The sequence below is a fragment of the Bos indicus genome, chromosome 23 (genome assembly GCF_029378745.1).
Source record: "Bos indicus isolate NIAB-ARS_2022 breed Sahiwal x Tharparkar chromosome 23, NIAB-ARS_B.indTharparkar_mat_pri_1.0, whole genome shotgun sequence".
In the NCBI taxonomy this organism is placed as follows: Eukaryota; Metazoa; Chordata; class Mammalia; order Artiodactyla; family Bovidae; genus Bos; species Bos indicus.
The window spans coordinates 26,355,974-26,492,424 of NC_091782.1; the positions used below are offsets into that span (position 1 = coordinate 26,355,974).

Genomic DNA, 136,451 nt, shown 5'->3' on the forward strand with positions numbered 1-136,451 from the left:
AGCCCATGAAAGTGTCAGCTCTCCCTTGAGCCCACTGCTCTAACAGCATCTCCCACTCTAATAAACTCTATTCTCCCGTCATTCTGCCTCATGTCTTGAAATTCTTTTCCAACCCATGCACAGGCAACACAACTCACATTCTCTGTCCCTCAGATGTCATCCCACCCGCTTCTCCCCAAGGCAGACACAGGGCTGGCAACTCACTTGGGGGGAACCTGAGGGTTTGGGGAAAGTCAGCAACCTCATACCATAGGCAGGTGTCCAGGAGGAGATCTGCCTGGATCTGTCTCTTGGGCATGTGGCCTGAGTATATCTGCTTTCTGGACATGTCCACCCGCCTGTCCTTCCAGTAACTCAGACCCTGACCAAAGCCCAAGCAGAAATCGGGTTCCAGATCTGAGACTGATGCTGTTGATCCACACTGTTGCCCAGGCTGGAAGCTTCCTGTCTTCCTTGACCCAGCTTCCTCTCTCCAGATCTCCCCATTTCCCCCTCACTCTCACCAGTCCCTCTCTTCTCTCGGCACCACCCTGTTTCCATGCAGGCTGTTATCATCTCTTGCACAATTTCCACAGCATCCTGTAATGTGTTACCCAACCTGGATTTGGGTCTGCTTGCCCTGCGCACAATAAAACCAACTCTAGGCTGTGGTTGTTTTTCTTGTTGTTTAGTTACAAAGTTGTGTCTGACTCTTTTGTGACCCCACGGACTGTAGCCTGCCAGGCTCCTCTGTCCATGGGATTCTCCAGGCAAGAATACTGGAGTGGGTTGCCATTTCCGTCTCCAGGGGATCTTCCCAACCCAGGGATTGAACCCACTTCTCCTGCATTGCCAGGAGGATTCTTTAACACTGAGCCATCTGTGAAGTGTAGTCATTTTCTTTGTTTGTTTATTTGTTTTGTTTTGGGTTTGTTGTTGTTGTTGTTAACAAAGAGCTTTATTTTCATGTTCTGGTTTCTTCATGTCCTAGGTTCTGCTAACAACCTTGATTCTTGCACTGTTGAGCATGTCAACAGCCAAAGATACATCACTTTGAGGAGGAAACAAGCAGGAAGGTGGCCAGCTCCCTGTCCCCCCACCTTCTCCTGGTATCTCCATCCCACAGGAAGGGTCCAGGTAGGAAGTTGAATCTGAGCACTACTCTCCTGTTACGCCGTTCTCATCCTTGGATCCATCTTGGGGAACCAAGAAGGAGGATTCCTTTTTCCTGGTTCTCTAATGGAGACTCAACACCAGCTGATGTTTCAAAATCAAAACCAAACCAAACACCTGAAAAGCAAGGCTGAACGTAACTGTCTTCTGTCAGGTCCCATTTTCATTGCCTCATTGTCGTTCTGAGAGGTTTATCCTTAACTGCCATCATGGTCTGTCTCATTTTCACACTGGTGAATTTATGTAGGAAAAATTAACCAAAACTAGAAAATAACACGTTTGAACACTGTGGAAATTGCCTGAGACTGAACTCTGGGGGCCTGGGGGTGCAGCAAGGAGGTGGTCGGTGGAGCCAGAAAATATAGTGTTTATTGCAGATGCCAAGTAAGGAGAAAAGGCAGCTCCTGCTCAAAAACCCTAACACCCTGAGGTCTTTCAGTTCAGTTCAGTTCAGTCGCTCAGTTGTTTCCGACTCTTTGTGACCCCATGAACCACAGCACGCCAGGCCTCCCTGTCCATCACCAACTGCTGGAGTTTACCCAAATTCAGGTCTTTCAGGGGAGTGTTATTAAAGGCAATAGTAGGGATATGGGTAACAGGGTGTCTTATCAACTCTCATTCCTCTGTACTGATTGGTGGTGAGATAACAGGGTGATATTTCAGGAGTCAATATCATCAACCAACTGATACCAACTGGTCTGATGGGCTTGTGGTCAGCAGTTGCTTTCTGGTGGGAATCAGGTTTCTATAAAAACAATTCAAGAATGTGCATATCATATTTTGTTATCTGTGTCCTTCTGGGTGGAACTAGAGGTTCTGTGACTCTGCTCTATTGCTGATCTACTGTTTCAATTTATCACCAGTTCTCCTGGCCCAACTACAGCTCTTCGTTGCTGCACATTCACATCCTTTTCAGAGATCAATCCTTGAGGCTGACTTTCTGAGAACTTGGAGGCAGCCTAAGGGACTAAAGCAAAGTCTTTTACTGCAAGGAGTTGGAGTGACAGGGGATGAAGTGGGATCATATACCTGAGAGGGTCCCAAAGGGTCCTGCTTGGCTTCATATACTGTCTAGGCTTGTGTCCTGTGGTCCTTCATTCTACCCTCCTTGCAGCAGCCAAGGGGATATCTCTAAGAAGCAGATTGAATCCTATCAGTTTCTGGCTTAAAACCCTTCCCTGAGCCTCTTCTGGCTGCTGAGATGTCTATGACCAGCCTGGAGGCCCAGTTGGAGGGAGCATGTGAGCAGGCCCAAACCTGTTCTGCAGCCTGAGGGGCAGGGACACAGCCCATTGATTGCCTGAGCTGCTGCATCTTGGGGCACACCCCAGGACCTGGGGCAAGGACAGGCTGGGGGCTGGCCTGGAGATGCCCTGTGACATCCTGTGCTTTCCTCTTGGGCTCTGTATGTGCCTGGGCTATGCCCGGGGCTCACAAACAAAGTTGTTTAGCAGCAGTTGGGGAACAAAAGGGTGATGGGTAAAGATCAGACTCTCACACAGAGTTTAGAAAGCCCCTCCCCAGAGCCTCCCACTGTTGCCCAGCCTCGTTTCAGCCACTCTTCTGCCCTCACCCCTACACTCTCACCTTAATACTTTTCTCCTGCTCTCTTTGCTCTCCTGCCCTTGCATGGGCTCTTGGTTCTTAGAAGTCTCTCTATATCTGCCTTCCTTCTGCCTCCTTTTTCCTGGCTACCCTCCTCCTCACTTCTGAGGCCTGCTAAAGTGTCACTGCCTGCTGGAAGCTTTCTCTGACACAGTCACACAGACCGGGGCTGGGTAAGCGCTTGACTTCTGGTCATGGTGGTGGTTTATAGGCCCAGCCTTTGGAGACAGACTGCCCGGGTAAACTCACGGTGGCACTTGATGCTATGTGGCTTGGGGTAAATTACCTTCTCTTTCTATAATTCAGTTTTCCCATCTGTTAAATGGGAATGCAAGACCTAAGTGTGTTGTGAGAATGATGTGCAAAATGCTTAGCTCAGAGCAGTAAAAAAGCATGATATGTATGTCTTAATCATTACCTTTCTGCTCCTATCACACTGCTTCCTAAATGCCAAAACCTTAACCCCATTAGATTATAGGAGGGGTGTGAGGATATCTAAAAGCATATACATGTTGTTGATTAACAACGGTTATCTTTGGGTTGTGAAATCAGGATGTGTATGTGACCACATTATGTCGCTTTTTCAAAAGTGTTATGCATTGAGCCTATACTGTGTTTGACATTTAGAAAAAGGTGATAAAATATTTTAGGTAGGCAATTATTAAAAAGAATCAAAATACTCAATTATTTCTACACTATGGTTGCAAATACACGTACAGAAGCAAAGACACGAAGGAGCAGAACAAGAAAACTAATGTGTATTGGGGTGCAGATTGTGAGTAAATTAATTTTCTTTTAGAATGTCCTGGAATTTTAGCATACTATCATTTCTTTATAAATTAATTAAAATCAGGAGAACAGACATGAAGCAAAAGGGAACTTTCTCTACAAACAGAAAAGAAGGGAGAGACACGTCAAGTGAAAAAATTGCACGACGTGAGAGCTGTTGAGTTAAGTTTTATCTGGGGCAAAATGAAAACCAGAGTCCAGGAGACAGTCTATCAGAGATCTCTGACAAACTGCTCTGAAGAGGTAAGGGGGGAGGTCAGTATGTATGTCATTTTAGTGAGGAGAGCAAGGAGAGGCGGCCCCTTCAGCTAAATGTCCAATGGCTGCCTAATCCCACCAAGCAATTTACCAGCCCCGCCCTCTAACATGCCCCCTACCCCACAGTACTCCAAAATAGTCAAGGGGCCAGAAAAATCCCCCGCCAGCCAACAGGCAGAAATTTCCCTACTCCTGTACATGCACACACCTCACATTATCATGTAATAAAGTAACCTTTGGTGGCCATGGGACTCATTAACTGCTCATAGATATTCCATGAACACATACATCTAATTATAACAGACTGAATTATGGGCAGGACATGCACAGTAGAGCACCTTGTTTTACAACCTGCAACTATCAATGAAGACTGTCAGTCAATGACCCCCTGGATTATGCAAATGACCTTGCCTTAAAAACTCTGTACCTAAGCCCTCCAGGACCATCGTCTCTCTTGGTGTGGCCCACTTTTCTCTTGAGGTGTTCTCTCTGTTCTTTCTTTCAGTATTGTCAGTAAACTTTCTTGCAGTAGGTAAGACCTTAGATTCTTCTTCTTTGCATCCTTACCAAGAACTGAGGCCCAAGGGAGGAGTCGTCCTCAAACTCTCCTCCGTTAACAGAAGCAGCACTCACTGTACCTGGGCGCAGATCTGCACAGTCCAGCATCGCCCTGTGTCGTGGAGCCTCGCACAGCTTTTCAGGACAGCACACCATATACTGAGTGCATTAGTGCTGGGCAGAACGCATATTAGCACGGGCCCCATTCCCACCCAATCCTGGGTGCAGGCTTTAGCTTGGCTTTGCATTGCTTTGTATTAGCTTAGCATGTCCTTGTAGCTCACCAGTTATGGTAACTGTACATGAAGAAGTGTGGGGCTTTGAGTTCTAGGCAAAAAATTATCTCAATCACTAAGGAAACTTGGAAAGTGGCTTACCATCTCTGAACCTAATCCTTCATCAGTAAGATTACTGCGAGGCTTCAAAAGATAATATGTGTAAAATGCTTGGCATATAATTACTCAAAATTGCCCATCATCATCATCGCATGTCTGCATTTTGTGTGGATAGAGGGGAGCTATATGTACAAGTAGCACCTTAATGGCAAAAGTTTCCGCCTCCAGGGCTCAAGCGGTAGTGCTGGAGAGAGGGTGATGGGGTGGGGGTGTTTGAAACGCTGGGAGAGACTTTCCAGGTGAATTTCACAAAAAGAGGGGCAGAGCCAAGGCAAAGACAAGGCTATCAGAAATGCAATCGAAGGCAAGTCCACCCTTGGGGCATTCCTCCGAGCAGTGCTCCTCCACCTGTGGTTGTGAAAGAATTCCCCAAGGACTATAAAAGCACAGATTGTTGGGCCTCCTTGAGCAGAGGTTCTTTTTCAGCTGACTCAGGTATGGGGAGCCAAGAATGTGTATTTCTGTCCAGTCACTGGAGAAGGAAAGCTGTGGCATTCCCAGGAGGGGGACTTCTCCCCCTTAGAGACACGGATCAAGACAAAGCGAACAGTCGGCTGGCTTCTGCCCAGTATGTAAAGAGCAACCAGTTTTTTCGTTTTACAACAAGGGTTAGAAATTCCAAATTCATTTCAATAAAGTAGTCTAGAAAGAACGTCTATTTCAATATCTCTCCCTTCTGCTACACGGCTCTACTGTGGAAATAAACAATTTGAATCTCTCCAGTCATCAAATTGGTGTCTCTGTTAAAGCCAGACGCCAATGCTGTTAGGTTGAGAAGAACCACACCAGATTTGGACCCCTGGCAGGACACCCCTCCCTCCTTGGGACAAAGTGCTTGGAACTATGCAGAGGACAAAAGAGGTCACAGAGGATAAAAGAGGCCTACAAGCGTAAATGGAACAAGCTGACCCAGAGTGGAATACAAACCTGTAGGTCAAGATGTCTGTGTTGAGAAATTGGGCAAGCTGGAAAACAAAAACCAAGGTCAAAATCTTGACTGAGGAAAAGCAAGTAGATTTGATATTTTAATCCAAGCTCTTCTTTCTTATTGTCTTGAAAAATTGTTTCCTTAATTGGAACCCAGACCCCTAAGCTGCATCTGCAACACTAAGGGCAGGGACTGGCCTTGCTACTGATTTGACTTTATAAAATCAAATTAAACTGCAGAAGCGACACACTTCATAAAACTGGTATTCTTTACCTTTTTGATTATTCAGATATTACTAAATATATATACAACTTGTATAATATATCTAGTAAAAATAAAGATTAAATATATATATATACATCAATTTGGGAAAAAATACTGCAGAAAAGTTCAATTTCCTCTCACCAAGTTGCCCATCTGAAGAGAATGGGCCTTCTTACCTTTGCTGACCTCCAGTGGTACCAGCGATCGTGGTTAAAAAGAACAGAAAAAGCAGGTGGAAATAGAAGAGGGAAAAAAGGACATGCTTCTTGTGGAATGTGTGGATTGCCCCAAATATGTGTTAGTTAGAAATGCAGTTTAGGCCACTGACACGAAAACTTATTGATTGGTGGTAGTTAAATATGATTTCTTCTTAAACAAAACGCTGCCATAGTTGAAAAATTACAACTATGTCCTTAACATTTTACCTGGGAAGCAACTTGAATAAAGAATCTCAACCTAAAAAAAAAAAAAAAAAAAAAAACCAGAAGAAGAATCTCAACCTAAATTTGCAACTTAGGAACTGCCTAAATCAGAACCGAAGGCAGACCAGTAGCAGATGCTACGTGGAGGCGGCGTTGGTTTGTATCGTAAGTGCTGTTCACATCCTGTTTTGGAGTTGAAACTGGAGAAGGGTATGGACCCAAGGACAACAGTTATCAAAAGAAACCAAGGCTGCCAGGGAGATGGGGCGGTGGAGGCATTCTGTTCCACGCACTATCTCCATGGCATTGAGAGGACCAAGGCCCTCATTCTACAGCCAAGGAGATAGAGACTCAGGAAGATAAAATGTGCTTGTCATCCAGCTGGCAGAGCCAGATCCCTGGTCTTTCTGATGCTGAAGTCTGTGCTAGAGTTTCCACGTGCCTCTCACCCTCACGGAAGAAAGGAAGCAGACCATGAACTGGGGTTTGAAACTTGTACCAAGGCCACCACCACTGGGAACAAGAGAGGGTCTCAGACACAAAACAGGCAGAGACAGAGTGGGGAGGTGGACAGGGCAGCCTGGGACTTCGACTCCTGAGTAGATACGACACAGGACACGGGCAACATTTGGGACCTACTTGTGCCTAAAAAACTATTCATTGCTAATCTGAAATGCAAATTAAACTGGCCATTTTGGATTTTTATTGGCTAAATCTGCAACCCTATTCCTGAGTATCTTTTGTGTCTGGTTAGTTTGACTCAGAGGCAGTCTTGAAATTGTCCTCAATAAGCAAATGTTTATATGTGTGATACATGTTTATATGGCTCCTATATGGTATAGACAGCAGATAGGGGGTGAAAGGAGATAAAACATTCTCAAACCTGCTGAGGGTCACATTCTATGACCCATTCTTGGGGAGCCAAGAGTGTGTTTGTTTGCAAAGATGAGTAAGAATACAAGGCCGTGTCTAAAATGTCAGTGGGCACATAGATATGTGGGATCTTGTTAAGACGCAGGTTAAATTCAGCAGGTCTGGGGCTGGGCTTAAGACTTTACATTTCAGCTCCCAGGAGCTGCCCACGCTGCTGGCCCAGGGCTGCACTTCAGTGATATGCGTGAACCATGTGGGTAGTTCAGAGCACTCTGCAGATGGAGTCATTCATACTGCGATGAGCAGGAGGCAGTGGGGGCCCATGGCTGAAGTCTCAAGAATCGGTGCTTCAGACCCATCTGCTGTGTTCTGCCACAATTACAGTCAGGCTGTTGGTCTCAATCATTCACTTTTGGCAATAGACACACACAGCACCATTCGGCCAGGATTGTTGAACCAGGGATGTGCTCTCTTTTCTGTCAGCGATTTCTGCGGTGGTCAAATTGAGCACTTGTGGCCTAGTGGGGCAGAACATTTATGTTCCCACAGATACCTGTGTTAAAAGATGCAGAGAACTCATTTCATGTTTCTGCCTCTAAAGTAAAGGGACCCCTTTCCCACAATCCCACTTTCCAATGCTTAATTCTTTTTGAGTTACAGGGAGCAGGACTGAACTGTGGGGCCGACCCTCCTGCAGGAGGTCCGGGAGGTCATTTGGGAGCAGAGAGGCTTCCCTGCCCAGGACCAGCCATGAGGCTGCTGTGGATAATGAGTCTCTGTTGTTTTTGCCCTCACACCTCATATTTGGCCAACTTGGAGGCAAATGTCATCTTCAGTTCTCCACCCCTTCCAGGTTTGGAAGGAGAGAAAAACTGAAATTTATGAAGGGTCACTAGCCTGAATTCACCATTGCATTCACACACTTGTCCAATTTTTAATTTTTGTTAAATTTATTTCATTTGTATGAATAAGCATCTGTTTTTAGAGTTTATAGACAAACCAGACGCTGCAAGGGTATCTTCTTACTTTTCTTAATGTGGATGCCCTGATTAAACAGAAGATGATTTTGGAAACTGTTCAGATAATCTTTCATGTGAAAAAGGCTTTGTAATTCCATTTCCCAGGAGAGACTGGGGCTGGCCCTCCCTTTTGGCAAATATGTCCCTGGAGGTATCATCCGCTTCACTGAACTCCGGCATTCCTTCCAAACCCTGACTCTTCTGTCTGCTTCTTTCACACCTGAGTACCTAAAGCCATTCTCTATGACGCCTTCTGGAAATAATAAATGCAGCTAAATTGTACTTGTAAATTCAACCACAAAGACCTAAAAGGAAAAACAGTCCAATTAAACTAGATTATCAGATTCTTTTGCAATTGTAAAGGGACAACAAAGGCATTTAGACTATTGGGAAAGAGCAGCTACTTCTAGGTGTACATTACAGCTCTGTGAATAGGTGATCCAGCTTGAAGCGGAACTTGGGGGGCATTCTCCACACCCCCATTCACTGGACTGGTTCCTTGTTACTCACAGTCTGATGACAATGCAGGTACTTCCCAATCCTTGCGCCTCCTCTGCTACTGAGATTGACAACAAGCATTCCTGGGCTAGGCAGATCAAGATTGTTTTCAACCTCTTATTTGCTCTATGACTGCAGAAAATTACTTTAACTTCTCTGGGACCTACCTTCTAAGACAGTTGTTAAGAAGTGGAAACTGTCTAGAACAGAGCTAGAAACACAGCAGGCACTCAAAGACACTAGATATTATGATTGTTGTGTCATTGTAAATAGCAGAGGCAATGGAAAGAGAATTCAAGAGAAAACACAAAGTGGGGATAAGTGAGGTAAGCCAATTGCCCCCATATCCTCTGAAAAGGCTACTGTCTCAAGTAAATAGAAATCTAGCCAGAAGCTGACCTCTGTTTACCAGGCAGGAACTGGGGATACCCTAAAGGAGAACAAGCCACATAATCTCCCCCTGAGGACTCCCATAATTGTTATTTTAAGCAGATAAGGAGGGGAGCATTCCCAGAAAAGAGAGCCAAACATGTTCTTCTTGACATAAGAGATGCTATCTTGGGCCGAAACCATTTTGTGGTCCAAGCTTAGCCACAATGATTACCCTTGAACAGGTTTCCATGATTAATAATCTTAGGGGAAGTAAATGCAGAAACAAAGGAACAGCAGACAAGAAACAATAATTCAACGATAAGACATAGTCCCAGTTCCTTCTTAAGGGATAAAATATTATACTTTGATACATTTCTTATAGTTCTGCAAGAACTAAGGCCTCCACCCAGGTGGAATATGGTATAATAACTACCTGCTGAGAGCCCAGACTGGTTGGAACCTAAGAAATGACGATGGTGACTTTTGTGTGTGTGGCTATGCTGCAGGGCATGTGATCTTAGCTCCCCAACCAGGGATTGAACCCATACCCTTTGCCTTGGCAGTGTGGAATCTTAACTATTGGACCCATCTTAACTTAACCCGTCTTAACTAATAACGGTCTTAACTATTCCCAACATCGCGAAGTCCTGATGTTGATATTTTCTGACCCTCATGACTTCTATCAACTAAAGCCTGGTCTCTGGCAACCTCTGCCCAATCCTATGCTGAATGATCTTCTGCTCAAGCCCCTTCATGAACATGTATGCACGCTTAGCTTAAAACATCCATAATACTGCAGTTCAGGGACACACTGCTTTGGGAAAGATCCCTAGTGTTCCAGTGTTCTTCTTACTGGGAGATGGCGCAAGTAATAAATTCTTCTTTCTCCCGGGCTTTCGCTTGATTGTGTCCTTTGGTTTGACACTCACCAAGAAGGAACAACAGATGACCAATCTGTTGTGGTAGTCTGAGCGCAGGTTGGAAAAGAATTTCCAGATGCAGTATTCGAGAAGGGAGTGAGTTTATTGAGAGCAAGAAGCAGAGATAACGAAAGCACTGCAAATGCAGTGGAGACAGGGAAACCTGATGTATGGGTTATGTACATGTGTGGTAAGTCCCTTCAATCATGTCTGAGTCTTTGCAACCCCATGGACTGTAGCCTGCCAGGCTCCTCTGTCCTTAGGATTCTCCAGGCAAGAATACTTCAGTGGGTTGCCATGTCCTCCTCCAGGGGATCTTCCCAACCCAGGGATTACATCTCCTGCATTGGCAGGTGGGTTCTTTACCACTAGTACCACCTGGGAAGCCCATGTTAGTTGCTCATTCATGTCCAACTCTTTGTGACCCCACTAACTGTAGCTTGCCAGGCTCTTCTGTCCATGGAATTTCCTAGGCAAGAATACTGGAGTGGGTAGCCATGCCCTTCTCCAGGGGATCTTCCCCACCCCGGGATCAAATCTGGGTCTCCTTCATTGCAAGCAGATTCTTTACCATCTGAGCCACCAAGGAAGCCCAGGGAAGCTAGAAGGGTGGCGTTAGAAGATTGGTTAGGGTGCTATGGGGTGAATACCAGGGTGGGTATTTTTATCTAATTTGCGGTCAGGAAACCTGCTGGTGATGGTCAGGGAGGATTTTGGCATTGGTTACAATGGGGTTCAGTCAGTTCTGAAGATGACTTTGGTTCTGGGCTCTGCATCTGTGGGCTCTGCATCTTGGTACAAGGCCTTGCACCTATGACCTCAGTATGGGACTCCACAAAATCTGACTCCAGGTGGGCTCTATTCCTTTAGCTCTAACCCTTGTGTTCTATAGCCTGTGCTTAGTCATGCTGATTCTGCACCGTCTATAAAAGAATGTTGCCTGTAACATGAAGTACGCAGGATAGCCCATTCTCAAGGCTCTGACCTTTAAAGTATGATGATTTTCCATTCACAGAGATAAAATTTTATAGAACAGAGAACAACATTTGTCTCCTTGGAGATTTATGGGAACACTGTGACCAGACCTACATAGACAGCTGCAAGAACAAAGGCTTTTACCTCCCTCTTGGGGTCTGGTCAGCACCAAGGAGTTTGTAATCACCAGCCACACTCCCATCCCCCTTTAGTATAAAAGAACCCTGCATTCTAACTCAGATAAGATGGTTCTTTGGGAAAATAGTTCACCATCTTCTGGTCTGCTGGCTTTCCAAATAAAGTCCCTGTTCCTTGCCCCAACACCTCATCTCTCGATTTATTGATCTGTTGTGGGGTGAGCAATAGGAACTTGACACATAACAGTAACACCATGACCACTACTAGGAAAACGAATCAGTCCCCTTTTCCTGCTGCTGAAATTCGGCCTCTGTTCACCAGTGCCAAAAAGAGATGCAGAGTCAGAGTTTTGGGTGAAATAGAAAAGAGTAGCTTTTATTGCTTTGTCAGGCAAAGGGGGCCACAGTTAGCTAACACCCTTAAGACTGTGTGACCCACCTTGGAGGGGGAAGTGAGTTTTATAGTGTTCAAGGATCAGGGAGTAATCAGCTCATGGATAATTCTTGGATTGATTGGCCACAAGGTAAAGTTTCAAGCATCATCAGTTTTCTGATTTCAACCAGTTTTGGGTCTACATTCTTGTGGTCAGCAGTTTTCACCTGGATGGGTCTGCTTCCTGAAAAAACAATTTAGGAACGTGTGTCAGGCCTTTATCTAATCTTTCAGGGAGCTGTGAGTTTGGGGATTCTGCTATGTGGCAGAATGATAGTCCAAATTGTTACCAGTTCCCTAGTCTAATAGCTATTCTTTGTTTCTACCTCTTCCCATTTCCCAATCATTAACTCTTGGCTCAGCATTTTACTTCAAAAGACAAGGACACAGGGGCTTGCCACAGCTTCATTCCCAACCTGGGCCACAGGTCTGGAGGACCTGCTTGTTAGAATTCCCTCACCAGAGGCTGAGCCAAGCAAGGAGGTCCCTGCAGGCCTGGACTCAATGCTATCAGAGACCATGCTGAGGAATGAGATGGGATAATCGCTCCCCAACAGTATCTGGATCTGTTTTACAATGTGTTTGTGCTTGTGTTTTATGTCATCTGTTGTTAACGTTGGAAGAAAAAGTGTCTTGGCCCTGGCAGGAGCAAGCCTGGCTTCTCACCCTCAACCCAGTCCCAGGTCTGGGAATCTTGGTCCTTGGGCTTCTCAGGGCCTGAATTTCCTCACCTGGGCAGATGCAAATGATCATATGTCTCTTGGAAGGTTGCTGAAAGGATAAAATCGTTAATGGATATAGATCTCCTGGAAGACAGCCTGGTCTGCAGAAAATGCCTGGTAGGTGTTCTTTTTTCTCATGACCTTTGTCTGGAGCAATCTCTAACCTCGAGGCAGTATAGTTGGGCCCTGAGGGACCCTTGATCCCTGATACATCTGTACCTATTTCTGATCTTGAAATCCCTTTTTGATCGGATAATGCTTTTACCACAGTTAAATATGAGGCATAAAGGACACACTGCAGAGAGAGGTAACGTAAATCTGAGAACTAATTGTGAAGGGGAAAAGGGCTGTAGTTAGAAAATCCAGGAAGAACAGGATCCTAGCTGGCTTCTTTGACATGGATGGCTGTGTGCACAGGGTCCTGCAACCCAGGGTCTGTGTCAGCTCCATGGGTCCTGAAACACTGCTGCATCCTGTGTCAAGTGCCTCTGGGGGTCACACAGCAGGAGGGAAGTTCACCTTTGTTAAAAACAAACAAGACAGAATTTTCCCTGATAGTCCAGTGGTTAAGACCCCGTGCTCCCAATGAAGGAGGCATGGGTTTGATCCCTGGCTGGGGAAACTAAGATCCCATATGTGGCACTGTGCGGCCAAACACAAATAAATAATAAAAACAACCCCCCTCTCCCAGCCCTGCAAAAGAACAGGAAAGAAAACAAGACAGCTTTGAAAAAGAATGACATTCTGACACATGTTGCAACATGGATGAACTTTGGAAACATTATGCAAAGTGAAAGAGACCCAAAAGGACAAATTATATATGATTCCACCTGTTACTGAACCAAACTTGGATCTGTTGGCTTTTGAGCAGTAAAGCCAATCTACTGACACTGGGTTGTGGGGAAGAAAAGTGCAGTGCTTATTTTAAGGCACCAGAGGAGTCTAGGATAACTCATGCTCCAAAGGCCTGAACTCCCCAATGGGTTTCAAGGAGGCTTTTTAAAAAAAATTTATTTGGCTGTGCTGGGTCTTAGCTGCAGGACACTGCCTCTCAGTGGTTAAGACTCTGCTCCCAATGCAGGGCACCAGTGTTCGATTCCTGGTCAAGGAAGTAGATCCTAAAGTGAGGCATTTTTAAAGGCCAGGTGAGAAAGGAGAGTCCCAAGGTGTGTGATCAACTCGTGTACAATTTTCGGATTGACTAATGGTAAGATATAGGGTTGTGTCACAGAGATTAACATTATCAACCCTCAGCCTCCAGTAAGTCTGAGGATTAAGGGCTCATGGTCATAAGTAGTTAATGTCTTCCATTTGGTGAAGGTTTTAGCATCTGTAAAACAACTCGGGAAAAAATGCATCAGAAACTATTAGTTAGTTACTTCAGATAGGAATTAAGCAGAGAACCTGGGGGAGAGGGTGTCTGTCCAGGGAAGTCCCTACAGGGTCTTGTTCTGTTACACACTCCACGACAACCCACTCCAGTACTCTTGCCTGGAAAATCCCATGGACGGAGGAGCCTGATAGGCTGCGGTCCATGGGGTCGCTGGGGGTCGGACACAACTGAGCAACTTCACTTTCACTTTTCACTTTCATGCATTGGAGAAGGAAATGGCAACCCACTCCAGTGTTCTTGCCTGGAGAATCCCAGGGACGGGGGAGCCTGGTGGGCTGCTGTCTATGGGGTCGCACAGAGTTGGACATGACTGAAGTGACTCAGCAGCAGCAGCAGCAGCAGTGAGGCACCTAGAATAGGAAAACTCATGGAAACAGAAAACATAATAGTGTTTTCTATTAATAATACTATTAATTTCTATTAATAATTAATAATTCTAATAATACCCCAGGGCTGGGGCGGGGGAGCTGGGGAGTTATTAATGGGTGTATAGTTTCAGTTTGGGATGATTAAAATTTTCTGGGAATGGATAATGTGATGGTTCTGATTCTCTGTATGCTGAGGCCCAAACAAATAAATAGGCTTTAACTGCAATAGGGGAGATTCATAGCCACCCAGAGGAGACATTCTCATTTGTCAAAATTCCAGACTCCTGAAACGGGAGAGCGAGGTTGGTACCAGGATCTCCAATCAGCATCCCCTGGGGGAGAGGACAGGGACCCACAAGGCCCTGCCCTCTGTCTCTGGGGACAGGCTGAGTCAATGACCTTCACTTGCGCTTCTCTTTCTGTCCGAAGCTAAGATTCACAGGTGTGGGGGGAGAAGAGGTAGGATCTCGAATGTTTCTCAGGGGGTCGTTGTGATCTCCGAGGCTCACTTGCTTGGGCACCCAGTTACCCTACTAGTTTGCATAGCAGGCGCTGAGCCCAAAGAGAGCCTTGTAGGGAAGGAATTACAACAAAGGCATGAAGTTGCACTTAATGGGATTACCACGCAATGAAAATTGTTCTGACATCAAGGCTGAGCTTTTGTCAGTACCCTTGGGGAACATGCCAGGTTGGGCTCAAGCCTAGGGCTTGTGTTCAAAACCCATGAAGCAAAACAAGGCAAAACCAGCTTGGAGCCAAGGGAACCCAACCACGTGATGCTCTGCTTCTCAAGGCAGGTGCCAGGGCAAGGAGTGAGGACCCAGGAAGTGGTTGTTTTTAAAAACAATCTAATGAGGAAAGGATTTTATCTTTCAGTGTAAAAAACCTTCCAAATAGAATTACTTATCAAGACCGTGCAATGATCATTAAAAGAAACTGGGTCATAGTTTTGAATATTCCCCACATAATTTCTTTTTCTTTTTCCTTAATTTCTATCAGGTCAGACTCTTGGCTTTGGCGGAAGTCAGAGGAAGAAGTCATCGCACACACACAGGGCCAGGCTTCTCCTGAGTACCCATCGTTCCCTCTCTTCTTCACCATCTTTTGGCCATGGCTGCCCAGATCAGGGATGAGAAGAGGGCCATTTGCTAAATGTGATCCCTAGGTTGAGCTTTGACTGACAGGGAGCAGGGTCTCAGGCTCCAGCTTGACTGGGCGGGGGTGCTGACTGGCCTGGATTGTCATAACTGATGAGCAGTCTGTCCTCTGAAAGGGCAGGAGGAAAGGAAGGGACAGGATGTAGCATGGGAATGGTCATGTCCTGTGGTGGTCCTGAGGAAACTGCAAGAAGTCTGATGAGTCATTAAGTCATTTCACAAGTAAGGTCATGTACCGAGGTGTACACGCAGAAACAGATCCAGTGTGTAGCCTGGGCAGACATCCCAGTAGCAGTTGAGGGCTTGTGAAGTTGTCTACCCGAAGTCATTGGCAGGGGCTCTGCTCCAGACCAGAGACTCCCATCCCCACGGAGAAGGCTTGGAACATCACCCTAAATAGCTCTTCATCCCTCCCTCAACAGAGCCCTGGACTGGGGTTGATTTTCAAATTTCACAACTTGGGAACTTAATAATCACCTTTAAAGAAAGTATATCAAGGCTAGGGAAACTTTGGTCAATTTGTGTAATTATTCATCGGTTATGCTTCTGTGTGGCTCAGATGGTAAAAAATCTGCTTGCCAGTGAGGGAGACCCAGGTTCAATCCCTGGATCAGGAAGATCCCCTGGAGAAAGGAATGGCAACCCACTCCAGTATTCTCTGGAGAATCCATGGACAGAGGTGCCTCGTGGACTACATACAGTCCATGGGGTCACAAAGAGTCAGACACAACTGAGTAACTAGTTTAACTAACACTGCATCTAATCTCAGTGTCTCTGTAGTTGGAATTGTTCAACCAAGGAAAAACCTAGCCTCAGGTGTCTCTGTTAAGTAGAATAAGGTTGTCTAATTGTCCACGATTTTTCCATGGCTGTAAAATGTTTTCTGGACCCTCTCTGTCCCCCATGCTTCCTCTTAGGATTAACTAGTGTCAACATCATCTTACTCCTGATTTGTCATTTGCCACTTTTTTCTGTCCCCAATACTCAGAATCATTGTGGGTGTTGGAGAGATCCTGCCCTCTCAAATCACCACTCACTGGCTTCCCTTGTGGTTCAACTTGTAAAGAATCTGCCTGCCATGTGGGAGACCTAAGTTCAATACTTGGGTTGGGAAGATTCCCTGGAGAAGGGAAAGGCTACCCACTCCAGTGTTCTGGCCTGGGGAATTCCATGAGGTCACAAAGAGTCGGACACCACTGAGTGACTTTCACTTCCACTTCCCTTAATGGTCCCGGTGTAGATGCAGAAAGCAAGAACAGTGCCCTCTGTAAGCCTCTGCCTGAAGAATTTTATATCAGGGTGTGTTGACTGTGTTAATCACTCAGTTGTGTCTGACTGAGAAGGCAGATTGTTAACCATCTGAGCCATCAGAGAAGCTCTTGTTTTTTTGTGTTTTTTTTTTTTGTATCAACTTCCTCTTTATTTACTCAGAGTAGTAATTTAATAAAAGTTGTAACCATCATCCACAATTGACAAGCTTAAAAATTTATCACACATCAGAATGGCTTTTTTTTTTTAATTGCATTTACTTGGCATTTGCTGCTGATGGCAATATGGTTTTGTTCTTTTTGGACACGTTACTCCTAGAATCTACACTTGGATTACTTAGAATCTACACTTAGATTGCTCCTAGAATCTACACCATTTGCTTTGCTTCACGACAGGAGCCAGTGCTGCAACTGGTTCATTAGTCTGCCATTGTAAGACTGCTGCCTTTAGAACTGCAAGATGTTCCTGACAACCTCAACATAGTGGCTATCTGGGGGCGGCTTCCTCTGACTCCCAGGCTGCAGGAACTTCTTAATGGTAGGAATGTTGCTGATTCTTGTCTTAAATTCCTGAAATGAGAAATAGTAAAATCAGGCTCTTAAGAGCAGTCACAATTTTTAAGGGAGCCCAAAACTTTGTTACAAGAGGTGGAAAGCTTAGATCCTCAATTGGTGACGCCTAGAATGTTGAATCCAAGTCAATCCCTTGAAACATGTTTGCTGGGTATTCCTGAGAAAGTAATACAACTGCAGGCCTGTTTGGCATAAGTAAAATTTTCTTAGTGAAAAATCATTAACACCATTAGGTAGTGCATATCAATAACTCTAGAAATTCATATTTTTTGAAGTATCAGTTCCTTTCTAAAAATTAATTATACGAGAATAAGTAAGAGTGTGAGATAACTATAAGAATGTTACCACAATGAAAAATTGGAAATAATTTATATTTCTCGGAAAATAAAACTATATATAAATTATGTTATATCCCTAAAAGAAATAGGTCAGTAATTTAAAATGATGTTTTAGATATAAAAGAAAAGAGGAAGATCCCTGTATTGACAGGGATTGAACTGCATTGCATTGTTTAGTTTAAAAAAAAATAGCCCAGGGTAGAACATAATATACACAATTTTCCATTTTGTGTGAGAAAGTGGCAGGAGGGGAGACAAATATATAATTCATATTTCCTTGTATCTGCATAAACACTGGATGGGCACACAGGAGCCAATAAAAGAGATTATAGAGGTGAGAATGTAGGAGGGCAGTGGTGAGAATGAAATTTCATTTTATAAGTTCTGATTTTTCAAAAAGATGTGACTCTACTGCCTAATAAAAGAAAAGAAAATTAGATTGCAGAAGAATATGCATTGACTGTAAATATATTTATGATAAATTAAAAAATGTTACAAGCAGGCCACAGAACAATATTTAGCATGACACCATTTGGGGGGAAAATGTAAAATAAGACGTCAGGAAGTCTAATGCAGAACCATTTGGTTGGTAGGATTATAGGTCTTTTTTTGGGGGGGGAGGTTTATATAAATGCGTATGTACTTTTTTTTTGTTATTAAAAAATGTTGCTCTGGAACTTCCCTGGTGGTCTGGTGGTTAAGACCTTGCACTTGCATTGCAAATGCACAGGTTCGATCCTTGGTCAGGGAACTGAGATCCCACATGTTGTGTGGCAAAGCCAAAAAATAAAAAATGCTATTCTTGAAGTACAAAACCTATGGTCACCTAATAGAGAAAATCTTTGTAAGGAACTGAAACAGAAGCTAGGTAAGGTCTGGCAGTGTCAGGATTCAGAGAGAGGTCTGAGGACTAGCAGTGTGGTAGGAGAGAGGCAGGCACATAGGCACACAGACACACACACACACCCTTGTGTGTGTGTTAGTCGCTCAGTTGTCCTGACTGATCAGAGGCGGTACCCTCTCAGCAGAGGCTCTGAGCAATTGAGGGCCTGCATAGCATCAGGTGTTCAAGCTGGATTTAGAAAAGGCAGAGGAACCAGAGATCAAATTGCCAACATCCATTGGATCATTAAAAAAGCAAGAAAGTTCCAGAAAAACATCTACTTCTGCTTTATTGACTATGACAAAGCCTTTGACTGTGTGGATCACAACTGTGGAAAATTCTTCAAGAGATGGGAATACCAGACCACCTGACCTGCCTCCTGAGAAATCTGTATGCAGGTCAAGAAGAAACTGGACATGGAACAACAGACTGGTTCCAAATCAGGAAAGAAGCACATCAAGACTGTATATTATCACCCTGTTTATTTAACTTATATGCAGAATACATCATGAGAAATGCTGGACTGGATGAAGCACAAGCTAAAATCAAGATTGCTGTGAGAAATATCAGTCACCTGCATATATTCCAGATATGCAGATGACACAATCAAGGAAGAACTAAAAAGCCTCTTGATGAAAGTGAAAGAGAGTGAAAAAGTTGGCTTAAAACTCAACATTCATAAAATGAAGATCATGGCATCTGGTCCCATCACTTCATGTCAAATAGATGGGGAAACAATAGAAACAGTAACAGACATTATTTTGGGGGGCTCCAAAATCACTGCAGATGATGACTGTAGCCATGAAATTAAAAGATGCTTGCTCCTTGGAAGAAAAGTTATGACCAATCTAGACAGCATATTAAAAAGCAGAGACATACTTTGCCAACAAAGGTCCACCTAGTCAAAGCTATGGTTTTTTCAGTGGTCATGTATGGATGTTGAGAGTTGGACTATAAAGAGGCTGAGCGCTAAAGAATTGATGCTTTTGAACTGTGGTGTCAGAGAAGACTCTTGAGAGTCCCTTGGACTGCAAGGAAGAGCCAACCAGTCCATCCTAAAGGAAATCAGTCCTGAATATTCATTGGAAGGACTGATGCTGGAGCTGAAACTCCAATACTTTGGCTACCTGATGTGAAGAACTGACTCATTGGAAAAGGCCCTGATGCTGGGAAAGTTTGAAGGCAGGAGAAGGGGATGACAGAGGATGAGATGGTTGGATGCCATCACCAACTCAATGGACATGAGTTTGAGTAAGCTCTGGGAGTTGGTGATGGACAGGGAAGCCTGGCGTGCTGCAGTCCATGGGGTCGCAAAGAGTCGGACACAACTGAGTGACTGAACTGACTGGACAGATAGCATCAGGGGGAGGAAAAGGGACAAAGTGGTCTGGTAGGAGCTGGAGAGGAAAACAACACAAGCAGACCCATCAGCCAGGAAGAACATTCAAAGCACCACAAAAAACGGAAAGCATTAAATGTTCATGGTAGAAATTAAAATCTTCCTTCTCCCTCCATAAGGTTTTACTTCCTAATCATCCTATTCTGTGAGCAGGAGACAATTACCAAAATGAGTGAAGTAATGATTTTTAAAACAGTCTTTTAACCTTTCTTTTGAGATTGGCCAGGGGGCATATTTTGTTTCAGTCTTTGTGTCTGTTCGTGTTTCCCTGGACTCTGGGTGGATGCTAAAACTCTACCTTTAGCAGAGGGAAATCGGAAAGAACAGAAGCATCAAGTTCTTCCATTGTTAAAATAGCTTCCAGGAGCTGTATGTCTGCCCAGCTAAATTTGTTGCCAACGAGAAAATCCTCTCCGTGGTCTTTCAAAATCTACAGAAAGAAAAATAAAGAATATCAAATAAAACTAAAGACTATTTTGCCTGGCTAAACACTTAACAAAAGCATGGGGTTTTTTGTATAGATCAAATTTACTTAAGAATCTTTTTCTTGATAATCTCCAAGAATGCTTGCAAGGAGAGAATGAAACTAACACCTTTATGTGTGTGTGTTAGTCACTCAAGTCGTGTCTGACTCTTTGGACCCCGTGGACTGTAGCCTACCAGGCTCCTCTGTCCACGGAATTCCGCAGGCAAGAGTACTGGAGTGGGTAGCCATTCCCCTCTCCAGGGAAGCTTTCTGACCCAGGAAGATTGCTGGATCGAACCCACATCTGTGAGAATCACACGGCTGAACGACTAACACCCTTATACATTGTCGTAATCCACACAATCTTCTTGGAAATTTGATAGTGATGATCAAGACAATTTGGGTGGTGAAGTGCTGGAGTGGAACTCCTGTTGTGAGCCTAGAGCTGGCTGTACCCACCAGCATAGAAGACATAAAGGTCATAATTAACTAGAATCTGGCTACTACACCACAGATAAGGTACCAGTGGGATACCAGAAGCTCAAACATGAGCCTTTTCACCATCCAGTGAAAAATGAATATAAAAATTCCTCAGGTGCTGCTTTGAGTAGCAGATGTAAAAAACACAACTTTATTCCATGAATAAGGAACAAAGGTAAATTTGTTGTTACTCAGTCACTCAGTCATGTCCAACTCTTTGTGACCCCATAGACTGCAGCATGCCAGGCTTCCCTGTCCTTCACCACCTCTTGGAGTTTGCTCAAACTCATATCCATTGAATCGATGATGCCATCCAACCATCCCATCCTCTGTCATCCCCTACTCCTCCTGCCCTCAATGTTTCCCAGCATCAGGGTCTTTTCCAATGAGTCTGCTCGTTGCATCAGGTGGCCAAAGTATTGAAGCTTCAGCTTCAGCATCAGTCCTTCACTGACCTTGGTTTATTCCAATTTTGTTTGGTTAGAGGTTCCATAATTTTACGTCATTTATTTGGGAATCCTTATTAAAGTTTTGGTCCAAATGCAGTACAGCACTAACACAGCTTCTGCCTTTTAAGATGTCAGTCTTTACTCTTATCAGCAATAGGGAACGTCACTGTCCCCGATCCCTGCAGCCTGGGAGGTAGACCAGGGGACTTGCTGCGCTGTGTACGCCCCTCCCCCAATTCTCGCCCGCCCCTACCCCCACTGCCGCCTGGGCTCAGGGGCAGGACCCGGGGGGCGGGGACTTGGGAGAGTCACCCTCGTAGATGTCAGCCCTGCCCTGCTCCCCTGGAGGACCTGACTCCCAGCTGTCGCAGACCCTCACGCTGGGTCTCACTGCCTCGGCCAAACTGGATCCCCGCAGCCTACCTTTTCAAAGACGGGGAAGTACCGGGTTTTAGCTTTCTTCACGGCTAAAGCCAGGCTCTCCTCTTTTTCCTCCGGGGGTTTGAACGCAGCCAGCGCCACCATCAGCATGAGATCCAGGGTGCCGTCGGCGTACATGTCGATCCTGACAAAACAGTGGAACTCTCAATCCAAGAGAAACCTTTGTGTGAGGGGTTTCCTGATCCACTACTTTTTTTTGGTGTGACTAGCAAATATGGAAAACTCAGCAGTGGCCACAGGACTGGAAAAGGTCAGTTTTCATTCCAATCCTAAAGAAAGGCAATGCCAAAGAATGCTCAAACTACCGCACAATTACGCTCATCTCACATGCTAGTAAAGTAATACTTAAAATTCTCCAAGCCAGGCTTCAGCAATACGTGAACCGTGAACTTCCAGAAGTTCAAGCTGGTTTTAGAAAAGGCAGAGGAACCAGAGATCAAATTGTCAACATCCGATGGATCATCGAAAAAGCAAGACAGTTCCAGAAAAACATCTATTTTTGCTTAATTGACTATGCCAAAGCCTTTGACTGTGTGGATCACAATAAACTGGAAAATTCTGAAAGAGATGGGCACACCAGACCACTTGACCTGCCTCTTGAGAAACCTGTATGCAGGTCAGGAAACAACAGTTAGAACTGGGCATGGAACAACAGACTGTTTCCAAATAGGAAAAGGAGTACGTCAAGGCTGTATATTGTCATCCTGCTTATTTAACTTATATGCAGAGTACATCATGAGAAACACTGGGCTGGAGGAAGCACAAGCTGGAATCAAGATTGCCAGGAGAAATATCAATAACCTCAGATATGCAGATGACACCACCCTTAGGGCAGAAAGTGAAGAACTAAAGAGCCTGTTGATGAAAGTGAAAGAGGAGAGTGAAAAAGTTGGCTTAAAGCTCAACATTCAGAAAACTAAGATCATGGCATCCGGTCCCATCATTTCATGGCAGATAGATGGGGAAATGGTGCAAACAGTGGCTGACTTTACTTTTCTGGGCTCCAAAATCACTGAAGATGGTGGTTGCAGCCATGAAATTAAAAGACGCTTACTCCTTGCAAGGAAAGTTATGACCAACCTAGACAGCATATTAAAAAGCAGAGACATTACTTTGCCAACAAAGGTCCGTCTAGTCAAGGCTATGGTTTTTCCAGTGGTTATGTATAGATGTGAGAGTTGGACTATAAAGACAGCTGAGTGCCAAAGAATTGATGCTTTTGAACTTTGGTGTTGGAGAAGACTCTTGAGAGTCCCTTGGACTGCAAGGAGATCCAACCAGTCCATCCTAAAGATCAGTCCTGGGTGTTCATTGGAAGGACTGATGTTGAGGCTGAACCTCTAATACTTTGGCCACCTGATGTGAAGACCTGCCTCATTGGAAAAGACCCTGATACTGGGAAAGATTGAGGGCAGGAAGAGAAGGGGACGACAGAGGATGAGATGGTTGGATGGCATCATCAACTCAACGGACATGGGTTTGGGTGGACTCTGGGAGCTGGTGATGGACAGGGAGGCCTGGCATGCTATGGTTCAATGCGGTCGCAAAGAGTCAGACACGACTGAGCAACTGAACTGAACTGAACTGAGATATTGGAACAGATGACTTATTTTTTTTTTAATTATTGAAGTAGAATTGATTTACAGTATTGTGCTAGTTTCAAGTGTACAGAAAAGTGATTCAGTTATAAGTACATAAGATATATTTATTTTTTCCTTATAGGTTATTACAAAATATTGAGTATAATTTGTGATAGGTCCCCTGAACAGGTCCCCGACAACAAATCCAGGAAAATTTTTACTGTTGCAAGTCTTCATTTTAAGTTTACTCATTTCCTGTAAAAGTGCAGTATTCCTGGGAGAAAGAACCCAGCCATGCTCAGCCAGGCCTAGCACAGTGCATAGCACAGACTGGATCCCTGTGGTGTAGAAATGCAAAAAAAAGGCCACAAATCTTCACTCTTCAGTATTTGTGGTAAAGCTTGGCAGCTCTTCCATTAGTAGATGGCGTCTGCTGCTTGGGCTGACCTCATGACTCAATTTGACCACTAGAATGATGTCCCAGTTCTGAGCCCAGAAGCTAACAGCCTGTGTGCTTTCTGAGAACCCTACCTGGCTGCAATCAGAACAAGCTCAGGAAAAGAGGACAAGAGACAGGTGGCCACTTGCTCACCAATTGATGGTCAGCCAGCACCCCAACTAGATTCTCCTTGCTGACTACCAGGTGACCACAGACCTAGGAGTGAGTCCAGCCAAGATACATCAAGCCTGGCCTGAAAATGCTGACACCCAGATGACCCGTTGACTGGTGGCATTGTTTAGTCACTCGGTCGTATCCAACTCTTTTGCGACCCCATTGACTGTAGCCTGCCACACTTCTCTGTCTATGGGATTTCCTAGGCAAGAATTCTGGAGTGCGTTGTCATTTCCTTCTCCAGGGGATCTTCCTGGAGGATCAAGGATCAAGGATCAAGCCCAAGTCTCCTGCATTGCCAAGCAGATTCTTTACTGAGCCACCAAGGCTTCCCCCATAGACCAGTGAGCAATAACAAGTCCTTGCTGACTTAAGTCCCTGGGCTTCAGGGTGACATGTTATACAGCATTATTTGCAGTAATAGGTCATTGATACAATGCTCAATATTTGTTTTCTGAGTCAGTCATTGCCACCATTGTGCAGAGTAGTTTATGAGATCATTTTATGAAAACACACTTTGTTAGGAGTGGGGAGAGAATATGAGAATGTCAAATGCAGACCATTGTGAAGAGTAGAAGGGGCGTCCAGGAGCAGGTGTTCAGAGCATACCCAAGACATACGGGGTAGCACAAGCATCTCCCCTTGTCTCCTCCTCTCCCTCCAGGCTGAAAGGCTGCATCTGATCTGAGTCTCCGTATAGGAAGACAGAGCTTGGAGAAGAACCAAGTATTGGCACGGGCACTCTGGTACCTGACTGTCTCCTTCAGGTCCTTCCCATGCAAGTTGTACTTGGCAGCAAGGTAGCTGAGGATGGCTCTTGTCTGTGTCAGCTCCATTCCATCAATTTCAACCAGAGGCACCTGGCCGAAAAGCAGGCGTCCGTCTGTGGTTTGAGCGAAGAGATTAGGTTAAGAGACTCTCCCTCTATGGTTTTGGTCAGCCTACGGGAGGATCCACTTCTAATTTTGTTGAGTAATTCTTAGTTTTCATCCAAAGGGGTGAGTTTAAGACCCCGGTTGTTGAGGAAATGCCTACCATTTGTTTAATGGAAAATGTGAGATTTGCTTGATAGGTACATGGGTTTTTGCACGTTGGTTAATCATGGTTATTTAAGGCTTTCTACATTTGCTCTGACTGTATTATAGTATCAGTGTTTTTGGTTTTCAAAGTTTCAGGTGTATCAGAATCACCTGGAAGAGGTGGTTGTTAAAAATACTCACCCCACCCTCCAGATACTCTGATTCAGGGATGGAGTCTGAATTCTTTAAAAAGTACAACAGGTATCACTCTAGGTCTGCATGGCAATGGGATGGATGTGACAGCAAGAACCCAGGTCCCAGGCCCATATGTTAGCTTTGGCCCTTCGAGCCCTGTGACTTTAAATAAATGACTTATCTGAGCTCCAGTTTCCTTTTCTCTAAAATAGCTGTAATATCCATCGAGCAGGATTTTGAAAAGATGAAATATCATAACATAAGTATAACACTGAATACTGTCAACAATCAAGGTTCAGTAAAATCAAATTTTTCTTCTTTCTGAGTGAACTGCCTGTATAAATAATTTATTTAAAGATGTACTTTTTCATGGGGTCTTGAAGGAATGAATAGCCTTTAAATTTTCATAAACACCTGTACATTAATGAGAATAAGGAATTTTACCCAGAATAGGAGTCAGATTTCACTAGTGCACTGGCAAAGGCCACAGTTAATCTCCCCAGCTTCCAATAATTGACCTAATGAGACGTGGGAACGTGGTGGCAGAGAGCTAGCACAGGCACCACTGGCAGCTTTCCAGGGAGCCAGTGTCCCTGTCTTTTGGGGGTGATGGAGGACTTTAGACACATCTTTAACTTCTCCGAGCCTGTTTTCTGATCTGTAACAGTATCTGTTCTGCCCATTTTACTGAGTTTCTTTGGGCAAGCTCGTACTTCAGAAATATCAATACTATTTTTAGCGGAGAGACTACTAAACCTCCATTTCCTGAGACAGTTCTACATTTGTCCAAAACTGAATAAACATCTAAAGCTGAGCTCTGTGTTGCTGTTTATGAATGATGCAAACAGCCGTTAGAAATGATCCCTGCTTCTAGGAGCTGATGATCCTCTTCGGAAGAATTGAAGAAAATCTCAGATCAAGAACACAGGAGAGGACCTTTGAGATCATTTAGTTCAGTTTGTTCATATTACGGACAATGCACTGTGGAGGCCAGTGGGGCAAAGTGACTTGCTCGGACCCAGAGAGGACAGCTAAGCCAGCAGAAGGGGGCCTCCTGACTCCCAGTCCAGTGCTCTCTCGGGACTGCTCACAGATGGCAGCAATGCCCAGGAGGCTGTCCTCAACAGCCTCACAGACCCAGCGAGGGATGGAGGGTTCCCTAGGATTTCCTGCATTTCTAGGGAATACTAGGAGTGCCAGGGAAATCCCTGGCATTTCCTGCCAGATTGATCATGGAGGAGTTTATACAACAACATCCATTTATTTATTCAATGCATAGGTATTTAACCACTACTATGTGACTGTCCTTATTTAGAGTAAAATGGGGCAGAAATGAAGAGGAAGAGGGGAAGAGACGCTTCAGAGGGATTCTAGATAATAAAGGTCCTGAATGAAAACTGGGGAAGGGTTAAGCAGGTCTTCCCTCTCCGTGAGATTTCCTGGTACTCTGCAGTCAAGACAAGAAAGATTCTCTTATTGTATGGCAAGAAGACAGGATGAAGAGAAATGAAAGGTCTTGACCAAAGCCATGCAGTTTGTAAATGGCAGGTCTGCTGATGATTCGCTGAAAGTCTTTCTTAAAAAATAATCTGTGGTAATTTCATGACTGCTTATCAGCAACGATAGGGACCCTGGGTTTCCTTAGATAAAAAAAATAACATTATGGCTGTGAGAAGTAGGACTGGAGAAATATCAGTCTTCTCTCTTAGTGGGAGAAAATCGGGGAATTGTAGGGATTAAGAACTTCTGAATGTAATCAAATTTGGATCTTTTCTATAGTTTTGATTCTACAGTTGTGACCTGGTAAAATTATCTCTGTTAATCTGCTAAAACCACTAAGAAAAAGTGAATATGAACCACGAGAACCAGGGAATATTTTAGATCTAATTCACCTGCCCTTTTTTTCCCTCTCCTCTGGCCCACTGGATCATTGTGAAGAATCCTTGAAGCCTTCTCTGGTGGGGTGGGGATTATTGAACCAGTTGGCACTGGATCAACCCAGGCTGTTGCTAAGTTGAGGCCAGAGTCATAACCTACTCGATACCTTTTTATGAGGCTAAGGAGGCAGAGCAGATGACACCTTTAGCTCTACACTGGGGGCAAAGTGAAGAGTTAGTATTAGCAATCATGCTGTTTGCCTTTTCTAATGGTTGTCATTCTAGAGTTCTGTGCTGAAATGAATATTTCTTGGAACATATTTTATTTTTCCCGTAAGATAACATTGAATAAATCTAGGCTCACCCTTCTGCAACTTCTCATATTGTTCTCTTGTTTCAAGAAATTCTTCTTCAAACTAAAAAAAAAAAAAAAAAAAAACAGGATACATTGTTATAAACCTAAGGTGAGAGAAAGAAAAGAAATGCTTATAGTATAAAATTCCCAACATCTTCCAGAATGAAAATATTATAAAAATTAGTTTAAAAAATTAGCACCTGTTCAAGAATTTGTTACTGAGAGGATCTGTCCCTCCTTTAAGTGGATAAGTGTGTTTGCATCTCCTGCATAAACATACATATTCATTTTCAAATAAAAAAATCACCTTGAACCCCCCCCCAAAAAAAGAAAGAAAAGACCACAAAGTTATCAACTATCATGTAGCTGAAAACTCTGACAGACCATGCATGTAAGAGTAGCTTAGGCTAACATGGGACAGGCACCCTTCCTAATTAAAGGTTATCCCCAAGCCCCCATTCATATATTTCCTTGTCCTCATCTTAGCTCTACCTTCTCTCCAAACTCTTGCCCTCTCCTCCAATTGCCCCCTGATTTCTCCTCTTCCCTTTCTTCTCTTTTTTTCTTCTCTCTCTTCTGCATCCTCTTCCCTCCATATCAGGTCAAATTAGGCATTTCTTTTTGCTCACATACTCAGTGAAAGGGACCCAAAGATCATTACTCAAGTGGGAGTATCATCATTTACTGATGGAGTTTCCAGAGCTTTTGTGGGACAGAGTGATTTTTTGTACACCAAACCTTGAAATGGGGCTTAAGATAAGGGGAGTAAATAAAGCAAAATAAAGAAGATCCCAAGTCCATGTTCTAGAGGAGGTGGCATTCAATCAGGGACAAGGGAGTCTATACCTGCATGAAACAGAACAATTCCAAAGCACTTGTAAAAAATCTATGAAAAAGTCAGAGAGAGGGTTAAGAAAAAATACTGAAATTAGGGAAAGATCCCTGTGGGGTAAGCCTTTAGGAGAAGGGTCAAGGGGTGGTGGGCAAGCTGCAGCTGGGCCTGAAGTTCCAGTGGACAGCCATGGGTAGAACAGGACTGAAGTGCTGACCAGAGTTGGAAAGACCCTGGGAAATGAGCTGGTCTCAACTGAGAGAATGATTCAAATGTGAGTCTCTTCTATCTCCTCAATTTGTGATCCACCAAGATTATGGCAGAAAGTGAAGAGGAACTAAAAAGCCTCTTGATGAAAGTGAAAGAGGAGAGTAAAAAAGTTGGCTTAAAGCTCAACATTCAGAAAACTAAGATCATGGCATCTGGTCCCATCACTTCATGGCAAATAGATGGGGAAACAGTGGAAACAGTGACAGACTTTATTTTGGGGGCTCCAAAATCACTGCAGATGGTAATTGCAGCCATGAAGTTAAAAGACACTTACTCCTTGGAAGGAAAGTTATGACCAACCTAGATAGCATATTCAAAAGCAGAGACGTTACTTTGCCAACAAAGGTCCATCTAGTCAAGGCTATGGTTTTTCCAGTGGTCATGTATGGATGTGAGAGTTGGACTGTGAAGAAAGCTGAGTGCTGAAGAATTGATGCTTTTGAACTGTGGTGTTGGAGAAGACTCTTGAGAGTCCCTTGGACTGCAGGGGGATCCAACCAGTCCATTCTAAAGGAGACCAGTCCTTGGTGTTCATGGGAAGGAATGATCCTGAGGCTGAAACTCCAGTACTTTGGCCACCTCATGCAAAGAGTTGACTCATTGGAAAAGACCCTGATGCTGGGAGGGATTGGGGGCAGGAGGAGAAGGGGACGACAGAGGATGAGATGGCTGGATGGCATCACCAACCTGATGGATGTGAGTTTGAGTGAACTCTGGGAGTTGGTGATGGACAGGGAGGCCTGGCATGCTGCGATTCATGGGGTCGCAAAGAGTCGGACATGACTGAGTGACTGAACTGAACTGAAGATCTTTCTAGGCTCAGGAAGCTTCCAGAACACCTCCCTAGGCTTCTCCCTTCCTACCCCTGTTTAAGCAGAGGACTATGAGCCCACCTTCACCTCAAGAAGGCAGTTGGAAAGGGAAAGAGTGGATACAGATTGAAAGGCACCATCCTGACTTTTGAAAGGTGAAGAGGACCACTTCAGTCTCACCCAGATTACCCGCCCCACTTCCATTTCCCAATCGGGAACCCACCTCCACACCAGCTGCAGCCAGCAGCCAGCGGATAGACTCCATCCTGCCTCGGCCATGGAAGTACCAGAGCTTGGGTTTGGCCGCCATGACTGCTGGCTTGGGTTTTCTGAAGGGCAAAATAAGAACATGTGTTTAAAAGAACAAACTAGCACAGACTATATGGTGTATCTCCCCTTAATTCCAAAATTGGTGAAACAAAACTATTATTTAGGGATGCATACATAGGAGGCAAAAGTATGAAGAGAAGCAAGGAAATAATTATGACAGACACAAGATGGTGGTTACCTCTAGTGAGGAGAAATGGGGGCTGATTGGATCGGGGTATGGGGGTTCTGGGATGCTAATAACGTTCTGTTTCTGAAACAGAATTAGTAATTAGCCTTTATAATTAATCTTTAAACTGTATAGAAATACTCTTGCACTTTCCTGTGTGTATGCTCTGTCTCACAATTTAAGAAATAGGAAAAGAACAAACAAACCAGTTAAGCCCCAAACTGCCCTGCATTACATGCTAGCCAGGATCCCACTTTCAGTGGCTGCTTATGCTAACAAAACTCGCAAGGAAGTAAGAAAATCAGAATAACAGTAGTCAGTTTATGATGAGAAACGTAACTGTTAATACCCACAATCATATGCGAACGGAGTCACTTGGGTTCTCAAGTCCTGAGGTTTTTGAAGCCATTTCCCCACAGCCAGCCACTTCTCCTCTGCATTGGATTTACAGTTTAACTCTTGGAGAAGTTTGATTCCTTTCCTGCCGTCTTGCCACTTCCTGGGCACTGGCTATGTTTGGTTGTCAAGATTCATTCCTTTTAAACTGCCTGGTTAGCTCTTGCATGACAATTTCAAGAGCTTCTTGAAAACCCACCACTGTATTGTCCCGGAAGACACAATGATTAAAAAGGTACCACAGTTCTCTGATTAGAGAAACTATGCTTAGGTCCAGCAGCTCACTACTAACAAACCTTGAAACAAATTGTACAATAAACCGAATGTGGAGAAAATATGAGAAGAGGAGACAGTGACTATGTCTTCTTCTTAACCTCTCTCCAACAAGATAACTCCTGAATCCTCTGATCTCCTGGAGCATCCGTTATAGGATGATTAAGGACCAGATAGAAGCAGCCCCTCATACTCTTAGAAATCAAAAGGAAGAAGGTGCAGCCAAATACATACAGTTGGTTCCTGTGCCTGGGACATTCACATCCAGATGGCCAGCTTCCAGGTCCTGATCATGTGTCAGGAGGCAAATGAAACTGGCAACTGACAAATGGGTCCTGGCTCAGAGCACCCCCTCCAGGTCTGCAGGCATTCTGCAGCTTTCAGATAAAAATCAAGCAATACTGGTGAAGTCAAATGCTGGTGTCTCACTTGGGAAGCTCCATCTTCCTCTCTCTTGGGTGCACAGTGCTCCCACATTTGACCCCTCTCTACCTGCCCTGAGAAACAGGGATGAGGATGTAAGTCAAACTGGGGCTGCTCTGAGGTTGCTTCCTGTCATTCTGTCTCCCTGAAATGTTTGGTCCAAATTCTGTTTGAAATAAACCCAATGGGACTCTTTTTATAGTGATTCTATTCTGCTCCCCTAGTTGGCCAAAAGTTACCCTTTGGTTTAGAAACCATGGATCTAAATACAGGCATCTCTGGTAGCTTCCAGAAAGCTGTTTCTGAGCAGTGGGTGCTAAAGTGTAGGCTGAATAGTCTTTCTTCTGTCTGGTTATTCTCTTAGTGAGATGAAAACTCACAGCCCTGGACTGCTCACAGGAGATGGGCACCTCATGTGGCCACTGAGTGTCATGACTTGGAGGCTCCAGATTATGTATTAGTTCTTGTCAAGAGTGAGCTACCAATGATGCCAATGATACAGAACTCTCAGACAAAAGGACTGTAAGCAAAATGCCATTCTAAACGTATTAAGAATGGGACAAGCTTCTTGTTGGCATGGCAGTTGATATTCGAAGGGATGTAGAGATACGTGCTTTCGAGGTGGAATCAGTGAGAAGCTGCAAACATCGGACAAGTGGAGAGCAGTCTGGCGTCAGGAATGGAATGAGGGGAGAGTCACTGAGTGAGAGGGAGGCCTGGGCTCCGTTGAATACAACCTCCTGGATGTGGCTAACAACCCCTTGGGCCCGTCCAAGAGAATGAACAGTGAGAAAGCTTGTGACTCACTGTAGGACTTTGTGAGGCCTTCTGGGAACAGATCCCTTTTCTCCTGTCTTCTGTTGTCACTCCTTTCTGAAGTACCTAGCTAACAGCATCTGATGGACATTCCCGAGTTGTTTTACAGATGCTAAAACCACCACCAAATGGGAGAAACTAATTACTTGATGATCACGAGCACATAGGCCCCAGACCTACCAGAGCCTGAGGACTGATAACGTGATACCAGCCCCCACCCTCACCTGGCCTTTAAAAATGCTTTGCTGAAATCCATCGGAGAGTTTGCGCTTTTTGAGCACTAGCTGTCCTGGACGCCTTGCTTGGTACCCTGCAATAAGTGCTACTCTTTCCGTTACCACAGCCCAGTGTCAGTAGAATGGCTTTATTGAACATAGGCAAGTGGACCCAAGTTTGGATCTGATTCTGTTCAGGTACAGCTTGCTCTGTGTTAGACATGGGGTTGGATGCTCAAACAGAAATGATAAGTGAGTGTGACTACTCCCATCCTTCAAAGGCTGGGGGCTCTGTGCTTTAGAGTCATGAGTCCTCACTATTGTACAACCTTATTCCATCTCTCTAGGCCTCTGTCTCCTAATCCTTAAGATGGGGGTAGTGGTTGTACTCCCTGCCTCAGAGAGTTGTTGTGAAGACCAAGGATTGAAAAAAATTAATAGATAAAATACATACCATCATGTCTCAGCCATATCAACTAGAGTCTTCCATGCTTCTTTAATCAAATTACAGGTAGATATGGTATTTTCTTAGAATTTTTTATGCTAAGATTGGCTTGTTTTACACATGATTTATGTTTGTCACAAACGCAACTGATACTTGTAAAAGAGAGCTAAAACTTTTGGAAATTTGATCAGATATTGCAATAGAAGATATTTAAAATGTAAAAACTGGTGTGGTTTTTGCCTTCATTTGTGGTTATGAGGGTAATTGGAGCACGTGCAGGGTTTGCTGCTGTAAAGAAGTGTATTTGGGAATTTAATGTGACCCTTTGTGTTCACAATTTCCCTCCCCCACCCACTTACCTCGGCCTGACCCACAAACATTCTCAAGATGTGTAGGAAGTTAAAGGATGAATCAACTCCCCTCCCCACCACTACCTCCAAGTCTTCCCTGGTGCCCAAGGGAGCCCCCAAAGCCCAGGGTTACAATGAAGGAGAACTCATTTCAGATAAACAGGACCATAGCCTGCAATCTTACCTTCCAGTCCAAAAGAAAGAAAACTTTTTTTCTAGTTGTTAGTAACCAGCCACCACTTCTTATAAAAATCCCAGCAAGTGTTCATGTGCCCCATTGATGGCTGCCTCTAGCCAACTAGCCGCTCTTCCTCACCTCTCAGCCTGCGCTCCACAACGTTCTGAATTGGGCTCTCAGGTGAATGATGGAGTCTCAACAGGACTCTGGTCCCCACTCAACCCCTCCCAGGAGGAACTGTTCCTTCTAGAATAGCAGAGACAGACAAGGGGCCCAGTACATCTTACAACTCACACCATAGCCCAGGATGAACTGCTCCCCTGGATTCAATACCACAATATATTAAGCTCCTGGTAGGCAGGAGTCGTGACATAGTTCTTCCATCTCCTGCAGAACCAACCCAGCATTATCCTAGACATATGGCAGCTATAACCTCAATGAGCCACATACAAAGACCAGTTTTTTCATTTGTTAAGATTTCTGTGTTTGATCATTCATTCTTTCAACATTAAATGTTTATGGATCTCCTTCTTTGGCTATAGTCCTAGGCTGCACACTCCAGTCATACAAAGATAAATAAGATGTGGTTTCTGCCATTGAAAACCTTGTATCTAGTGATGGAAATATCCAGACCATGAAGAGGTAAGTCAGAATAAGTGTTTACGAAAAGCATAATATAGTATTACAGGGACAGAGCCTTACAGATTAGATATATATAAATATGTTTGGTTCCTTGAGCCCCCACCTCTCCCTACTCCCAAGGCATTATAGATTAATGGCCTAAATCAACTTCTTTAGTCCTTTATCCTTGACCTGTAATGAATTTCAACAAAGATTAATTCCAAACCACAACTTGGTAACACAGAGGCCCAAGTTTATGCTTCAGAAAGTAAACCCCATTCTCATTGTTTAAAAAAAAGAACATTGTCAAAGCTTGAAAGAACAGGTGTGATGGAAATATTCATCCTGCTTGTGGGAAACAAAGAAGCCAAGAACAAAAGAATTCTTTCTGGATTTCATCCCAAATGCAAACAGCTCTGAGAACACAGCTTGCTGGAAGAACAAGAGCCTGAGGAGTCACGCTGAGTATAAATTCACTCGCATCTCTCAAGTCTGCTTTTTGTGTTGACCTTGACCAACAGGTGTGTCCTGAATTAAATACACCTTGTTCCCAAAGTAGACTCCTTGCCTGACTCCTTTTACAAAAATAATTTTATTTATTCATTTATTTTGGCTGTGCTGAGTCTTTGTTGCCATGTGAGCTTTTCTCTAGTTGCAGGGAGTGGGGGCTACTCTAGAGTCGTGGTGTGAAGGCTTCTCATTGTGGTGGCGTCTCTTGTTGAGGAGCACAGACTCTAGGGCACGTGGGCTTCAGCAGTTGCAGCACGTGGGCTCAGTAGTTGTGGCACACGGGCTTAGTTGCTCCGCGGCACGTGGGATCTTCCTGGATCAGGGATCGAACCTATGTCTCCTGCATTGGCAGGCGGATTCTTTACTGCTGAGCCACCAGGGAAGCCCTCCCCACATGACTCTTTTGACAGTGGGAATTGAGACTCATCACTCAGGGGTGTTGAACTTCTCCTGTGTGCGGCTTTACCTGAGGTGAGCAGGATTATGCACATCCCACTTAGAACCCCAGGTGCCCAAGGCAAGGTGGGCAGAAAGCAGCCATGATGGTATGACAGCCTTTGGATATTCGGTGTGGTAATAAGCATGCCCTAAATTTCTTTTTCTTTCTTTTTTTTTTTTTTGTGACCGTAAATTAAGCAATGACTTATGTGATAAAAACCAGAAAGCAAAACCCACAAATTTTTAAAAATTGCACTTACCAGTACTTAAAACTTTGCTTTTCAAAAGGTATTTTTTAACAAAAAGAAAAGGCAAATCAAATATTGGGAGAAATTATTTACAAAGCGTACCTGATTTAAGGAACTCATCCAGAATGTATAAAGAACACTTGTACCTCAATAATAAAAAATAAAAACCAACACTTAAAACCAGTGGACAAAAAAAAAAAAAAAAAAAAAACAACCCAGTGGGCAAAAATTTGAGCAGATAAAACTAAAATTAAAAAAACAATTTTAGAAAATGTGGAAGAACATGTATCTGAGTCGGGCCCTGGATACCAGGAAAAGCAAAGACCTATGTCTAGATTTCAGCTCCTCTTCTCACTTGAGTAAGTTTTTTAAACCTCTCTCAGCTACAGTTTCCTTATAGTCCCTAAATCATTTGGTTAGTGGTAGAAATGTGATGGCAACCCACTCCAGTGTTCTTGCCTGGAGAATCCCAGGGACGGGGGAGCCTGCTGGGCTGCCGTCTATGGGGTCGCACAGAGTCGGACACGACTGACGCGACTTAGCAGCAGCAGCAGAAATGTGAAAGTGTGCAAACTGCTGAACATAGTAAGGACTCAAAAAATGGCACCTGCGGCCCCCCCCCCCCCACACGCATACACACACCTATATCTCCAGATTGTAGCAACAGTCACATGTGAGAAAAAAAAAAAAAATCAATGGAAGTGGAAGGCGTTCTTTAGAAGTGTATTTGTTGTTGTTTTCTGCTTTGTTTCTTTGGCTGTGTGGCATGCGGGATCGTAGTTCCCTGACTAGGGACTGAACCATGCCCCCTGCTGTGGAAGCATAGAGACCTGAACACTGGACCTGCAGCATCAGCTTTGTCAAGGAACTTGTTAGAAATGCAGAATCTCAGTTCCTGGGCTGGATCTACTGAATCAAAGGCTGCATTTTTCACAAGACCCCCCAAGGGATTCATTTGAACGCAGGCAGAGCCCGGAGAAATTGCGGATTTGGTTCCAGACCATGGCAATAAAGTGAATACTGGAATAAAGTGAGTCACGCTTTTTTGGTTTGTTTCCTAGGGCAGCTCCCAGTGCAGGAAGGACCCAAGTGACATTTCCTCTCTGAAAAACTACCACCTCCCCAGTCCTCATTTTCAAGGTAAAGACATTATGATTTCCTTAGGATGTCCCTGAAGCTCAGGGTGCTTTTGCCGACTTGAGTCTGTGGAATTATATCTGGAAGAACTTTTAGACCCCATCTAATGGAGAAGGCAGTGGCACCCCACTCCAGTACTCTTGCCTGGAAAATCCCATGGATGGAGGAGCCTGGTAGGCTGCAGTCCATGGGGTTGCTAAGAGTCAGACACGACTGAGCGACTTCCCTTTCACTTTTCACTTTCATGCATTGGAGAAGGAGATGGCAACCCACTCCAGTGTTCTTGCCTGGAAAATCCCAGGGACGGGGGAGCCTGGTGGGCTGCCTTCTATGGGGACGCACAGAGTCGGACACGACTGAAGCGACTTAGCAGCAGCAGTAGCAGCAGCAGTGCATATAAAAGTTATGCTCGTACTATACTGTATTTTTTAACTGTGCTATATACCATTATGTCTAAAAAAATGTACATAGCTTAATTAGAAAATACTTTATTGCTAAAAAATGCTTGCCATCACCTGAACTTTCAGCAAGTCATAATCTTCTTGCAATAGTAACATCAAAGATCACTTATCATCATAACAAGTTAATAATAATGAAAAAATTTGAAATATCATGATATTTACCAAAATGTGATACAGAGACACAAAGTGAACAAATACTAATTGGAAAAATGATGCTGACAAACTTGCTTGAAGCAGGGTTTCACAAAACTACTATTTGTGAAAAAAAAGTAAAACAAAGAAACAGTGCAATAGCTGCAGAGCACAATAAAACGAGATGTGCCTGTACTAAAATTAAGCTTGAGAAGCCAGATCTAGAGTGAAAGCCCAACTACACTGCACCTGGGACTCAGGGTGTGGCCCCAGGTTCTCCCAGGATTTGCTGCACAGGCACAAAATACAGAATCTGATGTTTAAAAAGCAGGCTGAGCAAATGGTGATGTGCAGGAGGGTGTGGGGCCAGAATAGAGAAAGGGAAGGGGAGAGAGAATCAGGCAGAATTCTATTTCCTATGTTGAATCATTTACACTGACCCCCTTAAAGAGAGGAATTCCTAGGATGCAAGGCCTCCTCCAATCTCCAAAATTAACCAAGTACCAGGTGTGTAGATCCAAGCTCTTGGGCAGATCTGGAAAAACAGATGTCAGTTTCTTCAACTGTAAAATGAGGAGTTGGTTCAGAGTTCAATCATCTTCCTTTTCTCAGCTTTAACAGTCTTTCTGATCTTACTTCTTTTCCCCTATATTCATTCGCCCTTTGCTCCTATCTGCTGAACATACATGTTGGGAAATCAGCCAGTCTTTTGGGGGCGATGGGTGTGAAATTCTGCTGACAATGTTAACAGTTGTTCTGGATAATTTAGGCATATCAATGCACATTTTCTTTGATTTCAGTTTGGCAAAAAGCAGGCTTTTATTGAGTTTTTAAGATAATGAAAGTTTTGAGAGATTAACTAAAGAAGTTGCCAGTTTTAGCAGATGTTTTGGGCCAGAATACAAGAGGCGAATTTTGAATCTATTATCACTAGAAATATCCTTGACATTTATTCTGCTTCTCCAATGGATCAGAACCGTCTACCTTCATGACAAAGCAGAGCAGCGCATGGGCTCTTAGTTTCCCAGCCAGGGATCGAACCTGTGCCCCCTGTACTGGGAGTACAGAGTCTTGAACACTGGACCCCCAGGGAAGTTCCTGGATCTGACACCTTAATTAGTTGGGTTTGACATGCTATCAGAGGGAAAGTCTCCTACATGGAGCCCCCACCCCCACTCCACCCTCACCAAAAGAGCTGCGTTAGTGTTTACATGTAGAGAAGGCAATGGCACCCCACTCCAGTACTCTTGCCTGGAAAATCCCATGGATGGAGGAGCCTGGTAGGCTGCAGTCCATGGGGTCACTAAGAGTTGGACATGACTGAGCGACTTCCCTTTCACTTTTCACTTTCGTGCATTGGAGAAGGAAATGGCAACCCACTCCAGTGTTCTTGCCTGGAGAATCCCAGGGACGGGGGAGCCTGGTGGGCTGCCGTCTATGGGATCTCACAGAGTAGGACACGACTGAAGCGACTTAGCAGCAGCAGCAGCAGCAGCAGCAGTGTTTACATGACATTTTAAAGACACAAATAGCTGAACCCTATTCCTGGGTGAGGTGGGAGTGGGGATTACTTATAGCATGATGAGGGAGGTAATTTTGTTCCAAGTTCACATGCTAAGTAAGCATCTTCTATATTTCAGTTACAGAAATGAAATTTCCTTTGCATTAAAGTCTAACAGATTGATTCATGTTGACTTATCCTCGCAAGGTTAACCAACTTACTTAAATGAAAAATATAGCTGAGGGAGGAGACTTTCATCCCACGCTCCTTGGAGGATAAACAAAGTGAACCACAACACGGCCCACTGCTGTTAAAAACTGGGGCAAATTCTATAAAAATCTGTGTCAGGGTTTGACTTAGAGACTCCTGCTTTCAACTTGGCGCCATCCCCTGAGGAAGCAAGACCCCAGGGGAAGACCCCAGTGTCAGATCATTTGAACTGAATCTTCCACGCATACAAGGGATGCAGGAGATTGAGTTTACCTGTAGGCACCCAGCACAGAGCGGGTGATTTCTGTGTTCTTTCCAGCTGTGTTCAAAACGATGCAATTTGGCCAAGGAGGAAAAAATGTCATGGCTCAAAAATTAACAAACGCTTAAGTTCCACCAAGGGCGTTATGTCCACCAATCAACTGAAATACCACTTGACTCTTACATACTTATTTTTGAAATTACACTTAATATGTAACACAGTTTTGAGGGCATTTGAATGTCTGACATAATGCACATTTCATGCATCGAAATGATAGTCTTCAAAGGCCTTGTTTAGATGTACATATGCTATTTCATTTTCATAGGTGTATCTACTCTGCAGAAAAAAATACCCATTCCTTTTGTTTGATATAAGCAAGTTTAGAAATAGTCATTACTGTAGAGCAGAGACTGGAACAGCATTTTAAATCAACTATACTTCAACAAAAATAAAAGTAAATAATAGTCATTAACCATAAAATCACAAAAATTTCTGACTACAAGTGACAAATTTGGTCACAAAATAAACTATTCAACCAAGCCTAAAAAGAACAGATAAGAACTTCACCACTAACCTTATCTCTTCCTGGATCTCCTCTCTGGGGTGCTTCAGGGGGATTACGTGAGGATTTATACCCCTTTCTTTTCTAATTGAATGCTCTACCCCTTCAAGGGATTGGCCAATGAGCATTCGAGTTTGTACATACCTCTAGGGCTTCACTTTACATCCATTGTTTGGATGTTAGATCAGGTTACTCAAGTAAGTTGAAAGAAAGATTCCACTGGCTCATGCAACAAATATTTACTGAGTACCGCTCTGTGCCTGGTACTGTTTTAGTCCCAGGGTCTACGATGTTACATATGTCAGACTCAATTCCTGCATTGGTGGTACTGCTTACATTCTAGTTGGGGAAAACAGGCTGTATGAATATATAAGCAAATAAGTGCGAGGTGTTCAAAATAATAATGCCAACAATGTATCAGATGATTATAGCTTACGGATAAAAGAAATCTATGACAACAGTGTTATAAGGGGTAGGACGGAGGAATTATAAGCAGTTATAAGGTACCTGAGAAGTCTGTATGCAGATCAAGAAGCAACAGTTAGAAGTGGACATGGAACAACAGACTGGTTCCAAATAGGAAAAGGAGTACGTCAAGGCTGTATATTGTCATCCTGCTTATTTAAACTTATGTGCAGAATACATCATGTGAAATGCCAGGCCGGATGAAGCACAAGCTGGAATCAATACTGCCGGGAGAAATATCAATAACCTCAGATTCACAGATGACACCACCTTTATGGCAGAAAGCGAAGAACTAAAGAGACTCTTGATGAAAGTGAAAGAAGACAGTGAAAAAGTTGGCTTAAAGCTCAACATTCAGAAAACTAAGATCATGGCATCCGGTCCCATCACTTCATGGCAAATAGATGGAGAAACAGTGGAAACAGTGACAGACTTTATTTTTGGGGGCTCCAAAATCACTGCAGATGGTGACTGTAGCCATGAAATTTAAAGACGCTTACTCCTTGGAAGAAAAGTTATGACCAACCTAGACAGCATATTAAAAAGCAGAGACATTACTTTGCCAACAAAGGTCCATCTCGTTAAGGCTATGGTTTTTCCAGTAGTTATGTAAGGATGTGAGAGTTGGACTATAAAGAAAGCTGAGCGCTAAGAATTGATGCTTTTGAAGTGTGGCGTTGGAGAAGACTGTTGAGAGTCCCTTGGACTGCAAGGAGATCCAACCAGTCCATCCTAAAGGAAATCAGTCCTGAATATTCATTGGAAGGATTGATGCTGAAGCTGAAACTCCAATACTTTGGCCACCTGATGCGAAGAACTGACTCATTGGAAAAGACCCTGATGCTAGGAAAGATTGAAGGCTGGAGAAGGGGACGACAGAGGACGAGATGGTTGGATGGCATCACTGATTCGATGGACATGAGTTTGAGTAAGCTTCAGGAGTTGGTGATGGACAGGGAAGCCTGGTGTGCTGCAGTCCATGGGGTCGCAAAGAGTCAGACACAACTGAGCAACTGAACTGAACTGATAAGGTACCTGCATCACCTGTGAAGTGATACAGTGTTGTTGGAAGAGGCCTTAGTGTTGTTGTATATAAATATTACAAACTTCAGAACAACCACTAAAACTAGACAAATACAAACTATAATTGACATGCTAAGAAAGGAGAAAAAATAGAATTATATAACATGCTCAATTAAAACAGGGCAGAAAAAGAGTAGAAGACAAAGCAAAAACAGTGGGGGGTGAAGAACCAAGGCAACAAATAGAGTCACACAAAAAAGAAAAGAGTAGAGATTAATGCAACCACATCAATAATCACTTTAAATGTGAATTGCCGTGGTCTGTGCACAAGTTGGAAAAGAATCTCTAGACACAGATTCTAGAGGCAGAATGAGAGGAGTATACAGTTTATTAAAGCAGGAGATACTGTTAGAACAGCGGGCTGGCTCAAGGAAGAGCTGACTCCTTTCATGGATTAGTAGCCAATTTTTATAGTCTCAAGACAGAAAATTCCTGCTGGAAGGGTAGCATTAGGTGATTAGTTAGGGTGCTATAGGGTGGGTAATTGGGTGAGTATATTTTCCTAATATGGGGTAAGGGAGCTGGCCAGTTTAGATCAGGGAGGCTCATGGCAATGGTTACTGTGGGACTTGGTCAGTTCGGAGATGACCTTGGTGCAGGGCTCCACCTGTGTGGCCTCCATATAAGGCTTTACACCTGTGACCGTGATACAGAGCTCCATATGAATGTTGTAAACATTCATGAGTGGATTTTAAAACAAGACCCTATTTTTGGTTTTCTGTAAGAAACCCACTTTAAAGACACAGATTGATTAAACAGAGAGATTGATGGTGGGTGTCAAGTGCTTTGAAGAAAATAAAATGATGAGAACATGAGAGATGAGATGGATGATGAGAAAGAAACATGGGGTGCGGGGTTGGGCCACCGAGTTCATGATCAGAAGATTCCCTTAGTGGGAACGTTGAAGCTGATGGAACAAGGATCCCGCCACGGAATCTTCTGGGCAGACAATTTGGGTAAAGGAATAAAATGCACATACAACAAAGTGGGAACACCAGCAAGTACGAGAGCCTGGGCTGGTAGCCATTTGCTGCAGAGGCTGGAATTCACCTTCTGCTGTTGCATCCACAGGCCCTTCCATACCCACCCTCCTCAGGGACCCAGGCAGGAGTGTCACGGGTTCCTTTGGGCACCCAGTCTGCCAAAGCCCTCTAAGCAGCTGATATTGGGTCCTGGGCTCATTAGGTGCTGCACCTCCTCCTCTGACAGACACCAGAACCCCACACCGTTCAGCTCCTCCTTTTGTCCCAGAGGACACTGGAGCCCCCACAAGTGCCCCGTTTACCCCCGGGGTGCCCTTTCACCCCATTGGCTCAGCTGCTGTGGGGTGTAGCCCGTGAGCCTCATGGGCCCCCTCTGCCCTGTCTCCCTGCCTCACACGTCTGATTCCTTCCTGAACACAGCATGCTGACATCTTTGAGGACAACCGTCTGCTGCCTGACCTCCTGGCTCTTTTACCAGAGTCTGGCGGCTTGTGAAGATGGGATGGTGGAGGCTGTTGAGACTAAAAGGTCTGGACCCCCCAAAAAGCTTGTGACAAGGCCAGGAAACTGCACTTGTGCAGGATGGGGGAGGGGGAGCTTGTCTCCAACATGGGAAGTGAACTGAATGATTTAAGGTCGTATAACCCTGAGCAGAGCGGTATGGGAACCTGTCTTCACTGGAGGCAGCTTGGCTTTTGTCTTTATTTTCACTAATCCTCCAATTCAGCACAGACCCAACTTCCTCACTGGTTGTCTTCTCCAAGAGCCAGCCTTGAGGGCCCCCTTGTGTCCGAGAGAATTAAAATCCCCAGAGCACTGTTTGCACAATGGCTTCTGATCTGCTCGAATAATATTATCAGGCAATGGCCCTGGGTATTGAAATCCCACCCAGTCATATAACAGCTCCCATTTCCTGCTGTCTTACACAACTCAACGACAGAGATCTTGTTACCAAGTCAGTGTCTGGTCCCATGTGTAAATTAATCTCCGAGTGAGGGTAAAGTGTTTGCCCTCACCGAAGCATTGGAAGGGAGCAATCCAAGACCGTCCTTGCTCTGACACCAACGGCAGGTTCACGGTGGTGGTGGTTTAATTGTTCAGTCGTGTCTGACTCTTGTGACCCCCACGGACTGTAGCCCGCCAGGCTCCTCTGTCCATGGAATTCTCCAGGCAAGAATCCTGGAGTGGGCTGCCATTTCCTACTCCAGGGGATCTTCCTGACCCGGGATCACATCCATGTCTCTTACTTCTCCTGCACTTGCAGGTAGGTTCTGTACCACTAGTGCCACCTGGAAAGCCCTCGGAGTGTCCCCCAAACGGCCTCATGCCCGAACAGTCTGCTGGAAAGACTCACAGAACTCACAGAAAATGGTCATACTCACAGCAACGGTTTACTACGGAGAGGACACAGATGAAAATCTGTCAAGGGAAGAGATGCACAGGACTGAGTCCAGAAGGGTTCCAGGCTCAGAGTGTCCAGATGTCCTCATTCGGCAGAACCGGAAGTCCAGGGTTTTATTGGAGCTCCATCACATGGGCATGACTGACCACCCACGTGGCTGATCTGTCTCCAGCCCCCTCCAGAGTGGGGCTGACACCACATGACCCAGAGCCCCGTCCTCCATTCCATGTTTGCCGTGGCTCAAAGCCTATGCTTGAAATCATATAGCCGTTGTTATCTACCTGGCCCAGGGCCCCTGGCAAACAAAGATACTCCTATCAGGCATGTCTCCGAATAGTAAATGGTAAGAGAGATTCCAAGGCTTAGAGATCAGCTTCCTGAAGCCAAGGCCGACCTGTACGTGGGAAGGTGACTCTTTCTGCATCCCCACCCCCACACCCATTCAGTTTCTTCTTTTTTGTTCCTTTGCTCCCAGGAGGCTGGTGGGAGCATCAGCCTGGACACCAGTGCTCCCCAGGCCTGCCCGGTGATGCACCTGCTGCCAGCCCTTGCTCCTTCAGCAGTTCTAAGTATCTGAGTGATGACTGAGTGTTCAAATTGTAAAAATGTGAAGGCAGAAAACCATCTCCACATGTGTTGGATTTTCCTCTAATAAAACTCCAAGGGGCTTGCATTGATTGTGACAGGCATGAAGGGTCACCTCGGGACTGTTTCTTTACATCTGGGCAGAAATCCCTCTTGCAGTAAGAAATGAGTGTGTTTTCTTTATGAGACGCGGATCAAATACTTGCCTTTCTCCAGTTTTTAAATTCCCAAGTATTAGCTACTCTCGAGTGGCAATTTTTTCTTTTCTAAAATTACTTCTGCTATTGATGCATCTATCTTGCCTACTGCGTGGTGACTTTTTTCTAAAGCAGGGCTCTGTTTTAGGGTTTTGCCTTCTGGCACCCTGCCTGGCACATAATAGGAGCTCAATTAATATTTAAGATGCAAGTCAATACATGTTTAAAACAGTACTAAGTCATACTTTTAGTTCTGAAGTGCAAAAAAAACTAGAAGTCCCTAAATAACCATTTGGGTAATAACAGGATAAAAGTTATATATATTCATATTTTCTTACACTTATGTCAAATATAACTGGAAGGATATACAAAGGATAATGATGTTTACCTGCAGGGAGCAGAACTGAAAAGAACTGGGAGGCAGAGCTGGAAACACTTCCAACAATATAAGTTCATTTATTTTTGGCTGTGCTGGGTCTTTGTTGCTGCGCACGGGATTTCTCTAGGTGCAGCGAGCAGGGGCTACTCTCTGGTTGCAGTGGGTGAGATTCTCACTGAGGTGGCTCCTCTCGTTGTGGAGCATGGGCTCTAGAGCACATAGGCTTCAGTAGTAGTGGTGCGTGGGCTTAGTTGCTCCATGGCATGTGGGATTTTAGGTCCGGGACCAGGGATCAAACCTGTGTCCCCTTCATTGGTAGGCAGACTCTTAACCACTGGGCCACCATGGAAGTTCTTGTATAGCCTTTTGTATATTTTTGATTTTTGAACCATGTGAATGCATTATATATTCCAAATAATTTAACTTAAAAATTCTAGCAGCAGGGCAATGATTTGTAAATCCTTTATTTTAGTGAATATCAAAGGCATTCATCACTACCACGGATCTATTATAGCTCAGAGGAGAGTTACTATCTAGTAAAAACTCCATTGTTATTAGACACTAAAAACAGGAAGAGACTGGAGGGAGTTTAGAATGGGATAAGGAGAGGACAAAAGCTCAGGGGACAGACGATACAAGGTCCTACCCATCCCTGTACCAGGAAATGAACAGACAGAGCAGATCTAACTTAAAGGCTGATCTCTCCAAAAATATTTCAGAAGAGGTCCTGTAACAATCACTCACTGGACCAAAAAAACAGGTCGATGTTTCTCAAAGAGATATTAGGACATGAAAGACCAACTTAGGAACAATATACACAGCACCACGACAGAGCTGGATCACGGCAGCCTGGCTTCAATTAAGACACTACTGTGGACACATCAATCTCTGGGGGCAGTGCTCAGTCACAGCTGTACTGCTGTCCTATGGCATGAAGATGTTGTACACGGTTCTCACGTAGATGTCATCGGGGGGAGGCTTCTTCTTGCTGCCAGGTTCAAGGAATTTCTTAATTGTAGGGATATTACTGATTTTCACTGTGTACTCCTGAAAAGAGAAAACGCAAAAGTTCAAGGCTAAAATTGAACTTGAACTTCAAAGCTGCTCAGTCATGTCCGACTCTTTGCGACCCCATGGACTATACAGTCCATGGCGATCTCCAGGCCGGAATACTGGAGTGGGTAGCTGTTCCCTTCTCCAGGGTATCTTCCCAACCCAGGTATCAAACCCAGGTCTCCTGCACTGTAGGTGGATTCTTTACTGGCTGAGCCATTTTATGAAAATACGGTGCTGCAAAATGGCCCATCAAAGTGTCTGCAATAAATATTTGTTACAGGGATCCAAACAGAGCCATAATCCAACATCTGTTGAGGGGCTGATCTGTTGGTATTATTTACAATCTGCCACAGTGGCTGGGATCTAGACCAGGCTTTATGCAAATCCACACCACGATGTCAACTTTTTTCAGAGACAGCAAAATAAAAAAGATACTTAGAATGGGATTATACTTGCTTAAAGAAAAAAGAAGGACAAAAAATACATGCTGCTGCTGCTAAGTCGCTTCAGTCGTGTCCAACTCTGTGTGACCCCATAGACGGCAGCCCACCAGGCTCCGCCGTCCCTGGGATTCTCCAGGCAAGCACACTGGAGTGGGTTGCCATTTCCTTCTCCAATGCCTGAAAGTGAAAAGTGAAAGTGAAGTCGCTCAGTCGTGTCCAATTCTTCGAGACCCCATGGACTGCAGCCCACCAGGCTCCTCCGTCCATGGGATTTCCCAGGCAAGAGTACTGGAGTGGGGTGCCATTTAAGTACCTCAAATATATTGCTCTAAGAAGAAAGTTTAAATAGAAATACTTTTAAAATTCATCAGACAGTACAAGTTACATTTTAAGGTTCAGCTTCCTTGGACATTTTTACTTCTATTAACAAATGAATTCTCTTTCCAGCTATGTGTGGACGATGGCCAGTTGCATTTTTGTAACGTAGGGTTCAAGACACCAGATATTCATGTAAACTGCAAAGAAGAAAAAGAAATCTGTTTTCATTCATAGAGTCAAATCTTAACAATTTTCAGTAATTGAGAGGAAAAATCCATTTGATCTGGTAAAAATTCTAAATTATATGGGAACTGAACATCCATTGTCTATAATTATTCTAATAAAATCTTTCAAAATAAAGAGGTCATTTACTTAAAAAGCTACCATTTACCAAATGTCTCCTGTGTACAAAGCACAGCCTTAATTAAGCATGTGTACAAACATTATACAGAAGTATTCACACATATGTCACTAATATTAACAAAAACTCTAGTATGGAATTTGTTCCAAGAGTGTAGTCACGCAGCAAAGTCGAGAGACAACTTCTTTCATGTGTAAACAACTGCTCAGCTCTAAGGGCCTGGGAACCAGAAAACCAATTTCAAGTCTGTACTTTCATTTCATTTTAATAACTAGAATCTAGCTTCCCCGATGGCTCAGTGGTAAAGAACCTGCCTGCCAGAAGCAGGTTTGATCCCTGGATCTGGAAGATCCCCTGGAGAAGGAAAGGAAATAGCAACCCACTCCAGGATTCTTGCCTGGGAAATCCCATGGACAGAGGAACCTGGCAGGGTACAATTTATGGGGTCACAAAACAGTTGGACACAACTCAGAGACTGCACAACACCACCACCATAATGAGAACCAAAAATATTACATACACACACACAGAGCCAATCAATCAACAGACATTGAAGGAAGGCCTAAGAGTTGTGGGTCAATCTTCTAAAACATTAGTTTATTTACCTGGAGGTGAGGGAAGGCAGACAGGATATTAGGAATTTTCTCTTCTAGAGCCAAAATGGTCTGGAGTAGAATTATGTCTGCAAGACTCAGCTGATTACCAACAAGAAACCTTTGTCCATGACCCCGTAAAACCTGCAGGGTATAAATGTTTTACATCGGTTACAATGGTAGACATGGAGAAACTAATATAGCTATGGAATCAGTGCAGCATCTAAGAGCTGAAACCATGGCCTTTTTCTTTTATCTTTTTACAAATAACATCAACTAAGAGGAAGTTCCCTAAGAGAGAATGAGCAAAAAAGGTGTAGAAATGACAGCATCCATAGGTCTCTGCTTTATAACAGAATGAGACCCTGAAAAGCAGAAGGAAGTATTAATTCTGGATATAGCATCTGGTGCTTTAAAAGGATACAGCTATTCTGTAAATGCGTCAGCAGAAAAGAATTAGTCCTGATGCATTCAGGAGATGGTGGGAAGGATGTAAGAAGTAAGCCACTGGTCCTGTCCAAGGAGTCTAATCTATTTCCCAGTTCTGTGTTTCTATGACTGTCAGGACTCACAGTCGTAAACTAGACACGACAGTGAAGAAGAAAAAAAAAAAAGCAGGCTTCCTTTAACATCTAAGATCCCCTGGAGAAGGGAATGGCTGCCTACTCTGGTATTCTTGCCTGGAGAATCCCATGGACAGAGGCTACAATCTGTGGAGTTGCAAAGAGTCAGACACGATGGAGCGACTAATATTTTCACTTCACTTTCAAGACCAAGAAAATTAAAAGAATGAGAATTCATCCTGACTCCCATATTGAGGGTTAGGTGCGGAGATTCACAGGAATAGATGGCGATTGGAAAGAAGCAAGGAACAGGGGGAGACCAGGGGAGAGCCCCTTTGCAGATATGTGTATGTGCGTGCATGTGTGTGTGTATGAGAGAGAGAGAGGGACTCTAAGATGATTCCAAATCAAACAGAGTGACTGGAGCCAGACTGGAGAAAGACAGAGTCTGGAATGTAGTCAGAGGCCAGAGTTCCAGTCCTGGCTCCCACCTTAGGCATGTCATGAAGTCTCTCTGTGGTTCTATTTCATTATGTGTAAAAAGAAGGTAACAGGATTGGTGGTCCAGTGGGTAAGAATCTGCCTGTCAATGAAGGGGACACGAGTTTGATCCCTGGTCTGGGAAGTTTCCACGTGCTGCGGAGCAACTAAGCCCTCGTGTCTCAACTACTGAAGCCCACGCACCCTAGAGCTTGGCAACGGGAGAAACCACCATGATGATAAGCCCACGCGCTACACCTAGAGAGTAGCCCTCATTCACCACAACCCGAGAAAGCCGGTGTGCAGCCACAAATACCCAGTGTAGCTATAAATAACTAACTAGATAAGAAAGTAATAACTTTTAGCCCGTATGTTTGGCGGAGTTCTGACGTAGTCTGACTCACAGGGAGACAGAAGCTGGCAGTGACCCTTATCCGAGACACCTGTTCCTCCCTCACCACAGCCCATTTCTGCATCATCCTATTTTACATTCACAAAGTTCCTGCAGGCAAGAGACCATGAAACCAAGGGCAGAAACACTCAGAAAGCACCTCTCTTCCTTCTTATCTACGTCCACGTCAATGGCCAGAGGAAATCTGCCAATTCCCGGCTTTTACTTGCTCTTGTTTTTTAACTGAGGCATTTAAAATAATCCTTCTCCATTGAGGAAAAGAGAGGAGGAGTTGAAGTTCAGTAAAACAGATACCGTAATGAGACAAGAAAGAGAACAAAAGGGAAGAGAAATAAAACAGCCACGGTTCTTCTCTTCATATCCAACTATCAAGTAGGATGGAACGAAAGAAGGAAGGAAGGAGCTGGCTTCTGCTCTCCTGTGTCCTGTACAGGGTGCCACCTGGCAAAGGCATGCAATGACAGTGCATACAGAGGTGAGCCTGTATCTTGGCCAGAGAGCACGGAAGACTCTGGAAGAGTAGGGGAGGCTCCAAGACATGCTGGCTTTGTGCTGACGCAACCGTCAGCTCTTTGGAACCCAGAGGGCTGGTCTTGCAGGGCTCAGCTTTTACTCTGCCTGAGCAGAAGAGGGGTGTTTTGTGGTCTGGTGATGCTGTCTCCACAGGCTTAGCTGCCACCTACCTTTTCGAACACAGGAAAGTATCTAATTATAGCCTTCTGGGCCATATTAGCCACTTCCTTTTGCTGATCGTCTGGTTTGAGGAAAGGATGCATGATAAGCAGTTCCAGAAGATCCAGGGTCCCCTCCACATACATGTCAATCCTTCAAAACACACACACAAAGCATTTTCTCAGTGGCCCCTCATTGGCTCCCACAGCTAAATATCCAGAATGCTTTTCTCTTACAGCTCGGGCTACTTAAATATCAAGAAGCATTCATCTCCACCTGTCCCTTAACAGCAAAGATGCAAAGTCAATTCTAGTTATAAATCAGAAAACTTCTTCAGAGAAACCCATCACAAATCTCGAAGTACCAGAGTCATGGATGTCCTTTCACCCATGCTCAGTATGGGTACAACTTCACATTTGTAAAAATAGTGGGTACCATTTACAGAATACTTGGTGTGTACGAGGAGTGGTGCTAAATACCCTACATCTAATATTTCATTGAATCCTACAGCATTATGAGGAATATACTATTAGAACCCTCATCACACTGGAAACTCATCAGGACACTAGAGCCTAACACTTTGCCCAGGGACATGATCCAGGAGGTACAAAGACCAGGCTCTGAGTTCAAATTATAAGCCAGTGCACAGTATTCTGGGCCTTGAATGTCACAGCAGCTTCTGATTCCCTAATACTCAGTGATAATAGATTTGCAAGAACAGTAAAAAAAAAAATAAAATCAAAACATTTAAGGATGCAGAAACCTCACCACACCCCAGACACAGTCTCTAATACCCAAATTCAATCCTTTCCCCTCATTTTTACTCAGACTCTCTGTACTGACTTTCCAAGTGGTCTTGATGACCTTTCTGGAGGTTTGTTCCTTGTTTGTACTAACAATACAGGACATGCAGTGGACCAGGGGGCTGTGGAGGATGGCTAATGAGCTAAGCATTGCTAGAGGTACAATTGAGAACACCCCGGAGGAGCCACAGTACAGGGTTCTCTCCTTGAGGTCTTTGCCGAAGAGATGGTGCTTGTCTGCGATGTAGTGGAGGATGCTCCGGGTCTGCACCAGCTTCATCCCGTCGATTTCAACCATTGGCACTTGCTGAAACAGCAGGTGGTTACCTGGGAACGGAAGCCCGGAGTTAGACGTGCTCTCTCCCCTTTCCCCCATCCCTCAAAAAATACTCTGCTGAATGGGGCCACAGCCTTAAGAAATAGTGTAAAGCTCCCCCAACTTCATTCAGGGGTGCTGATTTAGCCATAAAACAAGACTTAAAACTAGCATGGACATAAACCTTTCAATTTTCACCCCAGGAAAAACACTTAGTCTCAGTGTAAGGGGTGAGGGGTAACACAGTGAAGACATCTCTTTACAGAGCTGTGCTGGCCAATACAGTAGCCAGTAGTGGCATGCGTATAATTAAGCCTTAATTTAAATTGAACTTTTTATTTTTGTGTGTGTGTGTGTGGCTGAGGCATGCAGCTTGCAGGATCTTAGTTCCCTGATTAGGGATTGAACCTGGGCCCACAAGACTGAAAGCCTAGAATCCTAACCACTAAGCCACCAGGGAACTCTAAATCAATTAAAAATTTTAAAGCTTAATATTTTTTTTGGCTGTGCCTGTGCCATGGGGCATGCAGAATCTTAGCTCCCTGAGTGGAGATTGATTCCAAGCCCCACTGCAGTGGAAGTGCAGAGTCTTAACCACTGAGTCACCAGCAAAGTCCTAAAACTTTTGAAAAATTTAAAAGTCACTTCCTTCGTCCCCATGGACACAAGTGCTCAGGAGTCACGTATGGCTGGTGGCTCCTGCAACGGCCAGTGTAGAACACAACAACCCATCTGTGTAGAATGTCTATGACTGTGTCACTTGGTCAGTCTGATGATGAAGCCCAACGTACAGGCATCCACGCCCACAGCCCACCTACTGCCAAATACGCAGTCACCGGTCAAAAAGTCACTCCTTACTTTCTTCAAGAAGACTGTCTCAAACCCTTTACCTACACCAAACCCCAGGAAGAGTCACAAGCATAGCACACAGCCCAGTCCTGGAGGGCTTGAGGCGGGTTGAGGGCAGATGTATACTCAGCATATGCGCAGTGTCACTCCTGATGGAGACATCACAGCCCTGCAGAGCTGGTCCCTCTCCAGGGATCCCTGAGTTGGGCCTCAGGACCCTGCTGATGGCAAGGAAGGAAGCTGCTTACAGGGGTCTGGGTGTGGAGGGAGGGTGGGACCAGGAGTTAAAGGCAGGCCTTTCACTGCTGTCTCATCCGTTTGGTACTTACTTGAGAAAGCAGCCCAGTGTAAACGGGGACTTTTATCTGCACACTTCAAGCAGATGCTTCAGGTAATATGTAAGAGGTGGAAATTGAGGAGGGAAGGGATGAGGGAGTAGAAGAAAGAGGGGAAAAGGCAGAGGAAGGTCGGGGAGGAGAGAGAGATGGAAAAGGGCTGCTCAGTGGACAGAGGGAAGAACTACTCCCCCTCTGATTGGCTTTTATAGAACTACTGAAAATCAAGTGATTTTCTAGCAATTTCGGCCACTGTTCCCTCTTGCTTATCTGGTTTTAGGATACTGTTCTGGACGTTTAGTGTCAGCTGAATCTTTGTCCTTCCACTTAAATCAGCATTATCGACATTAAAAAATCAGCATTATTGACAGTAATACATTTTTATACTCACCATCCTGCAACTTCTGCAACTGTTCTTTTGTTTCTAAAAATTCTTCGTCAAACTAAATTAAAAAAGACACCCCCCCCAAAAAAGAAGGGAAATGTCATTATGGTTTTAGGACCAAAAATACCAAGTTAAACTGCCCAAAAAACAGACAGAAAGAACATACTCAGTACCCATATCTTGGTTTCTAAATATCCCTGGGCTCCCAGGGGTAAAATTTGATTCTGTTATGTCAAAAAGTGAGGATGTACTCAAAGACAAACAGATATATGTCAAAGCCCTAGCCACGTTTGGGACAATTCAAGTGATATCAGGCATAGATGAGAATCAGATCAGATCAGTCGCTCAGTCGTGTCTGACTCTTTGCGACCCCATGAATCGCAGCACGCCAGGCCTCCCTGTCCATCACCAACTCCCGGAGTTCACTGAGACTCACGTCCATTGAGTCAGTGATGCCATCCAGCCATCTCATTCTCTGTCGTCCCCTTCTCCTCCTGCACTCAGTCCCTCCCAGCATCAGAATCTTTTCCAATGAGTCAACTCTTCACATGAGGTGGCCAAAGTACTGGAGTTTCAGTTTTAGCATCATTCCTTCCAAAGAAATCCCAGGGCTGATCTCCTTCAGAATGGACTGGTTGGATCTCCTTGCAGTCCAAGGATCAACCAAAAAAATCCTTGTGTCCATAAATGATGATTCAAAAAAAAAAAGAAGAAAGAAAGCTCTCTTTTCCAGAATTAGCACTAATTAATGCAGAATTGTTCCTAATTAATGATAAAATTAGAAAACCACCAATTTTCACCCTATAATGTAATAACTGACTCTGATAAGGATCAAGATGCTGAAATCGTTGGGTCATTGGGCATAGAGTATTTACACAAAGCATCATCCCGCAGGTTACTTATTATGACAAAGAAAAAATGTCTCTGCAGATGTGGAAATCCCACCATCCACCTACCCAAGTGGTCAAGCTCAGTTCTCCACTGGGGCCACCTTGAGGCATCCCACGCTCTCTGCTGGGACAGTGAAGATACAGCGACCTGCAGAAACAGCATCCCAACCAGTTTAACCTGGACGGAGCTGTAAGGTGAGACGGGGGCGTATCCAGAATGTGCAACACTCTGCAGTATACAAATGGTCTGCACTCTTTCCAACCTCCAGAACTGTTTTTTTTAAGCTCCTCCAGGATGCGCAGGTTTGGAAGCCAGTTGGGGGGGACAGACTTTCTGCCTTTGCGGCTCCCGCTCTGTGGTCTTCATCACTTGTCTGGCTCCCGTTTTCCTAGACATCCATCTACTTCCCGACTGAAAGCATGAGCCCTGCTCTCAAGGGCAAATCTTTATTTACAAGGGATTCGACTGTAGCTAGGTAAACCTCCTCTGAAAATTCTTTAGGCCATTTGGCCTCCAAGTCACATTACTGACTCTTCATTTCTCTTGGCAGAAATTCATACAAGAGATTCAATTCCTCCATCACACATTCCTTCTCTGTTAAGTGAAGAGTATGAAAGAAAAGAACAAAATGTAGATTCTGCTCTAGATGAAAAGAGACTAGAGACAACCACCAAGTGTCTAAATCTTGATTAGATCTTGGATGAGGGAGTGGTAGTTATAACTACTAAAGAGATACATTTAACAGCTATATAGACATTTGGGGCACAAGAGGCAACTTCTGAATTTGGGTTGTATATAATATGTTGTAAAACTGATGTTATTTTCTTAGTTGTGACAATGATATTACAGTTATGGGGACAATTTTATTTTTTTTAACAGGAAGACACATGCTGATGTCTGCAACTTACTTTCAAATGATTAAGAATAAAAAAAAGCAGAGACAGACGAAGGAAGGAGGCAAACAGCAAAATGTTAGCACCTGGTGAGTTTAGTTGAAAGGTATCCATTTTACTATTACAACTTTTCTGTAAGTTTTAAAGTTTCCAAACTAAAAGTTTGGGAGGAAAAGAAACACTGGAAAGTCCCTTTTCTTGTGACATATACAACATGCTCGAATATACTGATGTCCTTCTCATGCCCACTGAGGCCCCAAGTCTCTGGGTGGTTCCCAGTCGAGCCTGTGCCTTGCGCTGCCCCTCACCCCATGTCATCCCAGGAAGGACAGAGCCGCAGCACAGGCCTGGCCATTCTTTCGTCTACCTCACCTAGTCGACCAGAGGGGCATCAAGATGATGGGGTGAAGGCATGGCTTCTCCTATTCCCAGCCCTCCTGTGTGAGAAGAGGGCCTCGGTGCCCCTAGAGGCACTCCATCTGGCGCCCAGGAAACAGTAGCCTCAGGGTAAGAATGTTCTGGGCGTTTGAATGCTCAGGCGGTCAGCTGTGATGCCGAGGTGTTTCCACTGCACCACTGCTCTCACACTTTAATGAGCCTGATCATGTATAAAGCACATGAGAAAGCGTGTGTATGTGCCAGAACCCAGGCCCATCCCTCAAAGATTCACGTCCAATAGCTGGGAGAGACCAGGAATGTGCATGAAAAAAAAAAAAACCAAGCCTTTCCAAGCAACGTGGATGGACCTAGAGATTAACATACTAAATGCAGTAAGTCAAAGAAAAATATCATCTGACACCATTTATATGTGAAATCTTGAAAAAAAATGCCACAAATGAACCTGTTTATAAAATAGAAACACGTTCAGACACAGTACACAAACTTATGGTTACCAGTGTGGGGAAGAGGGCGCAGGAGGGACACATTAGGGGTTTGGGATTAGCAGATATACAAAATATTAGTAGTATTAGCAGATATACAAAATAGATAAACAACAAGGATCTAATGTATAGTGCAGAGAACTACATTCAGTATCTTGTAATAACCTATATCGGAAAAGAATCTCAAAAATATTTATAACTGAATCACTTTGCTGTACACCTGAAATAGTATAAATCAAATATACTTCAATAAAATTTCTTTTTAATTCCTTCCAAATGCCTCCGATTCTGGTTTTTGACTCCTGGGAACATGTAGCAAAATGCATGCTCTCTCTCACTAGAGAAACTCTCTCATGTCAAACTTTATAATACTATTGGTCTGTAAGAAGAAACTGGCACCGGAACAGGAGGTGAGATGGCGGGAGACGGAGGAAGGTAAAAAGCGCACGAGGCTGAGCGTGGAGGAGCTGGAGACTGTCTGGGGGCTGCCCCGGGGCTGTAAGGACAGACAGTGTGTGGTTTCTGTCCACACAATCAGCGGTCTCTGTTCCCTGACGGGGTGCTGGTCCCCCAGGGGATCCTCTGGAGACGTGCCCCCATCCACATCATGCACTCCCTCCCTCTCCACACACCCTCTTCTTCTGAGCGAACTGCCCAGAAGTCCTGAATGAGGAGTGTGTGGCCTTCAAGTCTTCTCTCTCTCTTTTTTTTTTTTGGTTATTTTTTAATATGTTTATTTATTTTAATTGGAGGCTAATTACTTTACAATATTGTATTGGTTTTGCCATACATCAACATGAATCCGCCATGGGTGTACGCGTGTTCCCCATCCTGAATCCCCCTCCCACCTCCCTCCCCGTACCATCCCTCTGAGTCATCCCAGTGCACCAGCCCCGAGCATCCTGTATCCTGCATCGAACCTGGACTGGCGATTCATTTCACATATGATATTATACATGTTTCAGTGCCATTCTCCCAAATCATCCCACTCTGGCCCTCTCCCAGAGTCCAAAAGACTGTTCTACGCATCTGTGTCTCTTTATGTCTTCTCTTTTACACTGTTCATTCCCCCTCTTCACAAGGAGGATCTGACCGGGTTTGGGGAGTCTTTGGGCAAATGAAGCTCCAAGCAGCCAAGACGCAGCATCCAGGACACAGCAGGGTCTGAGGACTCAAACCAAGTATGAGTTGGAAGATGCTGACTCCTGGAATTAGGCCAGGCTGCCTCCCAGCAGGTGTGAGGCACCTGGTTACTGGGATGTGTGTGCTTTACATGTCAGGCTCTACCTGACACTGTGACCCTGGAAATCACGAACTCACCCAGCTGCTGTAGCCCGGCCCTCCTGACTATTGCAGACCTGACTGAACACAGATGTGGCTGAAAATGTCTTTGGGCACAGACATGGGAGGGATCCCTGAAACCAACTTTGGGGCATTGCTCCTGTAAACCACGTGGTCAGCCCTCATGAGGGAGGCCAGTCTTTCTCCTGGTTAGAGAACCTGGTCAGAGTGGACTTGAGACCCATGCCCCACACTGGGCTAAGTAAGTACCCTACCCTACCTGCCTGCCTGGTCTGGGGGAGGTGGATAATAGGACTCATGCTCCCTTTTGTTTAACTTACTTAGGGTTGGGTTGCTATGAGTGTAACCAAGAATCCTGACCCACAGCTGAGTAGGAAGCACAGAATGAAGCTAGGGAGGAAGGGATTCGGACAAGGGCTTCCAGTATCTACATATACAAGACAGCAACTGCAAGCTCAGAAGCACACAGGGTCAGACAGGTGACATAAACAAGCCAAACAGGCTCAAGTCAAGGGATCAAGAACTGTTGCCCTCTCTTCTCAACACAACTAGAGAAAGTGTTCTGAGATCATAGGGAATGGTGGAGACTACATAAACTAGAAAGGTCCATCTGCAGGGGCTGTCCCTCTTAGAGTCAGCAACGGCTGCCCTATGAAAATGAGGCCCTAGGAGCATCAGATCTTCCAACTTCTCAAGAGAAGTCAGAAATCAGAATCTGTATATAAAAATGGTATCAACTAACAGAAAACTGTAAAATGCTATGTGGTGAGATATAATGACAGGCAAGGAAACCAAAGCCTAACCAAACCAATAAATAAAAAACAAAACCCCAAACCCAACTATGTTCATTTATCACCTTTGGAGTTTGGTAGGGTAATGACTCATTATTCTGAAAATTGATAGAAAGAATCAAGCATTTATTCTGCTTTTCTTAAGTGAACTGTAATGTGCTTTAAGGTAATTAAGAACATAACCAGTGAACAAATACTCTTTATAAGAGAATCACAGTTCAACTTAGGTGAAATAACAGAAATAGAAAAATCACCATTTTGTAACCCCTAACAACGGTGATGATCAAGGCTGCAAAGACGGTGGCTGAAAGGGTAACAGAGGAAAACTTCATACTGTGGGAACAGGCTGATGTCAAGGAAACACAATGATCACACTCAGCAACGCTGAAAACGAGACAGGTTGACGTCACGTGCCCGTGATGTCGCATATGAGAAACATGTTCACACTACCACTTTTGCTGCAGTCTGGCAGGGAAAAAAAAAGAGAAGGAGAAAAAGGAGCCTGGATTTGATCAGACTTCTGGATCCAATTAGTAGTTTACAGGAAACAGACAGAAGAGGGGAACAGGTTAAAATGAGAGTAAATCCATCAAATTCAGAATGAGGGGCATTTGACAAGCAGTTACTTCCACAAGTCGCCCCAGGAACAACCACAGACATGCACCCAAATCGTGACTACTAATATCTGTTTTATGTTTCTATCAAGAAACAGCTCCAAGAACGGAGCAAAAATAAGACCAAAACCACTGTGGGCCAAAGGATATGGGCATGCAGGGGCTTCAAGCCTGAAGTCACTAAAGTAAATAGGAAACAGATCTAAACCTAGAGATTTTATAGTCATCAAGTTCTGGGTGTAATTGGCAAATTGCAGGTTCATGCCTGTTTTCCTCATTATAAATACTTACTGGTGGTAGATCAGAAGCAAATGATTAAGGCTTAAAGTAAAAGAGAATTTCATCAACTACACTCCATTTAGAAAAAGAAAAATTCTTGAGAGGAAGGACTCTTCTGACTCACTGAAGCAGGTCTGTAATATTACCGGGAGAGGACAGAGCTCAACGTTATAAGACAAATCTGTGCAGAAACACCAGTATAGCTAGGGTACCTCGACTCCGGCAGCAGCTAACACCCATCGCACAGATTCCATCCGGCCTCGTCCGTTGGGATAGTGGAGCTTGGGTTTCGTGGCCATCACGGCCTTTCAGGTTTTCTGAAATACAAACGCAGCACTCCTCGCAAAAGAACAGCCTCAATTTCGCGTTCTCAGTCCAGTATTCAGGGGCTAACTGAATATTCAGGGTTTTGACAAACTGGGGGGTTCTGTGGGGGTTGGGGGAGGAGTGATGTTGTGGGTTTCTGTTTTTTGTTTTTAAACTGCGTTTGCCCTCAATCAATAAAAACAGACTACCATTTTAAAACCTTAAAAAACAACCACCACCTTTGCCTTTCAAATAGTTTCATAGCTTTATGATTTATTATTCTGGATCTTGGGAAGCGGGGGGCTATTTCCTGTAAAGACATTTGGGCTAGCAGCACAGGACTTCACAGAATCACCACACCATATACTTTGACCTTGAAAATCTCAGATTTCCCAAATTCGGCCTGTACAGGCCAGACCAAGGACCGCAGAAGAGACGTCCACACCCATGGAACCTCTGCAAAAATTCACTTTCACACTCATCAGATTCGAGCCTCACAGCAACAGAAGAAGGAGGGGTCAATTATTACTATTGTCCGCAAGACGTGCGTCTGCGGGCAGGGCCCGGGGTGGTGGCCCCGGGCCCTGCACACCCCCGTCCCCCCTGGACAGAAGCCCCCAGGCCCTTCTTGAGCCCAGGCCACCGCTCGGCACCCAAGACAGGCTCTCAGCGCTCCGCGCGGCCGCTCAGTCCGCGCTGGGAGACCATCAGAGCTTGCCTTCCACCCAGGGCTCTGGACTGCACAGAACGGGTTAATAAGGATACGCACGCCGACCAAGCAAGACCTCTCACCCCAACCCAGGGGTCCGTGTCTGCCGGGATAGGAACAGGGCCGCGGGAGCGAGACAGGGATAGACAGGATGAATGCGGGGTGATTCCAGGATGAGGAAGGAGCGTGAGAGACTCGGAGCCGCGAGAAACAAGAAGAGGGGGGAAGGGGAGGTGGGAGTGACAAGAGGGAGACAGACCTGGCTCCACTCGGAGTGACCAGAACCGCACAAAGGCGCCCAGCGAGCGGTCTGCAGCCGGGGGACCCGAGGGCGCCGGTGGGCGAGGCTCCAGAATATTTCACCAATAGAGACGGCAATATTTAGCATGCTCCACCCATCTGCAAGGCATGCTGGATGATACGCAAACAACTCCAAATCAAGCCCGTTTTAACAGCAATTTTTGCAATTTGAGGGAATAATTTTTAAGTGTTAGTTAGGTTTGGACCTTAGTTTAAGATATATTTTAGAGATCCGGCATTTAGAAAACAAAGAAAAAGTCGACATATCCTTAAAGACAGAAGTTTCTTGTAGTTTATATACTGCGCGAACTACCACGCTTTTTCGGATGTGAGGGCGATCTGGTTGCGACATCTGTCACCCCATTGATCGCCAGGGTTGATTCGGCTGATCTGGCTGGCTAGGCGGGTGTCCCCTTCCTCCCTCACCGCTCCATGTGCGTCCCTCCCGAAGCTGCGCGCTCGGTCGAAGAGGACGACCATCCCCGCTAGAGGAGGACCGGTCTTCGGTCAAGGGTATACGAGTAGCTGCGCTCCCCTGCTAGAACCTCCAAACAAGCTCTCAAGGTCCATTTGTAGGAGAACGTAGGGTAGTCAAGCTTCCAAGACTCCAGACACATCCAAATGAGGCGCTGCACGTGGCAGTCTGCCTTTCTTTTGACTATTTTACAATTTTTCTATTAATATGTAACATTATTAGAACTTAATTTCACACTTTGTGTGTGTAAAATGTATAATGAATGTTTATACATACTTACATATAATACGGAGAAGGCAATGGCTCCCCACTCCAGTACTCTTGCCTGGAAGACTGCAGTCCATGGGGTCGCACAGAGTCGGACATGACTGAAGCGACTTAGCAGCAGCAGCACATATAATACAATTAATACATAATTGTATATAGTTTATTCTTCATGTATTTTTAATTTATATATATATATGTATTTCCTCTTTCCTCCTTTCTTCCTTGACTCAGTGAATCCTCTTGAGCCTCTCCTTCATTTCCTACACTTTCGACAAAACTGGTTTAATCCACAGCACCTTCTTGGATGGGAGGAAGTGGGGGCCTTGGGGTAGAGGTGTCAGTGGGGCTACAACTATAATCTGGGTGGTAATTAAGCTAGAGCTTTAAAAAATATTTTAAGACTATCAAAATTATTATAGAAAAATTCACACAAATTTTAAGGTTAAAAATGTATGCCTCCAAAAGGCCTATTTCTTGTTTCCTGAGGCAGCCTCTCCTATTTCGCAGACTATAGATGTTGATTATTGTTTTCACCCAGGAGGGGTTCTTGAAATTACCTGGCTTGAGAAGCCTGTGCTGCTGATCAATTACAGCAACTGACAAGATCAGATTTTATTTTCTGTAGATTTCTCTGGCAGAAACAGGGAGAATGAACTGGGACTGTTCAGGGTGGGGAAAGAGAAACCTGGAAATATCCGTGTGTATTATAGTATAGCATCATAAATTAGAAGAAGATAGATAAGAAAAGGTAAGATATTAAGGGGGTGGATGGGAGGAAGAGAAGTCTAAACTGATGTCCTCTCCCTAAGCACACACACACTTTCTTTTCCATCCTCCTTATTTACTTTTCTGAACATTTATTGTCATATAATATACTATATGTTTATTTTGTTATCTATCTGGAATTTTGATAGAATGTAAATTCCAACAGGTTAGGGGGTTTTCATATTTCTTAAAATGTACCTTTGTATACCCTGATCCTAGAATAATGCTTAGGGCAGAGAAGACATTCAGAGAACACTTGTGGAAACAAACAATGAACGATGCTTTGGTTTCTAGCTCCATAGAGATTTGGGGGACATAATGAATGGGTTTGTCTTTTATTCTCACAAGCCACACACTTGTAAATGTCACTAGACAGTTGAAAGGCCAGTGGGAGGTTAGGGTTAGCAGATATAAGCTGTTACATATAGAATGGATAAACAACGAGGTCCTACAGTACAGCACAGAGAACTATATTCAATGTCCTGTGATAAACCGTAAGAATAGTAAATAAGAATTATGTATAACTGAAGCACTTTGCTGTATAGCAGAAATTAACATAATACTATGAATCAACTATACTTCAACTAAAAAAATAAAATTCTATTTTTTTTTTTTTAATTTAAAAAGAGGCCAGTGACAACTCAGAAGAGAGGACTGAGATGGATTAATCTGGCAGTAAAACAAAGTATCCAGAGCAAGTGTTTAAAGTAAGAAGAAAAGCAAACAAGAACAGCTGGGCACCCCTAGAACAGGAAGTCATTTTCAAACAGGAATAATAGTACATATTCAATTTCATCTTTCTAATTCTGACTTAACACAGACATTACTCAGTTTGACATAGGTAGGCAAGCCATATTTTTCAAACCTGCTGGAGGTGGTGATCTTTATCAATTTTTTCCAACTCACCTTTCTGCAAAGATTCACTTTCATTGAACTATACAGGAAGAGCACTATTATCAACTTTGTTGATCAGTTAAATCTCTATATCTATTTGCTTCTTCTAATTGGTTGAACCATATCAAATTGCTGGTATTTTACTATTTTCTTCTTTAAAAAAAAAAAAGGACACTTCTATGTCCAACCTAATAGAAGTTACATCATCCTAGCAATCTTGTTTACCTGAAAGAGAAACTAAGGCAGTGTCATAAGACTCTCATTAAACATGCTTGTGGAGAAATAAAAAAAAATCCTGTTTAATTCTGCCATTCTATGAAAGTACCCTTAGGTCATTCTGCTCCTTGGAAGCCCCTGAAATTATTTTATTCCTGGAGACCCTTGGAGTTGCTCTCAACCTTGGACAGTCTTATTCTCGGTGTCTTTCTACCTACTGGATATATATATTTAAATTCAGAGGCCATGGGAACTTGTCTCAGCCTTTGACCCTTCCCCCCCACCCACTCAGTAGCAGGTAAAATTGCCTTAACAAAAATCAAGAGCTTTAAAAATCAGTTTAAGAGGAGCTTTTCTAAGTAAACATTCCAGAAAGAGAGTCACAATGGTTTAAATTCAGTCCCAGCTGTTCTAACAGCAGGCTTTGATAGCAGGAAGGAAGACTGAGAGCTTGAATCTGTGGGGCATCTGAAGGGCTGAGGGGAGATGGGGGGTCATTAGACGAACGGGGTGATGACACACTCAGGTTGGGGGTGTTCTCGTGGGCTAGGGCACATCTGTGGATTCATGGGGTGATGACACACTCAGGTTGGGGGTGTTCTGATAGGCTAGGGCACATTTATGGATTCACCAATACAAGGTTGATTGGTAAATCATTGTCCCTCAAAATTCTTTCAAGGACTCAAAGAATGTTTGGTAAATGAATTTTCTGTGGAATCCTGTATGGAATTCATGAAGGTATGAGCTTCTTTTGAAGGTTTATACTGTACATGTTTATATTGTACATGTGACTATACTGTGAAAGCTAGAAAAATACAAGGTAGGTATTTGTCATGATGAAATCAGCAACAAGAAATTGTTTTGATGTGCTTTTTGTTTTGTCAAAATATTCCTAGTCACCTAATTTGCTAAAAGCTAAATTTAAATAGTCTCCACATTGCAAAATACCGCTTCCTACTGCTGGTCTAAGTATATGCTATCAATTTCACAGCAGTAAACACTCTAATAGGTGTTAAGAAATTATAAAATATGAAAATTTCAAATTAGGAAATAGTAATGTTATTGTTTGATGGAAGAACATAACAACAAAAACAGAACACTCAAATCAATTTTTCTTAAACTGTAACTTTATTTGGAGCAGAATTTTCCTTAAGTAAAGTTAACATTTTTAAACACCTTAGGACAAACTATTCAAAAAGGAACATTTTATTTCAGAAGGGGCTTGAGTAAATAGTTTTCGGTCCTCCTATCTTCTCATCATTATGAATATTTGCTTTATAATTAAATATATTCTTAGTTGCTCCCTTGTAATCAAATCAGGTGACGAAATTGCTGTCAGTACTGAACTATCCAAGATCAGAAGACTATTCAGGCCATTTTAAATTCACATTAGCAGTGTCTGTAAGAAACTGATAATACAGATTAAGGTGATATTTGCCCCCCCAGTTTGTCTTCTGTTGGTTTCCATGAGAAGGTCCTCACAATAAATTATATAAAATACAGTACTTTGGTTGGAAATTGTAAAAATAATTCTAAAAATTAACCACATATCTTAAACAAGTTGCTACAGTATGCTTTAAATGATAGAAAATAATTAGTACATCAAACATTTTCTTATAAACATATTGCTTTGGATCACACACTGAGCTAAAACATACAGCCTGTATTCTTTTTCTCTCCTAAATGGCACAAAACAATGGCTTGATGCCACTTCGTAAGAAAACATGGTGCCTGTGAACTCCAACAGTACTGGTGATTTGTACTTAAAAACAATTCTGTTTTACATGGCTTGTCTGGAGTCAAGTGTTTAATTTTTTATCATTCCAGAATATGACACAGCATCCGTTTACTAGACGTTTATGGTCCTTGAAGCAAGAGATCTGTAAGAAACTGCTTGAGAAAATCGGTTTTCTTCCTATTTAAATCATATATGAGCTGGCTGAGGGCTTAGTAATTAATGGCAGCTTACTGTGAAATGAACAATCACACGAAGAATAGCTTTTAGGCTCATGCAACTTTCCCTGCAGTTCACACGCATACCCTTTGGCATAACCACTGTCACTGAACCCTTGGGCACTATACCATCTCCTGAAGTCCCCTAAAACTTTATGCCTGACATGAGGTACAGTCGTGGGTAGGTATAGTTAAACTTATCATTCCTCTTGGTGTCTTGTAGATTTTATAATCTTATAGTAACTAAAAATACAAGAAACAGGCAGTATTTTCTTTTTACTTAACAAAGTATTGGTGACTTTTCCCTTTCTACAGTAATCAGCTTGTATGCTCAGTGCATCCTTTACCCATTTCAGGGTGAGAATAAAAGAGAACTTTAGAGGATTTTGCTAGTTCTTTAGAACTGATCTTGTTTTTTTCAGCCTTCTATTTTACTCAATGCAGTGTCAGCTTCTTGACTTTCAAATGAATAAGGGAAATTGTCTGCTGATAAACAAAGGAAAGAGGAAGAGGATGAAAAGACAAATATTTTCTGTATTGAGGCCCTACAAAAGTAATAGAAAAACAATTTTATAATGTATAGTAACCAGGTAAGTAGGTTTTCCAATTAAAATGTAATGACCTTAACATAAGCTAGAGGACCAGGAATATGGCATTCATAATCCATCTGGTTCTCTAGAGGGTATTTACGATTTTAAACCAGCTCTCTAGCAAGGTGGGTAAGCGTTCAGATTAACTTACTTTTTATTCCTAATACAGAAAGGGGAAATAAATATTAACCGCATAGTAAAGGACTCATCTCTGAAAACACATTCTTTGTTGATTGAGATAATGAGAATATAATACAGAAATAAATTCAGCTTCAAGTTGTGCTTACATATACATATTTATTTCCTGAAGCTTTGCTGCCAGTTTGTTAACAGGAAAATATGACCTCTCAAATCCACATCTATCATTTGCTTTTCTCATGCCCCCAGCAATCATGGTGCTTGGTTAAGTACCTTTTTGAGTCAGATTCTCGAAGACACAAATTGCTCCCTGATTTTAGGTGAGGGCCCTTTGGGAACCATGGGCTGCAACATATTATTAATACATCAACACAGAAATGTATCCACTTATTAGGCTGAACCATATCAAAGTACCAATATTCATTTTCACCTATCATTTTAACTTACAAAAATGACAATTTCATTGACTCCACTTGCTATATCCTAGAACCAAACAAAAGTGACTTGAGCCCTGGGAGAAAAGTGAGTCTATACACTCTAGAGATGATGTCGCGTTCACTGGCAGTGACCTTCTTTCTTGTCTTTCAGGTAATTACGAGTGGAGGTGAGTGTGCCTGACAGAGTGGATCAGAGTGGACTTCCTTTTTCTGTCTCCAAACTAGCTTTGTCATTTTCAAAACTGCTGTAAACATTCCTCTCAATGGAACAGCCTCTGCCCAATGGAGTTCTCACTGTTGAAAGAAACTACACAAGGGTTTAGAGTTCTTCAAATGTGGCACGTGACGGACACTTGACATCATGGTAACTGTGGCTTCACAGACCAGTGGGACCTCTGCCATCTATTTTTTTCTTGCTCCCCAAATTGCCCTGATAATCGGACCAGAGGGCAGACAATGACTATTCATCGTCTATCTCTGGCCAGGCCTGGAGGACTGAGCTAAATGCAACATTCTAAGGGTTGTGCTACTTTGAAACTTTGCTTTTGGGTCATGTATCTTGGCAGGGATATAAGTTTAAGTCACTGTGTTAACCTTTATGTGGAGAACCTTTTGGCTTCAAAAGCTTCCCTTTTATGGGTACTTATAGAAAGTGACTTCAAAAATGGAAGAAAATAGAATGTGATGGCATAGCTTGGTTTCAGCTGGATTATCACCAGCCACCAAAAAACGCGTTGTAAACATTTCTAAAAATATTTACTTAGAGTTTTTTCATCTGGGGAGTAAAAAGAAAACAAAGTGAATTATGTAACAGTACTTTCAGAACAGCACAGCGGTATTAAAAAGTCAAACCAATAACACGGTATTGAGAAACGGCAGATGGTCAGTTTTCTAGCGCTGACATCAGTCCAGAAAAGCTTAAAGTACCGAACATGCCACATTTAAAATTTAACCACTTCACAAATATCCACACACATTGAAGAAATAACCCTTTATCGCGTAGCTGTAAATTGCACCCCTGTTGCAATACTGCATCAATATTATTATATTTTTAAAAATCTGTATAAAATATTATCTGGAACCCCAAAGGAAAATCAATTAATCTTTAAAAAGTTCCTTACAAAGTTGACTGTATAAAATGCTAAAACATAATCCATATATACAAAATGCTGCTGTTTAAGAAAATAATGGGACCCAGTTTTAGAATAAAATAACTTTGTACAAAAAAAAAGTACTGCATTCAAATCAATATTAAAAAAAAAAAACTTTAAAAAAGAATATTGAAATGTCTCAGTTCAGAAGAATAACTATAAAGTGTTTGCTTTTCCACCAACCGAAAGTCTCTTGCAGGTGGAATACCAGCTGGCCAAGGGACAGGGTCCTACTGTGCCCTACAAAAGGTTTCGTGACAGTCATCGCCGAGACGCGTACTTAGCGATCCAGTCCGTCCTGCCGTGTACAGGCTGGGCGGCTGGAGGCCGGGGCAGCAACCCAGGAGTGCTTCTAGGCTGGGTGTGGAAAAACGGTCGTCCAGGATGAGGTCTCACAGCCTTCAAGGAAGAATAGCCTGTAGGGAAAGAGAAGGGTGGGTCTGATTGATTTGGGCCCAGACAAAGTACAGCAAAGAGCATCTTGGTGACATAAATATCAGAAAAGCAGAGCTCAAGAGAAGCCACGCCCTTGGAGTTGGCCCTCCCAATTAAGGACACCCTCATCCTGTATCAGGCAGGCCAGAGACACTCGTATCATTCCGGTGTGTGCTCAGTCATGTCCAGCTCTTTGCGGCTCAATGGACGGTAGCTCCCCAGGCTCCTCTGCCCATGGAATTTGTGGTGGTTTAGTCGCTGAGTTGTGTCCAACTCTTGCAAACCCTTGGACTGTAGACCCTCAGGCTCCTCTGCCCATGGAATTTTCCAGGCAAGAATACTGTAAGTGGGTTGCTATTTCCTTGCATCTGCCAGGCCCATTCTGCCTGCAGGCCCACGCACTAAGAGCCCAAAATACAGAGTTTGCTTGTTCATCTCCTGTAGATCTTTACCCAATGGCTCCTCTGCAGTGAGGTCTCCTTCGGCCGCCCTGTGTAAAATGCCCGTCTGTACCCTACACTCCTGCCCCCATGCTTCCTGCTCCCTGCTTTATTTTCCCCTTAGCACTTTGGAACATCTTATTTGGTTTACTTGCTGTCTGTGCAGTACAGGTTCCAGGAGGACAAGGAATTTTGTTGTCTCCTTCATTTGTGGATCCTAGGCCTACCACGTTTGACACAAAGCACTTGTTTAATAAGTATTTTTGAATAAATTCACAAATAATAATAATCCCAAATAGAACTTACCCGGGGAAGGGTCGGGAATAGGTGCCAAGTGGACCCTCTGCAGAGCAGAACTGATTTCTTTTTTCAGAAAGGAAGGGATATAGTTTCCAGCCAGTCCACTAGAACTTGTAGAGCTGGAACCAACTGATTTGCAAAAGAAAAAGCTCATTACTGCAAAGATATGCACAGGACACCGACAAGGGGAAAGGACAGGGGCGCAGGGCAACAGAGAACTGGGTTTTGATTTTCAGGGGGAAAAGCATTAGGAAAGAGGGAATTCGGAGCAGAACATTCCACCACACCACACTGTTAGAAAGACGGGGGGATGGGGGGCGAGGTGTACAGACAGTGTTGAGACTGTAGCCTGCACCCACAAGGAGGCTGGTGGGTTTGTTTGTTAAAAAAAGGAGACATTTAGAATTTTCTTTCTTTTTGTAATAATCAGTTTAACCTGTTCTGGAATTTTCTTTTTTCCACTCAATAATATAGAAGAGTTAGCCTTCCATGTTAGTATGGACGAATTTCAGAGTATGGTTAAACCATAACTCATTTAACCATTCTCTTATTGATCAGCATATAGGTTTCTCTTATTGATTAGCATACAGGTTATGTTAATTGTTTAGCCATCATAAGTAATTCTACACCAGAGATATTCTTGTCCAGAACCAGAAAATCAGTCATTATTAAAATTCACTAAATACATTCACTTTTTATGTCATTTCTGCCTTGAGAGTGTTTTAAGGGCAGGAACTGGGTCCTACTCATCTTAGTGTTCCAGGAGGCCCATGGGAAGCCTTACTCATAGCAAGTAATCAATACCTGCTGTATGGGTGAGTATCTATAATGAGCCTTATTACGAAGGCTCAAAGGTGCATGTGGAATAATGAAGGATGTTATACAAATAACACAGATCCACTAGGAAGTTAGACCCGTTAGGAAGAGCACATGAGAGGAAGAGTTGTTCTGTGTCTTCCCAACACAGAGCATTCTTGGCAACTACTTAAGGCAGAGTGGAAAAAACAGTCTGGAGCTCATGTATCAGGAGCTGTGTTGGTCAGCTGAAGCACCTTTTGCAACTTTGGTGACTAAATAAGAAAAATGGAAAGAGGATCAGAACAAGGAAATCACAGACAGAGAAAAGGTAGAGTCAGTAAACACAAGAGAAAATGCTCAACCCTCATTAGCAATGGGGCATGCGGGTGGAAGCCACAGTAAGATGCCATTGCACACCCTCAGATGAGCACACATCTGCAATCTTGACGGTATCAAGAGGCATCAAGGACACAGCACAACTCCTGCACCCTGCCAGACAGCAGTTGGGCAAAATCTGTGAAGTCAAAGATGAGCACAGCCTTTAACCTAACGTGATCATATCACACGTGCACACCTATAGGGGGCATCAGTATTCACTCCAGCACTCTTTCTAACTGTAAAAATGATCAACAGCCTTCATGTTCAAGAAGAGACCGGATGAATAAATTAAATGCTCTAAGTGTCCATCAACAGATGAATGGATAAAGATATGGTACATATACACCATAGAATATTACTTGGCGTAAAAAAGAACAAAATCTTGCCATTTGTGGCAACATGGATGAACTTGGAGGGCATTATGCTAAGCCAGAGAAAGACAAATACTTTATGATATCACTTACACATGGAGTATAAAAAAATAAAGCAAACTAGTGAATATAACAAAAAAGCAGAATGACAGATATAGAGAACTAATCATTGCCAATGGAGAGAGGAAAGAGGAAAGGGACAAGAGAGTGGCAGGGGATTAAGGAGTATAAATTATTAAGTATAAAATAAGTCACAAGGATATATTGTACATGACAGAAGATATAGGCAATATTTTATAACTATAAAAGGAACATAACCTTTAAAAATTGTGAATCACTATATCACACACCTGTAACTTACATAATATTGATCAGCAACTATACCTGAACTTTAAAAAAAGTTATATTCTAGTATAAATAATAAATGGTATCATATACATATACATTGCATATGTCATTCTACACAAATGTGAAATATATTCTATGTGTGTATAATTGCTGTATATATTATTAATGCATATATGCATTATTAACATGAGTGGAGATCCAGGATTATATGCATATAAATTTTAAAACATGCAAAACCATGCTAGGTATTTCTTGTATTCTAAAAAAAAAAAAGTTGTGGAAATAATAAACACCCAATTTGGACACAGTCGGGGGTGGAGGGGAAGGCCACAAAGGAAGGAAAGGTAATCGTGTGTGTTTGCAGAGTCTGACTTTGTATGCTGGGTGATGAGTACGTGGGTGTGGATATGTTCTTTCTTTCCCTTTCAAACTCCTTAAAATACATGAACACAGAATGGACAAAGGCAGAGAGAAGAGAAGCCCAGGGGTTTACCTGGCATGTGGAAGGAGAAGCCACGCATGGTAGGGGCTGCCTGTGTGGGGTGCATCTGAAATTCATTCATCTATTGAAAAAGCATGGGCAGCGCCTTCCAAACTGTCTACCTTCCAACGATGCCCTGGGCTGAGGCTGAGCCATGAGATGGAAGGGACAAGCCAGAACAAGGCAGACCCTGTGATACCCAGAGGTCGCAGACCACAGAGCAGGGCCTCAGAAACCAGACTCTGTGTGTGCGTTCAAGTAAGTCGCTTCAGTCACCTTTGACTCTTTGTGACCCTATCGACTGTAGCCTGCCAGGCTCCTCTGTCCATGCGGATTCTCCAAGCAAGGATACTGGAGTGGGTTGCCATGCCCTCCTCCAGGGGATCTTCCTGACCCAGGGATCAGACCCAAGTCTCTTATGTCTCCTGCATGGGTAAGTGGGTTCTTTACAACTAGCGCTACCTGGGAAGCCCACCAGACTCTGTAAGACTGTTTTTCCCTCAAGCCAAGGAATTCTGCTGTCCTCCCCTGCTACTCCCAATGGCAGAGCCCGAGGGAGCTGGTCAAGCCCCCAGGGCCTGCTACCATGTGAGAGAAAGGGGCACAGGCCTGGAAAAAAGGTCAGGGTTTCCACACTGAGAGGCCCTCATGGTTCCACAGCTTGTCATCCCCTGTCTCTCTGCACTCACCCAGCCACACCCGGAGAAACTGCTTCTTATCATTTAAGGAGTAAATGTCATTACTCACCTGAAGTTATTTTGCTGATCACTGATACAGTCCCTGAAGATTTTCCAGACAAACCAGAACTGGACCACGGATTAGGTGGAATAAAATCCTTGCCTGGATTCGGGAGTACACCATTTCTTATATTTATTCCTAATAGGGCAAAAATGTTTTTTTCAAATGCAAAATTTATATTCAGTCTTGTACCACATGTCAGAGATGAGATGAATGCAGAGTCTGATTTGTCAAAGACCTCCTATGGTTCAACAATCAAAAACTTGACCGTGATGAGGCCACTGGATAGGTGGCAGAGGAAAGATGCTGTCTCAGGGGTGAGAGGGTTGTCTCACTGGTGGGTGGCCTGACAGAAGTGTCTTCACCATCTACCAACAGATCTGTCCATATCTGATGTCTTGACCTCCTGGTGCCTTCCTGGGCTTCAGTGCCCCTTGGCCTTCCTACTCACCCACCTTTGCAGACCACTGCCTTTCCATCAGCTGCCCAAGTTCTTCTCTGTCCCTCTAGAACCCCATGCCTAGCTCTGCAGCCCTCTGCTCACCTCTTTCTGAATTCTGAGATTCCATCCCCTCACCTCACATGGACCATCATCATAGTGCTGATTCTGATCTCTACCAACAACCGTCACTGACTCCCTCACTTCTCAGGCTGCCTTGATCTCAGCTGCAAGACCAACCACTGCCCCCCTACCCCCGGACCACCCACTTCCCATGGCCATCAGGCATCACAGCCATCTTTCAGAACAGAAAGACTGAATCCATTCTTTATCCTTCTTCTTCCTCTAGAGTCAAGAAGAAATAGGTCTCCCTTCAGGCCAATCTCCTAAGGCCACAGTGCCATCCCTGACGAGGTCTGGCAGTATTTAGGAGGCCTGTTTCCAATCATGGCAGAAGGCAGTAGGGAAGCAGTGAGTCAGCTGGGCCTCCATCCCCTGCCCTGGGACTCCACCCCCTCAACCTGAGCACCACTGCCCCAAACTGGATGACAGTGACAACCTGTGGGTCCCTCGCCCACACAGCACACAGGTGTTGGTAACACCATGTCACTCCTCCAGTTACAACCCTTCAAGAGCTTCCTGTTGCTCATGAAATAAAATCCAAATTTCTTACAAGACCCCAAAGATGCCTCCTATGTCCTAATACATCCTCCACCTCTGACAGTGATCGGGCTACGCGGGCTCTCACAAGCCAAGCCCTTTCCTGCCTCCTGGCCTTTGCACTGGCCGTTCCCTCTGCTGGGCATGCTGTTCTCACATCCCTTTGCACATGGAGCTCCCTCCTAATCTCTGGGGCCCAGCTCCTGCCACCATTACATCACCCTTAACAACCGCTGTCATCATCTGCAACTACTGTGTGCCCACTTATTTAGGGTCTGTCTCCCACCACTAGAAAATATGAGGATGAGGATACTGTCTACAGGTTGCTGGCTAAAGTCACTGCATAGACTGTGACATGAACAGAGACCCTGGAAGATGGGCAACCCAGCGGCCCCAGTTGGCTGTTTTGTCCACCATATTCTCAGCGCCCTGCACAAAACGATGTCAATACAGATTGACCGATGGAATGAATCTGTGAATGAACAGTGGGCTGATGCTATATGCTTAGAATACAGAGAACCTGGAGAGACGCTTGGGCACTCTCCAACTAGAGTGTCTTCACTTAACCCCTGTGGTACATAAAGCCAGATGGGGGGGCTAAGCTCCCTTCTGGCTTCCTGAGAGCATACAGGGCTGGAGAGACCCCCGGTGAGCTGCCTGGCTCTTCCTGGTTCCTCACTCCCTTGGACTGGACCCCATTTCCTCTACCAAATTTCTCATCTTAGGCAAGAAAAGAATGTGAAGCCTGGGACTTCCCTGGCGGGCTAGTGGTTAGGGCTCTGAGTTTCCACTGCAGAGGACACGGATTCCATCCCTGGTCAGGGAACTAAGATCCCGCATGCAGCGAGGTGCAGCCAAAAAGAAAAAGAAAATATAAAGCCTGTGTGTACTAAGTGGCTTCGGTCGTGTCCGTCTCTTTGTGGCCCTATGGACTATAGCCTGCCAGGCCCCTCTGTCTATGAGATCCTCCAGGCCTGAATAGTGAAGCCGGGTTGACTGTGCCCTCCTCCAGGGGATCTTCCCCACTCCAGGGATCGAACCCGCGTCTCTTACATCTCCTGCACTGGCAAGCGGGTTCTTTACTACTAGCAGCACCTGGAAAGCCCAGCAAATATTTCTAAGGTGGTGCCACCACCGTCCAAAACAGAAGCTTTGCAAAACTCGAGATTCCGGGGACACGATTTCTCATCAGGGACCAGAGCACAGGCAGAAAGTGTTATTACCAGGCAGGTACCGAGAGTGCTTCAGATAGTGTTGCTTGGCCGCCGACCGCAGGGTGGGCGTGTCGCGCCGGGGATAGGACGTCTGGGTGGGGGCGCTATTTCCGGTGCCCACGGGCTCCGAGGGCTTCAGGTCCAGAATGCTCTCGAATCTGAACGGGGAAAAGAAGGTTCTGGTCAGCACGAGCTGGCAGCGCATGGGATGTGAAGACAACCTCAGAAACCCAGAGGCAGTCCGTGCGCAGATGGGAGCCCACACTTGCCTGCACAGCGTCTCATCGCTCTGTCTTTTGTTTTTCAGGTCAATCCTGGTGAAGGATGGACTGAAGTCCGAGTCATCCAAGTCAGCCCAGTCATCGGAATCCTTCGTTGACCTGGAAACGAGACCCCATCTTCTCCTACTCTTTGGCTTGATCTCACCATTTTTGTGCTCCAGGCCAGTGAGAATTTTCTGTGTATACAAGGGGGTAGGGGGGTGGGGAGGAGAAGCAATACTTGGCATTAGTGAAGCTCACCCATGAGTCAGCCCCATTCTGAACTTCCTCGGTTGTGTAGACGACGGTCCTGGGGTGTAGTCTTCCCCAATATGCACTGCTTATTGGAAAATGGTGGGAAACGTCTCCAACCTCTCTCACTTATCCTGCACAGGTTACATCAGTTTCTACTCAATAGGGACACTAAGCTGTGTAAGTAAGGCTTTAAAAAAGGACATTTAGGGTACTTCTTGCATACGAGGAAGGTAGCTGGATTCTCATCCAGGGCTCATCTCTGAAAGAGTTAGCATGATTGACACTGTCCTAAATAGAATATAAGAGAATGTAATTAAAGTGCCAATCACCTGCTCTTTTATGAAAAACAATGCAATTAATACCTTATTTGCCTTGTCAGCAGACCTGGATCCTATTTAACTACAGAATTAGCTACAATAGGAAATTTATAAACACACACTGCTGCTTTAGGTGGGTTGGGGTCAAGTGGACAGTCTGGAGACACTACCCCCATAATTCACAGGGAGAGCCAGAACCTGAATTTAGACCTTTAACTACAAAGCCAAGGCTCCTTTCACAATTCCATGATATCAAAAAGGCCAATCTATTATAATTAGACCTTTTATGCTGAAAAGAAAATATTACGCAAGAAGTACGGTCAGGGCCTTCCCTGGTAGCTCAGTGATGAAGAATCCACCTGCCAATGCAGGAGACATGGGTTGGATCTCTGATCTGGGAAGATCCCACACGCCACAGAGCAACTAAGCCGTGCACCACAACTATTGAGCCTGTGCTCTAGAGCCTGGGAGCCGCAACTGCTGAGTCTGTGCACCTAGAAACTGTGCTCTACAGAGAAGCCACTGCAGTGAGAAGCCCAGGCACTGCAACCAGAGAAAAGCCCACACATGCAATGAAGACCCAGTACAGTCAAAATAAATACATAAAATTATTAAAAAAAAAAAAAGAAGAAGAAGAAGTAGGGTCAGCAAAGGAACAGCCAGACAGGGCTCCTGAGTGAACTGTCCTGCTTACTGCCTGAGGATGCTTTGGGTGGAGTGATGGCAAGAGCAAAGGGCTGGGCTTGTCCTCTGGTAGGTGGTCCGTCCTGGGAGCCTCGGCTTTATAGGGGTACATGAGATGCTGAGGGGGCTGGCCGGCTTGATGCTGTCTGGAAGAAATGCGTGTGTGTGGCTTGGCTGGGGGCTGGGCAGGAGGGACCGGCTTTACGTGAGGCGGTGCGGCTGCCTTTTCCAGAACGTCCTTCTGAGATTTTCCTGACTCCTGGAGGCTGTGCGCAGTGCTGCCCAGGGGGTGCCCCACCTGGAAGTAAGGATATCGAAGAGCCTGGAATGACACATGAGGCTGTTTCAGAAGAAGAATCTGGCTGGAAAGGTTGACACCATTCAGGGTCACAGGCTAGGTTTCATATTAACCAGTCTGCTGCAGTAGCTTGCCCAAACCAACTAGAAAACAGCATCCTGAATCTGTCATACCCCTTGGGATTCTCCTTGTCCCAAATAGTGTAAAATGTATGGACTGGTTGCCACACTCAAAATTATTTGGGTAAAGCAGCCAGGTTCACTGCTGTGCCCTTTGCTACTTCTGCCAATATTCTGGCTTTGTAACTTATTTGCTTGGTGTCTTAAATACAGTATTTCACCATTCTAAGTCCATTTCTTCATTCCATAGAAAGAAAACAAATAAGATGGAGAGAGCCAATATAATGATCTAAGAGGACTCTGAAAAATCAAATATAAAATAAGAAGATACAGCAGACAACAAGGGTTTGCTGTGTATCACAGGGAACTATCTCCAGTATCTTATAACAACCTGTCATGGAAAAGAATTGAGAAAAAAATATGCAAAACTATCACTTTGCTGTATACCTGAAATTAACACAATACTGTAAATCAGCTATACTTTAATAAAAATAAAAATAAGCAGGTACATCTGCTTTAACATCAAAAATGCCGAAAGTGTCAAACATACTATAGTTAAACCTTGTCCATCAAGATAATTGTGCTTTCTGCATCACCAAGGAATAAATCATAAAGTGCTGGGGTTTGCAATTCTCTCTGAAATATTCCCTAGTCTTTTTGAGTGGAAGTCACTGAATATAACATAACCTTTCTCAGTGACTGGGACCTAGCCATAAACACCTGTAATGATGATAAGGAAGTGTAGATATAGACACAGATAATGTGGACACTCCCACAGAGGTCCTGGACTCTGACATCTAGCTCAGGAAGTCTTCTCTTTAGTCCCAGGTATTTTTTGCAAGTCTCAACTGAATTCGGGGTATTTTTAGCTTTTCTGATACTATTCCTAAAAAGTAAACATTCTCTCTTGGTTCCTTGTTACTGAACCTTTTTATTTTCATAGCCCCTGTGTATTCTTTAGAAAACTGGGTTCACCAGACAGCGTCCTTCTGTGGCCTGAACACACTTGTGAATTTCATCACCAGAAGTGCATTTCTGAGCACTCTCTAACCTTCTTGAGCCATCTAGAGTCTTGGCTCTTTCTTCTTTGAACCATTGGAAAGCTGCTTTCCCCCCATACCTTAATCCCTTCCAACTGTCAGCTCTCAGCTCTTGGAAATTCTAACATCACATGGGCCCTGTCCTCAAGTGACTCTGTCCGTCACTTCTGCTCAGCCAAGTCGTTGACTCAGATTACAATTGGTCTGCTTTTTCATCCTCTGGGTAATGGATTTATCAGTGAGACAAGCTGAGAAGGGGCCAGGTACAACACAACAAGAGGCTGGCAGGGGGTCCAGGAGTGGTTGAAGTCCACAGCACCACATGCTTCCTTTGGGTGTGCTTTATAATCTAAGTCAAATTGGCCTGAAGGAGGACAGGTTGGAAAAACAGGAGCCAGAAGGCATGTCAGCCACATGGCAGAACTGTTGTTGATGGTACACTGTCTGTACCAGCTACTGGTGGAGTTAATAAGGCAAATCACATTAACTTCCTATTTTTTTTTGCAAATCACTTAAACTTTCTGAGATTTAATTTTCTCGTTTATAGAATGAAACCAGTAACACCTATCTCATGGAGCCTTCATGAGATTAATATCACATAAAAACAAACAAAAGCATCTGCAAACTGTCAAGTGCTATAAAATGCTAATTACAGTTATTTTCCTAGCTCTCTTCCTCTGTCATCTATAAAATGAGTGATATGGATCTTACAAGATATTTTCAAACTACCTTTCAACAACCAGTACTGCCTTATAAACACACTGTTACATATCACCCTAACTCAGAATATATTTGAAAACATTTGCCAAAGACAGGTGGATATATCTGTTTTCATTTCCACATAGTATTGATATATGATGTGAACTGTACAGCAATTTTCAAAGGAACTATGTTGTTTAAACCTTTACTGCTTTAGACATAAAGAGTTTCAAACTATTTTGAATTCTTACACCTTATATAGTTCACGATTAGTGGTATTCAGTACTATTTTTCACCCATATTACCTAATAAAATAGTTCCCATAATCTATATAGGAATCATTCACAATTAGACATGAACTTCATGAGGAATGCATCAGAAGAAAATGGAAGGAAACCTGACTAGCTGTTGGCCGTTTCTTGGGATCCCACTGTAGCATGTCTCTCAGGAGCTGAACTGCTTCGCTGCTGGCATTTGGAATGAGGGTCTTCAAGTTATTGGGCACACACTGGGGCCAGCGGAAGTTCATCGCATTTGACAGTTGGTAGCCTTCAGGCCAGTCAGTCTGAAAGGAAAAGATAGAGAGTGTTCCCCAGCCAACTGCTGAAATAGGACTTTATGTTCCGGCACATGTGCCCATAACAGAAGGGTGACTTGTCATTACCACATCCCTACTCACTATGGTGGACCATCCCAGAGGTAGGTGTAAATTTGTGACCAGGGTTATAAAGGAGCGGAGGAGGGCTAAGGATCACATTACGGGACTTCTGCATGGGTAAGAGTTGTGGCCATGAGAGCACAGAAGGGAGCAGAGAGGCGTGGGGAGAAAAGCAGAAGGAGCCAGGAAGTTTTCCACTGCAGGGTAGGAGGACGGTGTGGAAGACTACCAGGGCGAGGAAGATTCCAGAACGAGCCCGTGCTGCCCAGGGAGGTGGCCGGGACCACGGGAAGCTGCTGCTTTGGCCCACATCATTTACCTTTTTGGGTGTCCCCAGTACTTGGCAGATTTTGAAGATAGTATCGATCTCACTGGCCCCGGGGAAGAGCGGCCGGAGGGTGTACACCTCTGCCATGATGCAGCCCACAGCCCAGATGTCGATGGGCGAGCTGTAGCTGGTGGACCGCAGGAGCACCTCCGGAGCCCGGTACCTGCAGGAAGGAGGAGAAGCTAGTTCCCACCCAATGGCCAGAAGAAAACTAAACACACAATGAGCTCTCTAGGAGAACGTTTGTGTATTTCTGTTTTCTGTCTTGTTCAGGGTGGTGTGTTAATTTGTAAAGCCAACAGCTGTGGCTGCAGCATAAAGCTGGGCTCTTCTGTATCACAGAATTTTCTGTTGAGCATTTCTCAACAGGTCTCTTCTCTACAGCATTTTTGAGAAATACAAATAGTGAGAGAGAGCAGGCAGAGAGCAAGCTAGAGAGAATATAGAGCTCGTCATCTGTAGGCTCTTCTTGGTCATGGCCAACTGCTTAAATCAAATGCTTAGGGTCTGAAAGTTTTAATAATGCCAGTTAGTTGATTTTCCAACAGGCCTTTGGAAAATCTTTTACACAACTCTTTTAGGAAACAGTCTTTAGGAAGCTCTATATACAGAATATTTAGATTATAGAAAAGCATAATGGATTTCCTATAATATTTTTTATTTAAGTATAGTTTATTTACAATGTTGTGTTTGTTTCTGGTATACAGCAAAGTGATTCAGATACATACACATTCTTTTTCAGATTCTTTTCTATTATAGTTTACTACAAGATCCTGAATATAGTTCCCTGTTGAACTTGCTTCTAAAATTATTTACAACACAAGCTTTTAAAGCTTGTACAATACCAACATTCCTACACATAGGTGTTTTCAAATGGTGCTCTTGGTGGAAAGTTAGTATTTGTGACATTAATACTCTCCTCAGTATAATCGCATGGTCTTTAAATATAAGAAATCCAATTAAATCCTCTTGAGGAAGATTGTACTCACCATCTGGTAGATACATAGTCTGTGTATGGAGGTCTTGATCGGATTTCTCGGGCCAATCCAAAGTCTGCAATTTTCACAAGTTCGGGTCCCATACAGAGGAGGTTCTCTGGCTTTAAGTCCCGATGGAAAAAGCCTGCAGAGGAAGCGGAAAAGGAATTCAGAGGCAAGATAGTGTCTGCATCACTCTTTGCAGCTGTATTGCTCTTTTCATGACAGTGATAGTCTGGTATGACACTGAAGGCTCTGTACATTCATCTCAATGATAATGATAATACAAAGCCCTTTGGGCCATTCATTTTCCTTTGATGAATTCAAAATGTCAAGTCCTTTAAAGTTGTCTTCATAATTTTTTTTTTTTCCCCCAAGAGAACAAACTTCTTTTAAAATACCAAAACTCCATTATGGGCTGAGATAACCTGGCAAAAAGAAATTGTCACGCTAGGAAAAAATACCATGCGTACGTTGTTCAAGTCAGCGGAAAGAATATGAGATTAAAACCATTAAAACATGGTACTGGGATACTAGGAGTTTACACTGCTGCAGAAACACAATTACAACTTTTGTTTAAGAAACAAGGGATTTATGAATATGACCTACTCATATCTGAGATCATGATGTGTATTGCAAATATGTTTAAATGTCAAATACTGATTACTTTGCCCAGTGAAAAGCACATTGTAGATCTGTAATCCACACTGTGAAAGGCAGAGATAACTCATCAAGTGGGAAGCCTGTCTCAGCTACAGCAGGGCTTCAGGGGTACATACAGGAGAGACCTAAACACCCACTGATCAGCATCACATGCCTTCCTCCTGCGGAGAGTATCACTGGCAGACATCATTCTGCATGAGTCTAAACCTGAATGGGTCGCCAAAACAGGGAATACAACTCTGTCAGTACTGCTGATGGGGTTATTTGTCATCTACGATCACAACCAATGCTGTGAAGCTGGATTCGAAGTAGCACATTATGGGAAGAAGTAAGAGCCATCCCTGACATGCTGACTGTTCCTCAACTACCTCTGTGCTCATGTGGTCATGTCAGCATCTCTAATGTGCCTGCTGCCCCTCTCCAGATTCCTATCTCTGACAGGAGGGACAACAGCTGGTGTCACCCCCATATTAACCTGTCCCAAACCACTCTTCTCCTCTCCCAAATCATCTCTCATTCTCAAACTTTTGATTTGATATCCAGGTAGCTTGTAGTTATGTTGGATCCATCTTTCCCCAGAGAGTAACAGACTTGGCTCACAGTTTTCATCAAAGTACTTCCTTTGGGTCCTTTCTGCCCTTTCTTTGACTTAAAAATGTGTAAATATGCATGCAGTTATGAGAATGGGATCTTTTGCCAGTGCACCCAGGAAGCCTTCATGACCCCTGAAACATACGATCTATAGATGATGGTTTCTCTTCCTAAACACTCAGAGCATCAAAAGCATGAAAAAAAGAGACCACAAACATCATTTTCTTACCGAACAGATGGGGAAAGTGAGTCACAAGGGGATGAGGGCTGAATGAGTCACAATCCCACCAAGCAGTGTGTCAGAGCTCTTGTACTTTCTGGCTCTGTTCTGTCCCTCTCAATCCAGATGGCCAAAACCTTGATTTGTGGGGCTGGTCCTTTCAAGTCCAGATTAACCCTGTTTCTCCTCTTAGACTGCCCTTTTCTCTTCTAGTTGGGCTACACTGTTATTTCCAAACTTACGTGGCATTTCTCTGACACTGAAATGTCCTCCACATCCAGGTGCCACTGCCACCTTCCCTGCCACCAGCCATAACACTCACTCAACAATCCTGCATCTTCTCTTGTCCAGTCCACCCTATCACATCAACTGTATTCAGATACAAGCATCATCCCTGCACTCCAGACCCTGTAGCTTGCTTCCACCCAGGTCATGCTCCGGTACACACCGACAAACTGCTCCCATCAGTCAAGCTTTATCCTTTCCTGCTAACTGGTCTTTAATCCTACTTCCACAGAGAAGGTGGGCACTAATGAAATGAGGAGGGGTAAGATTCTGGTTCCTCATATCTCCCTCTAAGCAGCTTTCCTTTGATCCTGAAGGATCAAACTTCAGGCCCCAAATAAAGTATCAGAGAAAAAATGGCTAGGGAAAAAGTTTAATTGCAAACAGACTCTTAAAAATGACTAATGAAAACTGTATTTGTCAGTTGACATATGTCATCTGTCATACGGTATTTGAGGATAAGCCTTTTTTAACTAGGAAGCATTTGTGAATATGTTTGTAGAATATCTGGCCTGAGTAATAGCAACAACTATGATCAACCTTAAACTCATGAGTTCTATTCGTTAATTAAAGGTCTAAGGCCCTCTTGTCACGTACCTTACTTTTCATCTCTATTTTAACAAAGCATCACTATTTTATTACTATGAGAGGTAATGCTTCGTAATAGTTAAGTAGGCAGACTGATTGGGTTGCCTGATTTCAAATCCCAGTTCTGTTCACTGGCTGGCAAATGAGTTGCCCCCTATAAAATGGGGATGTAACAGCATCTACCTTGTGGGGTTGTTTTGCAGGATTCACATGGTAATATTTTGCAGAGCTTTTAGTGCAGTGCTTGACACATCAGCATCTTGCAGGAGCTTGTCATTGTTCGTAGTACCTCTCCTCTCATTTCATAGTCTCGACAACCTGGCAAAGGGGGCAGGCAGACACCCTAGCTCCATTTTTTTGCAAAAAGAATTAAAGTTCATGAAGCTGGTGATGTGCCGCACCATCCCCCTGCCTCCACCACCACAACCTGTGAGGAGGTGGCGCTAAGCTCTGATCTGATTCCTGGCCCAATCCATGGTCTGCTGATGTGTGCACTCGGGCTTATAACAATGAGCCCACGTCTTCCTCTGTGCTTCTGATTCACAATGAAAACCCTTATAGCTGGGTTGTTCACAGATCGTGAAACAGCAAAGTGCTGTTAACACAGACTCTTCCTGTTCGAAACTGTTTGGCTTTCAGAACACAGGAACAGACCTTCAATTTAATTTCAGGGTACCCCATGCCAGTCGAATAACAGAGGGATTTTCTCTTTCATCCTGGCAGAAAATGTGTTGTGCTTTCTTTTTCACTAACAACCCTTGGGCAAGAAAAACATCAAGCCACAAAGAAGGCTCCACATGTTCATGAGGAATCTGATAGGAATACACGGAAATAACCAGAGAATACTTAAACACTATGGATTTCTACAGTGCATCTTCCTACTGGGGAAGTTGTAATTTCACAGATATTACTGAATTTAAACCGACAGTGCTTTTATCAAGAAAGCCAGGAGGGACAGCGACACACACAAAGGCCAAGGGCTGACTCAAGGACATACATGTACAGCAAGACAGGGGAGAAACATGAAGCAGAGAACCGCCTCTTTGGGCCAAACATTTTCCTTTACGCCACCTAATGCACTTCAGATTTCCTGCATGGATATTTTTAAGTGCAGGGCAAGGATGAAACACACTTTGCATTCATTATTTAACTTCTGCAAAGTGCATATGCTTTGGCATTGCTCTCAGCACCAATGGAGCTGTGTTTTCATTCCCAGTAGGAGGAGGTAGTCACTGACATTAGCCATGGCCATGGCAACCACCTGCGGCTCTGTGCTCTGCTCCCCAAGGAGTCTGCTCCCAGGGACAGACAGCACCTTCACACAGTGAGAACCAGCCAGCAGGGAAGAGCCTGGAACTCACAGAACAAACCTGTGAAGTGCTTTCAATTATTTTTTTTCCATGACTGGACGAAAGGAACAGTATAAAGCTCCAAAGTTCAGTCAACACCATACAAAACCATTCAAAAGTTTTCAAAAATCCTTTATGAATGAAAATGAGACAGAACCCGCAAAATAAGTATCTATCCCACCTCCAATTATTTTTAATTAATTTTAAAAATTAATTAATTGATTTTACTATTTATTTTTGGCTGCACTGGGTCTTCATTGCTGCGCGCGGGCTTTCTCCAATTGCAGCGGGCAGCGGCTACTCTCTAGTTGCGGTTCATGAGCTTCTCACTGTGGTGACTTCTCTTGTTGCAGAGCACTGGTTCTAGACAGCCAGCTCAGCAGATACGTGGTCTTAGCTGCCCCGTGGCATATGGAATCTCTCCAAGTCAGGGATTGAACTGTGTCCCCTGCATGGCAGATGGATTCTTTACCACAGGACCCCTGGGGAAGTTCACGACTTTCTAATCATCATTACGACTTTCTTCACCTCTGATTCTCTGCTCTCTGTGAGAACAGACAGGTTTTTCTAGAGAAGCATGGCACATGGACACAGATATGGGAACTAGCCTCCACTCTACTGCTCTAAGGCAGTGGGGCCTTTGGCAGGTCTTTAAACCTCTCGGAACCTCTTCCTCTTCTTTGAAAGGAAAAGACACCATCTGTTCTCTCTACCTGAGAACCTGGCAAGGAAACACAAAAGGCAATGGATGAAATAACATTAAGCTCAAACCAGAACGGGCACTTAGCTGGGGGAGAGTGTCCACGAGAATCTGAGGAAGAAGCATGGTGCTGGGATTAGAAGAGCAAAGGAGGTCTGACCACCATAAACTGAGCCTTCCCTTGCACCATTTCCGAGTACAATCCAAGTGTGTAAGGCATGCAAGGGACACTGATAATGCAAGGTTCCCAAGAGCTGTTTTCACACAGTCATTTATGGATGCTAAATTACTGGATATGAATATGCATTGTGTGTGTGTGCATATATGTGCCCTGGTGGGTGTTGGGGGAGAGTATATATGTAGATGCAAGTGTACATGTGTGTGCACATATGGGTGCATGTATGTGTGAGCATATGTGGGTTGATTTGATGGGATTTGGTAGAGACCTGAATAAAAGGACGTAAGTTCTTCCTGACAACAACCGAGCCTCACAAAGAGCAACAAAAAGGAAAGGAAGAGAAAGCCAACACATATTAACTTTCTTACAGACCCACCACGCAGTCCTCTGAGCAAAGAGCCCGGTAACTGAGACACTATGATGGGTCCCTATTGGAACATGTCTAGTTGACCTTTCTCTTTGGAGATTCCCTTTGATTTCTCACCATTTCTTTCTCCTGAACTCTCAGATCTAGTAAGTGCTCCTTGTCCTCCTATCTGTCTGTAAGACACCACACCAGAAGTTTTCAGCATTTTGCAAACTCATACCATCCCTTGGGAATTCTTGTGTCAAAAGTGTTCCTTCAACCTGTGTCAGTGGAATCAGAGATGATACCTGTTACTGAAGAGTTTTTATAGAATTGGTTCACGGGCTTGCATATCACTCTTGAATTATTCAGCACATACCCACGGCTTCCACGGATGAACAGCCTCTGCTGTCTGTTGCGTTTGACCTCTAAGTGTGAGGTGCTGCTTAGGGGTCACAGAGAAGACTGGGAAGGGTCCCAGACTTACCATGTGGCACAGTGTCTTTTCCCCTCGCTGCCAATTTGCATCAAATCTGAACTGACAACATCAATGGGCTTCTGCCCAGCTTCCTTGTTGGGTAATGAATTGGGTAATGAATCAGTAATATTGCATTTGCTGGTGCAATATTTGCAAAGGCAGTGATACCTTTACACTGGGAGGGAACAGATTTCTGCCTGTGTAATATCAGCTTGTCCATCTGTCTGGATGTCAAAGTCACCCCAAATGGCCTCCTGAGGGACTCCTTACTTCCCTGGTAGACACATATGTCCATCCTGAGGATCTGTGCTCATAAGAAGGTATCAACCCAACCTCAGTTGGGTCTGTGGCCAGTTAGGAACCCAGACTAGTAATGCCTACTAATGATTACTAATCCTACTCAGTCCTGTACAAAAGCCCAGCTAAGAACGACAGTGATAGAGGATTTCCTGATGGGTATGTGACCATCCATTCCTCTGGATGCTCTAAATCTCTCCCTGGACTAACCAGACCATCCCTATAGTGAGTCATACTGGGCCCCAGTAGGACCATTTTCTCTGATCAGGTGATGCAATTGGCCTATGTTGAGGGAGAGGACCTGGAACTATCTCATGTAACCCATTGCTGTGTTTACTGTGAGGGTAACGTTATGTAAAGATCCATGAGAGAAACCTCTCTGGTATCAGTATCAGGAATAGCTCTGCTTCTCTTGGGCAACTGAACTGTTCATACATTGAGAGACCAAGTAGGTTGCAATTGGAACCAAGTAGGTTCCAAGTCCTGTTTCATGTTCTGCATTGTCTGACAACAAACGCAGACTCACATCTGTAGCCTGTTTCTTCTACTTAAACAAGACTTGCTGACATGTATTTCATGGAGTAACCTCGCCCCTGGCTATATCCGTGCCTTGTTTTGCTTTTTCTTTGCTTATTTTAAGTGTATTTTATTTTCCTGGATTGCATAAATCTTATTAGACCACTTTGCACCCTTCTGAACAAGCTGAAATTAAATATACTAAGAAAATGAGAAACCACAGCAAAACAGTGCTAGTTAAGGGGGGTTAAACATCATCTGTGGATGGAGCTTGTCTGAATTCTAAATGAGGCTTCTCATTAATACACCCGTTAATGGTCAGGAATAATTCTTCAATGTATAACTAACAAGCTTGATGTTAAAGCCTAGACAATAAGAACATGCAGAAATGATAAATAATGAGGGAAATTCAGAAATCAAGCCACAGAAGATAACATATTCCAAAATCCACTATCAGCCTCACAACTCTTCAATTTTTTCTGGGAGTCAATTACAAAAGACACTGATGCATCCTACACCTTCTACCTGAGGACAACATTTCATTGTTATTCAAAAGCACAATACTCCAATCACCTACCGTGTTTGTGAATAAATGCAAGTCCTTGCAGTATCTGATACATGATATTTCTTATAGCAGACTCGGGAAACAACTTATTTCTGTGTGGGGCAGAGGAAGAAAAGTTTTAAATCTCAATTTATGAAATTTGTTTATCAAAACAAATTCCCTGTCCTCAAATTCTTAGCATAACCAAAAGAACATAAGAAAACACTTGCTTACATGCTAATTTGATCAGATCCTTGGATCATAAAGACCAAAGAAAAGCAACTGCTTATCCATGTAACAAAGCATACCTTATAAGTACCAAATATATTCAGTTATGTTACAAAGAAGAAATGATTAAACATTTAATAATAAACCTAGAAAAATTCCTTCCAAGATATCTTATAAAAAATCACCTCTCTCCATAATTAAAGCGTAACAAATTTTTGATGGGGAAAATCTGAGGTCTTTCACATGAAGGTCTTAGGAGACACAGTGGATAGTGACATTTTCCCTTGGTTGTGCAAGCCATACAACTTCACTGCTATTCCTGACAATGAAAATGGTATTTGTTCACTGAAATTACTCAGAGGGATGCTCCAAATGGCATTCACCTGCTACCAAGAAAATGTGCCCAACAGGTTCCACATGGTTCGCTTTTAAAGTTCAAAATGACCACTGCAGGTAAATTTTTTATTTGTTTCTTTGTCTTCCCAGTATGTGAGCCCTGAGCACTGTAGCAAGACAGGCACTGTAAGGGACCTGGAAGTATCCCACGGATGGCTCAGAATGAATGAATCCGCTGCACTTTTCACCTGTAGTCACTCAGCCCATACTGTCCCGTGGAAAGGAGACCTGCAGAGTTATCTTCAAAACCTCGGAGTCTGTTTGGGTGAATCACCCATTAAGACATTCATAATGACTGCTCTGAAAGCAGTTTTCTCCCCAGCTATCCCAGGGCCTCCCAAGCAGGACTGCAGGTGGCGGCCCCTCATCTCCTGGCAGCTTTAAACAGCCAAGCTCAAGCAGCATGCCCACAATAAACAAAAGCAGAAAGAAAACACATGCACGTTGCAACATTCATTTCTAAGAATATGATTTATTTCTAAGAATATGGTGGTCATCATATGTACCTTTCTTTAATGAGCTGGTAAAGATTCTCCTTCATGTACTCAAAGATAAAATAAAGATGATCGTTTTCCCTGATAACTTCTTTTAATTTTACTACATTGGCATGGTTGAGCTTCTTTAAAGACTGAAAGGCAATGAAAAAAAAAAAAAACATAAAAATTAGAGTTAAGTCTGTTGTTGAAAAAAGAAAAGCAATCCCACAAATCAAAACCAGAGGTGGACTATAAAGAAAGCTGAGTGCCGAAGAATTGACGCTTTTGAACTGTGGTGTTGGAGAAGACTCTTGAGAGTCCCTTGGACAGCAAGGAGATCCAACCAGTCCATCCTAAAGGAGATCAGTCCTGGGTGTTGATTGGAAGGACTGATGTTGAAGCTGAAACTCTAATACTTTGGCCCACCTGATGCAAAGAGCTGACTCACTGGAAAAGACCCTGATGCTGGGCAAGATTGAAGGCAGTAGGAGAAGGGGACGACAGAGGATGAGATGGCTGGATGGCATCATCAACTTGATGGACATGGGTCTGGGTGGGCTCCGGGAGTTGATGATGGGCAGGGAGGCCTGGCTGTGCTGCGGTTCATGGGGTCGCAGAGTCAGACACGACTGAGCAACTGAACTAAACTGAATACCACAAACAGGAAGAAGCACCTAATTCTAGAACTGCAGCAAAGTGGCACAATTCATATTATACTGACAATATTTTAAAAAACGGTATTTCTCTGAATTGGTAGTAACTTTACATAGAAAAACTATTTCAGTTAACGAACCAGGAGGTAAGAACGTGACCATAACTGGAGCTGCTGGCTTCCCCTAGCACAAGGTACAGGGCCAGGGCTATTTTAGGTGTACTCCCTCCAGGTGATGGAATTCACGCCATGAAAGTGACCAGACAGGAAACCACTGAGGCTTTGACTGATATTGGAGAGGCAGCTGCTGGGAGCTGAGGTCCCCAGCCAGCAGTCTGCAGATATGCTGAGCAGGAAACTGCTCAAATAGACAGAGGCTGACAGCCCAGTTCTCTCAACTTTCTTCTGACTCATGTGTGTCCCTGGGACATATAGCTCTTCTTACAAGGTAAGTGATAAAGAAGAAGGCAAAGAAGGAGGGGAGAAGGAGGAGAAATTTCATTGGAAAGACCATGAAGTGAGATGAGAGAGACCTTTGCTTCCAAGAACAGCAAAGGCAAAAAAGTCAAGCGGGGGATGAGAAACAGAGTGGGCGGCTCAGAAAATGGTGAGTGACCTTCTGATTATTCCCTATGCACACGTGTGGTTTTCCTCTTCCTGGAACATACATGTGAGTGCAGCCACGTGCAAGCTGTTTTCTGTTTGCATCACTAGCTCTGTCCACAGTGAACAAATACGCTTTCATAACGGTGAGCAGCAATCCAGTTCATGTGCAAGGACCAGACACCCAACTGCAGGTTTGCTCACCAGCTGATCAGAATTTGACAGAACGTCTCTTTCAAGAATGCCTCAAGGAGTCACTGTGGCAGTGGGTTAAGCCCTTTAACTCAAAAAGCCTTTTCCTCATGGAGACGTGAGTCTGACAATAATAAATTGTAAAGCCCTCTTTATCTCTGAACTTCCTTCAAAACAACATTCCTTCTATAAAACAAACAACCAGAATGTTTGAAGATGAAAGTGATAACGTGAGTGTCCAAACCTGGAAGGACACTCGATAACAAGCACCCAAGGGGAATGTGTAATGTGACTGAGTTACTTCAGCAGCTGGGAAGAGGGAGGAAATATGGCCAGTGAATAGGAACAAAATAAGACGTCTGGAACCTCTTCCCTGAAAGACAAGCTTTTGCCAAGCGCCTCTCTGGCAGGAAATCCTCAGCTGTTTTGGCCAAATGGCCAGATCCTGATTACTGCTTCTAGTTGGGTTGGATTTCTGGTTCTTCATGAGTAGCAAACACTGCTAACTTGTAAGCATTCACCAGACTCTCATGGACTGCAGTCGTCTTTCCTGTCTCTTTGCTTAAAATGCACCACCAGCCATGGCTGAGGCATCTGGTGGACGAGCAGCAGGATGAACTGGGCAGATTCATTCAGAGGAAGACGAAGTCGGTTTTAGAGCTTTGAGAGAAGAGACTTCCAGGCAAGGAGTAGGGTACCTTCCACTATTAGCCAGATGTTTGCTTTGAGTGTGAATTACCAGTCCAAGTCTTAGAGTGGCTGTAGCTCTCGCATCTAAGTGAGGTTCAGGGGCCAATTAAAGTCTCTATCAGTTTAATAGAAAGGAAGTAATATAAAAAAAGGACCAATTTTGTGGAGGACCTCACGTGACTCATTTTCGAGAGACATACTTCCAGAAAGAAGGCATCTTGTTTTGGCTTGGCAAAGGCTTCCAAAGAGAGGCAGGTCAGCTGCATCAGGCAGAGAAGAAGGAGCACAACAGAGATGCTTCAGGGAGGAGTAAGTAACCTGCAGGCTCTGAGTGGTCAGTGAGTCTCATCCACGTCACTTAAAGAAAGTCAGGCCCAGACAAGCTAGGTCAGGGGAGCAACCGTGTGTCAGGAGGGAGACCCTCGGAGGTCAGGTGAGAGAGCAAGTGGCCACCCAGTGTCTGAGGGAAGAGAACTGTCTGGATGCCAGACCCTGGGCTTGAGACCAAGCCTTGCTGCCTAGAGCTGTGTTTCCCTCCAGCAAATTACTGAGTCTCTGGATCTCAGGTCTTGTCATCATGTAACTCAAGATGCCAAGACTTTCCTCATCAGGTGGTTGTGGGGATGAAATAAGACCGAGCGTGTAGAGCACCTAAGGTACTGCCTGGCCCGTAACAGCTACTCAGTAAATGGTAGATGGTGTGTGAATAGCTGAGAGCTGGGGAGATGAGATGTGTGGGGAGTGGGGTCACACACGCCACTGCCATGAGCTGTGGTTTCTGAGTGGAGGGTAAACGGTAATTATGACAGAAGAGGGAGCAATGATGAGCCCTGGGGGAGGCAGACAATCTAGAGAATTCAGGCACTCATGTCCACTAAGCAGTTGGATAGATGGACCTGAAGCAGGGGTTAGCAAACTTTTCTGTCAAGGAACAGACAGTATAAATCTTAGGCTTTCCTGGTCATATATAGTCCCCGCTGCAACCACTCAGCTTGGCCAGTGTAGCATGAAACCAGCCATAGATAATATGCAAACAAATGGACATGGCTGCATTCCAACAGTTTTTTAAAAGTAAAAACAGGCAGTAGGCTATTTATTGACCCCCTGATCTAAATGCATAAGTAAGATAAAAGATGTGAAAGGGGCTGCTGAAAGAAGAGGAACGAATAAAATCCCTTGGAAGGAGAAGTCAAAGCAAAGGAAAAAAACTGCTGAAAAGAGAGTGTGAGAAATTATCACTATTTAAAGGGTGAACCCATACAACCATTGGTGAAAGGCAAGAAAGAAGAAGAGGTGGGTCAAAGCAGAGTCCACAGACATGGGAGAGGAGGGGTGGAGAGGAGGATGTAGTCCACAGACAAGAAAATGCCTGAGAAAATGATCCTGGACTTGGCAGCTAGGAGAGCAGCTTGTGGCTGCTAGGAGAGCAGCTTCGGCAGAACGCCTGATACAGTGAAGTGGCAAGTCAGTGGTGGGGGGAAGTGATGGCAGAGGGGGAGCCTGGAAAGTGAGGTCAGGAAGAGGGATGGGGGGGAGGTCCAGGGGAGGGAGGTTTGAGTCTGGTTAGAGAGAACAATGGGCACATTGATGGATGGAAGACAAGGAGCCAGTGGAAAGGAGTTTAAAGATAGGGGAAGGTTCATAATAGCCAAAGGAGTCTCAGTGTCCATCGATGGATGAATGGATAAACAACATATAATAGATCCACACAGTGGACTGTTAATCAGCCTTAAAAAGGAAGGAAATCCTGATACGAGGATGAATCTTGAAGACATTCTAAGTGAAATAAGCCAGTCACAAAAAAGACAGATACTGTATGTTTGCACTTATATGAAGCACCTAGTGTAGGTGAATTCATACAGATAGAATGTAGAATGGTGCTGGCCAGGGGCTGCGGGGAGCGATTCATGGGGAATTTCTGTTTAATAGATAGAGTTTCAGCTTTGCAAGATGAAAAGAGTCCCGGAGATGGATGCTGCTGATGGCAGTATAATAGTGTATATACTTAATGTCATTGAACTGTACCATTTTTAGGTCAAATACACAATTCTGAATCTATTTTGAGCCCTCTGGGTTCTAGCATGGGACACCTTTGTCATTCCAATCGTGTCCGCTATTTCTCCGACTATCTACCTGGCAATCTGCCATTTTCCTTTGAGTTTGTGTTAACCTTAATGCACAGGCATTGTTTGTGGAAAATGTGCAAAAAAGCTTTCCTCAGAGACGACTATACAATATGATTACTGCATATTTCAGTTTCTGGGTGGTACGGCAGATTTTCTAATACCGTTTAGTTTACTATGTAAACAAAGTGGTATAAATCTTTTAAAAAGTGTTTAAAAAGGTAAATATTATGTACGTTTCATCGTAACTTCAAAGAAAAGGGACATTAATGAGAAACAAGTGAAAGCTGAATAAATCTGTGGTTAACAGTCTATTACCAAGATTTAAATAAAGTACATGAATACACACGAAAAAACTTTTACAAAAAGTACATGCACTAATATAACACCACAATCTTCTTCTCTTAGCTTTTAACTGTTTTGTTATCATCTGCCTCCTCTTTCAGCTTCAGTGAAACAATTCTAACTGTATCAACTATAAATCTACCGTGTATAAAGCAATTTTAAGCAACCATATGTAAATTATTCCCTCATGTGTTAATAAATACCTTGACCTCCCGAAGGTTCATGCATTCTTCCCAGGAATAAAACTTTCTTTTCATTCTAAAAGAGAAGAGAAAAACAAACAGCATGCTTACTCCCAGTAACAGGCTATGCTTTATCTTTAAAAAAAAAAAAAAATGTTTTCATTCTGGATCTAATGAACAGTGCTTAAAGTGGGTTCCAATTTCTACCAAATATTATACTATCCAAAACAGCACTCTACTTAGAAGCCTGGCAGTGCAATCAATTTTGCAGCACAAAAATTCCCCAGGAGAGTTAGCACAGGGTACTGCAAAGAGGTCCAGACTGATGTCTTGCTCTGTCACTAATTAGCTGACCATGGGAAAATTCCATGGGCTTATTTTATCTAGACCAGAGCTGTCCAATCGAACTTTCTGTATTGGTGGGAATGTTCTGTGCTGTCCAGTATGGGAGCCATTAGACGCACGTGACTACTGAGCAGTTGGAGTGAGGCTAGTGCAGCACAGAAACTGAATTCTTAATTTAAATTTTAAATTTAAATGACACATGATTACTTGCTGCCATGTTGGACTGCACAAGGACAGGCTTCTGGTACAGGGGTTGGCAAACTATGACCCATGGGCCAGCTCCCACCGACCATCTGATTTGATACAGCCCACAAGACAAGAAGGGCACTTATCTTTTGTTTTATTTTATTGTAAAAATATTTATTTATTTGGGTCTCAGTTGCTGCACATGGGACCTTCACTCTTCACTGTGGCATGTGGGACCTAGTTCCCTGACCAGGGATTGAACTTGCACTGGGAGCATGGAGTCTTAGCCACTGACCCACCAGGGAAGTCCCTCACCGATGTTTCTAAATGGTTGCAGAAAATAAAAGAAAAATAGTAAATCATGACATGTGAAAGTGATCTGAAATTCAAGCTTCAGTTTCCACAAATGAAGTTTTGCTGGAACACAATCACACCCGTTTGTTTCTATATGATCTATATGATCTATAGATCTATATGATCTATATGATATATATAGATCATATATATATGATATATATAGTGGGAAGTGGCTGCCTTCCCACTACAACAGCAGAGCTAGCTTGTGACGGAGACCGTATGGCCTACAAAGCCCAAAATATTTACTGCTTGGTCCTTTGCAGGAAAAGTGTGCCAACCCCTGGCCCAGAGCCTGAGAAGAGAGACAGAGAGCCCGGTGAGCTGGCCAGAAAGCTAAGGGTTCCCGCTTTCACAGCGCTTCAACCACATCCTCTCATTTGAATCTTATGGCAGCCCCACGAGACAGATGGGATGGGAGGAAACTAAGAAACAGAGAAGTTATGCCATTTCCCCAAGGTCTCATCACTGGCTACTGGGAGACCAACTCTCATCTCTCCTTCTCACTCTGACAAGTCTGTCCCCGATGTCACATTGCTCCTCAGTTGAGTGACCAGTCCTTTTATTCATGCCCTAGGTATTTTTTTAGCCCCTGCTATGTGGCAGAGGCCCAGGCACTAGAGAGACATTCCTCATGGCACCGACCTCGGAACAGAAAGGCAGGTGATCAACCATCTTCTGTGTTGAGTGCTATGGAGGAGATGGTCAGGGCATCGTGAAACTGGGCCCCAAAGCGACCTAACCTTGTCTAAGGTATCATGGAACAGTTGTCCAGGGAAGTGGTATTAAACCAAGACCTGAAGGACCAGGGGAATTTGGACCAGTTGGAGGCGTGGGGTAGGGAGTTGCATAGGAAGGCACAGGGCAGAAAGCCATCTGGGGAGTTCAAGAAGCCAAAGGCCAAAGGCTGGGATGAAGTAGACAAGTGGTTAGTGGGAGGAGATACACCAAAGAAAACAGGAAGGGGCAGATCTGTAAAACTGGGGGCTTGGTCTTACATCTGATAGGAAGAGATTAAAAGCTCCTAGTTTGGGTTCTTTGAAAGTACAGTCTGAGGCAAGGACTTGGATGCAGGGAGTTTACTGGGAAGTTAATTTAAGGAAACTAGGGCAGGGAGCAGGGAATCTAAGAACAGACAGCTGGGCTAAGAACCACGAGTATGAAGGATAAAACTCACTTTTTAATAGCAATCAGTTCCCCAGACTCGATGCTTCTTCCCAGCAGGACGGAACCGTAGGTTCCATCCCCGAGTTGCTTGATGGTTGTGTATCTATTCATGGTGTGCCCGCTCAGGCCGCACACTCATCTCAGGGCCAAGGCGGATCAGTCCTGCAGCCGCAGCCAACCTCCCCAGAGTGTAACCAGATTTTTCTATGGCAGCACCAGCACAAGGTATTCAATAGAACGCGACTATCTTCCAAATACATATTTTCCAAGATGAGTCTTCTGCCTGTAGAGAACGATAAGAGCCAAGGATAAATGTTAATGGACATTTCTGAGTCTATCTAAATCAGGAGCCGGCTGTAACCCCCCAGCTCACCATCCGTTATTTGTAAATAAAGTTTTATTGGCACACAGTCCTGCCCACTCACTTGCATATTACTGGCAGCTCTTTTCATGCTACACAGCCAAGTAGGTGTGACATGGACTGTATGGTGCACAAAGCCTAAGGGACGTATTACTGTGCCCTTTACAAAAAAATGTTTGTCCACTTCTGGTCTAAATAATGTTCTTTTCTAATTTTTTATAAAACAAGAAATAGAATTCTTGGAAAGTGATTTCACCACTGACTCAGAAATTAATCAGCTGCAATTCGATACCTTTCTGCTGACTAACCACCATAAGCAAACACTACATGATAACTATGGCCGATGGAAATTGCTGAGCTACAAAAATCCATGCTAAATATGCTGTGTTCTGTGTAATTTAGCTACAATTAACAATGTAAATACACAAAAGCCAAGAAATGTTTAAATTAAGGTTCTCCTGATATAGAACTTACATGTGCTCCATGAACTGTTTGTGGCTAAGCAAAGACAGTATTTTAATATTTTTATTACTAGACATTCGGAAGCTAAACAAAGAACTAGTAATTTTTTTAAGGCCTGCATGCAGGGTGTGTCTCTTTTAAAGTCATTCACTTGTGTTTTTTTAGAAAGATAAGTCATTGATTTTTTTCATTTATAAAACTGTCATTCAGTCTGCCTATAATGAAGAAAATGTAGTACATAACTTAAGTGATTGCAATGCCTTTAGGCAAACATTAATAAAATGTAAATCCTTTAAATAAGAACACTAAAGGCATTAAAAATACATCTGTCAAACTAATAATCTGAAAAGTTAAAAGATCAGAAAAGAATGGTTAGAAATACGTGACATTCTACAACTAAATCCAGTCAATGCAACTTCTCCTTCCAAAAGAATTCCAATCAATAAATGTAGAAGGAAAGAAGGAATTAAGAAATTCACTACTAAGCAAACTTCACAATTTGTTACAGACAAGATTCACGGATGGATGCAAATATTGGTTGATGAATGTTTGGGGAGAAACAGGGAACATAAAGTCAGGTGAAATAAGTCCGAGAAAGATAAATACTGTATGATATCACTTAAGGTAAATCAGGGAAAAGGTGTCTACGTATTCTTTGTACTGTCCTGGCAACTCTGTAGTATGTTTGAATTATTATAGACTAAAAGTTGAAAAAAATTCTCAAAATGGTAGAGGAAGGAAATCTTTAAAAAGATAGTATGTATCTTAAGCATTTTTTCAGCCTACTCAATAAAACCTAATATGAACTTGTTCATAAGACAGAACACATCACACATCATGGCTTCTCCACTTCACGATTAGTGCACTGTGAACTATTTTGGATTCAAGCTGTGTCTCAACACAGAAACAGCATTTGGGCCACAACATAAGCAATTTGGGGCTCTGTGTTTTTCCTTCTTGTTTATATTTATCTCCATCTATTTTTTATATGGGGTTTCCCAGGTGGCTCAGCTGTAAAGAATCTGCCTGTCAATGCAGGAGATGCATGAGATTCTAGTTCAATCCCTGGGTTGGGTGAACTAACCAGATCCCCTGGTGAAGGGAATGGCAACCCACTCCAGTATTCTTGCTTGGAGAATCCCATCAAGACAGAGAAGACTGGCAGTCTACCGTCCATGGGGTCACAAAGAGTCAGATACAACTTAGAGACTAGACAACATTTTTGATATGACAATATGGTTTTTGCATGATTCATAATTTCATTTTCCAAGTTAAAATTCCCAAACCATTGTTGTATGTCATCTTCCTTAAAAAAAAAAAAAAAAAAATCACTGGAACTTTGATCTGTCAAAAATCAGCTAACTAATAAATTACATGCTTTATTTTTTTTTAAAGTAGGCTTTGACCTAGAGACAGTGGGAAGTCATTTTTTTTAAACAAGAAAATAACATGATCAGATCTGCATTTAGTAATCTAGTTAGTTAGAATATTCTTCTTAATGTCCAACTTAAACCTGACTATTCTAATTTCCTCATGCTGCATTTTTTGTGGACATAAAAAAACTATCTCATGAAAATGTGTATGATCATCAAATTAGTAATCAGATGTGTATCTCTCAGCCTCCTCTTGCTGTAATTACACAACCTTTCCTCATAGGACCCATTTTTCCACTCCTTTAATTATCTTTGGCATTCATCTCTGAATCCTCACACATTTTTCCATCTCCTTGATGAACTATGGTGACCAAAATTTAATAACCATCTACATTCCAGTAGCATGTGGGCTTTCCCTTTTTTTTTGGTGGGGGGGGACAATGGGCATTATACTATGATAATAATAATTCATATCTATTATTAATCATAGAAGCCTTTCTTTGATAGTTACTTCCTCATCTACTAAAATTGTATAATTGGGAAAATGTCTTCCTAGATTACCATTGAGAAAGCTCTCTGGAAAAAATTAAGAGCTTTATCAAAATCATGATAGAGTGGGTCATTCATTCAGTATACAGTCACCCTATGATTCCTCCTTGCTACCGTCAGTCACATTATCATAGAACAAAACTCAATTACTCTGGCAAGATTTGACCCTCAACACACCATAGCAGATGCTTTTTAATTTTATTTCGAGTAATCACATACTGTTGTAAAATGGATCGGACTAGTCTCTTCGGGCACTGAAGTCAGGTTGACAGTGTCTAATTGTCTTCATATCGAGATGCCAAGCACTATGCAAGGCTTCTGGGGTACATTATGGATAAGGGAAAGGTCCTTCCTTTAAATGACTCACAGCTGTCACATACGTGGAAGTTGCAGGAAACACTATGAGCCCACAGTAGAGAGAGCAGCCAATTCTTGGGAGGAGGGAGAGATCTGACAACCCTTCAGAGCAAAAGCAGTATTGAGGTTTGAACAATGAGCAAAGTTTTATTATACAGAAAAGGGAGAGAAAGGACTTACAGATGGAAAAAAAAACTCTGCCAAAGGTTGGTGGGTATAAGAGCTTGCTATGCTCACAAGGGGGCAAATGCCTAGTCGTTCCTACCCTGTGTAAACTGTAGAATCACTTGGGAAATTTTTAACAGATGTTGATGCCCAAGTCCCATTTCTAAGAGAAGGTCAAGGGTAGGGGCTGAGCTCTGGTAGTTTCGAAAGCCCTCCAGGGGATTCCAATGTGCAGCCCAACTGTGAAGTACAAGGCTAGGGCATAAAAGCCATGGAGGGCAGTAAGGAAATGCAGGCCACGTTGAGTGGGGTCTAGTTGTGAAAAGGTATATTTGTCATGCAGGAATTTGGTCTTTACCCTGCGACATGGGAACTCTCTGGGGTTTTTAAGCAGGGAAATCACGTGAAGAAGATCCCCCTTGACTATTCAAACTGATGTTAGCATAGAGAGACTTGAGGCAGACAGACAAGTTTGAGAGTCCTGCAATAGTTAGGTCTGAACAAAGGTACCAGACAGGATGAAAGTTAGAGGAGGAGACACTATGGGATCTATTTTCTATGGGGTTGAATTTGAAGTGTGTACAAAACCTCTCATTGGAGATACTCTTAAGCTGTTCTATTTTTCTCCCCCAAAGATAGTGCATTATTGGAGTTCTTATTAGGAGGACAGCATTCAGACAGGGCTAATATATTGCAAAACTCTGGGGTATCATAGAACACTACATGAATGGTATCCACTGGAGTTTTGCAACATGGCAGCTGTGCATCCAGAATAAGGGACGTGGGACAGTCTCAACATACACCTGAATTACTGTTCAACTCTGGATGACAAACTTCAAGAAAGAAATTAAAGAACATACTAAGGGTCTAAATGAAAGCATAAGAAGAGTAGCTGAAAAAACAACAGAATACAGGAAGAAAAGGAGACTTAGGAAGCCATGTTGATTATTTCAAGTATACAGAGGGGTACTGGAGAGAAGGATTAGTTACATTATATATGAATCCAGAGGACAGAACCAGGACAGCTATCTGAGTTGTCTATGCTCTAGTAAATTACTTCCTAGCCTAAAAAGAAAAGAAGTGGCATTATGAAAATTAACATTAGACAAAAAGTATCACTTGACCACAGTCAATTCAGAACATAACCTAGCAAGAAGTGGTTAATGACATTTGAGATCAGTATTGTTCAGCTGTTCATCATTTTTGTGGTGGCCTGAATGTAATGACTCATGTTATGCTCTGAAAGGAAACAAAAAAAAATCACTGCCGCTCTGGGAAAGCAACAGGGTGATGGACAACACACTAGGAGAAAGAAGGACCATATGAGATGTCAACGCCCGACAGCCATGCTCCTCTTGCTGCTTAATTTTATTCAGGATTCAATATAATCAGGGATGGCAGCCACCTACTACAGCCTCAAGGCATGAACTAGGATCACTCGAAGCCAAGCCAAGCAATTCTACTTCCTATTGAATACTATTTAGGAGTGGGACGATGGGAAGGGAAAAGAGAGCCGGCAAGGGAAGAGAAAGTCTTCTGAGGGGGAATCTACTCCCTGATAGACACAGTTGGGGCTTCCCTGGTGGCTCAGCGGTAAAGAATCTGCTTGCAATGCAGGAGACCCGGGTTTGATCCCTGGGTCAGGAAGATCCCCTGGAGGAGGGCATGGCAACCCACTCCAGTCTTCTTGCCTGGAGAATCCCCATGGACAGAGGAGCCTGGCGGGCTACAGTCCATGGGGTCGCACAGAGTTGGACACGACTGAAGCGACTAAGCAGCAGCAGCAGCAGAGGCAGTTGGCCAAGAGGTTGGCCTGTGTTTCTGCCTTGAACATGGTTGTATAAAGCTGTGATGTTTAGAGCTGAGACAGTCTTCTGGTGATGATGAGATGCCAGGTCTCAAGATGAGAATCCCAACTGCTGAGGATGGACGCAAAGAAAGAAGCTGAGTCCTGGATGACATCACTGGGCTGCTGCATGATCCCTGAAAATATGCTGTAGATTTCTTGTTCTATGGCCTACTCAAAAGTCTTGGTGCTGAAGCCACCATCAGGTATTCCATCAAGGACAAATGAAAGCATTCCTGTGGAACACGTACAGTGACCGGGACACGGCAGCTGGGGTAAGTTCCTGGCGGGGTGGAGACGACCACAGTGCTACAGCTGCACAAGGAAGAAGTCACCGTGTGGACCACTGGCCAGGAATCTCAAAGAAGGCTTAGAGCCACTGGTTTCTAAATAATGGCTAATTTCTCTTGTCAAGGACATGTCAGTTACTGATCCATGCATCACTGACAAAAACCAAGTTTTTAAAATTTTCCTTACCAATGATGTTAGTTTCCCACAGCGGCTGTTCACAAATTACTGTAAATTTGGTGACTTAAAACAACAGAAATTTATTCTCTCATGTTTCTGGAGGCCAAAGGCTGCAACCAGGATCACTGGACTGAGGTCAAGGTATTAGCACTTTCTCTAGAGGCTGATGGAGGAATTCATTCATTGTCTCTTCCGGCAACTGGTGGCTGCTGGTGCTCCTCGGCGCATGGCCACATCAGCCAGTCCCTGCCTCTGTGGCCACACTGCCTTCATTCTCTGTGTCAAATCTCCCTTTGCTTCTCTCTTATGAAGACTAGTGTTTGCATTTAGGGCTCACTCAGGTAGGGCTTCTTCGGTGGCTCAGTGGTAACGAATCTGCCTGTCAGTGCAGGAGACACAGGAGAGGCACGTTTAATCCCTGGGTCAGGAAGGTCCCCTGGAGGAGGGCTTGGCAACCCACTCCACTGTATTTTTGCCTGGAGAATCCCAGTCAGAGGAGCCTGGAGGGCTACAGCCCATAGGATTGCAAAGAGTCGGACATGACTGAAGCAACTAAGCAGACACAGTCACCCACTCAGATAACCGAGGTTTATCTCCCCATCTCAAATAATTTAATCACATCTTCAAATAAGCCAAAAAGGTGGTAATAATAATTCTAGAACTTACTATGTACACAGTAGTATGATAAGTGCTTTGTACATATTAATCTATTCAGTCCTCACAATGGTGCCCAGTAGGTACTATTATTATTACCCTATTTTACAGATAAGGAACCGGAGACACAGCTACTTGTTCAAGGTTATGCAACTAATCAGCAATGGCACTGAGACAGGAACCCAGGCCCACTGCACCAAACTCAAGGGAGCGATTGCAAAAGATCCAAAGGTCATGAAATCTTTTGAGGATCTGAAAACGAGAGGAATTAAAAGGAGTACTTTGTAGCTCAAAGTTCAAATATGGAAACCACTGATGTGGCCATGCTCCAGTTGGCCTCATTCTACAATCAAGCTTCGGCGGACCCAGCAGGGACCTTGCCTGCACCCACTGCCTACAGCGGAGGCGACTGATTGTGGACAAAAAGGGACGAAGTCCCAGTTTGCACTTGGCTCAGACCCCCTGCGCCTCAGAGCATCTCTCGGTCCTCGGGTTAATTTCCGTGAAGTTAGGAAGAGAGACTTGATGAAGTGAGGTTGTTTCCTGCTCTAATGCTCTGTGGTTCTGTGACTCTCTGGGTAAGGAATCAAGCTAGCACTTGGCTAGGGGGAAAAAAAAAGGATCGACATTTCTACCTTTCCAATCACACACACAAAAGCTAGCGAAGGGCAGATGATTTCCCAGAGGGACCCCATGTGCTGTACATCATCTCCCGCCCAGAGCGGGACAAGAGTCCCACTGCCTCAGCCAGACCCCAAAGCTCCGAATCTACTCCTTCTCTCCCTCTGAGTCCTGAGACTCCTGTCATATGCTATAACATGAATGAACTTTGAGATGTTCGTGCTCAGTAGCTCAGTTGTGTCTGACTCTTTGCGACCCCATGGACGGTAGCCTGCCAGGCTCCTCTGTCCATGGGATTCTCCAGGCAAAAATACTGCAGTGGGTTGCCATTTCCTCCTCCAGAGGATCTTCCCAACCCAGGGATCGAACCCACATCTACTGAGTCTTCTGCATTGCAGGTGGACTGTTTACATCACCTCCTCAGGGCCTCCTGTCCCAACACATGCAGACATAGCCAACAACCTCTCCACGAGAGGTCACAGCGCCCTGACCCCACCTCCTCAGTGGTCAGTGACACACAGCCCCACCCCAGACACTCACCATACTCCCTTCATCTCTGTTCTCACACCTCCTGGTTTGCTTTCACCAGCAGGTTCTCATGGTTTGAATGGTCAGAATATGAATTTCAGTTGTTGCTAGGTATGTCTTATACCACCCTTGGTAAGTACCTCAAAACACAGTGCTTCTATGTCTTCATGTGCAAAGTCATGGCAACCAGAGGGTCTGCCCTGAGCAGAAATGTTCTGAAGTTTTGAGACAGGAGAATAGTAAATACTGCAGAAAGATTAAAGCAGGCAGGCTGCCTGAGACCTCCCACCACATTGCTGGAATTACTGGGTCACAGAGAATCACAGTAAAGCCCCCGCAGGGTAGTCAGATCAGGCCTGTGGCCTCTGGGCTAGGCTGTACCCAACTCACAGAGTGATACAGCTATATTTCAATTTCAAAGGGTTCCAGTCAAACTTTGAAATGAATGCTATGGATCTGGGGGCTAGGTGACTTTGGGGAAACCTCCCTGCAGTCTGTCCCAATTGCCCCTCACTCCCGGTTCCGTCCTCAGAGGGACACTCCCATCTGCTCATGGCCAGCAGTGCATGCTGGGTGCCCTGCTCATCCCCAGCCTGGGAACCCGTCTGGACACAGGGTGGTCCACTCTTTATTTTTGAAGACTTGAGAGCCACTGAGTAAATGACACAATTACTTTTTTAAAGATCAGATCAGATCAATCGCTCAGTCGTGTCCGACTCTTTGCGACCCCATAAATCGCAGCATGCCAGGCCGCCCTGTCCATCACAAACTCCGGGAGTTCACTGAGACTCACGTCCATCGAGTCAGTGATGCCATCCAGCCATCTCATCCTCTGTCGTCCCCTTCTCCTCCTGCCCCCAATCCCTCCCAGCATCAGAGTCTTTTCCAATGAGTCAACTCTTCGCATGAGGTCGCCAAAGTACTGGAATTTCAGCTTTAGCATCATTCCTTCCAAAGAAATCCCAGGGCTGATCTCCTTCAGAATGGACTGGTTGGATCTCCTTGCAGTCCAAGGGACTCTCAAGAGTCTTCTCCAACACCACAGTTCAAAAGCATCAATTCTTCGGTGCTCAGCCTTCTTCACAGTCCAACTCTCACATCCATACATGACCACAGGAAAAACCATAGCCTTGACTAGATGAACCTTTGTTGGCAAAGTAACGTCTCTGCTTTTGAATATGCTATCTAGGTTGGTCATAACTTTCCTTCCAAGGAGTAAGCGTCTTTTAATTTCATGGCTGCAGTCACCATCTGCAGTGATTTTGGAGCCCAGAAAAATAAAGTCTGACACTGTTTCCACTGTTTCCCCATCTATTTCCCATGAAGTGGTGGGACCGGATGCCATGATCTTCGTTTTCTGAATGTTGAGCTTTAAGCCAACTTTTTCACTCTCCACTTTCACTTTCATCAAGAGGCTTTTTAGTTCCTCTTCACTTTCTGCCATAAGGGTGGTGTCATCTGCATATCTGAGGTTATTGATATTTCTCCCGGCAACCTTGATTCCAGCTTGTGTTTCTTCCAGTCCAGCGTTTCTCATGATGTACTCTGCATATAAGTTAAATAAACAGGGTGACAATATACAGCCTTGACGAACTCCTTTTCCTATTTGGAACCAGTCTGTTGTTCCATGTCCAGTTCTAACTGTTGCTTCCTGACCTGCATACAAATTTTTCAAGAGGCAGATCAGGTGGTCTGGTATTCCCATAATTGTATGTACAAGTGGGCATCTTTGGAAATTGCAGTTTACCAGCCCCTCTTCCCCCATTCAGACTTGTATGGCATGCTTGTCTCTCTGAGCCTTGATTGTTTTCCACTGAAAAGATGCCACTGCTTTCACCTGTCCTCATAGGAAAACTGGATCATGTGCAAAATAACTCAAGGGCCCTTCTCCTGCTACCTCTGAGTTCCGTTTTACCTCAAGTGGCATGAAATCTAGGTTCACAGGTGTCCTAACTTTACAAGAGTAAAGTTAATACTGTTACACTTCTTTTAAAAGGGTACTAAAAGTAGTACATCTATTTCGTTCTTTTTTTTCTTTTTTCTGGGACCTAATTCTGCTCCCCATACATATTTCAAGCAAAAATGTCCTTTGAGTATTTGGCCTCTTGGACTAGTGCTTTTTTCTGCACTGGGGGCAGCAGCTACAAGGCCAAAAGAGCCTTCTTTATTGTGGGTCTTGCTGTGCCATTCCTGTGCCAAGGAGCATATTAGAGATGCTTCTGGCTACTGTCTTGGGCCTCCCTGGTGGCTCAGTGGTAAAGAATCCACCTACAGTGCAGGAAATGTGGGTTCGATATCTGGGTTGGGAAGACCCCCTGGAGAAGGAAATGGGAACCTGCTCCAGTATTCTTGCCTGGAAAATCCCATGGACAGAGAAGCTTTGTGAGCTCCAGTCCATGAGGTCACAAAAGTCAGACACGACTGAGCGACCGATCATGCACACACTGCCTTTAACTGAAAGGATGGAAGAAGAAAACTGTTACCTGGGTTGCCCTCTGCTATTTCACAGAGGCTGTTTCATACCCTGACCTCCCTCTCCTCCTTCAACCTGAGCTCCTGAGAGAAGAACTCAAACACCAGGTCTTGGGTCCCAGAAGAAAGTTCTAGAACCTTCTATCACTTCTCCCCAATGTCCATCAGTGAATGAATGGACACACAAATGTGGTCTATCCATGCTGCTGCTGCTAAGTCACTTCAGTCGTGTCCGACTCTGTGCGACCCCACAGATGGCAGCCCACCAGGCTCCCCCGTCCCTGGGATTCTCCAGGCAAGAACACTGGAGTGGGTTGCATTTCCTTTTCCAATGCATGAAAGTGAAAATTGAAAGTGAAGTCACTCAGTTGTGTCCAACCCTCAGCAATCCCATGGACTGCAGCCTTCCAGGCTCCTCCATCCACGGGATTTTCCAGTCAAGAGTACTGGAGTGGGTTGCCATCGCCTTCTCCGGATAGGAAGGCTAACCCTGAAATGACATACAAAAAAAGTGACAGCTCTCCAAAGATGTGCTTTTTTCAAACTCTGAGTTGGCTTCACAAGTCAGCGCTCCCAGGGTCTGAAGCCAGCTGCACCCGTGAGTTCAAACCCAGGCACCCTTTCTATGAAAGTTTCAACTCTCAAAGCACAGCGAGCCAGGTACTTAATGCACAAGGATGCTTGTTTCCTTGGAAGGAATCAAGAAAGGAAGCTCTCTGCTTGGAGTGAGTGTTTCCCTTGGATTCTCGTAAGCAGCAGAATTTTCCTAGCATCAGACAGCACCTCACGAAGAGCAGAGACAGTGAGTGTGAATTTTACATCAGCCTTGGTTACCATCTTGAGAGGACCCTCTGCTGCTGCTTCTACTTCTTGACTACCAGTAAAGGTGTTTCTGATTTCTACCTGCCATAACACTTAGCACTTCAGTGTAATTTGCCCCTGAAATTGATTTGCTTCAGTAAATTGTTTTCACCAGGTAATTTTCTCAAACACTCTGTACACATCAAGATGTTAAAACTGTTTCAGGGTAAGCACAGTCAGTCTAGGACCCAGTTACACTGTAGATATGTGTGTAAGTCACCTGGCACACATCTCTGTACATCTTCCCAGGCACCCACAGAAACCACAGGCACTGAGGTCCGCAGATAGGTGGTTTCTGATGCTCTAGTTACAGGCCTTTCTCAGAAGGCCATGGTCATCCAAGAGAGCTGATGGAACAATTTATGGTTAAGTAAGACACTATCCACAGGCTGACAGATCAACATGCACAGAAAGGTCACTGTGCCCAGAATTCTGCCCAGAAACCGCTAGGCAACTCGTCCTTCCATAAATACACACACTCACACATACCCCCACGATCAGAAAGACAGAAGTGCTATGTACAACTCCAACTCAGCAAGATCCTGCAAAATGAAATGGAGGAGCTTGCTGCAAAGAAGCAGTGAAAAAGAAGAAAAAAATTTGAAGGCGTCCTTGTTCCTGGCAAGGTTCACATGGAAAAACAGCAGCAGATCCCAGAAGCAGAGCTGTAGCCAGGAATAACCCAAGCTCAAGCCGTTTTAAGTAAGGGCAGGATAACACTTACTAAGGATTCTACATGGTTGCCATCATCTAGGCCTCCAAGCTGAGCCATGACTTGACTCCAAGTCAGTCGACAAACATCTACCAAGTATCTGCTATGTGTTCAGGGCTCTTCAAGTCACTCTGGAGGGATGAACAGATTTTTTGTCAGGTGTGCTCCAGGCACTGTTCAGGTACCTAGACCATCTCCATACTGCAGCCAGATGGGGAGGCATCTCCCCTATCTTACATACGACGACTGGCTTCCCAGGTAGCTCAGTGATAAAAAATCTGCCTGCCAGGGCAGGATACGCAGGAGACCCGGGTTTGATCCCTGCATCCAGAAGATCCCATGGAGGAGGAAGTAGCAACCTGCTCCTGTATTCTTGCCAGGAAAATCCCAGGGAGAGGAGCCTGGAGGGCTACAGCCCATGAAGTCACAAAGAGTCCAACACGACTTAGCGATTGAGCATGAACATGCAACCAACCTAATGCTTGAAGAATCCATAAGGCCACATGAGTACAGAGGATGAGCCCCAATCTCAATTCTGCTTGAGTTCAAAGCCCACAGCCCCACATTACCATGCAGAAAAATACCACTCCAACCCTAAAGAGACTTCCCTGGTGGCTCAGACGGTAAAGCATCTGCCTACAACATGGGAGACCCGGGTTCAATTCCTAGGTGGGGAAGATCCTCTGGAGAAAGAAGTGGCAACCCACTCCAGTATTCTTGCCTGGAAAATCCCATGGACGGAGGAGCCTGGTAGGCTACAGTCCATGGGGTTGCAAAGAGATGGACATGACTGAGTGACTAAACTAAAACTAACCCTAAAGAGGCTTAAAATAACCTAAATCAATTAGAGATCAATACAGTTAAAATAACGAGGGCCTGACAAACAAATATCTGGAAACTTGCTAGAGAAATGAACAGAGAAGATGTTATAAAAGAAGTGAGGACTTAGGTTCTTTCCCCGAAGAAGGGTAAGATTTTCACAGGAAAGAGGGGAGAAGTGTGGGGGTTTCTAGGTCAGTGATCTGAGCAGGGACCATCCTGGCCCCTTTTAGTAGAACAGACCAGCAAGAAGACTACGCCCACAGAGTGCAAAGATGTATGCTGACCTGAAAATCAGACTTAGATGGGAGGGGTGAGGCCTGGTTATGAAAGGCTTCAAAAAATCAGGCAAATTATTTTAGACTTGGGATAGCTGAGAAGGGAGATAACCTGAGGGTTGCAAGGCAAGGAGAGACATGAGAAAGTGACAGTTTTAAGAGACTAGATGGACAAGAAGCTGAAGAGACCAGAAAGGGGGTGGTGTGTTTCATTCATTCATTCATTCATTTATCCATCCACCCACCTATCCATCCACTCACTCAGCAAACATTTAATGAGGACTTACTAAGAGCCAGGCTTCCCTTGTGGCTCCGCTGGTAAAGAACCCGCCTGTAATGTGGGAGACCTGGGTTCAATCCCTGGGTTGGGAAGGTCCTGTGGAGAAGGGAAAGGCTACCCACTCCAGTATTCTGGCCTAGAAAATTCCACGGACTGTATAGTCCATGGAGTTGCAGAGAGTCGACTGAGTGACTCTCACTTTTACTTTACTGAGCCAGCTTGGGAGGCTGCCCCCAACTGTGGGGTGGAAGGGTGAGGCTCTGGATTAGAATATGCAGGAAGGGGTCTATGTAAACCACAGGTCAAAGGTCTTGATGACTCACTGACAGAAAGGGTGAAGGAAATGAAGGAAAAGATGGCTAAAGATAATTCCAAAGGTTCAAGACTGACAGGATTTCCACCATAACTTGGAACCTCAAAAAACAACGAGAAGAAAACAATGAAAATAGAAAAAAGAGCTTTGATGATGTGAAACAGTCAACAAATAAAACCCCCAAAGGCTGGGTTTTTTTTAGCTTCTTTACACACAGTCTATAGGTAAGAAGTCTCAGTGAGAAAAAGCATTTCTCTGTGACTGAATGTTGAGTTCCCTTAGCTAGGACAGCCCTCTGCCCACTCAGATAGGCTCCATCAACCCTCCAACACATCTTCCATCACCTGAAATTAAACTGGTCTCACTTAGAAATGTGGCTGCCCATTCCTGCCCTGCCACTAGTTTTAACTTTGGAGAAGGGGACAAGGCAAAATGGACAGGCAGGGTCACTGTAGAGGGCTGGACCTTAGGGAACAAGCAGTGGTATATTATTTTAAATAAAGAATCCCAACATGGTTCTTATTTCTACACCCACAATTACTTGTTCTCAAACAGACAGGAAGGCCAAATTCTTTACCAAATTGCAGTGCTTTGTTCGGAAACTATTTCAAATGTGCATATTTATGAATACATTAACTTCTAGCACAGCTAACATATGGTTGAGGCACAAATTCTTCTTAATAATTTATATGTTAACTACACAAATTTAAAACTCGGTTTAATTTTATATTCGGCAATAGTACAATTCACTTTGGAGGCACATCCTGAAAACCCACTCACTGGAAAATGTGAGAAATGAAAACTATAGCTATCAAACAGTACAAAAAGTGCTCCAGGCTAAAATAAAGAACACAAGTGTCAATACCTTAGAGAAATCTAGCCCTGGATGCAAAATTCAGGGTGATATTTTCTCTCTATAATCCAGCTTCAGCAAGAGCAGTTCTTTATTTAGTTATAAGTGGAAACGAATACTCTTTCCGAAAAATAAGGCATTCAGCCACTTTTATATTTAAAAGTAAAAGCCCTCAATGCTACTGTCAAACTTTAAAAGGTGCATTAACAAAAGAAACGGCGGTTCTGAAAAATCCTTCAACATCTCTCTCATAACATCTACTCAGATTAGTAAGAAAGAAATCAGAGCAGAAAGAAACCCAGTGAAAAATGGTTGCACAGAAATGTGTGAAGATTTGCTCAGACCCCTTGCGGGACAGCCAAAGGCCTAGTCGGGTAAATTCCAAAAGCAAGTCCCTCCACCTTCTACTAAAGGGGCTTCAAATCCGGCCGGGATCTTTCCCCTCCTTTAACGCTAAAAGGTAAACAGCCAGCAAAATCTTCCCGACTCGGAGGAAATGGGAGTTTTTCTGCCAAGGAGAGACCCACAGGACCGCCGAGAGAAACTACAACCCGAGAGCCTCCTTCTCGCCCTCCATTCCCTCGTGGGGCCACCGCAGGGGGTGGGGGAGACCCTCGCGGCTCGGGTCCATCACCCCCCAGTGACAGGTCACCCGGCGGAAGCCCCTCATCTCCGACCCCACTTACCGGCGCCGCGGCACAGGCGAGGGCCCGCCCCTGCGGGGAGCGCGGTTCCTCGGAGGGCGGGCACGGGGCCGGCCAGGGAGCTGAAGCCGGGGCAGGGCGACCCCCGCTAGGACGGGCCGAGGGGTCCGCGCAGAGACGCCCGGGGGAGCCGGCGAGGGGCGCGGGCCGCCCGGCGCATGGTGAGCAGCGGGGATCCGGCCGCTCTCCAGCCTCCGGCAGGAAAACAAACAAAAGGCTGAGAGGCTTGTGGTGGGGACGACCGGTCGCTTACCCTGGGAAAAGTTACCCTGCAGCTCCCCTCGCTGGCCCCGCGCGTCCCTGCACCGCGGCCGGACCGCCTGGGGCGCCGAGCCCGGCGCTCGGCTCTCCACCCCGGCCCGCGGTAGCCCAGGGGCCCTGTGTCCCGCCTACCGCCGAGGAGCTCTCCAGCTCCACACGGCCGTCTAGGGCATCAGGATGGAGAGATGCAGGCCGAGGGTGCACGTTCAAAGGACATCCCATTACAGATGATCATGGTGGACACGCTTTCCTGGCTTTAAAAAACATATCTGTAATGCCACTGAAACGTGGTTAAAGATGGCAAATTGCATCATACTTAACCATAATAAAAAATATTTAAAATAAAAACCAGACTGCGTGTTAGCATCCATTGGAACTTCAAGAGTTTTTATGTTGTGAGCAACTTTAGTTTGGAAAACTGGATTGTTACTCAGGTGGAGAACACTCTAGGTAACGCTCTACAGATCGGTCTCAGGGTGTAACTAGTTATTTGAAATTTAACACTGCTTAAACGCCATCACTTGTGTCCTTAGTTATATTGCAAAGGTAAATCATCCCTATGAGGCCTGGCTCTGAACCGCTTTGAAAAAATAAATTGCATCGAGGTCCTCGATTTAAATTCACATAATTGCCCCAAGCCAAGGGTTCTCACACTTTAGCTGGAGGCATCAGAATCACCCCCAAGAGCCTGTGAAAACAGATTGCTGGGGCCTCTCCCCCAGAATTCTGGTGCTAATACTACTGGTCAGGAGAAACACATTGCCCTAAACAACACAATTTAAATTAATAAAGCAGTAATCCTTTCTCTGAGTTTAGATCTCCCAGCTCATACCAGTTTTCTCTCACTGTCTTTGTTTTTAAATTCTAAGAACTGAAAAAATTATTTCCAAAAAGAATCTATGCAAAAGGCCCGAATCCCTCTTTTCCCTTGCTTCTGTTGAAGAAACAAGATACAAGACTGCCAAGCTTCCTTAGACTTCCTGTCCCAAATGGGAAAGGGTCATCTGTCCACTTGGCAATTGTATAACAATTATCTACATTCATGTTTACCTACATAACACCCAAACCATATGGCAAATGAGAATTGAAAGTCATTATCAATGAAAAGATATGGAGACAGGAAGCAGCCTAACAAATCATATAATCACCCCTATGAAAAGTGATTTTTGAAGTATTTAAAATGATCAGTTTTAGTCAAACTCAGTTGATCAAGCAATTGGCAAATGGACTGTCCTGATCTACCTTTAACAAGGGTCCACTGGGCTAGTACGTGGCTTAGGTCAGTAGTCCTAGCCTAGGGAAAATTATAACCATGTGAGTATTACATAATATGATGAAATAATACAACCATGTAAAAGGGTCCAGTGGATAGAGTGGATACTTCTCTAAAATTTTAGATGACAGCATTTTAATAAAGTAGATGCTCAATTTATTGTTACAAATACTAATTATTTTATTAAACTTTGTTGTTCATTTATTAGAATAGAAATAATGTCATGAGCATTCAACCAGTTTAATGAAATAGACTAGTTCTGAAAATATTTCAACACCCTATTCCTCATTTGCAAAACCGATCTTTTGTATTCATAAATCACATATAGCATTTCCTTCTACTTTTAGACTACATCTAGTCTTTCCCCCGTTTTAATTTCAAAATATGATTTAGAAGAGGCCATTGGGAGGAAAATCATTATTAAAAGACCTAAGCTCTACAGTCTCCTTTAAAAACTACAAACCGGTAAATTTTTAGTCTCCCTTAAGTAAGAATGTACTTTTTACAGGTGGCTGACTTAGGCAAATGAAAACATACCCATGAGAACGATGGATCCTAATATTAAAAGATAGTACTTGGGGCTTCCATAATATAGCTCACCATTCTGCACCCCTCCCTTTCTTTTGCCTTTGTTTTTCTGCAGAAAAATGTACTGCATTACTAAGATCTAAATAAACAGAATAAAATAACGGATAAGAGATTTAAACTCTTGTGAATTCGTGGAATCACGAGTAGGGTCTTGAAAACCTGGTGACTATTAGTAACCCACACCTAGTAGAAACCTCAGAAACTCCATAAATGTTTCCTTAAAGAAGGTAAGAAGCTCCAAGGATAGGTTTACACACAGCATGCCAAAGTCAGCATTTTAAACAATGTCCAGTGTTGGAAAGTAATATACCCCCAGCCAAACCGGAATGCCTTCTGCGGAAGTGAAACCAGGTGTTTGGACTTTAAGAGGCGGGGCCAGAACAGCGTGTGAGTACCGGCGCTCTACGTGGAACGGCTGACTACAAATCCCAGTGTGCCACGGGAGCCGTCGCTGCAGTCTATCGGGGCCGTAGAGCCCCAGGGTCCTCCTCGCGTTGCATGATGGGGTTTGCAGTGCGACTTGCGTTGCAGGGGGTCGGGGGCTAAGTTTTCTCTCCTGCTTTTTCCTGAGCGCCTCTTTTTCTCAGCCTCCAGAAAAAGGTGTTTTTGAGAAGCTTAGTAATTATGACAGCCTTACGATAGTGGAATTCCACTGTTTCCTTGTAGTCCTGGATTGGGATTCTAGCCACTGTCGCCGAGAACCGTGTAGCGACCATCCCGAGCACCCAATTCGATACCTTAGGACCGCTTGCCTGAGGGTCTTAATTCGAAGTTTGAGCACCCCACTCCAGTACTCTTGCCTGGAAAATCCCAATGGATGGAGGAGCCTGATGGGCTACAGTCCATGGGGTCGCTAAGAGTCGGACACGACTGAGCGACTTCACTTTCACGCATTGGAGAAGGAAATGGCAACCCACTCCAGTGTTCTTGCCTTGAGAATCCCAGGGACGGGCGAGCCTGGTGGGCTGCCGCCTATGGGGTCGCATACCGTCGGACACGACTGAAGCGACTTAGCAGCAGCAGCAAGTTTGCATAAGTTCACTGAACCGAACACTAGGTCGAGTTTGGCCTTTGGACACCCGATGACCTAACCCGGCCTGTGCCTCGCGCGCAAACCAAGTGAATGTCCCTCGCCCTCCACCGGGCAGCAAGGGGGCCGCGGAGCCGTGCGACGGCGGGTCGGCAGTGCGCATGCTCGCCGCGCCGGCGCAGGTTTCCGCAGCAGACTAGCAGCTCCGCTGCGGCGTCCGGGGTTTCCAGCAGGGCCGGCGCTCCGGTTCGCGCAGAGTCCTTGGCCTCTCGGCGGGCCCCCGGCGTCCCTGCGCTCCTCGAGTCCCCGGCCGCCGCCCAGCGCGCCACGATCTGGCCCTCTGCCCCGCGAAGATGGCTGCCGTACGCCGGGCCCGCAGTTACTGCCGATGCCTGGTGCGCTTCTCCGACCGAGAACTCTGCTAAGCCCCGCTGCAGCAGACGGCAGGAGTAGACACCGGACTCCCAGCGCACCTCCTCGCGGGGGCGGTGCCGAGGGGGCGCCGAGAGCCCCTCGGCCGCGGCCGGCCGGCCAGCCAGCATGGTAAAGCGCCTAGGGGCTCGGGCGAGCGGCGGACGGGAGGACCCGGGCCTGCGGGGAGCCCCCGGGAAGTGGGGAGGAGGAACCTGCGAGGGGTGGGGTCTGCAAGGCTACCACCATCCTGGGGTCCTGGCCTGAGGGAGAGGATGGTGCCAACCTTGCCGGATCCCCGGAGTTACTTCCTGCGGACCGCCCACCCCCACCCCCGGTGGGGGCTCCAGTTTAGCAGAGAGTGATTGCTGGACGGCCGAGAAAAATGCCTCTCTTCGGCCTTCTGAGGATATTTAACCAATCTCTTGCCTTTATTAAAAGCAGCAAACATAGATTGAGGTGAGCCGTCGCAGTATTTGAAATCGGGAGGGAGCTTTGGCAAGTGGAGACACTTGTTGATCGCCGCCCCTCCCTGCAAAAAACCAAAAACAAAACCTGCCCAGGGAGCCGCCGTTCTGGCCTTTTAAGGCGTCTTGAGTTTAGGACGCACTTGTCCCAGGACGCGGTGGTGCCCGGGGCAGGGTTTTGGCTGGCGGTTTGAGGGATTCTGTCGCATTTCAGGGCCCTGAAAGCCCGAGTAGTCCAAGTGGAGAGACTGAAAAGCTCCAGCAATTGACAAAGCAAGTTTCATGGAGCTATTGCGTGCTGGCACAGGTCGTCTGTGCCCCATGCTACTTTGCTTTGGCTTCCAATAAATTGTCGATGCGAGAAACTAATCTCTGGCCAAGTTGAATCTTCAAGAGTGAAATGATGCCAAACTCATTAGTTTATAGTAAACACCCGAGTGTTTATGAATGTATGAATGGTTGAATGAGTTTATGAAGTCAATTTGGAGAGTAAAAAACACTAATTAACTCTGCTTCTAAACTTTTAGAGTTCTCTGACCAGGATTAAGCACTTAACTTTGGGTATTAACTCCATCTGTGAAACAGTAAAATGATGAACACATGAAGCTACTCTGGTGAAAAGTGTTAGGTCAAACTCAATTATGTAAAACAAAGTGAAAATCTCTGCATGACAGCCGAAGACCTACTTATTTCAAGTGGTATTTGAGTTGAAAAATGCAGTAAAACCCCAAATTTGATTTGTTTTTGTCATCGTACTGTCAAAATCAAAGTCACAGTGGATTAGAGCTCTATTATCACACAACTCAGGGAAGAAGAAAGATGCAGTCTGTATTATCCGTTTCCTGTCTCCTTATCTCATTCTTGAGATATGCATTATATATTATCATGGCATTTTATTTGTTAATTCAGCCAATTTTTTGAGCACTTATCAGCCTGGCATAGTGCCAGACCCCAGATCTTGTTGCCAGTGCACTAATTCTAGTGAAAGAGATGAAAGCTCAACAAAATTCTTCAGTGCTGTGATACCAGCACATGTGTAATGGGAAAACAAAAGAGGCAAGTAAAGGGGTCAGAAAATGTTTCCTCCTGGGGTAGTCCCTGAGCTGAGTCTTGAAGGATGAGCAGCAGTCACCAAGTGGGAGGAAGAGGACACTGGCATTCCAGATGCTGAGAGAAGTAGCATGTGCAAAAATTGGGTGGGAGGTGGCAGGAGAGAGAGCAGGGGGCGCTCTTGAGGGCAGTTTGGGAGGACTGTTGGGTTAGAGGTGGAGGCTGAATTACTGAGATACATCAGGGACTAAGGTCCCCTTCCATTAGCCGTCCTTAACGTTTACAGTAATAAAGCAGACCCTTATTTGGGTGAGAAATACACTTGTTAGATCTATAAATTCAAACTCTTTTATTGTGTAATTTGCATTAGTGATGTTCTTAGTAAGGGGCTTCCCTTGTGGCTCAGAGGGTAAAGCGTCTGCCTGCTATGCAGGAGACCTGGGTTTGATCCCTGGGTCAGAAAGATCCCCTGGAGAAGGAAATGGCAACCCACCCAGTACTCTTGCCTGGAAAATCCCATGGACAGAGAAGCCTAGTAGACTACAGTCCATGGGATTGCAAAGTCAGACATGACTGAGCAAGTTCTCAGCTTAAAGAGACAAAAAAAAAAAAAAAATGTATTTGATAATACTTATATTTTCCAGTTTTCTGGAAGTTCCTCTGAGTCTCTGGCCTTTCGCGTTTATTTCTTCACCACTCAGCCTTCCCAGAGTGCCAGACACTTTAGCATATACTAACTAGTTCACCTCTTACAGGCCCCTCTGTGGTAAGTCTGCTTGCAAGAGATAAGATGGGAAGCCAGGCTTGTTTGTGTTGTGCTGTGAAGTAGTGAAAGTGTATCTGGTTGCTGTGCTTAAAGATAGGTGCTAATACAAACATCTTAGTCCCAGGAGCAAATTAGAACCCAAACTGTCAACTGTAAAACTTCCTGTGTTTGGAATGAGTAACATTAAATAGATTGTATTATTTTTATTTCTAACTGACCTTCTAGATCACTTCCCTGATTGCAGCATTTCTTTATAGGATTGAACACTTAAAAGTGTTGAGCAAGTCTTATTTGCTAAGAGGTGTGTTAGGTAACAGACTGCACCTGGGCAGCATTTCATTTTCAGTGGAAGGTAGGATTCAGTTTTATTTAGCAAACGTTTATGGAGACTAAAAGGATAAAATGGAAGGATACTGACCTGGGGCCTCTATTAAGTCCTAAGCCATGCACAGTAATTCCAGCCCTTTATTCCACTTTAAGTCAATCCAATATATAAAAAACGTGGATTTATTTTTTTAAAAAAGGAAGAGACTTCTTTATAAAAACCTTCACTGTTAACATGTCTTTGATTTTAATGAGTTTTTCTAGTACATTTAAGATATTAACAAAGTCATTCACACATTAATAACATTCCCGTTTATATAAAGAAAGGACAATCATATATGGGCTATATGTTGTTGTCCAGTCACCCAGTGGTGTCTGACTCTTCGCGACCCCGTGGACTGCAGCACAACAGGCCTCCCTGTCCTTCACCATCTCCTGGAGTTTGCCCAAGTTCACGTCCATTGTATCAGGGATGCCATCCAGCCATCTCATCCTCTGATGCCCTCTTCTCCTCCTGCCCTCAATCTTTCCCAGCATCAGGGTCTTTTCCAATGAGTTGGCTCTTTGCCTCAGATGATCAAAATATTGGAGGGCTATATATCCTCTCTTAAATGATCCATGAAACAAAAGCTATTTGAACTCTGTCCTGCCACTCACTGTTACTTTCTGAAACAAATCTGAAACAAAGTGTTCTTTTTAACCACCTACCAAACATTTTAAGCTGGAGATCAGTGAAGTAGTGTATTCTACAGTATTAAAAAGTTGAAGTACCAGATTTTTCCAACTGGAATCATTTTCCTCATCTGTGAAGAATTTATATGGAGAGAGACAACTATGTGTTTCGCTGGGCAGGCAGCTCAGTAGGCAGTGTAGGTTACCCAGGGAAACTGGTGTCTGCGTGTTCTTCAGCGTTTGTTTGTTTCCCTTCTCCTTAGGCAGAAGCTGAGGAAGATTGTCATTCCGAAGCTGTCAGGGAAGGAGATGATGATGATGAAAATGAAAGCCCTGCTGAGACGGATTTGCAGGTATGTTTCTTCATTTGTGCTTCAGTTCTTATTCTGTTGGTTTCCATACATAAGCAGGAGTTGGTCATACTTATGAAGATTCTTAGGTCCTTATTTGCATTGACTATAGCTGTGTTTTCATACTGGTTTTTGAAATGCTTCAATTATAACTATGTTATGGATTTCTTTTCCTGTAAAAAGGAATATCAGTGGCTACTATGTCATTCAGTTATGGATTTAAAGTGTTCAAGGCATAAGCATGAGTAACACCCATCACCTTAAAAAAATTGACAGATTTGACCGTCTAAAAGTTTGAGACCTATGTATAGCAAAAGATCTTCTAAATCAAGAGAAATAATTAGCTGGGAAAACTATTTACCATGTAGAGAGAGAGGGTTGATATCTCTCATGTAAATATAATATCCTTATGAAATTAGTAAGAACATAAGATAGATAAAAATGGACAACTAATGGAAAAAATTAATATATATTAATTTATAATATATATAATATATAAGTAATAAACATTTATTAATTAAACATTTTAAGAGATAATCAGCCACAAGAAGAATTTTATCAGTCACTGATCACTTTTATTGATTAGTCTTTGGGTGGGGCCCACCTGGGAAGAAAGTGTGGTCTTGCTGAGGCCTTAACCACAGGGCAGACAGCTGAAGGCTGTTTGGTAGCACTGCCAACAGTTCAGATGTGGAGGTGGGTATCTAAGCAGCACACCAGAGCCCACCACACTGGAAGGCTTCACTTATTCTGTATTTTAAAAAATTTTTAATGATGCATATTTAGAAAAAAATAATTTCTTAAAAAAAAAAAAAAGAATGGTTATTACAGAGTTGAGGCTTACCCACAGAATTTTGAGATGATGTATTCTAAGTAGAAAGCTTGAAAACATCTAAGTTTAGACTCTTAAGTGATGGCTTATATTTTCAATTCCAGTTAAAATTTGATTTCCCTGTACCATTAGATTTCTCCTGTATAGAAAATCTTATTTTAGCAAACTTTCACTGTTTCTTCAAAGTCTTAAGCAAAAATTATCTTGGAAGATAACAAGTATTTGGTGGTAGTAATTTAAAGACCGTGTTTTCTCATCCAAGAATATGTATGTGTGTGGACATTGGTGTTGGACTATTGACAGATTGTTCCAGAGGTGAGGTCCTCTTCCTTGGCAGGTCTTAAGGCATCCTTCTCCCCCTCCCAGGCACAACTCCAGAGGTTCCGAGCTCAGTGGATGTTTGAACTTGCCCCGGGTGGAGGCTCAGGCAATTTAGAATCTCGACCGTGCAGAGCAGCGCGAGGCTCTTTGCTGAGGGCAGCGGACACCAGAGGAAAGCAGGAACTGGCGAAAGAAGAAAAGTTAAGTGTTATGGGCGTTGTACATGGAAAGATGTGGACAAGTGTGCCAGTGTCTCCATCCCTCAGGACTTCTTATAGGTCTTTGGATGATATGTTACTCCTCCTTTGCTACAGGTACACAGTCTTGCTGGGACTCTTTAGTAATGCAAACACCCCTGAGGTTCATTTGGTCTGTAAAAGATAGATTCCTTTGAATTTATTAATAGAAGCCCCAAAGAGGAAAAATTTGTTCAAATGTTAACACTTTCCCAAAAGCCTTACTGTAGTAGTTGGTTATATTTTGAATTGAATAAATTTAGTGATGCAGTGATTACTTCCTTATCCTGGAAAATTGCAGATGCTTTCTAGTGGTTCACCTCTTTCTCATGCTTGATCACACAAAGCACACACAGCCCACCGTTTCAGATTGCACCACGCTGGTCCCTCTGTGTCCTTGGCTGCTCACCTTCCTTGTATGATACAGTGTAGTGTTTGTGTGTAAGCTTGTACATCCTCTAGTACACGTTAAATCCTTTCTAGCTGACTTGTAATACCCAGTGCAATGTAAATGCTCTGTAAATAGTCACAAGTACAATGTCAGCACTACATAAATAGTTGCTAGTGTGCAGCAAATTCAAGTCTTGCTTTTCAAAACTTTCTGGAATTCTTTTCAAACATTTCTGATCTGCAGATGGTTGAGCCTGAGAATGCTGAGCCCAGGGATGTGGGGAGGTTACCAAATCCTTTCCTCCACAGGGGCTGTCACCTTCACACCATTAGACCCAAGTTTTCATTTACAAAAATTTGCCGTTAAATAATTGACATTACTGTGACAACAAAAGACGTCTATATTTGCTTTATTTCCGTTTAGTTTGGACATACTCACAGATTCATGACCCAGGACAGTCTTGTGCACGCCTCCCATCCTCCCTTGATGATGATGCCTTCCTCAGCTAGACTTTTTGGAAGTAGATAGAACCTTGGTACAATCCAGAGCTTATTCAGATTTCCAGGCACTTGACTGTGGGAGTGTATATAAACAGTTCTCTGCAACTTTATTACACACGTCGCTTGATGTAGCTACCATCAAAATCAAGATACAGAACTGTTCTGTCACCACAAGGCCCCCTTCCCCTACCTCCTTAGTTATATGCTCTCTTCCTCACCTCCTCCACAGCCCTTCCTAACCATTGGCAACCTCTACTCTGGCCTCTATTTCTCTAATATTCATATGATATTCAAGAAAACGTGCAATTCCTTTGAGATCCCTCCCAGTTGTTGTATGTGTCAGTCGTTTGTCACTTTTTCACTGCTCACTCGTGTTGCATGGTATGTACATACCCCACTTTGTGGGACCACTCACCTGTTGAGGGACTCGTGGGTTTCAAGTTGGGGGCTGCTCTTACTGGAGCCACTATGAATATTCATGTGCAGGTTTTTGCATGAACATAAGGTTTCATCTCTCTGGCCTAAGTAAGTGCAGTTGCTGAGTTTCGCGGTAAGTGCCTATTTGGTGAAAAGAAACTGCACTGTTTTCCAGGGCTTCTGCACCATTTCGTGTTCCCTCCAGCAGTGTATGAGTGACTCAGTGGCTCCGCATCCGCATTACCCTTTGTTGTCATTACTTTTTAATATTAGCCTTTCTGATAGGTCCTTGTGTCTCCCTAATGGCTAATGATGTTACAAAACTCTTCATGTGCTGTTTCCCATCTTTATAGGCCCCTCTGTGAAAAATGTTTGTCTTTTCTAATCAGATTTGCTCATGTTTTTACTGTTGGATTTTAAGAGTTCTTTATGCATGCCAAGTACAAGTCCTTTGTTGAATATGTGGCTTGTAAGTTCTTTCACTTTGTAGCTTGTCTTTTCATTTTCTTAAGAGAGCTTCACAGAGCAAAAGTTTCTAATTTTGATGAGGCTCAATTTATCAACTTTTCCTTTTATGGATTGTGCTTTTGGTGTCCAAATATAAGAACTCCTCACCCAAGTCTCCCAGGTTTTTTTTTTTCTTTTTCTTTTTCTTTCTAAAGGTTTTTAAAGTTTTACTTTTGGGTCCTTGATCCGTTTTTGAGTTACTTTTTTCTGTAAGCTGTGAAGTTGATCTTGAAATTCACTGTTTGGCTAGTAGATATGTAACTGCTGTAGCATGATTGTTGAAAAGGCCATCCGTACACTGATCAAACTCATTTTTAATACAGATTTTCAAATATTGTTTTTCACTGTTTGTTTTTATAGGCTCGAGAACTCTTCCTAAAAGCAGTAGAAGAAGAACAAAATGGAGCTCTTTATGAAGGTAAAAAACTCAGATTTTTTATTACAGAATATTCTGTAATATTCTGAATATTACAGAAATAGAGGCCAGAGTAGAGGTTGCCAATGTCATCTTGTCATGACATTTCTGAATAACATCTCATTACTGACCAGTTTTTTAAAAACTGAAATATATTTGCTCTTTGTTACTGACCAGTTTTTTTTAAAAACTGGAATAAATGAGAACATCAGTCTCTGTAAATTTGAGATTTTTTTTTTAAGGCATGAAAAATAAAAATTGTACTTTTATATAACCCATCTCTTTCCAAAAATATTGCTAAGAAACATTGTCATGGGGGTAGAATGAGTAAAATAACCTTTTCTAATTTAGAATTTAACATTTATTAATTATTAAAGTCTTAAAAATATTGTTATTTACTGAAAAATAGGATATGCTCTTTTTATAGGTCAGTGTTTCTTCAGAGGAGGAAAATACATAGGACAGGTTGAAGAACATGTACATTTTTTCTCAATTTTAATTTACATTATACAAGAAGGAATACCCTTCAGCCTTTATTGTCTGTTTTGTTGGGTCCGTAGAAATATGTAAGTAAACCAAGAGATGAGGCTGTTTACCAGATTAGGTTTATAATTAGGCTTTCATTTTGTGATAGAAAAGCTATTAATTGGGGCATGGAAAAAATGCTAGCGCTGGAGTCGTTGGAAAATGCCCCTCAGATAACATTTTCAGAATTGTTGCATTTATTTGCAAGTTTCTTCTAGTGGTGTTTTTACTCTGACATTTGAAAAGAGCCCAAATGATGACATCCCTCCTCAGTCGTTATTAGCCTGTGAGAGTCCTGTCTCCATGTGGTGTTCAGTAACTCACCCCAAGTGGCAGAACATGGCAGAGTGGATGGACTGAATGGGCTTGGCCTGAGGGAAAAGAACTAATCAGCTTCTGCAGCCCCAAGTTATATGATCTCTCACTGGTCTGGTTCTAAACCACCTGGCCAGGAGATTTATTTAAAAACAAGTTTTATAGGTTATTTGGAGAAGGCAATGGCAGCCCACTCTAGTACTCTTGCCTGGAAAATCCCATGGGTAGAGGAGCCTGGTGGGCTGCAGTCCATGGGGTTGCTAAGAGTCAGACACGACTGAGTGACTTCACTTTCACTTTTTACTTTCATGCATTGGAGAAGGAAATGGCAACCCACTCCAGTGTTCTTGCCTGGAGACTCCCAGGGATGGGGGAGCCTGGTGGGCTGCCATCTATGGGGTCACATGGAGTCAGACACGACTGAAGTGACTTAGCAGCAGCAGCAGCTAAGTAACAGGCAGCTGGAGTAAAGGAAGATGAAGTTGAAGGATAAATTCCAAAAAAAAAAAAAGAAACCTTATTCTACTCAGGAGGAAGTATTTGATTTTCCTAAGCTCTGCACACCAGAAAGAAGTTTGCTTAAAGTTGTTTTTGCTGGGGCTACAGCAGTGACATTTTCAAAGCCCAGAGAAAGACAACTACATATAAAATCACTTCTGACAGTATGTGAGAGGCTGAGGAAAAAGATGGGCTAAAAGATAAGGGTAAAATGCAACATCTTAAGTTTCTGTAACGTGAGTGCTTCAGAAAAAAGACTATTTCTGAACTAGTAGGGTTTGAAAATGAGTTTGCTCACTGCTCATGTTGCGTATAGAAAAGGGGAATTTGGTTGTTTGTAAAGAAAGTTACCAAATTAAACCACGATCACTGTAATCAAAGGAAATGACGAAAATGTGTGGTCATAGCTAATTTAGCTTTATTTCTTCTTTTAGCCATCAAGTTTTATCGTAGGGCTATGCAACTTGTACCTGATATAGAGTTCAAGATTACTTATACCCGGTCTCCAGATGGTGATGGCGTTGGAAACAGCTAGTGCGTATATAATTTGATAGACAGTAATATATAGAATTTGTTAAAGTTAAGCGTCTTTGCCCTGTTGACTCTTAGCATGATAAGACAGTGCTAATTCTGTTAAGTTTCATAGTCTTTAGCATGAAGACTTGTTTATAAAGTTGTAGACATTTTTTAATTAGGGAAATTTTAAGATTATAGAAATGCACATTTTAAACAGATATAACAAAAATAAGGTAATGAAAGAGGATTTTTTTCTTTTAATAAAAGCGGTGATTACTGAAAAGAGTAAATTAATGGACGTGTTTCAACTTTCTGAAATCTATAAAGTCAAAATGATTAAAGTGTAATCAGGCCAAAGCTGAAAAAGGTTAATAATGGTTTAATAATGTTTGAAATTGGGTACATGGGGTTTTATTACACTAGTAATTACACTTTCTCCTTTTGTATCTGTTTGAAACCATACATTTTTAAAAAGGTTTTTTATTAGGAAAATGCTAGACTCTAGTCAGACTTGGTTGTAGATAGAATATTGTTAAGACTAACATCTCTTTAAAAGCACAAGGGCCAGATATAAGTGCTTTAGTATGAAGACTTGTTTATAAAGTTGTAGAAATTTTTTAATTAGGGAAATTTTAAGATTAAAATATGGAAATGCACATTTTAAACAGATATAACAAAAATAAGGTGACGAAAGAGTTTTGTTTTTTTTTTTCTTGTAATAAAAGCAGTAATTACTGAAAGGAGTAAATTAACATATTTTTAAGCCAATACTTTGACGTTGCTCATAAAAGAAACCTAGAAAAGTAGAATTTTTGTAATAAGATACTATATCAGTCAGTCTTACATAACCTCTGGCATGAAACAGTTAAGAAGTTACCTTTATTGATAACTTATGCTGACTGCCTTTTTTAACTGCTTATAGTATTAACACTTAAGCTTTGACTAAGCCATATTAAAAATATCCCATTGAAGTCAGCATTTGTTGCCTGTTTGAACTTTGGTGCTAATAATAATTGTTCACCAAATTAGATTTAACAACACGAGGTAGTTCATACTCAAAAAGACTTGTTCAAGGATTTTCTAAACCTTCTTGAAATTTAGGGAGAGTCGTTTAGACCCAGGTCTTAGCCAGTTTTATAAATAGATGCCAGGTGCTGTTAAGAAAGGTTGTATTAAAACATTAAAACAGCATTTCTTTCTCTCCCATCCTGTCACACAGACCCAGGTATTCTGAAAATTCCTTCAAAATAATAGTTGTTTCTTATCAGACCTAATAGGCCCTAAAAGCCTCTGCTGGTTTTTTGCCTCCTGTAAAGAGCTGGTAGCAGAGCCCTGCAGTCCCTCCAGCCTCAGCCACATGTCCATTTTGTTGTCTTTTAATAAGCCCTTCCTGGTTTTCTAACTTCATCCTCATCCAGCTTTTTTGTAAGTCTGATCATTTTTAATGTTACCCTCAGCAAAACTGGAAAGCTAGATATTTTTCTAGAACTCTTAACTACACATTTGTTTATGCTAATAGATTACTCATGGACCCTGCTTTTTAAAATTATATATTTTCCTCTAAAGGAAGGGTTATAAGGTACATATATTAGAAAGCCTTCTTGGTAAGTAAGTACCTCAGATGACATCTGTATATTTTATTTTTATTCAATTAGAATGGATTATGTTCACTTAAAAGGATATATTTACATATGATTTTTAAAAAATCATTTGAAATTATCTTTTTTACTAATTCATGAAATCTCTACCTTATCATAAAACTAATTAATTAAATCTCAACACCTATATCCAAAAATTTTTAATTCTTCCTCTGTGGGAATTAAAATTGCTGAGGCTTTTTCCTTCAAAAAGTTGGTATGGTACCCCTTTGCAGGGCAGGGTAAACTTTTACCATGTTTTTGAAAAAGAGTAGTAAGAAGTTTGCTTTTAGATGACTTTTTCTAAAGCAAATTTGAAAGTCCTGTGAAAAATCAGTTTCAAAGCTGTGTTGTATAGACTGGGGCACTGGGTTTATTCACCTCCCTTCTTTTCTTAGCATTGAAGATACTGATGATGACAGCAAGATGGCAGACCTCCTGTCCTACTTCCAACAGCAGCTCACGTTTCAGGAGTCTGTGCTCAAACTGTGTCAGCCTGAACTTGAGAGCAGTCAGACTCATATATCAGGTGTGACTTCTTGCTCCTTGTAACTCAGAAATACTTTTCCTTAGATTGAAGTTTTCCAAACTTATAAGGTCAGATAACTGTCATACAGTTGCTTTAGTTCCAAGTATAGTGGGGGGTCTAATTATAATTAATTTGTGTAGACAAGCTTCTCAGGGTCTGAAGTAGAGTGGAATTTGTAGTGTAGTTGGTCGAGGATGCCATCTTCTTTACAGTGATGGTCTAAGAGGGTGAATATCTTGAGTTGGTGGGGCAGCCCTAAGAAAACTGGAGAAATGCTGGTATCTTCAGGCACTTCAGCCAAGTTGGACAGTAGTCCTGAAACAGGCTGAGTGTTTAAAAATGAATGTTTTCTCTTTCTTTTCATGTGTTTAGTGTTGTTTAATTTGCTCTGGGAACTTTTCAAAGGAGGACAATTGAAAATTTTCAAGGAGATGAAAATAATCTTTTAATGTTACATATGCAGTGCAGATCATACATATGTGTACATTCTAGATTATTTTTTCTAGTATTTTTATATCTCTTGACAATGAAATGATCTTCCACGGGAAAGGGGAAAGTAGCTTCAGAGATGTTTTGTACTGAAAAGACAAAGATATTTGTGTTTTGATGTTAGGAGCCATTATTTCTTTTGGGTAGTTAAATACACTTATCAGCTCCAAGACGATCTGAAGGGTGGTTTATAAAATTTTAGGAATAAAAATATCTGCACTGAGAATGTGACAGTCAAGTGACAGGTAGGAAGGAGAGGAGAGTCACTGAGGATGGTTTCCTTTGCAGCTCTGCCAATGGAGGTCCTGATGTACATCTTCCGTTGGGTGGTGTCCAGCGACCTGGACCTCAGATCATTAGAGCAGTTGTCACAGGTGTGCAGAGGATTCTATATCTGTGCCAGGTATTTACTTTTTTTTTCTTTTTTTAAAGCAACTCTGGCTGTGGTGGAAACCATGAAAAAGCAACCAGTGAACTGGGGAAAAATATTTTCACACCAGATATCTGATGGGGATTGATATCCAAAACATATGAAGAACTCATACAACAGTTGCAAAAATCCCCAAGGAACCTAATTAAAAAATAGACAAAAGACCTTAGATGTTTTTTTCAAAAAAAGATATTCCATGGCCAACAGGTATACAAGAAGTTGCTCAACATCATTAGTCATTAGGGAAATGCAAGTCAAAACCATAGTGAGATATTAGTTCACGCCTGTTTGAATGGCCATCATTCAAAAGACAAGAGATAAACATGGATGTTGGTATGATTGTAAGTTGGTATAGCTACTATGGGAAACAGTATGGAAGTTCCTCAAAAAATTAAAAATAGATTTACCATGTGAGCCAGCAATTCCACTTCTGAGTATATATAAAAAGGAAATGAAAACACTAATTCTAAAAGGCATCTGCACCTCTTGTTCATAGAAACATTATTTATAGTAACCAAGACTTGGAAACAACCAAAATGTGCACGGATGGATGAATGGATAAAGAAGATCCACATATATAAAATGGAATATTATTGAGCCACCATGTATGGTCATGGATGGACTTCAAAGGCTTTATGTTAAGTGAAATTAAGTCAGAGAAAGACAAATACTATATGATCTTACATATAGTAATCTACATAGAAAAAGAGAATTTGTGGATTTGTGGCTACCAGAGGTGAGGGAATAGGGATTAGAGGAAGATGGTTAAAAGGTACAAACTTCCAGTTTGAAGGTAAGTACTAGGGATGTGATGTACAACCTGCTGGCTGTGGTTACCATCACTCTATGATAGAAGGCTGTTAAGAGAGAGTGGACCTTAAGAGTTGTAATCACAGGAGACCTTTTCTTTTCCTTGTAGCTCTATGAGATGATGGATGGTCACTAAACCAATGGTGATTTATTTCACAATAGATGTTAATCAAACCATCATGCTGTATACCTTAAATTTTTACAGTGATGTATGTCAAATACTTTTCAATGAAACTGGGGAAAAGTTATCCTATACATTTAAAATCTTGCATGTGAAGAATAATTGTAGTTTAGTATAACATTTAAGACAGGTAATGTTTTATGAGGGCTGGGTGCCTTATGTAAAAATATATACTTTATCCTTAGCATCTAGAACATTTTTTAGATATTTATTTATTTTACTTTATTTATTTGGCCATGCCAGGTGTTAGTTGAGGCATGTGGATCTAGTTCCCTGACCAGGGATCGATCCTGGGCCCCCTGCATTGAGAGCTCAGAGTCTTGGCCACTGGATCACCAAGAAATCCCTAGAACTTTTTATAATTTTGGTTCTTAAAATTCAAATGCATTGTTTTAAAATAACCTAATTTCAGTTGAAGTCCTGTCTTTTGGGTAAAACATTTGAATTGCTTGACGGCTTTGTTTTTTGATAGTTCTGTGTGTATTTCTATTTAACAAGTACCTTTCAAGCTCTCTAGTTACTCCATTAATTTTTCTTTTAATTATATATGAGAAAACATTGTAAAAAGGGAATTAAAACAGATCTTCAGGGGTAGGATAAAACTTGGTTGCAGAAGTATTCATTAAAAAAAAAAAAAACATTGCCGTGTTTGTTTGGGGGATGTCTCTTTTTGCAGTGTGGCTTCCGTATAAATAGTTCCTCTGTCTTATTTCAAGTTACAGATGAATTTAAAATTATTTTGTGTTGTGTTAGAATCAAGTCAGTTGCTTTGCTTTTTGCAGTAATCCTGTAACAAAGTCTTGTTACGGTTAGGGTTGGTGCCATCTTCAAAATCTGCCTCCGGTCTGATTGTTTCACTGTTTCTCTAAGTATCATTTTGGCTCAGCCACCTAGGCCTGCTCTGGATTATGGCATTGGCATCCCGTGTGGTCTCTGAACTTCCACTCTTACACTTGAGCTCATTCTCCATAGACCAGCAGAGTCATCTTTTAAAACCATCAGTGGTACTTAGAACCTTCTAGTGGCCTCCTCTTCGCTCAAACAGCCACCGCCACCTGCAAAATTTCCACCTCACCTGTCCCCAACCACCTCTCCACAGATGCCGTCTGCACTTCACCAGGTCACTTTGCCGCAGCCACATCATCCTTCTTGCCCCTTGTTGAGCATGCTGGCCACGCTCCAGCCCTTGGGCCTCACCTGCTGTGGCGTCTGCCAGGATGCCCTTCCTTGTCACTGTAGACACCTGCCCGGAAAAGAGAGTCTGTTTCCCACCCACCTGGTCCTGGTCCTTTACCCAGCTTTGTTTCTTCTCACACTGAGCACACTGCCTAAAACTTTTCTCTCATTTTCTTGTTTTTCGTTTGCTTTCCCTGTAGAAAAGCAGGGCCTCTGCCCTGCCCATCCGTCTGTCCCAGTGCTCGGCACAGTGCCTGGCTGGTGCGCAGCCGAAGTTGCTGAATAGAAGATGCCTGTTGGCAGAAATGCTTCTCTTGTCTGAGTGCAGATAGGGCTTACCTGTTAAATATATTGATGTGCTTTTATTCCCTAGAGACCCTGAAATATGGCGTTTGGCCTGCTTGAAAGTTTGGGGCAGAAGCTGTATTAAACTTGTTCCGTACACATCCTGGAGAGAGATGTTTTTGGAAAGGCCCCGTGTTCGATTTGATGGTGAGTTGAACTCTTTAGAGCAACAGAGATCTGTTGTGCTGATTTTGATAAATACATAAGTCTTCATTTTTCTATACCAGACCTGAGTACTGTAAGCATATTTAGAGGAAACCTCAATAAAAATAAAGCTGGAAACATGTTACATGATGGTAAAAGTTTTTTATTAAGTTCTTTTTTAAAAATCTGTTTCTTTCTGTAGGCGTGTATATCAGTAAAACCACCTATATTCGTCAAGGGGAGCAGTCTCTTGATGGTTTCTATAGAGCGTGGCACCAAGTGGAATATTACAGGTACAACTGTAGTAACTCAGTGAGTGAAAATTTTCTCTCTCCAAGTGTTAGTGCATTAGTTATCAGACATTGATTTCGCGTGGCTTTTGCGTTTATAGACAAAATGGCCCCTGGTGTTTTTATCCAGTTTCTAACAGGAACTGCAGACAAAGAGCCAACAGATTAAGATAGATCAGGGAATTCCCCTTGGCTCTAGATCTAGAATTACTTTGTATTTTGGAGCTCCTCCTTGTCTTCTGTCTTATCAGAGCGCTTGGGCTGCTATTCAGGCTCATCCTCACCAGGTATCCACGTCACTGAGGAACAAGTCGGCTGTGCTGACTACTGTGGAGTAGACAGCATTGGGCCTCTGTTTTGTATGACGTTAGGTAGTGCTTTAGGGAGAAACACGCAGAACTTTAACAGAGCAATGTTTAATCCAATTTATTTCTATTCGGTGAGTGACACTAAAAGTCCCATGGCTCCCTCTAAGGAAGGTAACACACTGCTCTGTTTCTCTGCTGCTGGCCTCACGGGCCATGTCCGTGTCAGTGATGTGTGCCAGTCCTCTGGCCCGCGGCATCTCCCTTTCGGTTTCACAGCCATGCATAAGTAGGTCTGGGGACCAGGAAGTAGGGACGCGTTTCATATTCGCGCATGGCGTTCTGGTGTCTGCCTTGTCCCGCAGGTACGTAAGGTTCTTCCCGGATGGCCACGTGATGATGCTCACCACGCCCGAGGAGCCCCAGTCCATTGTTCCACGCTTACGCACCAGGAATACCAGGTGGTGGCCTTCTGCAGTTTCCTGTCCGCTTCACATTCTAGGTGGTAGCTTGCAGATTATGTAACTTATTACTGGATGATTAAAGAAGCAATCATCTGGGGCACTTGTGAAAAATAACTGATCCTGGGACTTATCTGGCAATCCCGTGGCTGGGACTTGGTGTTTTCACTGCTAAGGGCCTGTGTTTGATCCCTGGTCAGGGAGCTAGGATCCCACAGACTGCACAGTGTAGTTCCCCGCCACCCCCCGCCCCCCAAACAACAACAAATACCAACCCCTGGGCCTCTCCCTAAAGCCCTCCTTCAGTAAGTCTGGGGCCTTGGAAACTAGGTTTACTCACATCCTACCTGATTGTCCTCAGGCTAATTGAGTGAATACTTCTAACCCATTACTTTCTCAGTTACTTAAATACACATAACGGATAAAAAGATTTAAAGTGTTTTTTTGATTTTGCTTTTAGAACGGATGCAATTCTACTGGGTCATTATCGCTTGTCACAAGATACAGACAATCAGACCAAAGTATTTGCTGTGATAACTAAGAAAAAAGAAGAAGTAAGTATGCAAGGCAGAATTGGCAGTTTTCTTTTAATTTCCATACCCTGCTCATTCAAGAGTCTTCTTAAAATTTCTTTCTTAAAGTATAGTTGATTTACAGTGTTGTATTTAATCATTCAATCATTCTCAATTAGAAAGGATGAAACGTACTCTTTTATAAATTATACTGTTAAACAAAACGGGCGTTGACTTAACAGCGTATCTCTGAAGAGAACTGGAAGGTTTCTAAAATGTGGTTATTTTTTATCAAATCAACTTATTTGTCCTCCAGGTTTCCTATTTTGGCCCAGGTTTTTTACATGTGAAAATGTAAAGCCAGGATTTCCTGTGAAATAACTAGTATGATTATATATGACTGTATTTTTGGCTTTTCTCATTTTGAATCATAGGAGATTTTCTTTCTAAATTGTCTCATATGGGTAATTCTTTCAGAGATATTTTTAGAATTTCAGTTTCTCCTGGAAATAAGCTAAAGTGAGATAATTTCCTTCTTCTTGTTCTTGCAAAAGGAAAAAAAAATGCCAAGCAAATACAATGGCAGAATCATGACATTCCAGAGTATTTTAAACTCTCTCATCAGATTAAGGGACTGATATTTTCCAGCTTTTCTCCATGTGCATTTTTTTTTAACCCTGGTTAAAAACCACAATGTGGACCCAAGAAGTTGTGAGGTAGTTAGAATAAATATTTCTGTGTTGTTCTTGTAATGAATATAGTTTCTGAACGAGGTTTGTCTTGTGTTGAGTCCACTCCCCACTCCCAGTGACCACATAGGGAATAGTTGTTGTTTTTTGTTCAGTTGCTCAGTCTTGTCCAACTCTGCGACCCCATGGACTTCAAGCTTCCCTGCCCTTCACTGTCTCCTGGCCTTTGCTCAGACTCATGTCCATTGAGTCAGTGATACCATCCAACCATCTCATCCTTTGTCACCCCCTTCTCCTCCTGCCCTCAATCTTTCCCAGCAACAGGGTCTTTTCCAGTGAGTCAGTCTTCGGATCAGGTGGCCAAAGTATTGGAGCTTCAGCATCAGTCCTTCCAATGGGAATAGTCAGTCCTTCATCTGTGAGTCCTGTGGCCCTTGGCTGTGGCTTCTCCAGCTCCCTCTGGCTCCTGGAATCAGGGGCTACAATCTGAAGGGCAGAGATTCTTACTATCATGGTGATCATAGCCTTGAGTTTCTTGAGATCAGAGCTGGGGAGTTGTGAGGCCCCCACTGTTAAAATGTTACCTAATAAGAGGGTTTAGGCACTCGCAACCTACGCCCAGTTTTCACTCCAGACTGGCGCAGTGAAACCATATGTAGTGTCGACATTCTTATGTTTTAGCAACATTCACAGAAGTGTGGTTCCAGTGAACCTTGTCACATCTGTTTCTCCGTAGACTAGTTTTCCGTTATTGCAAAAGATAAGTCATACTCTGCTCTTTCTGCCCCACTGTTTTCGAGTAGAAGAAAATATTAGGCCTAGAGATGGACGGGAGTTTGAGTTCCCATCTCCGACACTGACCCTGGGCTGCCCATCCTGGATCCTCATCCCCTCAACCGTCACACAGCTACCATGCGGTTACATGTCATACCTAAGGTTGTCATCCCGATTGAGATAATGTGATGGAGGCAAAAGTCTTCTGCTTTTAGAGGCTCTCATGTATTTCCAGGCACTCATACATATACACTCATACACAAAAGTCTGTCTAGTCAAAGCTATGGTTTTTCCAGTAGCCATGTATGGATGTGAGAGTTGGACCATAAGGAATGCTGAGCACCGAAGAATTGATGCTTTTGAACTGTGGTGTTGGAGAAGCCTCCTGAGAGTCCCTTGGACTGCAAGAAGATCCAGCCAGTCAATTCTAAAGGAAATCAGTCCTGAATATTCATTGGAAGGACTGAAGCTGAAGCTCCAATACTTTAGCCATCTGATACGAAGAATTGACTCATTTGAAAAGACCCTGATGCTGGGAAAGATTGAAGGCAGGAGGAGAAGGGGATGACAGAGGATGAGATGGTTGGGTGGTATCACTGACTCGATGGACATGAGTTTGAACAAGCTCCGGGAGTTGGTGATGGACAGGGAAACCTGGCATGCTGCAGTCCGTGGAGTCACAGAGTAAGACATGACTGAGCGACTGAACCAAACTGATACACGTTGGCAGTTGATAAACCAGTATAGCTGTCTATCCTGTGTGCAGATAACTGTGTGATAATACGTTGCTCAGGTATTTCCGCATAGATGCAGCTCCATCTGTCTCTGTGTCTGTCCAGGAAGTGAGGCCCCACTGTTGCTCACGCATCTCCCCTCTTACAGAAAGCACTTGACCATAAATACCGGTATTTTCGCCGTGCCCCTGTGCAAGAAGCCGATCAGAACTTTCATGTGGGGCTGCAGCTGTGTTCCAGTGGCCACCAGAGCTTCAACAAACTCATCTGGATACACCACTCTTGTCACATTACTTACAAGTAGGTGAATGCCGTAAAAACTCAAGGGTACAGACGCCGTGTGCCCTTCCTGTCCAGCTGAGGACTCAGGTAGGGTTTGATTCCTCAGAGTTAATGTTCGATCACAAAGGAAAACCACAGTATAATCTTCTGCAAACCAAAGAAATAGCCAACCTGAAGAAAACTAAAAGTGGGCCCGGTGGAGTGTCCAGAGCTCCCCCTAAGGGTCCATGGACACGTAGGTGGGCACGTCTCCTGTAAGGTTGAGAGCAGCCCCCATGAGTCTGTCGGGGCCTGGCCACTAAGCTGCACGAGTGTGACTGCAGTCATTGGCTTTCCAAGGCAGTTGTGAAACACCTGAACTTCTTTCTTCTCCATGGTTCAGTCTCATCATTTTTCACCTTATTTCCATTTGGTTTATCCCCAGGGATTATACACAGATTTTAAAGTAAATTGTAGTTAGGAAAGGAAGTCTGCTGAGATGATCACCAGTGTTTCAAAGCCAAATTAGTGGTTCCTGTTTAAAGCCATTAGTGGTTCCTATTTTAAACTTTTTATCCTGTGAGTTAGGATTTACTAGTGTGAAACAGTGAATGAACAGATGAGAGTGTGTGAGAAAGGAACAGTACTGAAATGAGTAAAATGTAAGAATTAGGAAAGTGAAATTTCAGTTCATGTAGATACTGATGTTAGCTGTTGTGAGGTTTGGAAGAATATTGGTGTGTGCCCGAGGGTCATTCCATGCCAGTTGAGTCCAGAGTTCTGAGAGGCAGGTTGGAGGTCGGTCGCCTTCCATCAGCCTCTCTGACAACCTCAAACAGGTTGCTGAAAGCTTCCTCAGTCACGTTTCCACCTTAGGAGTAATTCTTCCTACTCATCTGGGAGGTCTTGACAAAAAGACCATTTTTTTCTTGCTTCTCTCCATTATCTACTGGTCCTTCTGTCTGCTTTCTGCTTCTCTGAATAATTGTGAAGTAGAATTCTTTTTTTTTTTTCTTTCCAAAGAAACTAAACCCAGAAGTAGAGCCAAGCAAATGATATTTATGAAGTCACTGGAATTTTCTGTTTTTGTTTATTTCTTTTCTTTTCTTTTTTTTTTAGGTGAAAAATAAAAGGCTGTGGTAATATATCACCTCCTTCCCCCTCAACCTGAAATTATGCTGTTGATTATGCAAATATTAAATCATTAAATTCTCTTCTAGGATTATAATTCTTTCTAAAATATGTTTTTTAACAAGAGCCATAAAATATCTAGAGCCTTTGACTTAGAAATTGTTCCTTGGGAATCTTTTCAAAGGGCATAAGGAAAGATATCAAAAACATTTACAATTGCCAAACACTGAAAACTAAATCCTCCAGCAAAGGGGGGATTAAGTAAATGTGGTAAAAGCAGACAGTGAAATATGCAGCCACAAAAATGGCTTCTGAAGATTTAATGATGTGAGGCAGTGCTTTATGTCATGATGTATAAAGCAGCGAAGTATGCCCTCAGCAGTGAAGCTCAGTATCAAGGTTGAGGCCCTGTCTGAGTGGGAATGAGTGATTTTTCTTTACACTTTTCTAATGTTTTTCGAATTTTCCACAATGCACCTATTATTTAGAATTGACTAAGATGAACTAAAAATGAAAAAAAAGGCTAATGCCTAAAATTAAACTCCCCCCCTAAATGTAGACAGGAATTTTAAATGAGCTGAAATCTCCTTGTGATGAATGACTGTGGGCTGTCTTTCCAGATCTACTGGAGAGACTGCGGTCACAGCGTTCGAAATCGACAAGATGTACACGCCACTGCTGTTCGCCAGGGTGAGGAGCTACACCGCATTCTCCGAGAGGCCGCTGTAGCCCTCACGTCCGCCCCCACTGCGTTGCATGAGTAAAAGTATATAGAGAAGCAGAGCAACCTAAGTTATAAATGTATATATATATATGATATATATATATGGAATTGGAACTTATTTTACATTGTCGGAGTTCTTTCAAGAAGAGTATTAAATTGATTATTTTTTTTATTTAAAGGGAAAGTTGATTCTTGGGGTGTTTGTTTTGAAATTAAGTTGAAATTATTTTAAGTTTCAGGACACTTATGTTGTACAAAACCACATGAGGTTTTAAATCATGCCCTTTTGCAAGCAGACCTCAGAGCAGGCTTCTGTCCCATAGGCTGTCTTCTGACCAATCAGCCCAGTATTGAAACGCGTCAGGGGAGCACCCCCATGGGATCAGCATCTATTTCACGCATGACATAGCATCTTTTAACTAAAAGCTCAAAATGTGAATCCCTGTTCTGAATTTGTTTGAAACTGTTTGACCAGTGAAGCTCATAAATAAAAGGTTTCTTTCAAGAAAATGTATTTGGATAGCCTTTTTCAAACGTCAGAGTAATGAACGGTCCTAAGGCAGCCAGCGAAGGCTCACAGATAAAGGAGTCATCTCAGTCTTTATAGGCAGCTACAGTCTGTAGTGTCTGTACCAGGACCCCATCCAGGCCCCCTACATGTGTGTGACATTAGGTGAGAAGAGAGGACTCCCTTGGGGCCAAGACTCTGAAAGAGCAGAAAGTGAAGTGAAAGTTGCTCAGCCATGTCCAGACTCTGCAACCCATGGACTGTAGCCCACCAGGCTCTGTCCATGGAATTTTCCAGGCAAGAATACTGGAGTAGGTAGCCACTTCCTTCGCCAGGGGATCTTCCCAACCCAGGGATCGAACCCAGGTCTCCTGCATTGCAGACAGGTTCTTTACTGTCTGAGGCACCAGGGAAAGAGCAGGAAAGGATCCTATAAACCCAGGGCTAGCTCCTCCAGATCTCAAGCTGAGAAAAGAGCCGGCCTTGATCTATATATTAGCACCTTAGCTGCAGTGCTGAGTATTTCATTTCAAAGTTTGTGTCCGGCACAGTTCTACCAGGTTCAGATTTGGTTTTGACTCAAATACAGCTCAAGTCTCGTATTGTGTACTTTCAGAAGTTGATATCTGCCACCACGGTTGCTTTCCAAGTTCAGAGTGGCATTAAAAGATTCTTCATGAGTTCTACAGTTCATTGTGGGGACGGCCTTTTGAGAAGCTAATGTAATATTAAACGTGAAAACCGGACTTCCCTGCCTGTTCAGTGTTTCAGAGACTTCATGCTTCCAATGCAGGTTCAATCCCTGGTCAGGGAACTGAGATGAACATGCTGCAAGGCACAACCGAAAAAAAAAAAAGATGAAAACCATCCATCCAGTATGTGTTTAGGGAAAAGCATTCCATTTAGGTTGGCTTTCTGCAGCGGTCTGAGAGATGAGGAATGCAGGCATATTGCAAGAAAGTGCAAGCCAGTGAATTCTGTGCCAAGCTCAACCTCCACAGGAATGGGTAAGCCAAGACTGGAGCTAATTAACACTTAGTTAGGCTCACTGCCTTTGTGACACATTCCCTGATTCTACCAGGGCGCGTCCCTTTTTTGTTTTCCCAAAATACCCCATATTCCCACTATCCCAGCAGTTATCACACTGTTTTGTTTTTTTTTTAAAACATGTCAGCCTCCCTCCATAAAACTGGGTTCTTTGAGAACAGAGGGCTATTTCTCTTAAATTCCTGATCACAAAGCACCCCTGTGCTGTGAACATTAAATAAAATAATCCCTAGAAAATGGTACACATTCCAATGGGGCTCTAGATTTTTCAAATGAATGAATGCACTTTTTGACACTAGGGGGCGCTCTTGTCCCATTGTTAGTTTTTTTTTCCTAGTCAGGGTGAGGGAGGGAGCTGGTTTACACATTCACAGGAAAACGGGGGCATCCCAAATCCTTCTGATTGGCCTCCAAAGCTTCATGAGATAGGAGCTAAGACTTAAAGGGTGTGTCCAGAATGAAACTCCATCCTGAGGACAGAGCCCTGACTCCGGCTATGCATAACTCCTCAATCACCAACCAAGAACCCCGTTTTCTTGGCCAGTGTTTATCTGGCAGTTTGTCTTGGCTGTTGGAGGAAACTGAATATTCTATTTGGAATGAATACAAAAAGGATCCTGGGATGAATCATCATGGGGCAGGTTAGGGGGGTAGGCAAGATGGGAAGGGGCACAGAGTGGCCAACCTATCCCCATTTCACACACAAAGGGTCTGATTTATAATTATTGCGTGCTTGGGAGGCCCTGAGCCCTACTTCCCAACGTCTTCTGCCCAGTGCATCACCCCTAAATCCACTCAAAGCTTCCATAGCTGCACCTTCTGCTTCTGACTCCGATAGACATATGATTGTGGAATTGAGATTCACAAAACCTTGCAAGACTGATCTAAGATTTGACTGATGCTAGAGTCTGTGTGTGTGTGTGTGTGTGTGTGTGTGTGTGTGTGTGTGGGTGCAGCAGAGTGAGGGGGAGAGTGTGAAAATTTCCTCAACAGTATAGGCTTCTTTGTGTGTTGTGTTTGTGTGTTTAGTGTTTAATGATGTTAATCCCCTAGGTCAGACCTTTGTTATTCTCCTTTATGGGTTGTTTTTTTTTTTTTAATATGCATTTATTTTGGTTGCACCACACGGAGTGTGGGGTCTTAGTTCTCTGACCAGGGCTCAAACCCATGCCCCCTGCAATGGATGCGTGTAGTCTTAACCACTGGACCATCAGAGAAGTCCCCGAGGCTTCTTTCTAATGAAATGGATTTCTGTGCAGACTAACTTTTATTGCAACGCTGGAAATACATTCAACCCAGTTAACTGTGCACAGGCCAAAGGGGTAGGAAGTTGAAACCTACTATGGAAGCAAAGGTAACTATGTAGTCATTTTATCGTCAAAATCAGGACACTTTTCAGGGGAAAGGAGAGTGTGTTTTGTAATTACGCTGAGACAACCAGCTAACTTGAGACTGTTCTGGGCAAGTGGGGATGGACAGTCATTCTACATACCAGGCATTGCCAAGGCTCTTCCACCAGCTTTTCATCAGATTTCACTTATATTGAGCTTATTTGTCCTTATCTCTTTTTCTTCCTCTTGACAGAAAAGATGCTAATGGTTTCCTAGTATGTGAAGTGACCGCTTTGGGCTCTAATAACTTCCCTCAGAATGTCACCAATGCCTGCATTTGATTGATGGGCAGGAATCACTGACCGCATGAAAAAGTGCTGAGTCTGTTTGTCCGTTTCCACTTTTCTCACATCTAGGATTCTGTTCAGAATCCCAGGTTACTGTGGACGGCTGCCAAAAGATGTCTTCTCTTTGCCTTGTGACTCGAATTCCCTCCAAGTGTCCGGCTAGAAGCCAGGTTTCCTGCCTTGTCCCTGCCTTCTTCTCCCTTTGTTCCCGTCTGTGCGCTCCTACTCTGCATGACCATGGGGAGGAGTGGGTTTACTGGGAGCGCTGTGACATAGTGTGGAGCACAGACCACAGACTGGGTGAAGGACTTGAGCTCAGAGCACCTGGCGCAGAGCCTGAGGCATGTAGGTGCTCGACAGCCAACTCCCATCAGATCACCCTCGTCACTGCAGGACCGGGGAGCAGGGGAGGGGCGGCCTCTCTGGCATCTCTACCAGCACCGTGTCAGAGGACGAGTTCCCTGCCCAGGGCCCCCAAGTCAAGCCTCCAGGAATAGATGCTCGTACCATTCAGAACAAGTGACAGTTACAAACACCCAGGCTTCTTAGATTAAGGGTCTTTTGGTTAAGTATCCTTCAGACTTTAACGATTGCTTTGGGTCCCTGGGGTCTCAACAGGAGGGAAAGGATCTTATTCCATCAAATGTGAAGGCATAACGTTTCTCCCTAATTCAGAACTGAAAGGAAGAAGTAAGGAAATAGTGTAAAACAGTAGAAATGCCCTGGACTTTGGAGCTGGATAGCTCTGAGTTTGAACATCACTCTTACCAGCATTTATTATCTTAGTCAAAGACACTTAACACCTAGAGCCATATTAGTAAACTAGGGATAATGGTAACTAACCTGCAGGGTTGCCATGACAATGAAGTACTACACATCTTAAGCCTTGGCACAAAATAGGCTTTTATAAATGGAAACTATTATTACCTAGGATTATCTAAAAGAACAGTAACACTCACATAGGCGGGGAAAATAGCTCTGCGATTGTGAGCCCCCAGAAAGATTCTGAAACCATCAATCTTGAAACAAGCAAATAAATAAAGCCCAAAGACTATACTTGTGACCTAATCTAGACTGGGCAGTTTATATCAGAAATCCTCTTATCCTAGGGGAAGTCAGCTTATGACAAATCCATGACTGGTCTTGATCAGTTGGTGGGGTTTCCTGGAGTGTGGTCAAGAAAGATTTTGATGCTGAGTCTGAACTCGGAAGCATGTTGTGACTGATTAGTGATGCCTGCCTGGGTGCAGGACCGGGGGGCATGTGGTTACCCCCTGTTCCTCACTGATGCATAAAAATGCTCTTAACACAGGCAAGAGTCTGGACTTCTAGAGCAGCACTCAGGCTTTGGGCAGCTCAGGGGAAGTAAATGGAGGGCCGTGATGCTCCAGAGGCTGATAGAAAAGGAATGGTATGAAGATCATAGGAAATCCTTAATAGTGTACTGGGCAAATTTTCAGTGGTTTCCTAATTCTACCCAGGAGCAGCCCAAAAGAGGTAGGCAGAAGAGCCTGAGACCTGAGAGAGACAAGAAAAAACATGTTTAGCACCCATGATACCAGCTGGCATCACGCAAACTTGCTTGGCTCTCCTCTCTCTGGCAGGGTCCCCAGGAGGGCACGAATGAGCCACAGTGGGCCAGGTGGGCATATACTGGCTAGTGGGTCTCTGGGTGGCTTGTCTGAAAGGAATCAGCTATTGGACTCCTGCTGAATGTCTCCAAGAGGCCAGATCTTCCCATGACTAAAGAAGCTGGGTTATTTGTGAAATATCTATACCTTAAAAATTTGTATCAAATTAAAAAGACACACACAAACAAAAACCATCTGCAGGATGAATGGAAGCAACCAGTGTTTGACCTTCGGGGCTAAATCCAAAATCATGAGCTTTGCACTCTAGGCTCAGATGACTTCACAGTGACCTACCTTTCCAGGAGCCCTTCCTGCTTACGTCCTCGGCCAGCCAAGAGTAGTTCCGGTTCCCAGGACACTCCAGGCAGCTCCCTTCCTCTGCATCTCTGCTCTGCTGGC

General features: G+C 43.6%; 5 protein-coding genes and 1 long non-coding RNA gene across 10 annotated transcripts; 2 read left to right on the top strand and 4 right to left on the bottom strand.

Moving 5' to 3' along the window:
* Positions 1-2,570: 2,570 nt before the first annotated feature.
* Positions 2,571-25,756, top strand: LOC139178968 (uncharacterized). Its single transcript, XR_011563417.1, has 2 exons — positions 2,571-12,437; positions 15,081-25,756. It is a non-coding gene; the product is annotated as an uncharacterized lncRNA (long non-coding RNA).
* Positions 16,745-42,823, bottom strand: LOC109577230 (glutathione S-transferase A4-like). The gene is made up of 7 exons (XM_019986073.2): positions 42,676-42,823; positions 29,312-29,417; positions 27,184-27,235; positions 24,479-24,611; positions 21,518-21,659; positions 19,998-20,129; positions 16,745-17,076 (listed from the first exon to the last, which is right to left on the bottom strand). The coding sequence occupies exons 2-7, from the start codon at positions 29,396-29,398 to the stop codon at positions 16,954-16,956; spliced, it is 669 nt and encodes a 222-aa protein (XP_019841632.2). The 5' UTR covers positions 29,399-29,417; positions 42,676-42,823; the 3' UTR covers positions 16,745-16,953.
* Positions 42,824-44,302: 1,479 nt separating this feature from the next.
* Positions 44,303-58,460, bottom strand: LOC109577229 (glutathione S-transferase A4). Of its 4 annotated transcripts, XR_011563416.1 has the most exons (9): positions 58,368-58,388; positions 57,306-57,410; positions 56,455-56,665; positions 51,449-51,500; positions 49,752-49,884; positions 48,766-48,907; positions 46,640-46,771; positions 45,741-45,870; positions 44,692-44,903 (listed from the first exon to the last, which is right to left on the bottom strand). XR_011563416.1 is itself a non-coding variant. In XM_019986069.2 (7 exons), the coding sequence occupies exons 2-7, from the start codon at positions 57,390-57,392 to the stop codon at positions 44,781-44,783; spliced, it is 669 nt and encodes a 222-aa protein (XP_019841628.1). In that variant the 5' UTR covers positions 57,393-57,410; positions 58,368-58,460; the 3' UTR covers positions 44,303-44,780. The 4 variants fall into 4 exon arrangements, 3 of the variants coding, with proteins under 3 accessions (XP_019841628.1, XP_019841629.1, XP_070634227.1); XM_019986069.2 differs by lacking the exons at positions 45,741-45,870; positions 56,455-56,665 and having other exon boundaries at positions 44,303-44,903; positions 58,368-58,460; XM_019986070.2 differs by lacking the exons at positions 45,741-45,870; positions 56,455-56,665; positions 58,368-58,388 and adding an exon at positions 52,399-52,480 and having other exon boundaries at positions 44,303-44,903.
* Positions 58,461-62,130: 3,670 nt separating this feature from the next.
* CILK1 (ciliogenesis associated kinase 1) lies at positions 62,131-92,500 on the bottom strand. Of its 2 annotated transcripts, none has more exons than XM_019985969.2 (13): positions 92,236-92,500; positions 90,195-90,249; positions 85,417-85,538; positions 84,320-84,399; positions 77,544-77,676; positions 76,546-76,717; positions 75,966-76,133; positions 73,423-73,734; positions 72,166-72,353; positions 71,906-72,054; positions 69,593-69,721; positions 66,476-66,598; positions 62,131-65,710 (listed from the first exon to the last, which is right to left on the bottom strand). In XM_019985969.2, the coding sequence occupies exons 1-13, from the start codon at positions 92,334-92,336 to the stop codon at positions 65,556-65,558; spliced, it is 1,887 nt and encodes a 628-aa protein (XP_019841528.1). In that variant the 5' UTR covers positions 92,337-92,500; the 3' UTR covers positions 62,131-65,555. The 2 variants fall into 2 exon arrangements, with proteins under 2 accessions (XP_019841528.1, XP_070634229.1); XM_070778128.1 differs by lacking the exon at positions 62,131-65,710 and adding an exon at positions 67,685-67,781 and having other exon boundaries at positions 66,479-66,598; positions 92,236-92,371.
* On the bottom strand, positions 92,236-92,485 carry LOC139178969 (uncharacterized). The gene has a single exon (XM_070778130.1). It carries the CDS (start codon positions 92,483-92,485, stop codon positions 92,366-92,368), a length of 120 nt encoding a protein of 39 aa, XP_070634231.1. The 3' UTR covers positions 92,236-92,365.
* A 17,631-nt stretch (positions 92,501-110,131) lies between the features above and the next one.
* Positions 110,132-131,698, top strand: FBXO9 (F-box protein 9). The gene is given in 16 exon segments (XM_070778129.1): positions 110,132-110,320; positions 110,323-110,365; positions 110,368-110,508; positions 110,511-110,596; positions 114,007-114,096; positions 115,292-115,445; positions 117,656-117,715; positions 119,485-119,584; positions 121,602-121,732; positions 122,510-122,624; positions 125,192-125,310; positions 125,510-125,600; positions 126,268-126,363; positions 126,824-126,917; positions 129,221-129,372; positions 131,085-131,698. Coding segments are annotated over 16 exon segments (1,755 nt in total). The 5' UTR covers positions 110,132-110,146; the 3' UTR covers positions 131,194-131,698.
* The last annotated feature ends 4,753 nt before the right edge of the window (positions 131,699-136,451 follow it).

Excerpts from the sequence above, each read along its gene's own strand:
- LOC109577230 (XM_019986073.2), bottom strand. The coding sequence starts at position 29,398 with ATGGCGGCCAAACCCAAGCTCTGGTACTTCCATGGCCGAGGCAGGATG. Across the intron at positions 24,612-27,183 it reads ATATGAGAAGTTGCAGAAGG|ACGGACGCCTGCTTTTCGGC; the intron begins GTGAGCCTAGAT and ends CTCAAACCACAG. Across the intron at positions 17,077-19,997 it reads CCGATTTCCCTCTGCTAAAG|GAATTTAAGACAAGAATCAG; the intron begins GTAGAGTTTTAG and ends TTCTCATTTCAG.
- LOC109577229 (XM_070778126.1), bottom strand. The coding sequence starts at position 56,628 with ATGCGACATCACGGGCACGTGACGTCAACCTGTCTCGTTTTCAGCGTT. Across the intron at positions 49,885-51,448 it reads GTTGCAGAAGTTGCAGGATG|GTAACCACCTGCTGTTTCAG; the intron begins GTGAGTATAAAA and ends TTCCGTTCCCAG. Across the intron at positions 44,904-46,639 it reads CTGCCTTCCCTCACCTCCAG|GAGTACACAGTGAAAATCAG; the intron begins GTAAATAAACTA and ends TTCTCTTTTCAG.
- CILK1 (XM_019985969.2), bottom strand. The coding sequence starts at position 92,336 with ATGAATAGATACACAACCATCAAGCAACTCGGGGATGGAACCTACGGT. Across the intron at positions 76,718-77,543 it reads GACTATGTATCTACCAGATG|GTACCGGGCTCCGGAGGTGC; the intron begins GTGAGTACAATC and ends TCCTTCCTGCAG. Across the intron at positions 65,711-66,475 it reads TATTCCCGACCCTTCCCCGG|GCTATTCTTCCTTGAAGGCT; the intron begins GTAAGTTCTATT and ends CTTTCCCTACAG.
- LOC139178969 (XM_070778130.1), bottom strand. The coding sequence starts at position 92,485 with ATGTATTTGGAAGATAGTCGCGTTCTATTGAATACCTTGTGCTGGTGC.